The sequence below is a fragment of the Camelina sativa genome, chromosome 11 (genome assembly GCF_030686135.1).
Source record: "Camelina sativa cultivar CO46 ecotype springtype chromosome 11, ASM3068613v1".
NCBI lineage: Eukaryota > Viridiplantae > Streptophyta > Magnoliopsida > Brassicales > Brassicaceae > Camelina > Camelina sativa.
The window spans coordinates 33,934,284-34,041,000 of record NC_141890.1 but is presented as its reverse complement, the minus strand read 5'-3'; the positions used below and the strand labels follow the sequence as shown (position 1 = coordinate 34,041,000).

General features: G+C 33.1%; 14 protein-coding genes, 2 long non-coding RNA genes and 3 pseudogenes across 26 annotated transcripts; 10 read left to right on the top strand and 9 right to left on the bottom strand.

Annotated features, from left to right (window-relative positions):
- The first annotated feature begins 427 nt into the window (after positions 1 to 427).
- On the top strand, positions 428 to 3,834 carry LOC104724891 (beta-amylase 8). Of its 3 annotated transcripts, none has more exons than XM_010443455.3 (10): positions 428 to 1,083; positions 1,241 to 1,468; positions 1,566 to 1,646; positions 1,751 to 1,954; positions 2,046 to 2,240; positions 2,363 to 2,527; positions 2,624 to 2,884; positions 2,969 to 3,181; positions 3,269 to 3,488; positions 3,587 to 3,834. In XM_010443455.3, exons 1-10 carry the CDS (start codon positions 934 to 936, stop codon positions 3,601 to 3,603), a joined length of 1,734 nt encoding a protein of 577 aa, XP_010441757.2. In that variant the 5' UTR covers positions 428 to 933; the 3' UTR covers positions 3,604 to 3,834. The 3 variants fall into 3 exon arrangements, 2 of the variants coding, with proteins under 2 accessions (XP_010441757.2, XP_087332190.1); XR_015572924.1 differs by having other exon boundaries at positions 504 to 1,083; positions 2,363 to 2,516; XM_087476064.1 differs by having other exon boundaries at positions 579 to 1,083; positions 1,566 to 1,668.
- A 2,521-nt stretch (positions 3,835 to 6,355) lies between these two features.
- Positions 6,356 to 6,864, top strand: LOC104724890 (uncharacterized). Its single transcript, XR_757793.2, has 2 exons — positions 6,356 to 6,521; positions 6,603 to 6,864. It is a non-coding gene; the product is annotated as an uncharacterized LOC104724890 (long non-coding RNA).
- Positions 6,865 to 12,522: 5,658 nt separating this feature from the next.
- On the bottom strand, positions 12,523 to 14,408 carry LOC104724889 (uncharacterized). The gene is made up of 4 exons (XM_010443454.3): positions 14,257 to 14,408; positions 13,867 to 14,140; positions 13,286 to 13,465; positions 12,523 to 13,210 (listed from the first exon to the last, which is right to left on the bottom strand). Exons 2-4 carry the CDS (start codon positions 14,128 to 14,130, stop codon positions 12,593 to 12,595), a joined length of 1,062 nt encoding a protein of 353 aa, XP_010441756.1. The 5' UTR covers positions 14,131 to 14,140; positions 14,257 to 14,408; the 3' UTR covers positions 12,523 to 12,592.
- A 4,053-nt stretch (positions 14,409 to 18,461) lies between these two features.
- LOC104724888 (disease resistance protein ADR2-like) lies at positions 18,462 to 32,059 on the bottom strand (annotated as a pseudogene).
- Positions 32,060 to 33,597: 1,538 nt separating this feature from the next.
- On the top strand, positions 33,598 to 34,112 carry LOC147934775 (uncharacterized). Its single transcript, XM_087472789.1, has 2 exons — positions 33,598 to 33,718; positions 33,793 to 34,112. The coding sequence occupies exons 1-2, from the start codon at positions 33,598 to 33,600 to the stop codon at positions 34,110 to 34,112; spliced, it is 441 nt and encodes a 146-aa protein (XP_087328915.1).
- A 3,801-nt stretch (positions 34,113 to 37,913) lies between these two features.
- LOC147934774 (disease resistance protein RRS1B-like) lies at positions 37,914 to 40,324 on the bottom strand. 2 transcript variants are annotated; one of them, XM_087476674.1, is made up of 2 exons: positions 39,867 to 40,324; positions 37,914 to 39,027 (listed from the first exon to the last, which is right to left on the bottom strand). In XM_087476674.1, the coding sequence occupies exons 1-2, from the start codon at positions 39,877 to 39,879 to the stop codon at positions 37,985 to 37,987; spliced, it is 1,056 nt and encodes a 351-aa protein (XP_087332800.1). In that variant the 5' UTR covers positions 39,880 to 40,324; the 3' UTR covers positions 37,914 to 37,984. The 2 variants fall into 2 exon arrangements, with proteins under 2 accessions (XP_087332800.1, XP_087332799.1); XM_087476673.1 differs by having other exon boundaries at positions 37,914 to 39,047; positions 39,867 to 40,323.
- Positions 40,325 to 42,572: 2,248 nt separating this feature from the next.
- On the top strand, positions 42,573 to 44,762 carry LOC147934773 (uncharacterized). The gene is made up of 6 exons (XM_087472787.1): positions 42,573 to 42,720; positions 42,807 to 43,144; positions 43,241 to 43,426; positions 43,858 to 43,868; positions 43,960 to 44,651; positions 44,731 to 44,762. Exons 1-6 carry the CDS (start codon positions 42,573 to 42,575, stop codon positions 44,760 to 44,762), a joined length of 1,407 nt encoding a protein of 468 aa, XP_087328913.1.
- Positions 44,763 to 50,483: 5,721 nt separating this feature from the next.
- Positions 50,484 to 51,947, top strand: LOC104724887 (protein PHLOEM PROTEIN 2-LIKE A8-like). Of its 2 annotated transcripts, none has more exons than XM_010443450.2 (2): positions 50,484 to 51,030; positions 51,450 to 51,947. In XM_010443450.2, the coding sequence occupies exons 1-2, from the start codon at positions 50,552 to 50,554 to the stop codon at positions 51,649 to 51,651; spliced, it is 681 nt and encodes a 226-aa protein (XP_010441752.1). In that variant the 5' UTR covers positions 50,484 to 50,551; the 3' UTR covers positions 51,652 to 51,947. The 2 variants fall into 2 exon arrangements, with proteins under 2 accessions (XP_010441752.1, XP_010441753.1); XM_010443451.2 differs by having other exon boundaries at positions 51,136 to 51,947.
- Positions 51,948 to 57,579: 5,632 nt separating this feature from the next.
- LOC104724886 (NDR1/HIN1-like protein 12) lies at positions 57,580 to 58,705 on the bottom strand. The gene is made up of 2 exons (XM_010443449.3): positions 58,296 to 58,705; positions 57,580 to 58,201 (listed from the first exon to the last, which is right to left on the bottom strand). The coding sequence occupies exons 1-2, from the start codon at positions 58,472 to 58,474 to the stop codon at positions 57,784 to 57,786; spliced, it is 597 nt and encodes a 198-aa protein (XP_010441751.1). The 5' UTR covers positions 58,475 to 58,705; the 3' UTR covers positions 57,580 to 57,783.
- Positions 58,706 to 58,809: 104 nt separating this feature from the next.
- Positions 58,810 to 62,123, bottom strand: LOC104724885 (decapping 5-like protein). 2 transcript variants are annotated; one of them, XM_019231519.2, is made up of 8 exons: positions 61,765 to 62,116; positions 61,265 to 61,365; positions 61,043 to 61,114; positions 60,371 to 60,941; positions 60,090 to 60,289; positions 59,655 to 59,822; positions 59,413 to 59,529; positions 58,810 to 59,298 (listed from the first exon to the last, which is right to left on the bottom strand). In XM_019231519.2, exons 1-8 carry the CDS (start codon positions 61,961 to 61,963, stop codon positions 59,086 to 59,088), a joined length of 1,641 nt encoding a protein of 546 aa, XP_019087064.2. In that variant the 5' UTR covers positions 61,964 to 62,116; the 3' UTR covers positions 58,810 to 59,085. The 2 variants fall into 2 exon arrangements, with proteins under 2 accessions (XP_019087064.2, XP_010441749.2); XM_010443447.3 differs by having other exon boundaries at positions 60,090 to 60,941; positions 61,765 to 62,123.
- A 2,283-nt stretch (positions 62,124 to 64,406) lies between these two features.
- Positions 64,407 to 66,822, bottom strand: LOC104724884 (abscisic acid 8'-hydroxylase 3). The gene is made up of 6 exons (XM_087474755.1): positions 66,451 to 66,822; positions 66,016 to 66,334; positions 65,455 to 65,841; positions 65,195 to 65,360; positions 64,874 to 65,099; positions 64,407 to 64,776 (listed from the first exon to the last, which is right to left on the bottom strand). The coding sequence occupies exons 1-6, from the start codon at positions 66,648 to 66,650 to the stop codon at positions 64,680 to 64,682; spliced, it is 1,395 nt and encodes a 464-aa protein (XP_087330881.1). The 5' UTR covers positions 66,651 to 66,822; the 3' UTR covers positions 64,407 to 64,679.
- A 9,277-nt stretch (positions 66,823 to 76,099) lies between these two features.
- On the top strand, positions 76,100 to 76,522 carry LOC147934772 (putative calcium-transporting ATPase 13, plasma membrane-type pseudogene; annotated as a pseudogene).
- A 1,316-nt stretch (positions 76,523 to 77,838) lies between these two features.
- On the top strand, positions 77,839 to 79,552 carry LOC104724882 (uncharacterized). 3 transcript variants are annotated; one of them, XM_010443443.3, is made up of 4 exons: positions 77,839 to 78,604; positions 78,701 to 78,733; positions 79,011 to 79,074; positions 79,161 to 79,552. In XM_010443443.3, the coding sequence occupies exons 1-4, from the start codon at positions 78,383 to 78,385 to the stop codon at positions 79,343 to 79,345; spliced, it is 504 nt and encodes a 167-aa protein (XP_010441745.1). In that variant the 5' UTR covers positions 77,839 to 78,382; the 3' UTR covers positions 79,346 to 79,552. The 3 variants fall into 3 exon arrangements, with proteins under 3 accessions (XP_010441745.1, XP_010441743.1, XP_087332798.1); XM_010443441.3 differs by having other exon boundaries at positions 78,936 to 79,074; XM_087476672.1 differs by having other exon boundaries at positions 77,947 to 78,604; positions 78,701 to 78,845; positions 78,936 to 79,074.
- Positions 79,553 to 83,813: 4,261 nt separating this feature from the next.
- Positions 83,814 to 84,475, bottom strand: LOC147934771 (uncharacterized). Its single transcript, XR_015571082.1, has 2 exons — positions 84,361 to 84,475; positions 83,814 to 84,004 (listed from the first exon to the last, which is right to left on the bottom strand). It is a non-coding gene; the product is annotated as an uncharacterized LOC147934771 (long non-coding RNA).
- A 488-nt stretch (positions 84,476 to 84,963) lies between these two features.
- Positions 84,964 to 87,454, bottom strand: LOC104724881 (uncharacterized). Of its 2 annotated transcripts, none has more exons than XM_010443440.3 (3): positions 87,097 to 87,454; positions 85,976 to 86,282; positions 84,964 to 85,397 (listed from the first exon to the last, which is right to left on the bottom strand). In XM_010443440.3, the coding sequence occupies exons 2-3, from the start codon at positions 86,256 to 86,258 to the stop codon at positions 85,165 to 85,167; spliced, it is 516 nt and encodes a 171-aa protein (XP_010441742.1). In that variant the 5' UTR covers positions 86,259 to 86,282; positions 87,097 to 87,454; the 3' UTR covers positions 84,964 to 85,164. The 2 variants fall into 2 exon arrangements, with proteins under 2 accessions (XP_010441742.1, XP_087332797.1); XM_087476671.1 differs by having other exon boundaries at positions 87,011 to 87,161.
- A 512-nt stretch (positions 87,455 to 87,966) lies between these two features.
- Positions 87,967 to 90,537, bottom strand: LOC104724877 (F-box protein SKIP31). Its single transcript, XM_010443434.3, has 8 exons — positions 89,963 to 90,537; positions 89,519 to 89,725; positions 89,346 to 89,419; positions 89,149 to 89,224; positions 88,911 to 89,021; positions 88,645 to 88,819; positions 88,374 to 88,550; positions 87,967 to 88,282 (listed from the first exon to the last, which is right to left on the bottom strand). The coding sequence occupies exons 1-8, from the start codon at positions 90,023 to 90,025 to the stop codon at positions 88,212 to 88,214; spliced, it is 954 nt and encodes a 317-aa protein (XP_010441736.1). The 5' UTR covers positions 90,026 to 90,537; the 3' UTR covers positions 87,967 to 88,211.
- A 731-nt stretch (positions 90,538 to 91,268) lies between these two features.
- LOC104724876 (WAT1-related protein At5g45370) lies at positions 91,269 to 93,703 on the top strand. Of its 2 annotated transcripts, XM_010443433.3 has the most exons (6): positions 91,269 to 91,759; positions 92,181 to 92,243; positions 92,337 to 92,453; positions 92,541 to 92,982; positions 93,104 to 93,255; positions 93,353 to 93,703. In XM_010443433.3, the coding sequence occupies exons 1-6, from the start codon at positions 91,545 to 91,547 to the stop codon at positions 93,516 to 93,518; spliced, it is 1,155 nt and encodes a 384-aa protein (XP_010441735.2). In that variant the 5' UTR covers positions 91,269 to 91,544; the 3' UTR covers positions 93,519 to 93,703. The 2 variants fall into 2 exon arrangements, with proteins under 2 accessions (XP_010441735.2, XP_087332796.1); XM_087476670.1 differs by lacking the exons at positions 91,269 to 91,759; positions 92,181 to 92,243 and having other exon boundaries at positions 92,340 to 92,453; positions 92,546 to 92,982.
- A 718-nt stretch (positions 93,704 to 94,421) lies between these two features.
- On the top strand, positions 94,422 to 100,391 carry LOC104724874 (urea-proton symporter DUR3-like; annotated as a pseudogene). Its single transcript, XR_015572829.1, has 10 exons — positions 94,422 to 94,763; positions 96,532 to 96,639; positions 96,750 to 96,845; positions 96,936 to 97,018; positions 97,164 to 97,384; positions 97,730 to 97,992; positions 98,143 to 98,381; positions 98,906 to 99,325; positions 99,464 to 99,694; positions 99,901 to 100,391. The product of XR_015572829.1 is annotated as an urea-proton symporter DUR3-like (transcript).
- A 2,882-nt stretch (positions 100,392 to 103,273) lies between these two features.
- Positions 103,274 to 105,293, top strand: LOC104724873 (ATP-dependent Clp protease proteolytic subunit 4, chloroplastic). The gene is made up of 3 exons (XM_010443432.3): positions 103,274 to 103,747; positions 104,302 to 104,807; positions 105,079 to 105,293. Exons 1-2 carry the CDS (start codon positions 103,350 to 103,352, stop codon positions 104,783 to 104,785), a joined length of 882 nt encoding a protein of 293 aa, XP_010441734.1. The 5' UTR covers positions 103,274 to 103,349; the 3' UTR covers positions 104,786 to 104,807; positions 105,079 to 105,293.
- The last annotated feature ends 1,424 nt before the right edge of the window (positions 105,294 to 106,717 follow it).

Below are 106,717 nucleotides of genomic sequence, written 5' to 3'. Positions count from 1 at the left end.
TTACTTTTGGTCAATTTAACATCTTTATAGGAAGATTTAATTATTAATGGTTGTCCGTAGGCATTTTCGATTAGTTTTAGCAAAAGAACTTCTTGAAAATAGATTTCCTTGATAGGTTTGGTATGTTTTCTATCAGTTTTTTCATTTTTGTATTCTTTAACCTTCTAGTATCTGTCGTTTTTTATTCTTTGGGTTTATAAACTCCAATTTTTTTTTTGTCTCCGCCAACATAAATTTGTACAATACAGTCATTATTAATAAACATTCAAATGACAAAAAAAAAAAAATTAAAATCTAACCAAAACTTAAAAGTATTAAAATTTACCAAAATTAAATCGAATTTACGTGTTACATCTTAAAAATGTTACGAAACTAATAAAACCATTAAAAAACGAATATATCAAAATGCGTAAAGACATGGAGTACTATTACAGATGTTCACTTTATGTGGTTCTGTGTAGATTGGTAATTTTATTAGTGAGAGACCTCTAACGTAATTAATCATAATTACAGACCTTCATTTGTAAATCCATAAAGTTACAACAAAAAAAAAAAAAAAAAAAAAAAAATCTCAAATTGGAAACATCAGAGAGAAGCGAGCAAAACTTCACGACACCAAAAATGCACACTCTGAACAACACCACCGGTTCGCAAGATCCGAATCTCGACCCAATTCCGTCGAACCCGGATCAATTCCCCAACTGAAACCTCAACCATCCACAGACTCGCCGTCCCCGCGGATTCGCCGCCACGGCTGCAGCAGCATCAATAGTTCCAACGGAAAGCGATGTACACAACGGAAACATCGGCGGAATCGGCGGTGGAGAAGGAAGCAGCGGCGGAGGAGAGAGAGGGAAAGGGAAGAGAGAAAGAGAGAAGGAGAAAGAGAGAACGAAGCTTAGAGAAAGACATAGACGAGCAATCACAAGTAGAATGCTCGCTGGATTGAGACAGTACGGTAATTTCCCGTTACCTGCTCGAGCTGATATGAACGATGTGATCGCTGCTTTGGCTCGTGAAGCTGGTTGGAGTGTTGACGCCGACGGTACTACTTACCGACAATCACATCAACCAAACCATGTGGTTCGAAAATTTCAAAACTTTGATATGACTCTTTAAGCTTTTTTCAGTTTGGGTTTATATGAAAAGCTGATTAATTTGATCCAAATATGTGTTGAAGTTCCCAAAGTTATTAGCTTTTTCATTCTGTTATCAATGTTTGTTTTATGCCATTGGATAGGTTCAGTATCCGACGAGATCTATTGAGAGTCCTCTGTCTTCTAGTACTTTGAAGAACTGTGCTAAGGCTGCACTTGAATGTCAACAGCATTCAGTTCTTAGAATAGATGAGAACCTTTCTCCTGTATCTCTTGATTCCGTTGTTATCGCGGAGAATGATCATCCCGGGAATGGAAGGTATTCGGGTGCTAGTCCTATCACTTCAGTTGGATGCTTGGAAGCTAATCAGGTGAATAATAACAGTGAAGTTAAATTCATTGCATTTTTAGGGGAAGTGACTTTGAGCTTGACTTCTTCTTAGCTAACAGTTTTTGTTGGTTTTTCAGCTTATACAAGATGTTCACTCCACAGAGCCGCGTAATGACTTCACAGAGAGCTTTTATGTCCCTGTGTACGCCATGCTTCCAGTGAGCTTCTGATGATAGAACTGTGTGTTTTTACATAGTTTGTTTACCACTTTTGTTTGCCGTTCTTATTTTCTTGAGCTAAAGTTCTATACTTTGTCTTCCAGGTTGGGATTATTGACAACTTTGGCCAGTTGGTTGATCCTGATGGTGTAAGACAAGAATTAAGTTATATGAAGTCATTAAATGTTGATGGAGTGGTAATAGATTGTTGGTGGGGAATAGTTGAAGGTTGGAATCCTCAGAAATATGTATGGTCTGGCTATAGGGAGCTCTTTAACCTTATTAGAGACTTCAAACTTAAACTACAGGTGCGAAATTGTTTAGTTAAACTGTAACTATGGCGATAACGGACTGTCTTTTCATAATATCTTTAGCAATTTGCATATGGTTTATTTGAAGGTGGTGATGGCGTTTCATGAATATGGAGGGAATGTATCTGGAAATGTGATTATCTCGTTGCCACAGTGGGTGTTAGAGATTGGGAAAGACAATCCAGACATATTTTTCACTGATCGTGAAGGAAGAAGAAGTTTCGAGTGTTTAAATTGGAGCATTGACAAGGAACGGGTATTGCATGGACGAACTGGTATAGAGGTACTTCAGGAACACTCATTGATTCAAATTTGTTAAGCATTTTTTTGTTTATTATGTCTAATTTCCTCTTCTTTGTACAGTCTAGATTCTTATTTCTTCATGTTTAACACTTGATTATTTAGGTGTATTTTGATTTTATGAGAAGCTTCCGGTCAGAGTTTGATGACTTGTTTGTGGAAGGACTAATTGCTTCAGTTGAGATTGGTCTTGGAGCTTCTGGTGAACTAAAGTACCCATCTTTCCCAGAAAGGATGGGTTGGATTTATCCCGGTATTGGTGAGTTTCAGGTATTTGTCAGATTGCTGAACTTTACTTCTACCTTATGACTGATGAAGTCTGAGCATACGATTTAATGTATCAGTTTACTATTTTTCCTCCTGCAGTGTTATGACAAATATTCACAACTAAATCTTCAAAAAGAAGCAAAATCACGAGGATTCGCTTTCTGGGGTAAAGGACCAGAGAATGCTGGTCAATACAATTCTCAACCACATGAAACTGGCTTCTTCCAAGAGAGAGGTGAATATGACAGCTACTACGGCCGCTTCTTCTTAAATTGGTACTCGCAATTGCTTATCGGTCATGCTGAGAATGTTCTGTCTCTTGCAAATCTTGCGTTTGAGGAGACAAAGATTATTGTCAAGGTATAATCTTTTTGTCCCTTATCCTTCAAAACCAGTGATGTCTATAACAATGAGACTCATACACAGAAAAAAAAAACAATGCAGATACCGGCGATTTACTGGTCTTACAAGACAGCTAGTCATGCTGCTGAATTAACTGCAGGATACTATAACCCTTCAAACCGTGATGGGTACTCTCCCCTTTTCGAAACTTTGAAGAAGTATTCTGTGACTTTGAAATTTGTGTGCCCTGGACCACAAATGTCTCCCAATGAGCATGAAGAAGCATTAGCTGATCCAGAAGGTTTAAGTTGGCAGGTAATGACACTTATGATTGATGACTGTAGCTTTTTATTGTTTCTCTGCAAATGTAATCTTTAGCCTAAGTTTTGTTATTGGTGGCAGGTGATTAATGCAGCTTGGGATAAGCAACTTCTTATTGGAGGAGAGAATGCAATTACTTGTTTCGATAGAGAAGGTTGTATGAGATTAATCGATATAGCAAAACCAAGAAACCATCCAGATAGCTATCACTTCTCCTTCTTCACGTATCGTCAACCATCTCCTCTGGTTCAAGGATCTACGTGCTTTCCAGATTTGGACTACTTCATAAAACGCATGCACGGTGAGTTTACCCGCACACTCGATTGTGCTTTCCCCTAAGCTCGATTGTATAATCCTTTGTTCTTTACAACTCTGTCAACTCTACTTGTTTCTTTGCAGGCGACGTACATAGATAAACAGTGTTTGGAAATTGGAACACAAAACAGATCACTAGGAGCTGCATGGCCTTTGGATTCTATAACTAAAAGTGTCTTTTGTTTAAAACTTCATAATCTGTTTTTTTGTGTTAATCGTCCTCAGGGCCCATATTTAAGAAGAGAGAACTTTTTTATCTGCAGTAGACCCCTAACTAACACTTCACTAGTTAAAGACGAACTTACTAATTAACATATTTCCTTTTTTGCAAATTTCTCATCCATTATTACTTCACTTATACAATTCTTCTACATGCGAGTCTGATAAAGAAAATATTCTAGATCCTCTCCGTAGAGCATACATGTACTATTTATTGTACTGGTTTGATTTTATTTTGGTGATAAATAATCATTACTAGTAGCCAGTAATTTGTAAGGCATTTTAAGATGACCTTTGGTTTTACTCCCTGTTTTAAAAATCTCCGCCTAGCATCGATTACGCCCCGTAAAATCCTTAGGCCCACCTTCTCCACCTCGATTAATGAATAATTCCCGTCTAGCATCGATTATCCAATTATATCTGTTTAATTTGATTATAATCCTTCTAATCCGATTACTTCTTGCTTAATTTTGTATTTTTTTCCCAAGCCTTATTTTGTATATAATAATTATTTTTAGAGCCAAATATAAATCAAATATGTATTTTTTTGTTATTTAGACATTTAAATTAAAAATTTATGATATTTTACAATAACTAATGTACAAACTTTTAATGAAAATCATAAATTTCTTTTAAAATTATGTTTTTCTGTGTTTACCAAAATTTTAAAGACAATATTATAGTTTATATTTTATTTGATATTTTTATTTTAACATAAATATAATTATACATATATTTAGTACTACATATTTTTATTTTATTATTAATTTAATAAAATAACCCTAAAACTAGTCCCCGATTAATCTCCGATTTTCTCATTAGGCGCTAGGCCACCCCGACCGCCCGACTAGCGCCTAGCGATTTACTTAGACCATCTCCAATGATTTTCCTTATTTTTTTCCTCTATAATAGAGATCTTTATAATAGAGGTGAGTTTTACTCCAACCCACCTCTATTCTCATCTCTAAAATAGAGATTGCTAATTTTTCTTCTATATATAGAGGAACCCTTTGTAGGAAAAAATAGAGTTTCTCTATAAATAGAGGAAAAAATAGCACTCTATTTTAGAGGTGAGAATAGAGGTGGGTTGAAGTAAAACTCACCCGTATTATAGAGGATATCTATTATAAAGAAAAAAATAGAGGATCATTGAAGATGCTCTTAGGGATGTTAATCTGGGCATGCAAGACCCATTTATTAAATGGGTATGTCGAATTAAAGTGAACCCGTTTAACCCTATTTAATAAAACTGTAAACTCGAGTTTTCCTGCCAAAACCATAAATTGTATTTTGTTATCAAAATGTTTTTTTTCTCAAAAATCAAAACCATGTTTTCCCACCAAAACCAAAAATCCAAATTTTTTTGTCATTAAAAAAATATTTTTGCAAAGACACATTTTCCCGCCATTGCAAAACCACAAAATTGCATATTATCACTAAAATTATATACTTAAATAGGTTTGATGGGTTTAAATGGGTATGGTTAAATAGGTTTCAAATTTACATGGATTTAAATGGGTTTATACCTAGGTTGCATGGAAACGGAAACAAATTCGTAGAAGTGAAACGTTTCAGAAACAGAAAACGATTTTTTCTAAAATTAAGAAATAGAAACGTTTTGGAAATGTATCTGTATATATATATATATATATATATATACATATAATAAATAATAAAATACCAAACATAAAACCTATATCAAAAGGAATATTTGAAACAACACAAATTCAAAACAAAAATATTAAATAGTTGAATTAAAACACTAGTAATAATATATACTTATGTCTTATGGATATATATTTTCAAATTATTTTATTTATTAATTTTTAAGCTAAAAAAAATTTATGTCGTATTTCCAAAACGGAAAAAGAGTTTCCATCGTGTTTCCAAACAGAGATTTTTAGGAATCGTGTGTTCGTGGTTTATTTCTGCGTTTCCACGAGTTTCCGTTTTTGAAATGTTTCGGAAGCAGGAATTGGACCTGAAAAAGAGTTTCCATGCAACATAGGTTTATACTTAAATGGGGTGTGTTTAATTGGAATTGGTTTAAATGGAGTGGGTTTAACCATTTTAACATCGTTATTTTTACTCTAAATTTTTTATATTGAATATTAATTATTAAAAATATGCAAAAAAAACGAGAAAATAACTTAATGTTGGGGCTTCAGTTCGATTCTTAAGTTAAATGCTGTACAGATATATTTTTCTGAGGAATGGAATTTGCAAATATAATTTGACATACCAAAAGAAAATATATTTTGAGAAACCAACTTTATTACATTCTGCGACATAATTTAGTAATAGTTAAACTGTTGCATTTAAACCTTTTGACTAAATTATTTTTAGAAATAATTTTGACTACAATGGCCAAATCCGAGATTACACCAATAATATATTAACTTTGGTCAAAAGGTTACATTTTTTTTTCTTTTTTTAATTCAAAATACTGTGATAAATTTCAGGTTTTTAATTAGAAAAAAAAAGTCAAAAGAAAGTTATGACCTTACCAAATGTGGTGAAAAATCATAAATTTTGTTTGTGATTAATAAATGTTTAAATTTTATTGATTTTCTATAATGATTACGAATTTTTGTTGACCTTAACAAATAAGAGTTATTATGTATAATTTGACATGTGTTTGACCAAAACATACCATATCTCCATTCTATAAAAGCAGTTCCACAATAGCTCAATCAGCCTTAGATACCAACCATATCCTTATCAACTTTTGTAATAGATAATTACATGGAGAAAAAAACAATGAAGTTTGCTTTCGTTATTTTCTTGATTGTTACATCTGGTTAGTTTTATATTTCATATATGTATGAAAGTACATGTTTATGTTTATAATTCATAAGAAAAAATATGGTTTGTTTTGTAGTGATGACTATCGTAACATTTCGGGGTGTTGAAGCAACACGAAGTTTATTGCCTGAAAAAACTCCTCAGCTTGTTTTGCATCATGAAGCTTCGCCGCATATGGTGGATTTACAAAATATAACCTGCGATAAAAAGTGTCGTTTAACTTGTATTCCTCGTCAGAATATTTTTATATGTTTCTGCAAATGCTAATTTTATATCATATTTTATCAAAATATCATATTTTATCAAATAAATAAATTGATATTAACAAATTATAAAAATTATTTGATATATATTGTGTACATCAACGTTACATTTGAGAGTTGTATGCTAAAAATTTAAACAAACAAGATGCAATTGATAGGAGCTCTACTGCAATTCTATTTTTTGTTAATGATATCTTGGTTTGTTGCAATAATATTTTTTCTGTGTTGCTATATCACTAATTTCTTGTATATCTAATTCTCAACGTAATTGGAATGTTCAATGTATTGTTTGGTTTGAACGTCATTTCATTATTTCTGCTTATTTAGTTTCACACAATAATATATGATAAATGTATATATATATATAAATTGGGTTTTAAATGTTCTCTATGTAAATATCGTATTTTAGAACATGACTTTGTCCTATATATAGAATATGGTTACAAATTGTTGCGTGTAACAACTCAAAATCATGTTTTATGACAAAATCAACTTAGGAAGTTGGTGATCGTTTTAGAAAATCAACAAAAATTCATAATGTATTTGAAAAAAAATAAAAAGAAGTTAGATATTTGGTAAGTGCATAATTTTTTCTACATTTTCCCGTTTTTCATTCTTGTATTTGATATTTTTAGATCCAACAAAATCTTTAAAAGACAAAAGAAAAGATGAAAAAGGCAATACATGTCCTTTTATTCGGTGGTAAACTGTCAATATGTATGATGAGTAGGTATGTCAATTAGGGCTAAAGTCCGTGGGCTGGTCCGGTCCGATCCTGAAAAATACCAGATTCGGGTTTAAATATATATGTTCATAAAAAACCGGGTTTTTCGGGCTCAGCCCATTTGGACTATAAGAGAATTTGGAGCCCGACCGGGCTCGTACTAACCCAAAAAGTCCTTTAACAAATATATTTGTACTTTTTTGTTAATATTTTTTATTAGATTGCAATATTTGATTAATGATTTATTGTAAATAAAGTTTAAAACTCTAATCCTAGTTTGTCTATTTACTTAATAACCTTGCTTAATACTTTTAAAATTTTTATCTGTGATACTTTATATGAATTACTAGATAAGGCCCGTACGATGTGCGGGTTTAAAAATTGTTGATGAAAATAAATCATAAACCTTAAACAATTTTTTGAAAATATATAAAAAAAATTATTTCTTAAAGTAAATTTATAAAGAATTTAAGTTACTTCATACATTTATTTATGTTTATATATTTTTAATATATTATAACAATTATTACAATAATCTAAAGCTAAATTATATCCCACTAAAACTTTTGTCAAATACTCATCATTACAAATATTATTATTGTCAAATTTCAAAAATGTTTCACAACTTATTTACAAAATATTTTACATGCAACAAATTCATCAAAGCAACATTTAATAAGTAACCACGTATAATTTTACTCTATGTTTTACCATTAAAAATATGTTCTTACACCCAAAATTATTATATTGTTAAAATATGCTCTTTATCACCACCTATAAAATGTCTTCTAAAAAAATTAAACAAATTTTATGTTGCTTTACTTTCATTTTGGCATAATTATAGTTCTTATAATTACTAAAATTGTTTTGTGACATAATTTCTTTAACCATAAAGTATTTTTTACTCCAAAGATATTTTGGATGAACAACTGGTGAAAATTATCTACTCGATTACAATGATTTTATGACTAACCCAATAAAGTTAAAAAAATTGAAAAAAAAATTAATGTAATATAATAATAAAAAGTTGAAAATTATAATCAGGATGGTATATATAAGTCTTAGATGATTCAGATATACGAAATAAAAACTTTATGTACAATCCAAAATATGACATATGTCATAATCACGTTAAGGATCAACGACCTATTTACTCTTCAGAAATATCCAATTGTACCAAAACAACTTAAAGCTATGATCTCGTCTCAAATATTCTCGAATCATAAATTCTCAACTTATTTTTACTCGAATAAAAAATTCTCATGTATTTCTCTATATATCTGGTTTAAACGGTTTTGCGAACCTAATTCAATAGAAAACCACATAAATCCGGTTTGAAACCAATTTTAAAATGGTATACCGTTCCAATTTCCCAAATTTGAAACTGCTTCTCAATTACTCGATCAAGCAGCTCTTGTCAATACCGGAATCATCAACATTATTCAGAAAAGACAATCTAAATTTTGACCAAAAACATCAACCACCGACTTATCTTCCGAACTTATAATGCTACTAACTGTAGAATCACTTTTGGAACCTCCATCAGTGTCTCCATTCTTGATTAAATTAGCGGGCTTATATACTTCAATTTTATTGCATCTGATAGCTTCCATTGAAAAACCCGCACAAATCAAAAACCCATGCAATAGATCGACAAAATTATATAAGAAAAAAAAAATCAAAAATCAAAGATTTCGATAAAAACATGTAATGTCATGTAGATATAATGTTTTTTTCTTAATTAGATGTCCTATTATGTTTGAAAAATAATAATTCTTTTGACATAACTTATGTTATTCTTTATAAATTTGTTATTCACTATTTATTTATTAATAAGCTAATAATATACATGGTTAGTGAATTACATTTTTGTTTATACATGTCAAAATCTTATTGAGAAAACATGTATAATATAAGTAACGTACAATGGAAAATAGATTAGTTTTGTTAATTTTTTTTTTGATTTAGAATTTTTTTTAGATATAAATATGTAAATTTTATTTAGATTTGATGTTATCTTCTTAATTATCTGTTTTGAAAAATAATATTTTTTGACATGTGTCAACATCTCATCAGTGTACTTGACACGTGTCATGATCATGTTAATAGCTAATTTGAAAATCCTACTTTATATAGTAAATTAAAGTTTTAATATAATAAAAAAATTCGTTTAATCGGTTCTTCATGATTTTCGTTTTCTTCGCATGTTCCTTCACAAATCTTGTTGCAGTACTCAATGTCCGAAATTGGCTAACCATAGAGACATAAAATTTATTTATTTATTTTTTTGTGCAAACAAAGATATAAAATTTAATATGTTAGGTTATATAGAATAATTATACGACCAAATATGAATGACACATAGTTTATTTATTTTACCATGTAGTGGTTGAGAATCTTTTGTAACAGTGAAACTTTGATATGGATGGCACAGAGTATATTTATCTTAGTTGTTTTTTTAAATATAGTAAGATTACAATTATCTTACGCTTTCTTTTACCAACCTTTAAAATTGTGATTTCTGATCGTTAAAATTGACACGTGTCACAATATGATGAATTACTATGATATTTAATCGTTAAAATTGACACGTGTCACGATCTGGTGAATTTTTAATTTTGATCTCTAATCGTTAAAACTAACACGTGTCACGATCTAGTGAGTTACTAACTTTGAGAACCATGGTTTATATAATAAGATACATTGTTTTATTTGGTTAAAGTATAAAATTTTATTTAGTTTAAAAATTTTCCTTTTAAATTAAGTTGGTTGTAGTGAATAAAGATGAGTTATTAGAATTTTGATTGATTTGTTTTACTGTGCATCTTTAAACACTCATCTTTAAACAATGATTTTTAAGACTTATAAGTCTAAATTATTGATTTGTAAGATAAGCCCGAAAAGCCTTGTAACCCTGTTAGGATCATATTCGTACTTTAAAATATAGGCTCGAAAATATTTTGGACTGGATCGGACCGGACTCAAACACATGCGAGCTTTACGGATCTCTGTTGGAGACTCTTGCAAAGTGAGAAGATGAATTTGCGTTTACCGTTGCTTCATTATTATCAATTAAAAGTTATTGTTCTGTTTTCTCTGTTCTTTGTTATTGAGAAGTATTGACTATCGTTATCAAAAAGTAAACACAAAAATGCATAAGAAATAAGGTTAGGCAACAAACAAAAAGCTTATATTAGGATATTGAGAGAAGAAATTTGCATCTGCAAGAATACCTTTCTCCATTTCTCTTCGGCCCAATCTAATTGTATTAAGATCACACATTAACCAAATTCAATTCATCATTATCAGCCGATCACCCATATAACCCGATTTGACATAATTGAACGGTATTGTAAGCAAGCATGGTCAACTTCTATATAACCGAACCAAAAACTTAAGGACAAAACTTTACCAAACAAATTTAATACATCGGATTCAATTATATACCTTTTTTACCTATAAAGAAATTGAATTGATCACAATCAAATCTCATCATCAATAACGTAGCAACCGTAGAACCAACATAATTAAACCCTAAAAAAAAAAGCTCAAAAACCACATAAACCATAAACCATCAGAAACTGTTGAAATCTAAATTCAATCACCCATTAAACATGTTAAGATCTATATAGCTCCAAAACCCTAGATCCTATAATTTCCGAAGTCCTCAAAACAAAACAAAAAGACTAAATCTTTGAGGAGAAAAGTACTAAAATATTATGGATTTGGAATAAAACCCAATACTATAAATCAAACGAATCACGCAACGTTCAACAAATATTTCAAGATCCTACCGTAAGATTAAGATCGAGTCAGATCTAATATTCGGATCCTTTATATTTTCACCTTGGACTCCGATTCAGTTGATGCAAGGCGGGAGCTGACAAACTAACCATGACGACAAGACACATGTCGGTGTCAGCCAATCAGTTCCCGACTTGCACCAAGCGAATCCGAAACTACCGATAACTTTTTTTAACCCATCTCTCTCATTGGAGAAAAAAAGAAAGATGAAAGAGAAGAAGAAACAGTTACCAAATCTGGCAAAAAAAACTTTCTCTGATTTTTTTTTTGGGTCTTTTTATCAAATATCGAGAGAATACTTTAGCCTCCATTTGCTGAGTATTTAATCAAAACGACAGACCAATTATTTATCTACGCGTGTCTCACTCACATGACATGACATTACATTATTTTTTCCGGCCGGCGTCCTAAAACTAGGTTAACTACCATCACGTGACGTAATCTGTGACTACCACGTGGATTTGGTATCAATCCTGGTTTGGATGCATCTTAGGTCTAGGCACTAATATCCGTTATCCGTATTCGATCCGTTATTTATCTTGTATCCGTCCCGAAAAAAGGTACCCGTAGTTTTAGAGTCGAGTAAAGGGTATTATAGTTATATTATTCATGAGTGAAGGACGAGTATAGAGTATTAGTTTAGTTTTCAATATCCTCTTGTTACTCGTCCCTTTATTTGTTTTGTTATCCGACCCGTTAATACTCTTTAATATTTTGTATTATTATTATTTATTATTAATTTATAAATATATTATAGAGTTAAAGTTAAAGCCTAAGTTCAACTTAGCCTAACTGAAATGATATATACGATGTCCAATTGAATTATATATTACTTTTATTTTAAAGTTTGTAATTTTATAATTTTTAGAACTATATGTTGTATACAAATTTTTTCTTTTTCAAATCTCAGAATATAAAATTATTATTGCGATTATTGACAAAAAGTTTTTATCCAATATTCATTTTTCTAGATAAAAGTAAAAAATCAAATATTTCAAAAATTAACTATTTTTTAACGGATATTCGTATATCTGTTTTTTCGAATATCCGTTATTTAAAGATCGAATGCGAGTAATTTTTTTCTATTACCCATTAAGGTTAAATCGGATAAAAAGTATGAAAAAATTCAAGAATACATGTCCCGTGCCCCCGGTATGGTCGCTAATCCTAAACCTATTCCGGTGCAGTCCGCTTTGGCCGGTAAATGACTAATAATATTTTATTATTTACATTATTGACGAAAGAAAGGAAAATGAAGTATTACAAAGATTTTGCTTAACCAACATAGTTCACAAGCTCAGGTGGCGTGGGGACTGAGCCACCACGGAGCAAAGTGTAGACAGAGCCAGCGGTGCTAAAGACTCGTGGGACCACAATTCGCGCAACTCTTGGTAGAGTGGGGTAAGTAAGAGTACCGACGATAAACCAATTGAGACTCATAAGAGCAACTGCATCTAAAGCCGGTTTATCCGTAACCGTAGAGAAAAATTGAACCACACTTATCAAAGAGATACCAACCACGGTGAAAAGTGCACCTATGAGTGGAGTACACAGTTCTTGTTCTTTGGCTTTATACATTACTATACCCACCACGACTGCGAGCATCGCGCTGAATATGCTTCTCGAAACCGCAATGTTCCTCTCTAAACCAAGGACTCTTGGTGTTAATTCTTCGTCTTTTGGAATTGTCGATTTTGCAAATGGGTAAAGAGGTGATTTAACTGATGTAAACTCGGCTTTTCCCTTTAAATCATAAGGGATATTCTTTGGTTTCGGTATATTACGGATTTCACTTGGTTCTTCCTTGGGTTTAACTTTACCTTTCTTGCTCCAATGATAGTCTTTTCCAGTACCTTCCTTAAGTTGAAGATTTTCTTCCTTTAGTTCTTGCAGCTGTCACAACCCAAATGTTTAGAACATATGTATATATTGGTTATGCAACAAGTTGATTTAAAGCAGTTTTTGTACCTCGGCCTCTAGCTTCTCTATTTTTGAAATGGCTTCATCATGTTCATCTTCTAGTTCATCTAAGTCGCGTTCCATGATTCGATATTCTTTTATTGCTTCTCGGAGAGTCTCCTCTATTTCTTTTCTATTCCATTCAAGACTCTCTAGCTCATACCGCAACTCATAAAGACTCTGTTCAAGCTGTAAATACAAAGGATCATAATTTTTCAGTAATACAAAACATCTTGCTCAATATTGGAATGTACGCAATCCTTATGGACTTCTCAAAAAGCTACCGTAAAAAAACAACTCAAAACCCTCAATTTTCTTATCGAAATTCGCATGACTCTCGAAGCGGATTCATTCAAATGTGAATTTTTTTAATTAACAATCAATCAAAGATTAGTAGTGAGACGATCAAAGTTTGCCTAATCTTAAGGATCATCAATCAAAAGATTGCTAATATAATCGAATTTCGCATATATAGATGTCTAGGATCATTACCAAATCTTGCATGTTACGTTCAATCAAAGTGAATAACCATTTTTTTTTTTCTAAATCAATCAAAGATTTAAGAAAAAGGTTTGGAAACTGAAACGAACCAGTCTTTCCCTTGGTATAGAAGCGAAGAAGCGAATCGGGAACGTAAAGAGGAGAATAGATCCCCAGATTGTGCCCCACACAGCTCTCCACAACATACTTAAGTTGAACCAGATTGCGGAAGTCACCATATCAGTAGAGACAAAGGTTGTAACAAGAGCTGTTCTAAGACAAAACACACATGCGTGTATGCAGAGAAAGATAGGTCTGGTCATAAGATAAACTGAAGATGAGACCAATCCAGATACCAAACCTCCAAGATCCATTTCTCTTCAACTAAAAAAAAAAAAAGGAAAAAAATATCCCATAATGAACCAAGATGATTATAATTTTTATTGAAGCGGCATCTAAACTGTGACAGAATCCCATAATGAAAGAAATTAAGAGCTTACCTTTTTTTTTGAGCAAGAGTAAGAGCCAGCAGAGTCAAAGAAGAAATTGTAGCGACTGAGGAAGAGTATGATAGTGAAGAGAGGAAAATTGATAGGGAAAGAAACAGAGGAGGTGGCAGAGAGAGGAAAGCCATGGACGACACGTTGAGTGTGTTTTCTGAAGTCGTTAGGATTTTGGATAAAGATCAGCGCTTTGAAATTCTAGTTGGCAGAAAAAATACAAAAATTAATATACATTCATATTAAAAACGCAATATAAAGTTAAGGTAACTATATAATAATAATAGTGACAGTAATAATTTTGGAAAATTAGATAACAAAAAGAAAACTATATTTAATAACATGAGTTTTGTAAGAATTGATACATAGATCACTCCTCTCACTCTGCCCCAAATAACAAGGGAAATGAGCTCAGATGGCATTATAACAAACCCTCCCAGCGAGAGTCTTACGATAAGATGTAAACCCATCTCAAGAACTCGCTGGATAGTTCCGATAAAGAAGAAAGCTTCATACTTGTGTTTTCCGGTTGGAGTTTGGCTCATTACATTTTACTTTGAAGTTCCTAATTTTGTTGCAATTAGTTTTGTTAGGGGTGTCAAATTGGTTAAACCAAACTAAATCAACTCATAATAATTGAGTTTTAGTATTTAATGGATAATGATTCAACCCAACTCATTTAGCAAATGGTTTGGATCAAACCACAACCCATTTAGCTTAATGGTTAATTGGTTAAATGAGTTGATCCACTTTGTATCATCATCAGACTATATATAATTTTACAAAAATCATCAAAGCTTGTATAATTTTATACATAAACTGTTATTGATAAACATGATATATGTCTCTATTTAGATTTTGAAAACCAAAAAATTTAAAAAGTAATAATCCAAAAAATAACATCATTGTCTTAAGTTGTCTTCTAAAATCTTCTTCTAAGATGTCTTTGACACCATTGTTTCCCTCAATGTTTTCTCACCATCTCCATCTGAAATCAAGCTCTACACATGAAACAAAACTCAAACATTCTAAGTCAACAAAATGACAAGAGAAAGACAAGACAACAACATTCTAAACTCAAACAAAAGAAAGACTAGAGAACCTCTGAATGGTGGTGGTTTCAAATCTATGGTCTTGTAGGGAAGGAAGTATCAACAGAATGTTCTCCCACAAAATTTGGATCTGATCAAATACTAATTATCTTGCCATTGTCATCTACAAATTGTAAGAGAATATATCAGTAATATAAACTAATCCAAGTAAAGCAAATTGATAAAGTATAGTATTGTTTACCTTCTCCATCCACCTTGTAATCATGTATCCAAAAACGGGTGCATAACAAAGCTTGCACGTTACTTGGAAGAAGACGGCTTCTGTATTTCTTAATCAAATGAGCTCCAATACTGAAGGAAGACTCAACAGTTACAGTGGTTATCGGAATGCTAAGAATATCCATGGCTTTTGCTCTCTTCCAATCTTGAATAGAGGGACAATGTTTGTAGTGTTTGTCAAACATTTTAAACCTATTTAAAGCACGCTCATACTTTAAAACTTTCTCTAGCATTATGTAAGTTGAATTCCATCGATGTCGAACATCCAAAGACAAAAGAACTTCACCATCATGCTTTACGCATTCTCCAAATGCTATACGTCTAGACTTTGAGCCTTTTAAATACTTTATACTTTCTCTAATCTTATAGTCAATGCACCAATAATAACAAATAAACCATCTTGGACAATAAGATTTAAGACGTGTGCACAACATCTCACATGAAAAAATTCTCCTTTACATAGCAAATCATTATCTAAATTAAGTCTATCCTTTAATATGTCTTACAATGTTCCATTAGCTGTAGCATTATCCAGAGTCAAACTAAACACATTTTTCTTTATCCCCCACTCTTTTAAGCATTTATGAATCTTACTAGCTAAAGCATCACCAGTGTGAGGAAGAAGTATATCATAAAACGACAGAATTTTGCTACGCAATATCCATTTTGGATTAATATAGTGTGCAGTCACAACTATATATCCATCTCCATAAACAGTAGTCCAACAATCAGGAGTCAGACATATCCTACTAGGTATTTTTTCCAGCTCAGATCTTCATCTCAGTTTTTATTTTTCCCAAGTTTTGACAACATCAGCTGCAGCCGTGTTTCTAGTATAACACTTATAATCTAGGTTTAAAAACTATGATAATCTCTAAGCTCCTCATATTCAACCACAAGAAAAGGAAGATTATTTCGTATAATCACTCTACTAAACTTCTCCCTAGCAATTTTATCATCAAACTTCACCCTCTTTCTTCTACATCCACATTTAGAGAGCATTCATCATAATGTCATTTCAAATTAGATGTTCCACTAGTAATTATTAATCGACCTTTTTCTGAGAAGTTCTCTTGGTTTGTTGGTAAAAGTAGTTGGTTTTTAATGCCTTCTTCCAGGTTTGAATCCCAGCCCCTCTTATTCTTTGTTAATCAATTTTTTTTAAAGTAGTTATAAAAATAAGGTCTATTTGACCTTCCCACCCACAAAAGTTCAGCGCCGGCTGTGATCATGCGTATTACTATACTGAGTACTAAACCATTCCAGAAATTTTTGTAACATTTATTTTGATGCACTATAAAAGCCCATGTTGATACCAATTTCAAAAATTAATATCATACAGATTCATTCAATCTCATATAAACCATCAACCTAACCTTCTTTTTTTATTGAATACCAATGATTTTATAGATAGAGAAACCGAGTTAGCCTCCACTGGAAGAGGATAACTAAGCGATAATTGTATGCCATTTCTTAAACTTTGCCGTTTTGTCGTTTCATTTTTGTAATTAATTAACAACGACCAAACTAATTGGAATCTTTTCAGTATATACTTGATTATTAATATTAATATATATTAAATAAGCATTCTTAATTGGAATCTTTTTAGTAGTGTATATTGTCTTCACTCACTACGTAAGAGTAAAATTAAACCAGTACTATTTAATATTAAATAATTTTTTTTTTATATTTTCCTTGGTTATAAAAAAATAAAAAAGAAATGGAAAAACATTCTTACCTTTTATATAGATTTGTATATAATAGTAATAGCAAGAATCACAAAAAAAATAAAATACTCTTTTTCATAAAACGTCATTTGGATAGTCTCATAATAGGTTGTCCAAATGCAATAACTAAAATCATTAATCATTCATTTAAATTTATGTGTATTATTTCATATCTGAATTCATCTATTTATTTATCATCAAAAGATTTTTTTTCTACATATGGAAATGTTCAAGTATCCTAAACATTTATTTATTTAGATCAAATCTTTCCAACTGTTTTTAGAATGTTAATGTAAAATTCTAAGTCATAAAACTATTTAAATAAATCTCACAGTAAATAAGTATTACAATATTATTACTAATTTACAAAGGATGTACTGTACGAAGATGGCAACTAAACTTTCCAAATTCAACGATCAATTATCTTAATTGTTTTTAATCCAACCACTTCGTTAATCTCATCTAGACATTCTATAAACTCATTCAGTTCTAACCTAAAACTCACTCAACGATTTTGTCTGAAACCTTTGGTTTTTGTTGATCGCATCATGCATAGTCTTGATCGTGAAATTGTCCAAATTTTAAAAGTTAAATCCAAGTTTTAAAGTTAGTATTCGATTTTTTAATCTTTTATCATATATTTCTTTTTTTTTTTGTTTTATAACAAAGTATATTTTCTAATATATTTCGGAAATATTAGTGATGAGTAAGTTGGAATAATAAGATGAAAATTCTCTCTCATAATTAGAAAAAGAGTTTCAAAATCGGAATGTAATGTCTTCCAAGAACATTTAGATGCTAAAATTAGAAATAAACTATGAGACTAGTAGAATACCGGAGTTCAGACTAGAGTTGAACATATCTTTTATATATTCTAAGTTTAAGTAAAAGTGTAAATGTCTTAGGAGTATTCAATTAAAATAGTTTTATAAAGTTCAACTAATCCTAGCCAAACTATTGAAGGAATTTTGATTTTTGTAGGGTTCGTCAATTTAAATTATGCATCGTAATCCATTAGATCATTATGCTCAAATTATATTTGGAGAAGAATCCTTACAAAGTCTGCATTCTGACTTCTGAGAGTATTCATTGCTTTGAGTTGCTTATTGTTCACGTTAGGTTAAAACAGGGTGTATACAAAAATTGACTATTTACGTTTGTACATGCAGCGCTGAGCAGCGGAAGTGGCACCATCTAAACTTGGAGGAACCTTTTCATTCATCCGCAGAAATTGAAATTCATGAACAACTTTAAATCCCATGGCAGTTTTCACAGCCCAAGTGATCATTACTGCCCTTAGAAGTAAAAGAACCATCATTGCTGCAAATTTTTAAAAGGCAAACCTGGAATTCGATAAGTAGCGTCTCTGACATCACTATAGCGAAAGAAGCCATTTAGATTCTTTTGGGTGCGGTCAAGGTTCCTCCAAGTTTTCGTTACATGTTGCCCAAAAACATTGTGTTTTCTTATCTTACTTGACAATCAATCAATTTTTTAATATTATCTTTTTGATTGTGTTCTTTCTTTGTCGAGGTTATACTATAAACTACAGGCTTTGCATCTTGGTTCTAAAGAAACATGGTCCTTCGGGTACTGATTTAATTTCTGTTGGCCAGCATCCCAATGTGTATTGACATTTATCACTTCTAGAGGAAGTATATGAGCAACAAAAAGAGCTTATTTTGAACAGAGAACAACGGATTGCTTAACGTGCAAGATTTCCCGCAAAATTGGCTTATCGATTCGGAGGCGAGGCTTAACTATATGTTTAATCTTTCGTCCGATATGTTATATTAATGAGGAATTCACTAAATCATTTTGATCGTTGGGAATTTAGCTGTTAATAGTACTCGATATAGCAAGAATTAATAGCTTCTCCTCCACGGAAACAAAACAGAGCAAGATTGACAATCTGAATGGACCAAAGCCAAATATTGAACAAATGTATTTCCCTTGGTTTCAGTCAAATGCCACTAGACCCTGATCTGAGTTTGAATCTCTATGTAGCGTATTTTTGCAGTGACTGTTTTTGTTTAAATTAAAAATCCTTTACTTCCTTCAGACACATCTGGGATGAAGCTTGAAATTCTGAGCAGCTCAGTACTCGTCAATGTAGTAAATAGTTCTGATTTGTTATCTTCAGGTTCCAGCTTCAATAACGTGGAGATCAAACACCATTGATCCAGGTCTCGTTTCTCTTAAGCCGCCTTCTTGATTCAATCCTTTTATTTTCTCTACTATCTCTATATGTTTTATTCTTGTGCAACCAGAGAGATTCATAAACTTAAGATTCTTTAGCCGACCAGTGTTTGGGATGTTCTCCAAACTTGAGCAGCCTTGAAAATCAATTCGCTCAAGGCTACTAGCTTCTGAGAGTTCATCAACTTCAACAAGTTGCTGAGAGTGGCTAAGATTTATTATCCTCAACTTTGCTAGACTCTGTCCAACAAAGACACATAATGAGTAAACCCATAAAGACTAACGTAGTGTAAGAACAAAACACAGAGGATTCTTGGAATTTAGCCTAACCTTGGTTACTAGCCCGAGATTCCGAAGCTGACTATAAGGCATATTGATTTCAACAAGGTGGCTAGGATTGAAATCTTGAGGCAACAATGGTAATGGATATCTTTCCCAGTGAAGTAGCCTGAGCTCATCAGGCAAAGAATGAAGTCCTTTAGGGAGACGGAACTCTTGAGCAGTTTCAGAGCTTGAACTGTAAATCTTCAACAGTCTTAAGGTTATACATATTCTCAAACGCCATAGGGTTAACATCAACGGTTAAGTTTTTTGTGTCAAGAAATATCCCTTCAATAACTTGAGTGGCCTAGGAAAAAATAAACACATGAGGATCCGAATGTTTCCGAGGTTTAAACAAACCGATTTGGACCAGACAATATATACCAAAATTAGACACTTTCAAACCAAAGTGGATTTTAATTTGGTCCGGCTAGTAACAATTCCTCGAATTTCTGAATTCTTAGGCCTAATTGTCCAACTAGCCACCCTTATCTAAAAATACTATTAACATATATGATCAGTAATTCAGTAGTTCCTTAAACTCATTGTAGTCTAGTAATGATTTGATGCTTGAACGATCCCAGAGTCTGCTGCGCCTTCCAATCTGTTTTGTTTCTCGGTTGACGATTTCTTGAGCGATGTCCTGGATCAAATTGTGTATCTTCAGTTTCTTATTCTTTGATATCGTCAATAGAGACTGTTCGACTAGACGGTCGATTCCAACGTGTGGAAAGAAACCACAACCTTCAAGTATTGGCATGACTTGATCCACTTTTTCACCATTAAAGAAACAAGCAATGTCCAAGAAGATGCTCCTCTCATTGTCGCTAAGCGCATCACAGCTGCTCTTGAACAAATTCATAATCTCCTTTGGTGGGGATTGCTTGATCTCTTGGAAAGTCTCCTCTAATTTATCTCGTTCCTTGTGCTTCAGCTCAGTGCCGTAGAAGCACAGAGCTTTAGGGTTTCCATTATTATATTCAACGACCTTGTTTGACAACTCCATTAGTTTATCATCGCTTGGTTCTTCTTCCCCGAACGCGGATGGGGAGAATAGCCGTAGAGCCTCCATAATGTTCAACCTCGGAACTTCGTATACATCATTCACCTCACACTGGTAAAGAACTTGTTTATCTCGGGATGTTATGATTATCACGCTTCCAGGAACAATAAAACCAAGTCCACCAAGGAAAGACTCTGCGCCCATCGCACTGCGCACATCATCAAGAACAACAAGAACTCTCTTCCCTCGTAGACCTTCGACAAATCGGCTTGCTTTAGTGTCGGTTCTGTCTTGTCTTCAACTAAGCAAGAAGTAACAAACTCGTGAGACATCTGGTGGTAAGCCGCAAGAGCAATGGCAGTCTTGCCTATACCGGGCATACCCCAGATCCCGAGGCGATGGATGGCATGAGATTGCTTGCAAAGCAAGTTTTCCATATCGAGCAACCTCGAGTAGATCCCGACAGTACCCGCTGGATCCATCTTCTCACGCACATCCGCAACAATCATTTCTACTAACTCTGAGTCGCTGCAAATTTTAAACACATGCATGGTTATGTGATCATTTCAAATTTAGTTTTCAGCGGGGTTTCTTCTGTTCATTGGACTTACCTTTTTTAAAAAATTAATAATAAGATTTGACTTTTTACTTAATTTTATAATCAACATTTGACCGTTGAAAAGTAAGTAAAAAGCTAATCCGAGGAATACAGTGAATAATTTTGCTTATCGATGCACTCGATATTTTTCAGTTGAAACCGATAGATGAAGATGTATATTGATAATCACCTATATAATAAAATAGAAGTACACTGAATAGGATTAATTATTTGATTATTAAGTACACAACCTAATATAGGTTATAAGATTAATTATTTGATTATTTGATAGGTTATAAATTATATGAGTTGTAACCATACGTTAAATCTCGATCAAATATAAAACATCAAATATAGAAAAACTTAATTAAGCTTTATTAATTAATTAAAAAAACGTTGAAAGATCAAATATAAAAAATCTAGAAAATAATTAAAAAAAAAATATTTTCTTTCTCTAATAAATTATGGACGAAATTTACTAAATATTTTTCAAAAAAATATATAAACCAATCAGAATTTCAAAAACTAAGAATTTATATCCAAGTACACAATATAATTATTTTTAATAACTAAATTTCGAAAATTTTGTTAAGATTTCAATTTGTTGACGTCAATTTGTAATCCACATTAATTTAAATTTTGTTAAGATTTCAATTTGTAGACGTCATTTTATGTCTACTCCTTAATTATATTTTAAATTTTATTTAAAAAAATTATAAAAAATAATTTGATAAACCTATTGATCAAATAATAACCACATAGACTTTCTGCATTAAAATAATATAATTTTACATATAAACGAGTCAAATTAAACAAAAAAAAGTTGATTAGGCTAAAATTATTTGATTTAGGGTTTGCTTAATTAGACTTCTCCGTATACTATTGGTGGTTAACTTTGTTATCCCATCAACCATTTATATTATATTATCTTAATTTTACCGATAATTTAATCAAACCGATATCTGAACCTAACTGAATGCGTATTGATTTCTTGATTTTAACCTAACCGGAGTATTTAACCATACATATACTTCTCTCTGTAAGTCAACCCTAGTTTTTATGTGATCTCTCTCTCTCTCTCTCCAAAATTTCTCTCTCAAAAATTCTGATATTGTTACTCTCGAAAATTCAGCAACATATACCCACAAAATATTTCATGGCTTACAAAGATAAATATGAAAACCCTAGATTCTTTTTTATTTTACTTGCCTCTCTCTCAAATATATCTCGGCTCTCCAAAAAAAAAAAAAAAAAGTAGATCTAAAAACAGATGTGTCTCAACTCCAATCTATACTCTTTTTTCTCTCTTGTTTTTTTCATTGAAGAAGTTCTGCAAATGTGACTCTATGAATCTCCCTCCAGCTCTGGCCTTCATTCATATTCAAATCTAATCCCAAAAGTTTTGTTTTCATATCTACCTACCTAATATAGGTTTTTAGTTTTATGTTGGTTGAATTTGGGTTCTACATGGGTTTTCTTATTTGGATCTGAGAATTGTTATTGGGTAGTTCGTTGGATAAAGCTTAGTTCTTTCTTTTTCGAGTTTGATTTCAACTTTTATTTGGACTTTTATGATTTAATTGCTTGAAGTCAGATTTTTTACCAAAGCTTGTTCTTGTCTTTAATTTTACAGGTGGATGAGAAGATTAAACAGGATGTGGTGAAGGCCGAGATGGAAGTGATGGAGTAGCAATAGAGAAGAATGAAGAAGAGACGGAGAAGAAGCTGATTTTGTGTGCAGAGTCATTAGGATATGTGATGGGGGTGATGGGGCGGTGGAGCAGTGACAGTGGAAGAGAATTACCCAGAATATATTTGTAAATAATTGAGATTTTAATTTGTTTTTTTATTTTATTATTTATTTAATTATTATAATAAATTATTTTTTATTTTTTTAAATAAAAAATTTGAGATAGCCACAACAAATTTTGTGGTTATTCGTGTCTAATCAGAATAATTAGACAAAAAAAAAATGTCGCAAATTCGTAGATATTAGCTATAAACACTGTTGTTGCAATTTTGAGGCTATATTTCCGCAAATAGCCACGAAACAAAATAGCTATGACATATAAGGCATAGTTACAAAATATTTTGTGGCTTTAGCCAGTTTTTCTTGTAGTGTTGGAGACTGAAATCATTCACGCTTGGGTAATTCTTAGAAAGTTTATATATCACTTCACTTCATACTTATAATTGTAGAATTCTATATTTTTAGAAACTTTTGTCCCTGAAAAGATTAGTCTATTAAGAGTACAAAGAGCCTAAGAATAATAGCTTCCTAATAGTTGAGTAGGTTTAGTCATTTTCATGTCATTTTTTCAATGGGTTTTGGTTAGGTTCGTGTACCCGTGCTGTTAGTTTTACCTGACCTTGACTTTGGTTTCCTTGATTTGTACCAGGTGTTGTCATTCAACTCAATGCAAAGTGATGGCTTCCATTCGAAGCAGGAGCCTTTGGGGTGACATAAGGAAATCATCTGGTTTCCTTAATTATCTGTAAATTATCTTGAAGAAGCTGGAGGAGACACAAAAAAAAGCTCATCACATGTTGCGAAGTTTGTAGAAATGTTATTCTTTCGTAACATCAACGATATTTATTAATGCTGCGTCGGATGTTGAGTTCATCGTCGTTAACGATGTATTAATTTGGTTGATTAGATTGATTTGCAGTTTAAATTACAGTTTAGTTTCCCAGGAAGAAGTCTTCCTAATAAGTCTTCAGCATAATCATTACAAATATTAAATTGATTTGATTGATTTGCAGACGGTTCAGTTTCTCGTGCAGAAGTCTGCCAGAGAAGTCATTGATATAATCATTACAAGGTTTAAATTGATTTGACGTTAGTTGGCGGTAATTTCTTTTTGTTTAATTGGCCGATAAGCGCGAAAGTCTGTAATTAATAGGTGGGATCCGGTTTTAATCGGTTTCTTTATATTTTTTGGTATTGGTTCAAATAAACCGGAATTGGTTTTCTAAAACCGGGATTATTATAATAATTATTATTTTACTCATATTATAACAACTATAATTATCTCTAATTCCGTCTTGCTCATATTCTTGTCATCAATCTCTTCCTCTTATCTCTTCCGCTTATCTCTTCAGCCCCGCCGCTTCATCTTCGCCGCCGTTTCATCTTTGAACTAAAAAATCAAAACAATTCTTTATATATTTTCAATTAAAGACTTTTTCAATTATACATACTTCACACAGAACTCCAACACGTTGACTTCGAAAATAAGTCTAAGTTAATGACCTAACTGCCTAAGAAAACCAAAAACTTGATTTATCCATATGTATAATATATAATCATGTAAAAAACAAACAGAGGTAAGTACATAACATATATCAAAGAATACAACAAAAAAATCTTAAAAATTATTCACCAATTTGCAATAAATTGGTTTTCAAATTTTGTCGACTTCATGTTGATGTCAAACGAGTAGACATCAACAAGCCTCTACGCAGAGAAAATAACTCGAAGTCTACTTTGTGGTCTATTTTTGCAATTACAATTTAACAAAGCAGACCGCAAACGAAGTGTACTAGGTTAGTTGACTTCTTTTGTGGTCTTCCTTTGTTAATTTTTTTGTCAGTTTTGTAATTAAATTCATAAAACCGAGTTGACTTCAAAGGACAGTTCAACAAGTTAACTTCGATTACAGTCTACTATGGCTATTTTTGCAATTGACCAAACCATTGACTTTGCTGTAGACTTCTAGTTACACAGTAGACTTCATCTATCTGTCAACTAAAAAAAGTAGACTTCGTCGTGGTTAGTTTTGCAATTGACCAAGTTTGACTTTCCCCAAGTAGACTTCAAACGAAGTCTCGAGACACGTTGACTTCGTTTGCAGTCTGAAGTGGTCATTTTTGGGGTTGACCAACATTTTAATTTATTTAATTAGTAGACTTCTTTTGCAGTCAACTAATTTATTTTAAATCAATAATATTCCAGTCAATGTTTTTATATTTTGGTCAACCCCAAAAATAGCCAAAATAGAAGTCTACTCTTTTATTATGGTAAGAAGACTTCGTCCGGCAGTCGTAACTAAAAAGTCAAGAATTTGGTCAGTTCTAAAAGTACATCTTAAGATTATAATGCAGTCTGAACCATATTTTTTTTGTTTTCAAATGAAATTAAGGAGACTGAAATTTCAGTCTACGGGCTTGAAACTCGATAAATTTTTACTTGCAAAACTGACCACATAGTAGACTTTACATGATATTATGACGGTTTGACTAACAAATGAAGTCTAATTTCGCAAAAAAATCAAGAAAAATCACGAAATCTACTGGAAATTAACTTTATCGGTGGTTGTTTCGCAATGTCAAGCACCGAGAACGTCGTCTTTAGTCACCATAGAAGAAACCCAACAGCAATTTAATCACTATCCAAGAATCACGACATATAACAAAATGAACGCACTTGCAAATGTTCTTGGATTAAAATGGAGAGGAGATGGAAGAAAATGAAGTTCTCAGAGCATTGGGTGTTATTTAAGCTCACAAATTCGGGTTGTTGAAGCATTAAGAGCTTCAAATTTGGTTGTTCATGGTTGTTGGAAAATTGATGGTGGTGGCACAACCGTAAATAAAAGAAGAAGATGAGGATATAGATGTAATAAACATTTTCGCAAAAAAATCAAATAAATCATAAATAATGGCATTTTTGTGAATACAATGAACACATAAGGATTTAATTGGGAGAAAGTAGCAAATGTTGGAGAGAGAAAAGGAGGTGGTTAGTTTTGCAATTGACTCAAGTTAGGGGTCTAGTTTTGCAAACACCCCTTTAGTTTTTAGTGTAACAAAACGAAATGGGATTGTAATACTTATTTTTTTTTAACTAAATGGGCTTCTAATAGTAATAAAATGAATTGGGCTTTGTAAAATTTATATGTTTATGAGACTTGGATTTAAAAAAGTAAAGTAGTGGGGGCATAGATGTTTTTTTTAACAGGGGCATAAATTGAAAAGGTAATAAATAACACTAACTATTAAAACTTTGACGGTGGCAACAGAGTCGTCGCTAACAATTAGAAGGCCACAAGCCCAAAACATAAAAAAGACTTAATTTATATCCAAAAAAAATGTTTTAACTCTTTTAGCAAGTCTGAGAATCAAACCTGCCATCTAGCACTCCTCCACCTAGCACTCCTCCACCTATAGAACTAAAAGAGTTTTTTTGACAAAAATATGTAAAACCGGGCCGCAAGCACATGCTTCACCAGCTTGTAGCTTTGACCGGCTCTGGGTGGCAACTGCCCCAGTTTACGCCAACGTGGGTCCGCCCTTGTGTACACACAAAGGTATGGTTGTTTTGTAACAGTAAAACTGAATAATAGCAACATCAAACTTAATTTAGTTGGTCATTTGATTTATGACCGGGCAAGTTCGACATTTCGACTAGACTGTCACGCCATTTGGAGCAAGCCACAAAGCCCAATAGTATGATCCATTACTAGTCTTAAAGCCCATATAACTAGGGTTTCCCAAGTGAGATGTGTAATGACTCTAAGAAATGTAACTTTGAGAGTTGTCTCAAAACAACTCTTCCCTCTTCAATCTTATGAAATATCAATTCTAATACTGTTTGCTCTTGGTGACAACCTAATCTCTCTTTCCTCTTTCTTTAGTTTCTTTGCACAATAAAGCTCCTAATGAGCTATCTTATATCTCTAGCTTAATAAGCTCTTTAAGAGCACAAATCTTCTTGTTTTGAGATTGTCTTCAGCACGAGCCTCGAGACTCTTCCACAAATGAACTTGGTCTCTCTGAAAACACCCATCCTTAGCGGCTCCTCAAATCTTAATGAATTCAGTTTCATTTCAGAGAATCTAGAAGAATTATACTTGGATGGCACATCGATAAAGGGACTTCCCTCAACAAGGAAACTCCAAAGACTAATCACTTTGATATTGAAAGACTGCAAAAAGCTATCGAGTCTCCCAGATAGTATCGGACATCTAAAAGCTATTCAAGAACTAATACTCTCTGGTTGTTGAAGTCTTAAAAGTTTTTCAGAGATTAAACAGAATTTGAAGCATTTGAAGACTTTACTATTAGATGGAACAGCCATAAAAGAGATGCATGTATTTTGCATCGCGTTAGTGTTAATCTAGGCCAAACTTCTTCATGGTCACACTGCGATATGTGCGAATGGCCACGCGGATTTTATGGATTATCATCACTACGAAGTCTATGTCTAAGCAAAAACGAATTCATAAAATTGCCTAGCAGCATCCGTGATCTCTTCCATCTAAAATGGCTTGACTTGAAGTATTGTAAGAAGCTCGTTTATGTTCCTATGCTTCCACCAAATCTTCAATGGTTAGCCGCACACGGCTGCATTTCATTGGAAAATATTGAGAACCCCTTAGCTCTTATGTTGGCGCAAACAGAGCATTGACACTCTACATTCCTTTTTAGTAATTGTACCAAACTTGATCAAAATGCAGAAAATATTATTGCATCCTATGCTCAGTGGAAAATTCAGGTGATGTCAAATGCATTATCCCGCTACGACGAGGTTTTCTCTTCATTTACCCTAAAGAGTAATAACACTTTCCCTGCTTACTTATGATCCTTTGTTTATACCAAAATTTGCAGAGCTTTGTTCTCGATGCTTTGATCAGAGTTTGTTATCATGGGTGGCAAGTACCTGCATGATTCAATCACCGGTCTGTTGGATCAGTTTTAGAGCCTAAAATGCCTCGACATTGGAGTGAACATGGGCTTATTGGGATAGCTCTTTGTGTTGTAGTTTCATTTACGGACTACAAACCTCAGTATAGTCGCTTATTAGTTAGATGTAACTGTAAGTTCAAAGAAGAAGTTGAATCTCTTATCCAGTTTAGTTGCATTATGGGAGTATGGATTGAACATGGAAGGGAAGAGCCAAGAACGATTGAGTTTGGTCATGTATTTATCGGCTACACGAGTTGGTTGCATGTCAAGAAACATTATAGAGGAGGAGTGGAAAATAATAAAGGATGTTTTCCGTTGGAATCTTCTCTTCAATTTGAAGTGACTGATGGGACATGAAAAGTTACAAACTGTGAGGTGCTCAAATACGGCTTTAGTCTAATCTATGCACCCACTGAACCTGTTCCTAGCTTGTGTACAAATGAAACTCAACCTACCGACGATTACATCCACGACGGGTTAAGCTCCAGTTCAACAACGGATATTGAAAAAAGCAACCGATTTCTCGCAAGGTATTATAACCAAAGAAATGGAGTAAGCCCTGTGTCTCCAAAAATGGACATAAAAATCATAGAGGATGTAAATCTTTTGGTACCTTCAAGAATTGTTAAAGACACTCTGTTTAAAGGTAAATCTATTTTGTCATCATCCACAATAAGAAGCTGTTGAGAATCGCAGACCCTGATTCACCTCTGTAGTGAACCGCATACCGCGACTCTGCCCCTACTCCTCGTCTACTTCACAAATCAATAACATAACATAAACATAACACAGAGATTTAACGAGTTCCCCTCATGCAGAGGGTACATCTCGTGTGGGAAGCTTCTCCCACAAACATCCACTATAAATCACTTAAGTTTTACACACAATGTTTCATATACAAGCATAGAGAGCAACTACAAAGAAACCTGACGAAGAAAATACATAATAGATCTAGCTTTTCTTCTTCCCCTCTCTTTATTTCTGGTTCAGCTCTCACCTTCATGTATAACCCTGAAACACCTCCAGAATCCCAAAGAAGCAGTTGCTCCTTCGTCTCTCATCAGAGTGTCCTAAAGACACCTTAAACCTAGACAAGGTTATGCCCAGCTCTCAGCCCTTCGACCCCAGCCAAGCTTCTACTCCTATATCATGGTTCTGCGCACAGCTTCAAGCCCCATGTACGACGCCCTGCGCATGCTATCTACACTACGCCCTGCGCATGCTATCTACACTACGCCCTGCGTCTCTGCATCTGCCCTGCACAGCGCCCTGCGCTGTGCCCTACAACCGCCACCAAGGTACCACCAGCTTCTTCTGTGTCTGCGTTAGCACATGTATTGTTTCTTCAACCCTAATTTCCCTTTTATAGTGAAACCCTAGAGCTTATGTCGGTTTACCCTTGTAGACTACACAACCCGGATCATGTATGGGCTACACACCAATATGGGCCCAATTTCTAGTTCAGACCAAATAAGTCCATATGAAGCAAACATTTACAACAAACTTCACATTTTGCTTCATTTGGTCCATTTCACAAAATCCCCTTTGTGTTGATTCTTTCCTGAGAAGAATAAACAAAACTTTCCTTCTCTGTAGAACCTGCAACTTCCAATGATATGTATCTTCGTTAACCTTAGGAATTTTCAACTTCATCTTTAGAACTTCAAGAGATTTACGACTCTCCCTCAAGCTTTCTTCTCTTTATGATTGTAATCCCGCTTGTAGACGAACTCTGACCACTGAATCCGACATCTGAAGAAACCCTCACAACCTTGATTCATTGATAATCAATACAGAACACAACCAACATTGACTGTTCTTTTGTGTCCTACAATGCCATCCGCTAACATTGCTATGAAATTCTCAGCACCTATCGAATTCTTAGACTGTCTCATGACTGTCACTACATTCGAACTTTCTGAAATTTCAGTCTGTGAAGCCATACAACTTCACCCTTGTTCTTGACAGCTTCTCTGAATCACTTACGATGCTCTTCAGCTGTCCCAACAAGGTTGTGTAGCTCCTTACACGAATCATCTTCTTCAACCTTGTTTCTCCTGGTATTAGAAACACTTATGAAGACCTTTACTTGATTCCCCTGTTCCTCACAACAGCTCCACCTAGAACCAGAACTTCTGATTCACCCACACGTAACACCTGACTTGTAGAACTTTGTTCTTGAAAATCTTTAGAATAAGTAAAGCCTGATATATCAACCTCTCATCACAAATCATCACAACCTTTTCCATGGTTTCTGATAAACACCACAGACCTGTAATCATGATTGTATATCATATGTATCTGTCTGCAACTTGATTCACTTGGTCGACCTTTGATTCTCCTCATGTGCACTGAGCTTGAACCAAACTCTCCTGAATCCCATGCAGAACACATGAATCATACATGCTTCAAACCTGAAACAATCCCTGATTCATCATGTAAACAATCTCAACTCAATGCATTACTCCTGAGATTGAGTTTACATCCCATCTGTTTAACCATCTGCTTATGAACCCAGCCTGTATGATCTGAAAATACAAACTCTTGCTCAACCTCATGTTAAAACGGATGTCCGACCAACAGCTTTTGAACCTTTGCTAGTCACCCTGTAATAACCTTTAGTGCTTCAATCTATAATCCTTGAAGTCACACCTGCTGTAACATAACCCTGCAACAGTTCTTCACTTTTGCAGACCTTGCCAAGAAGAGACTTGGTACCAGCATCATACATTTTCTCACCATTCATCAATACAATTTGACATGTTTTCACCATTGATGAATCCTCACTTAACCTCCATGTAAGTGACTTTCCTGAGAAACTTAATGATGCTATTATACCCACTAGCCTTCTACTGGTCTTGTCTATCATAACATGCATCTTTAACCAACATAGATCTACTTGAATCTTCTCCTTATACTCACATGCTTCCTTATTAAATGCCAACAAAACACTTAAATTTCTTGCAAGTGATACCGTCAAAAGATTCATCCACCAGATCATCTCTGTAGATGCAAACAGGCAAATTAAAAAAAAAATTATTTTCTGATTCTCTTCTCAATGCAAAACCTAACCCCAGTCACCTTGCGCCAGCCTTGTAGATTCTTGCACTTACTTGCGAACTCTTGCACAGTCCCGCAACGTCTACAACAGTCTTCTAGAGATTTTAAGTCACCTTGAACAGCAAACTCCACCTTGACAAAGAAAATCTCATTGACTGCAACTATGACTATTGGTACTCTCTGCATTCTCATTCTCTGTAAACCTACCTAGATTGTAGTCCTTTCAAATCTCTGACAACTTGATCCATTCCTGAGACTTAACCATTCACCCAATATCTCTCAATTCTGACAACTTCAACATAAATTGCCTAGTCCATCTTCATACTCATCTGAATCTTCGACACAACTTGTTGACCTAACAACCCTCTTACACACAGATTCACCTCTGAAGGTGTCCCTTAGTAAATCCATGACTCCTATAGTTGTACCTTCAACCAATTCCCAAACACCACTACATAGAATTTCAACAACCAAAAACTGACTTTTCAATTGTTGAAGACGTCTACATCCTTGTGTTCTCCTAGTGTCTAGATTCCCTAAACTGAAACAGTTTTGAGTATTCAGAAGCTTCAAAACAGAACATCACAATTACCCTGTGATCGCAGCGGAAACTGAATTCCTAATTTGACAAGTTTGAGCCTTTTGGATGATGCTTTGATTCACCTTTCACAGCCATGAACCTGAATCAAACACTGCAGATAACTCCACCTTAAACCAACCCCATAATTGATTTAACCTTTGAGTCTTCTACAACAGTCTATGGATCCTCATTGTGTGTTTACAACGCCATGTCTGAGTCTGTGAAATCCTGAGCCCAAGCTCTGATACCACTTGTTGAGAATCGCAGACCACGATTCACCTCTGTAATAAACCGCATACCGCGACTCTGCCCCTACTCCTCGTCTACTTCACAGATCAATAACATAACATAAACATAACACAGAGATTTAACGAGTTCCCCTCATGCAGAGGGTACATCTCGTGTGGGAACCTTCACCCACAAACATCCACTATCAATCACTCAAGGTTTACACACAGTGTTTCATATTCAAGCGTAGAGAGCAACTACAAAGAAACCTAAAGAAGAAAATACATAATAGATCTAGCTTTTCTTCTTCCCCTCTCTTTGTTTCTGGTTCAGCTTTTCCCTCCATGTATAACACTAAAACACCTCCAGAAACCCAAAGAAGCATCTCCACCTTCGTCTCTCATCAGAGTGTCCTGAAGACACCTTAAACCTAGACAAGGTTATGCCCGGCTCTCAGCCCTTCAACCCCAGCCAAGCTTTTGCTCATTTATCATGGTTCTACGCACAGCTTCAAGCTCCAACTACGACGCCCTGAAAATGCTCTCTGCACTACGCCCTGTGTCTCTGCATCTGCCCTGCGATGTGTCCTACAGCCGCCACCAAGGTACCACCAGCTTCTTCTATGTCTGTGTTAGCACATGTATTGTTTCTTCAACCATAGTTTCCCTTTTATAGTGAAACCCTAGAGCTTATGTCGGTTTACCCTTGCAGACTACACAACCCGGATTATGTATGGGCTACACACCAATAAGGGCCCAGTTTCTTGTTCAGGCCAAATAAGCCCATTTGAAGCAAACATTTACAGTAGAAGCAATAGCAAATTTGTGCACAGAGGAGACACCTCAGCCTCAATGTTTGATTCAAATTTGATTGGTGGATTCACCACTGGAGAAAGCGTAAGAACAGACGTCGAAGGCTTAACATGTTCTTCTTTTTTACAATTGTTTTTAAACTTCTGCCCAAAAATAAGCTGCAATTGGATGAAGCAACTTAATTTTTTTTAATTAATTTTTGTGTGATGGTGATAAGTTTATATGTAATTAATTTTCTAGAGGGTAACTTTGTTCCTTGATTCACAATCATCAAATTTTAGGTATCGCTGAGATAAATCTAGACTTGAAAGATAGAGCCTGTTGTGTAAGCTTCTATAAGGTTCAGCCTAAGAATTTCCTTAACCAAGTTGGGTTAAGAGAAAAGGAAAAGTTCTATTTAGGATTAGGAAAAGAGTAGTTTTCCATTATCAAAATAGGAATAGAAAGCTAAGTTAAGTTCCCTATAAATATGTTTGATGGGTTGTATCAAACGATATCGAAACACAAAGAGAGTTTGTGAGTTGTTTAGTTCTGAGTTATTTTCTAAACATAATAAAGAGAGTTATTCTTTATACAAAACTAAGTGTGTTTAAGAAACTTTATTTGGTATCAGAGCGCTAGGTTATTTAGGAACCTGGAACCTGTGACCTGTGAAGAACCAAGACGAAGATCATACGTACATACAGCCGTCGTCCCCGAGTTATTGCAGACGAAAGCTCAGCACGGCCGAAGGAGTTTACTCCACCATCGATTCAATGTCCCATGCTAACTCCCTCTAACTACACGGTGTGGTCAATGAGGATGAAAATCTTGTTCAAGATCTATCATGTATGGGATACAATCGAACCAAGATCAGTGGATCCTGATCTAAACAATATCGCGACAGGATTATTGTTTCAAGCTATCCTGGAGGCTCGTATATTACAAGTCGGTGAACAAACTCTCGTAAAGGGATATGGAATGCCATCCAATCTCGTCATCATGGTGCAGATCGTGTCAAGGAAGCAAGGCTTCAGACTCTTATGTCTGAATTTGAGAGAATCAAGATGAAGGATTCGGACACAATAGATAGCTTTTCAAGCGAGCTATCAGAGATTGCATCAAAAGCGGCTTCTCTTGGACAGACAATTGTGGAAGCAAAACTTGTGAAGAAGTTTCTCAATAGTCTACCAAGGAACAAGTTCATTCAGATTATAACATCTCTTGAACAAGTTTTGGATTTACAGAAAACAAGCTTCGTGGAGATCATAGGGAGACTCAAGGCCTATAAAGAGCAGATTCTTAATGAGGAGGATCACGAAGATACTTAGGGTAAGCTGTTATTTGCAAACTTGCAAAACACTTGGGGTTCGAGAGGTAGAGGATGAGGCAGAGGTGGCAGAGGAAACAGAGGACGAGGAAGAGGCAGAGACAGAGGCTACTCACAAGAACGAAAAACAACAAATCAAGTAGATCAGAACGATTCAAAGGATAAGAAGGATCGGTCGAAGGTGGTTTGTTATCGGTGTGATAAGCTAGGACACTATGCTTCTACATGTCCAGATCGACAACAACAACATGGTGAAACAAATAAAATTGAGATAGAGGATGCGGATGCAGCTCTTTATTTGCATGAGGTCGTGTTTTTGAATGAAGAGAAAGTCATTCCGAAAAACTATGAGACCAAAGATGAAGATTTATGGTACCTGGACAATGGGGACTATGCTTCCCCAAGGCCTCACTGTTTTGAGCTTCAAAGCCATTGGAGCTTCTACATGCCGACTTATGTGGTCTTATCACACCTTCAACCTTGGCTAATAACAAATATGTGTATCATTATAGATGACTTTTCAAGATATATGTGGACTATCTTGTTAAAGGAGAAGAGTGAAGCTTTTGCGAAGTTCAAGTTGTTTAAGAGCTTGGTAGAGAAAGAGATTAGGAGTTCTATCTTAACTCTAAGAACAGGAGGAGAGTTCACTTCAGGATAATTCAATGAGTTTTGTGATACAAGTGGTATCAAGAGACAACTCACAGCCCCTTACACACCGCAACAGAGTGGTGTTGTGGAAAGAATAAACAGGACTCTGATGGAGATGACAAGAAGCACTCTTAAGGCTATGAAGGTACTAAATTATCTTTGGGGAGAAGCGGTTCACCATGCTACTGATCTGATCAATCAGATACCAACAAGAGCGCTTGAGAATATGACTCCATATGAGTGACTAAGAGGAGCAAAGCCAAGCATTGAGCATTTAAAAGTTTTTGGTTGTTTGGCATACTCGAAGAGTCAAGTTACAAACCTGAAGAAGCTTGATGACAGATCAAAACCATTAGTACACCTTGGGATTGAGCCAGGATCCAAGGCATATCGGCTTTATGATCCAACAACACGGAAGGTTGTTGTCAGCCGCGTTGTGTTTGATGAAAGTATGGGTTGGAGCTGGAATAAGACAGAACAAGGATCTATGAGAGATCCAAGTATGTTCCAACTACGATGGGGTGAAATTGTTGATACCGGAGAAGGACCTGCAGTCATTGGCAATGTAGGACAGGAAGTAGTACATGAACCAGAAAAGGAAGAAAGTGAAAGCAATGAATTGAGTGACTCTGAGCAAGAAGAAGATGAGAATGACTTGGGCGAGGAGAATAATACACAAGTCCAGCAAGAAGAAGTCGGCTATCCTCAACTTCGACGATTGGTTCGTCAAGTAAACCGACCAAACTATCTTAATGATTACCTTCTCCTTGCTAATACAGAATGTGAGAAGCTTCTTCTCTCACTCAATGATGAGCCTGTGAACTATCAAGAAGCAAAGGAATTGATGGTGTGGACAAACGCATGTGTGGAAGAAATAAAATCAATTAACAAGAACAAGACTTGGTTCTTAGTTGAAAAACCGCAAGGTGTCAAGGTCATTGATCTTAAATGGATTTTTAAGATTAAGAGGAATGCAGATGGTTCCATCAACAAATATAAGGGACGGTTAGTTGCAAAAGGTTATGTGCAACAATCAGGGATTGATTTTGACGAATTATTTGCACCGGTAGCTCGAGTCGAGATAATAAGGCTACTTATGGGAATTGCTGCTTCTCGCGGATGGGAAATCCACTACCTCGATGTCAAGACGGCGTTTTTGCACGGAGAGCTAAACGAAGACGTCTATGTGTCTCAACCAGAAGGCTTTGAAAAGAAGGGAGAAGAACATAAGATTTTTAAACTTTTCAAAGCTTTATATGGGTTAAGACAGGCTCCACGAGCCTGGAACACAAAGGTTGATCAAATCTTGAGAGGTTTGAACTTCAAAAAGTGCTACAAGGAGAGTGTCGTGTATCGAAAGGCAGACAGGGATAAGTTTCTTCTTGTAGTTGTATACGTTGACGATCTTTTTGTCATAGGGAACTCATTGGGAGTAATTCAAGAGTTCAAAGCTAGTATGGAGTCTAAGTTCGAGATGTCAGACTTAGGAATACTCACCTACTACCTTGGCATTGAAGCGGCATCGAGTTAAAACAAGAAGCATATGTACGAAGGATCCTCAAGGAAGCAGGATTAGATCAATGTAATCTGACACATATTCCAATGGAGTTTGGGTTAAAATTGTCTAAGACACAAGGAGAACCGGTAGAAGACGCTACCATGTATCGTCGGAGGATCGGCTGCTTAAGGTATCTCCTACACACAAGACCATATCTCGCAAGATCCAAGAGAGTCACATGTGGCAGCATTGAAGCAAATTTTGAGATATTTGCAAGGAACACTATCGTATGGTCTCATATTCAAGCGTGGAAGTTCACAAACGATAGTTGGCTACAATGATAGCAGCCGTAACACGGATCCTGATGATGGGAAGAGAACGGCGGGCCATGTGTTCTATCTTGGAGAAACACCAATTACATGGTGTTCACAGAAGCTGAGAACAGTCGCATTGTCTAGCTGCGAAGCCGAGTTTATGGCGGCAACAGAAGCAGCGAAATAAGCTATATGGCTACAAGACTTGGTGAGTGAAGTTATGGGACAGAATTGTAAGAAGACAACCATATACATTGACAACAAGTCAGCCATAGAGCTATCTAAGAATCTTATTTTCCAGGGAAGAAGCAATACATCAACAAGCGTTATCACTTCATCCGAGAGTGTGTTGAAAATGAGCAAATCGAAGTGGAGTTTGTACGAGGAGAAGATCAGTGTGCAGACATACTAACAAAAGACCTAGCAAGGATTCAGTTCAAGACAATGAGGAGTTTGATCGGCGTTCAAGACCTCTCGAAGAAGGACTCGAAGCTTAAGGGGGTGATTGTTGGATAAGCTTTTAGAAGGTTCAGCCTAAAAATTTCCTTAACCAAGTTGGGTTAAGAGAAAAGGAAAAGTTCTATTTAGGATTAGGAAAAGAGTAGTTTTCCATTATCAAAATAGGAATAAAAAGCTAAGTTAAGTTCCCTATAAATACGTTTGATGGGTTGTATCAAACGATATCGAAACACAAAAAGAGTTTGTGAGTTGTTTAGTTTTGAGTTATTTTCTTAACATAACAAAGAGGATTGTTCTTTATACAAACTAAGTGTGTTTAAGAAACTTTAGAGCCGAATATTGAGAAGAAAGAGTAAATTCTTTCCAACCCTAAATAGACTTAAAGATCCAATCAGCATATGCTCAAGCGTTTCTTAGAGAGTGAATAACATAAGCTGCCAACTTTAAGCGATAACAATGACAAATGACTATAGAAGTCAAATTCAATATCTGGTTAATACACAATTGCTGAACATTTATGAATAACAAATATTGAAAACGTGAAGAATAGTGTTGAGAAACAGAGTACTTATTTCTTTCTTCAAAATTGTGCTATGAGATTGGAGTTAGCTTCTACGACCTGTTGATTTGTCTCATTTCCTTACATTGTTATCTCAGTTATCTTCATAGCGATGTCATATTCATCCTTATATTTCATACATTTGGAGGATGGATACATATCTTTGATGAGTAGAGACAATACATAAATTGATATCATCTATACGAAAGTGGCGTCGGTTACTGCAGAGATACAGAGAGGGAAAGCCTAGTGAGCTAGGCTCTTGCATTGTATTAATTGATTGACTTAAACAGTCTAAGCAAAGTGAAACAAGCATTTACGTTTCAATTTAAACAAGATTGAGAATATGAACGGTTTCATTTACATTATATCAATGAAACGTACATATACATTCAAAGATTAAGTAAAGCAGAGAGATAACCGTAAACAAGAACTAAGTAAATCAAGGTTTGTCCTGGAAACCCCAAACTCTCCCATTTCCCAAAAAAGTTCCAAAGCCAACCAAAAATAAAAGACACCACTATGCACATGATGTAACTCCTATTTATAATGATTCTAGTCTTAACTAACTTGACGAAGTGTCTTGTAGATTCGATAAAATGTCTAAAATCTCTCATCATCAAATGTACCAAGACAACATTTTCAGGCGACGGAAGCTCAGTTTCATAACATGGATACCATTCTTGAGGTTCATCGTCTTCTTCGTTGGGAATAGTCCACATTGATGTATTATGCTCGAGGTCGTCGCATGAGTACCATACATCGTGAATACTCAGTGATGCACGTTCCGTTTTTCTCTTTAAGGCCTGTGCGCGAATAGTTAATGGGTTTCCATTAGCACATTTAATCTCTTTCATTGAAAACTCTAAAAGATTCTGCTCGGTCACATCTTTTCCAAAGGCACACCTTGTATATAGCTTCATGCTATCTTCTTGGTTTAGACCTTGAACCTCATAAATCTCATTAACACCGAACTGCTCAAGTACTTCTTTATATCTTGAGATTATAATAATCAAGCTTCCTGGACCAAATCCACCACCAAGAAAAGATTCGGCGTCTTTAGCATTTCGCACATCATCTAGAGAAATAAGAACTCTTTTTCGACGGTGGCTTGGCTCTGAAGGAGAAGGATTTAGGTCAAACTTTTCCACTGGAGTCTCACCCAAGTATTCTTCAGACAAAACTGGTCCAAGTCTCTTTTCACTATATTCTTTGTGAAAATCTTTGATGTAGCAAGAAGCATCATAGCCACCGGACATTTTTCGAAACACGGCTCTAGCTAGAGTTGTCTTTCCAATGCCAGACTCACCAAAAATGCCTAGAGTGCGGAGGCCCCATGACTGCTTGCATAGCAAGTTTTCAATGTCAACTTGCCGCCTGTGAATCCCAAGCTCTTCCGTTGGATAAAGCTTCTCAAAGACATCCCTCGCGATTTCTTCCACAAATTGGGATTCACTGCAAAAAAAAAAAAAAAAAGATATTAACTAATGATTCCACATAGCCTCGTCAATTATGTAAAAAGTAATAGTGCATGGAATCTTTCAAAAGAAATGTATACATATGTTGAATAAATATATGAAATATAATTATTATAAAAACGAACTTGATTACTGGAAAAGATAATCTATAGAAAACTAATTAATATGATTTTATGTGCATGGCTCTGGTGTTCTAGTTATTAGAAAGAAAGTTATTTAGGAAGAAACTATTACTTATATACTTATATCTCATTTCTGACTTTTGATTTTTTAATACTAATATATAACTTAATATAAATAGTCTATAAACAAAAAAAGGTCCCGGTTAGGAGATATATTTTAGGCTTTCTGGATCTTTCGCAATTATAATAGATTAAATATTAACAATGTTTTAAAACACGATAGAGAAAAGTTGGTAAACAAAAACACGACAGACACTATTAGAAAACATATTGCGAGGAAGACTTGCGAGGAAACTATCTCTCCCAAAGTTGTCGCCATACGTAAACATACAAAATAGATAAATAGTTTCTAAACATGTTGATACATAACATTTTGGTCAGATCAGCAAGTATCATTATAATTTATATATGTAGCATCATCTAGTAAATTTTTCTAAAAGTTACTAGAATAATACGAGAAACAAATCCCCAACTGCAATTTATCTTTGATTTAGCAAATAGCTTCTCGCAAAAGATTGATTAGTAAAGCTGATATCGGTGTGAGAAAATAATGTGCTAAACTTTTTTTTTCTTTTTCTTTGTTTTAGATATAACCCAATTAATGTAGTTCCTACCTTTGATCGTCATTTTGAACGTGTCCTGGCAACACAGCTGATTCTAGTAGAACACGAGACCACGGCTCGACCACCGCAATCTGCTGTGTCACGGATGATACCGTGACACCATGGAGCACCGAAACTACCACAAGGTCTTTGTTGTTAAGATGATTCACGAGATTCTCCGGCACAGAGAACGTGTAATTCCTCGAAAAAACCACAACAATAACCCTAATTAGGTCGGAGAAAATATCGCTCTCGTCGTCAAGCTCATAGATCCCATGGCGGTTGAAACTAGCTCTTAGGTAGTCGATGAAGGAGGAGACTGATGAATCATTGTTGTCGTAACAAATATAAACGGTGTGCTTAACTTCCTCCTCCTCGTTGTTGTTGTTCTCAATGTCCATATATTGGTTTGGAACATCAAAAGGTGAGAATAAAAAGTTGATTTAAATTTTGCCACCCGCTTTTGTATGGAACGGTCCCATAGAATAGTTAAGTATATATAAAGGTAAGCAACAATTCTATTAATTATCACAACAATGAATATTTTAGAGGTCAATTGCTCGTAAGGGCATATGCAATGGCACAACTGATCTTAAAGTAATTATAATGATATTATAATTAGGTAATAATATTATAATGAGATAAGAGAGAAAGAGAGAAAAATATATATATAAGTCAAGATCAATGCTCAAGACCAAATCTTGCTCAAAACCATTCATCCGCTTGTTTTTACTGTTTGAGTTTTTTCTATTTTTTTATACCCAAGATTAATGTAAAAAATGCTGCGTTGCAGATCGCCTAAGGCGTACAAAAGCTTCTCAGATATATAATAAGACGGGTGGGGGAAGATTGAGTACAATACAAGTTTTGGATTTACGTAACGCTATTTGTGTAGTTGACCGTTTCCTGATTGTTGAAAAGTACACAATAATGTTTTTATCAAGAAAAATAATAATAAAAAGAAGTATAGACTAACATCTTGTTGAACCTGTTTTAGTGTACAGGAAGTTTATTACTGAGCCGACAGTCACGTTTATTGTTTTGTGGAGCCTAATTGTTTTGGATACGTTGTTCACAATTGAAACGTTGGCGGAAGTGCAAGTTTCAAAAGAGCTTACTAGTTGTGGAGAAAAGATCCCACATTTGATAGATGTGAAGGGACTTGAATATATAAAGTATTAGAGTTTTTCTACTCATTGCCAATTAGTTTTGAGTTGTAAGTCCATAATAAACCCGAATTTAACATGATATCAGAGCCTACACACGTTGGCCCGTTAATTAGTCTGGTCTGGATAGAGGCTCGATCACCCTATTAATTGATGCCCTAAAGGAAGGTCCAATTCCGCCGAGATAGCTAAAAAAGAGAACATTATCTCAAGAGGGCGTGATGGATTCTGTCGAGATTAATGGCTAGAAAAGTCATCATCTCGAGGAGGCGTGTGGAAAAAAGATCCTACATCTGATAGATGTGAAGGGACTTGAATATATAAAGTGTTAGAGCCTCTCCACTCATTGCCAATTGGTTTTCAGTTGGAAGCCCTTAACAAACCCGAATTTAACACTAGTTACTTTTTTGTTTGTCAAACAGCTTACTAGTTACTATACTACTATACTTATATGAAACATGCTCCGTTATTTTATTTTATTATATTTTCACATTAAGCTTCGTAATTGCTTGCTTTTTACATTTTCCAATACTCTCAAGACATTATTCTTGTATAAATGTCCTAAAATTTAGATATAAATTGTAACATTTATAAGCTGAAGAAATGAAATCTTACCAACTGTCGCATTTCAAGTATGATGGAATAGGAGTTATTGATTATTATCATTATTATTTCTAGTCCTAGGCAAACAATGAAATCCGATTAAACCGACCTGAGAGAACAGAATGTTTCAGCTATCAGCACCAAGAGATTAGAAAGAGACAAACCGATCGGCCATATTATTTAGAGATTTCGGATGTCGGTTCGGATCGGTTCGGTAATTGGACCGATCGGTTTTTGTCTAACCCAAGATTTTGCAACCATATATAAGGATATAATAATTAATAAGTCATTTACCCTATTCATTTATTTTCTTCTTTGGATTTGCCTCTTCTTACGAAACCGAAGAAGTTTGTCTCCTCTTGTGAAACCAAAGAAGCTAATAAATTTCTGAAAGTAAGCTCTTCTTCTTTCTCTTTAATCGCTACTTTGCTCTACCATTCTTTATTTCCTTCCTCTGTTTGGATAATCTTTGATTTCGAAGTCTAAACCTTAACCCTAAAATTTCCCAAATTGAGGAAATTTTAGGGTTATGGTTTAGACTTCAAAAGTAGAGGTTGTCGATTTTTGTTATGGGGTTTGTCCTTTGTTTATGGTCCTTGTGTTGTGTTTGTTTGTCGATTGTAAAATATAAGGGTTAAGGTTTGGTTTTTGAATTTTTGAAAGTAAGCTCTTCTTCTTCTCTTTATTCACTACTTCACTTCACCATTCTTTATTTCCTTCCTCTGTTTGGATAATTTTTGATTTCGAATTTTAGGGTTAGGGTTTAGACTTGAAAACCAGAAGTTGTTGATTGTTGTTATGGAGTTTGTTCTTTGTTTATGGTCCTTGTGTTGTGTTTGTTTGAACTTCCAAATCAGTTTATTGTTCGTACTTAGTTTATAGTCCGCAGAATCTGAGTGTTATATATGTGTGTACTTGTGTTAATCTGAATTTTGTGTATGTTTTGTAGATGACTGAAGAGAACAATGACATGGAGCCGCCGCTTCAACCTAAGTATGCTGAAGATGTTCAAACTGGTAAGACTCGTAAAGCACCTGTCACTGCTTCTGCTAAACTACCAAGACCACGAAAGAAGTATGCTAAAGAGCACCGATATGGCAGCATTTTCTGGAAAAAGATGATATTGCTGGTAAGAGCTTCTATAAGTAATGTGCTACAGAGATTGTTTGTGATTCAAAAACAGCTGGGACTAGTCCGATGATAGGCTACTTAGCTAGATGCAAGCAGTACAAGGATTTTGATGAGAAGGAAAAACAGAAGGTGCTAAGTGGTGATAGTAATGGGAATCTGAAGGTTATCAAGTTTGATCTGTTGATGTTTAGGAGAGCAGTTAATGAAATGGTTGTTGTCTATGAATTGCCATTTTCATTTGTGGAATCTGAGGGTTGGAAACGCTTCTGTTTCAATGTCTTACCTCTTTACAAGACAATTTCAAGAAGGACGTGTACGAGAGACATTGTTGCACTCTATTTGGAAGAGAAATCAGCTTTGAAGAATCTGTTTGTTGTGGAGAAAACAAGGGTTTCTCTGACTACATATATATAGACTTCTCCTACAACCTCCTCCAACTATATGGTGATCACAACACACTGGATTAATGCTCAATGGGAAATGCAGAAGAGGATCCTTAGTTTTAAGGTTGTCACTGATCACAGAGGAGATACCATCGCAGGTCAATTGATGGATTGCATAGAAGAATTGGGGATTGAACTTTTTACAGTGATTGTTGATAATGAAAAGAATAATGACAAGGCCTTGGACATTTTCAGAGATGCGTTAAGGCTGAGAGGAGGAAAAGCACTTGTAAGAGATGGTGAATTTCTACACATGCGTTGTTGTGCATACATACTGTATCTAATTGTCGGCGACGGTTTGAAGAAGGCAAATCCTAGTATTGTTTCCATAAGGAATGCAGTCAACTATGTGAGGTCATCCTTCAGTAGGATCATTTGAAATTAGGTGTGAAACAGGAAAGGTATGTAGAGGTAGTTTACCATTAGATGTTGTCACACGCTGGAACTCAACTTATTTGATGCTGACTTCTACTACGAAGCTGAGGGTTGCTTTTGAGAAAATGGAAACTGAAGATAAGTTGTATTGTGACTACTTTGAGGAAGTAGACGAGAAGACAAAAGCAAAAAAGATTGGACCACCAACTTCATCTTATTGAGAGGAAGCTTCAAGATTGGTAAAGTTTCTGAAAGTATTCTATAAGTTTATTTTGACATTCTCAGCTTCTAATTCGGTAACTTCTACATTGTTTTACAATGAGATTGTCAACGTTGAGAGTGGTCTAGTCCTGATGAGGAGATCTGAAAGCAAGCTTATATCATAAGGCACAATTTCGAGAAGTACTGGGACGGATGGCATAACATGAATCCTCTAGTGATTGTGGCTAGTGCCTTTGTTCCTTGCAACAAAATGGAGTTTGCTTCCCTCTGCTTTGATCAACTCTATGGTAAGGACATGGTAGACAATAAGCAACTTCAGGCTTCAGTTTCAAGTGCAATGAAGAGGTTGTATGAAGATTATAGTCTCAAGCTGAGTCAACCAGTAGACCATGTAGCACCTACAGATTCTGAGCCTACTGTCATGTGTGACATTTCAGACGATGAAGATTGTGAGCTGATGGAGTCACTTTATAGTCAGTTGGTTGGTTGTAAGAGAAGTGAAGATGGCTGCAATGAGTTGCAGGTCTATTTGATAGAAAAAACTGAGGTAAGAGTTGAAAATAGTTTAGGGTTGCTTTTTAATGTTCTCAGTTGGTGGAGGTGCAATAGTTCGAAGTTCCCAATCTTGTCAGAACTTGCTATAGATGTTCTAGCAATTCAAGTCTCATTAGTGGCTTCGGAGTCAACTTTTAGCACAAGTGGCCGAGTGTTAAACTCTTATAGGAGTTCTTTAACTCCTTACATGGTGGAGGTTTTGATATGTATACAACAATGGCTAAGGTGTTCATATAAGTCAGAAGCACAAGTAGCAAACTTGGTGCAAATGTTGGAAGAGGTTGAGTTCCTTGAATCTCTTGGTAAGTATAACTAAATTTCTTTATTTTGTTTTTATTTTTTAAAATCTCGTTTGTAATTTATCTATGTTTTCTTGTGTAGATTCTCGGAATTCAGTGCCAACTCCTCCATGATTCTGCAAAGTATGGTACGTAGGTTTTTTATTTTGTGTATGTTTACTTGTGTCTTGCATTGTTAAGGTTTAAGTTTATATTCTTGTTTCTGATTATGTATTTGATTTACATTGTTAAGTTTATGTGTGATTTTTTTTCTTTATTAGTTTTTTTAAGTATTGTGTTATGGTTTTCATTGTGCACAAGTAGATAGGAAGCTGCTCTTTAGACTACTTTTGGATGCGGATTGGCAGCCTTAACAAAGAACTAGACATATCTCACTTTGAAGCCGATTTTTTTATTACTTTTTGTTTTGGATTTTCATGCTTCGTGTAACTTCTAAAACTCTCTAATAGTTACTAACTTTTGAAGCATGTCTATGGTTATGTAATGTACTTGATGTAGTACTAGCTTAAACTTGATACAATGCTAGCTGAGCAGCTCTAGTAATATGTGATGGTTCCTAGATGAGAGACAACCAAGTTTTTTGGTATTTCTATTTGTTTTTCTTTTTTTTCTCTTTTGAACAGGTTGATTTCGGGTTAAAATATCCAAAATATGAATATTTTCAGTTATACTTGGAAGATAATATAAATCAAGTATCTAAACCGAATAAACCGAGTATCGACTGAATCCGAACCGAAATTAATTTCGATATAATTCTGTAAAAATTTTCATAATCCGAATTTCCTGAAAACTGACTAATCCGACCCATTTAATCCGAACCGTTTAATCCGAACAAACCAAATTATTTGTTTCGTTAGTCTTTTGATGGTAAAAAAAAAAAAAGATTTTATTTACTATACGAAATAGATGTAAATAGTGTACTTGGCTTCTTCGCTTTCGTGGTTGTCATCAATATCCGTATTTTAGTTTACCACGTGGTTTTTGGTTGCAATGGACAAGTTTAGTAGGACTATAATACTATATAACAGAAGAACCAAGGTAAGCAAGAATATTATATACTGGGAATCAAATTGCATGTAGGCGTATAAAATTTTCTCCAAAATATAGTAAACTAAGGCAGGTGTGCGGTTGGAAATTTCCGAAGAGTTTTGGTAGAACAATAGAGTTGCATTAACTAATAATACTAGTATTTGTAATATTGATCCCGACAAGTACATTTACAGACTGAAGAAAGATGAAACCTTACAGCTTTGGCCTTTCGACAAGTACATCAATGTGTATGATTTATTGTTTTTTCTTTCGTTTTGTTGTGATTATTAATTAGATTTATTAATTATATTATTTTTTTATATTTTTTTTATAAACTGAGAGGGTTTTTAATATATTACAAAAGTTTGTTTAACTAGGGGCATTTGGCCTTGCCAAAAAGAAAATATAAAGAAACAAGGTGAAGTCTAGATTGAACCAGAAGATGAGAGGAAGGTAGAATATGGGTATGATACAATCAACATATTTATAACATATTCTATTTAATTGTATACGTATAAAAAAATTATGCCTAAAACATACGGTTCATGCTTCCATCTAAACATAACAACATATATATAGATTTATAACATATTCTATTTAATTGTATATATAAAATAATATTCTTAAAACAATAAAACAAAAAAAAAATGGCCTTGACACTAGAATGATTGATGCCTAAAATATTATTTGGCCGAACGGAGTTTTGCAGGTTGCATGTAACAGAACTGCTTGTTAGGTAAAAATATAGTCTCTAAAAAAAATACAAAAACCTTATTATATAAAAAAAGAGAGAGAGATATCCACATTCCTTATAATCACAATATTCAAAGATTCTAGTACTAAGTACAGTTTGTAATTTTAAATGAATGTATATTTGACGTTAAAAAGGAAAATTGTGTATGAACGTTAAAAAGGGCTATATCTGTGGATATTTTCTATGTATTTCTCATTATATAATGGTTGTTTAACAATATGTGCAAAGTTTTTATTTTGTTTTGTTATTTAGCAATTTCATTATATTTTTAAATTCTTAGTTCCACAAATCAGACAAGGATCTAGAGACCCTTTCAAAAAAAAGAGCCGTCGAATTCATAAAACCCCGACCTAAAATCAGAGTAAAAGATGATGCGGCACGTTAAGCGGTGAAATGGAAGCAGGTTAACTGGCAGCACGTCGATCACGCCAGCGAAAATGTCGCGAGAGCAGATGCACTTTATCATCAAGAAAAGACATGAGCTTGACACACTTGACAAAAGAGAGTTCCATCGTGTTTTGGGATCTCATATAAAAAGGAGAACAAGCGTGACAATTAGGGTAGCCATCCTAATCGAAAGTGTATGAGTGTTACACCATAGAGGACTTGTGAGGATTTTTGGTGAGGTGAAAAAAGAGTGATGTATATATAGATGTTGTTATGTAAGTGAGCTGGATAGTTTATATATAGATCAGGATCAAATCACAAACGTGTGATGTTGTTACACAAGCACTGCCACTTCATCTAAGAAATAGTATCGATTATGGAAGTTCCCTCCTAAAATTCGTCTTCATAAATATCATAATCAATCCTAAATGAATAGAAGCTTCAAGCTAAAAAAAAAGAAACCCCATTCTCTCTCTGACATTAGTATCGAGGCTCCTTCTCCATTAACCTTCTCCGATGCCGGTGTTGCTCTTAGCCGTCAGCGTCGGGATTTCCTCTCCCACGCTATCTCTTGTTTCACCTGCTATGTTTCTGCTTTTAATATTTTTCATTTTTATTTTGGTTACGCTTCCCCCTGATTTTCTCAGATCCCGACAAAACTTCAATAGACAGTGAAGAAGGGTGAAAGAGTTTACCGGTGAACCCCATCCGCTTCTCTCTACAAGCTTCATCAGGGTTACCGGATACACAGTTTGACACTACGCATACCTCCGAGCTGGGTGTCTGTTCACCCCTGGGAAGCCTCTTGTTGGGCACCGAGTTTAGCAGGCAAACTCCTATGTGGACCAGCAGCTGCAACTCTTCTGATGGAGACGTCGAAGGCACACGACACCTCCTTTTTCAGGGCAACAGGGCATCCTTCCAAACATGGTCTGTTCTTGTGGATTTCCGTTTCAACCTTTTTCAGCACCTGTATATGGTTGGCTCTTGCTGAAGCTTTGCCTCCCGGAGATGCAATGTTACCTGCAAATCTCTTCTCCATCTCCGGACCACTGCCGCCGCCGCTCGCACCCTCCAGCTTGGTCAACCAGCAAGAAAGTAGGGTTTCTTCTGGTGGGCCTTGTCTTCTTTGTCGGCCCATTAAGCTTATCAAAAGCTAAGCCCACTACCAGTAAAGTCAGGTCACACTTTTCTGAACTTTTGCAAAACCCATTAGCAAGTTTTCTTCGATATTTTGATTGTAAGGACCACAGTCTACAATCTATATCGACATCTTTGTTTGGGATACGCGAATGTCAATTCCAAACCCTGGTTCAAAGCAATTTCGTGACAAATTCTTATCATCTAAGCTCTAGGCTATTGGGAATTATGCTTTTAGTTTCTAGCCACACCAATGGATTTAGGAATAACGGCATTATGGCCCCGGTCTAAAGGACCAGTGGTTACCAAAACTTCCTCAATCCTCTGCTTCCATACTCCCTGTTCACTGAGCCAAGTCATGTTCAATCTACCAATTGCAGGGACAATATTCCTAACTCCATGCTCAGGTCTGTTCCTAATTTCCTTGGGTCAAGTCGAATACAAGCCTTGTGTGGACTTCTTAATCTCTATGGCCAGTGGTTCCACTGGAGAGAGAACCCACCTGCTTTGTTTCAGCTTCACACCCATCATATGCGAATCCTGCTCCCAATGCACCCAAATTGTTGAGTAATCATGGCTATTCAGATCGGAACTAAAATTGTCAAAAGCCTGACCTCGGTCACTTTCCGACAATTCTAGCTAGATACCTCAACTCCCAGCCTTCTGCCACCAATGCTAAGACATGGATCCTATTCTACAAAGCAGCTTCAACTCAGGTTACTGATGATCCAGAAATACTAGTTTTGTTTTTGAAACAAGTTTCAAGCGATTATGCTACCATAATCACCTGTGGTATGGCCTCTTCGCTATTTCAAATAGCGGCTCTCGTGCCGGCGAGAGTCACAGCCATACTCCATTTATCAACGACATCTCGTCTTTATTGGACTATGACTATTGTGTCTACCATCGACCTGTTCGTGGGAGACTGTTTGGCAACCTTTGACCTCAAATGTCTCAAAGTTTTTGCTAGCCTTTGCCTCATAGCTCTCTTGGAACTTTTGTCAATCTTTTTCTGTTATCTTTGTATGGCATTGGGGAATATCTCACTTTGTTTTGTTGTATTGTTTGGGATTCTAAAATCTCTATCTCTGTGCATGGTTTGAAATGAGATCAAGTCTTTGTTCAAATGAAACATTGTGATCTACTGTTTGTCTTTTTTTTTTTTAATTTCTTTTTTACCTTAGAACTGTTTTAATATATAGTATTCTTAGTTTAACACACACAAAAAAATTTGCAGTCTTCTATAAGTCATTTATATTATTAAGTTATTTTACAAAGGAAACAATATCATAGAATCTGATCCGGAATGTTGGAACAAAATAATTAATTCGCGCTAACCGTAAAGAGATGTCCGGTTCCGACTGTTGAACAATGGTGTATATATATTGGTATTTGGTATGAGACAGATTTTTTGATGACTTTTCTAACTTTCTTTGGAATTTATTTTTCGAATAAGTCTCTTTCCATCCGTTTGCTCGAAATTATTGAGACCATCCAATAACCATTTAGAATAGAATAATTGGTAGTTGGGTCTCCCAGTTATAACGAAGTGCAGAGTCAAACAAACAAATTCTCGAGCATTAACAAAAACAAGAAACTGAATCTGTAAAAGGTACACGTCCAAAAAAAAAAAAAAAAAAAAAAACTATAAACGCTTACTTTAGGATATATGTCACTTCAATTTTGGAATGGATTATATATATATATATATGTAAATTAATAAACCAACAACTACATGATTTCATAGAAATTAATGATCAAAATGCTATCTATCATTTCCCTCCATATCATTTAGTTAATATACGTCTGAAGACTCATGAGTCATGAGATGTGCTCAGGGGCTGTCTCTTGGTTGGTTGGTAAAGCTAACTAACGTTGGCTTTGGTTGAAAAAATCTTATATTCAAAAAGTCTCTAACAAAAAAATGAAATCTGAATTCAAACAAAATATCTAAAGTGAAGCAACCCGAGCCATAACCAAAGAAAAAAAAAACTAAAATTTATATATAGTTCTTTTTTGACTAACTGGAATACGAACAAAAACCAAAAACATTAATCTGTTCTATTTTGGATATCATTATATATATATATATATATATATAATGTTAAAAACGAAAATTTTAAACCGAACAGAAATCTGGATTATATACACAATGATATAACAATTGTTATAATATTTAAAATTCATAAACGATTAAGGGGCTCAAAAGTAAAAAAAAAAACTTTATAAAAAAAATAAACTATTTAAGTTGCATTGTTTTCGTATGACTAGTTGAAATCCAAAGTAAATTTATCTTCTAATTTTTTGGTATGATCCAAATCAACTAAATTTTGTTTTATTATATAGTACATATATAGTATTTAAAATCTGCAGTCTCTAAAGAAACAGTGTTTGTCACGATAAAACAGTTACCAGTACATCATCTATCATTAATTAAGTAGTACATACATACGTTGTAATCTTGACTATTAACGCGGCCAGCTATAATATATATAACTAAGAGGACGTCAGTGATGGTTATAATGTAAATCAATGTGCACTGCTTCTCCAAACAATCAATAATAACATAACACCAAAAAGAAAAACAATTGAGATGGCGGCACCCTCATCTCCCAACGTCAAAGAAGGACCACAAGTGTTCATCAATTTTCGGGGAGCAGAGCTACGTAAAACTTTCATCTCCCATCTCGAAAGTGCCTTGAAACGCATCGGTGTCAACGCGTATATAGACAGTAACGAGCCAGCGGGCGAGAATCTTCATAAACTTTTTGAAAGGATTGAGGAGTCGAATGTCGCGCTGGCGATCTTATCCAGTAGGTACACGGAGTCAAATTGGTGCTTGAAAGAGCTGGTGAAGATAATGGAATGCGTGGAGCAAGATAACCTATGGGTTATTCCCATTTTTTACAAGCTGGATCCAGGCACGGTGAAAGGACTTGATGGAGACTTCGGTATTCAGCTATGGAATCTGTGGAGGAAGGCGGGTCGTAACCGAGATGACCGGATTCTTAAGTGGGATGCTGCTTTGCAGGGAGTTACAAGCAAGTTTGGCTTGGTGTCGGAAACTAGCCGGTAATTAACCAACTTAAATTATTACTTTTGACTAAATTCATATAATCATATCTATATATATTAGGGTTTGATATTTTTTATTAAGGTATATGGTAATTTGTACAGGTTTACTGGCATTAATTGAGTGATCAGTAGAGGAACCTTGTGAATTTGTCATCCAGTTCATCAAATTTCTCCTGTTAACGTTTTTTTTTGTTAGAACTAAAAACAACGTCTGGGAATGATTAAAATTAGAAAGAAAGAAATAAAAAATTAGAAAGAAAGAAATAAATACAAATAAAGTTATATAGCAACGTGCCAACGAAAAAAAAAAAAAAGATCAAGGCAATATTATTGTTTGACTTGGCTTACATTGTTACATTCCACCAATTATACAATGCAAGAGCCTCACTGGGGTTTCCCACTTTGTTTTTATGCAGTAACGACGCTGCTTTCGTAGATGATATCATTACACATGTTCAGAATGTCTTATCAAAAGATTTATTACTGAGGGAAGAAAACACTAAACCCCGAAGAAGAGGAGCAAAGTATTGGAAATTATTTCCGATATTATTTCTTGTAACATATTTGTATATATCTAGAGTTTCCACATCTTGTATTTTGCCAATTCAGTTAGATTAATTTGATGTAACAATGCAAATTTTTCTATCACTTCCACAAAACTCTCTCATATGGAAGTGATATGTGATGAGTGATGAATCCTCTCAACGTATCCGAGGAGGAAAGGACTATCAAACCTACCCAAAAACTCCAAAATCAAGGATTATGGTCGGAGGATGAGGTAAGCGTGATAATAGCTAGAGGATTAACTTTCCACTAGTTCCATCTTTCTCTCCTTTTGGAATATGCTTCATTGTATGATCTCTCTTTATTTAACTTTCAAAAACTATATGATCTACAAATTACTTTTTAATGCATTTTAATTGAAAGCCTTTTAACAAAAAAAACTCTGATATGGTATAGAGCTAAATGCAAATTTCTTTGATTTTCATTGCTTGATTTTTATTTTTCTCTCTCCATGTGTTTCCAGAAGCTCTTTTGTGTTCTTGGGGTTGTTTTGTTCTTTTAATTTGATTTTGTGATAATCAAAGAAAAATATTAACAATGAACTATGTATGTTAATTAATTAAATATAAATATTCTTTAACATACATGGTACTGTTAATTTGATAACGAAAATTTATATTTCAATGTTAAATACTTATAAAAAGTAAATTGAAAAATATATAGAATTGAAATATTTATATATAATCATTTATTAAAATATTACTAAATATGATAAAAACAATCTTATATATATATATTATTTTATTTTTGTAACCTGAGAAGAAAATCTTTAAAGAATTTTCTTCCATAAAAAAAAAACCAACCATTGTGATTTTTGCAGTACCAATGTAGCCCAAAAGAAGTAATTTTTGTCAATTAGAATCAGAGAAGATGACACACCTACGGGGTTATCAACATTTTACATGTCCCACGTTGACACTAAAACCATACGTTAACATTTTACATGTCCCATGTGTATTTATTTATTTTTTGTTAAAATACATATCCCATTTTTATTAATATATCCTTCATTGAAATGGCACATATACGGGTTGTGTTACATGCAAGGAGATAAGAACAAAAAAAAATCTTGTTTTTTTAGGCTAGTTATAAGTTAACATTCAAACAAACATTGAACTTGATTAAAAAAGTTTCTATAATAATTTTTTTTAAATGAGAAAAATAAAAATAAATAAAAAGTCATAGTTAGCTTAGCTCCATTCAGATAAATAAATCCTCGTTACCTCGGTCTCCAAAGATGTTGTGAACCGACCGGTTGTGGTCTTTCATTATGTATAACACTACCAGTCCGAACAAAGGTTATTTGATAATCCTAAGTAGGTTCCAATACTTTTATTAAAGTGTAGTTCTATCCAGCTTTCAAAATTTCCCGCTCTTCAATTTTGCTTATATATTAAACACTATAGTAAACTGTATATAAAAACGAACTCTGCCCATACGCATGTAATAATTGGTTGATAAGTAAAAGTCGTGAGGCAAGTGATGCAATTCCATGCAAAAAGAGGTTTCGAAGTAAAGTATCATATAATTTTATCAATGAAGAAAAGGAAATAAAGAATCTTTCGAGTTGATGTCTCTATCAAAGAAACCAAATGATTATTCCAAAATCCAAATAATCATATAAATTACGAGTCAAATTTTCATTAAAGCAAAAATCTCGAAATGATTGATTAATTTCTTTCATGTTCATTTGATATCATTATGAATTTGTATTAGTTATACTTATAACAATTATCTTAGAAAGAAAAAGAATCGATCCCAAAAAATAAGATAAAAACTAATTAAATAAGTAAAACAAGTGAGAAAAATGGAGTTTCTAATGCTTATGAGAAGAACTGTAAGGAGATGGGATGTAAGTATGATCAGACGGTCTAAAGTTAAGCTCACAGCTAAGGTTACACTCGAACTTGACTGACCCTAATGGTCCGACTCGCCACCGAGTTTTTGTACCACCTTTGACTCGAACGTAATAACATCTTGTTTAACCGCATAGTCTACAGCTTGCATCAAACTTGGATTCAATGGTATTGGATATGACTGAACCAAGTAAGGAAGGTACATTGACCTCTCTTTCACAACTTCAAACTCGGGTGCTCTTAAAATCGCAATCAGTTTGCCTTCGTAGCTTAGCTTGAACTCGGTGTCATCAAACAACGCATGAGCTTTAGCGTTATCATTCTCTACGCGAATCACAATCGTTAACTGCGTTTGCAATACTCCAACTATATCATACCTGATGGATCAATCCGAGAAAAACAAAATATTGATCATTAATGAAAATACAAGATTCATTTATGATCCTTTGGAGGTTGTCTAGAACCTTCCATCGAATGAACAGGTCCTCTTAACAACCGGTTAAATATCATCAATAACTTTTTAGCTCTTTCAGACAACCTGTCACATGATTTAACAACTGTTACACATTGGTTAGTCGATGAATTATTTTTACCCAACAGTTTCCATTAAAAGATGAAAACAAACAGCTAGCTAATTGTGTGTCATTCCTTAAACATTGCCGTTTTGTCGTTTCATTTTTGTAATTAATTAGCAACGACCAAACAAATTGGAAATTTTACAGTATGTAATTTTACAGTATGTAATTGACTATTCATATTAGTATCCCACTGTATTCACTATACGTGAGAGTAAAATTCAACCAGTATTAATACTGTATTAAACAAACATTTTTATATATTTTTTTTGGCTATAAGAAATGGAAAAAAAATTCTTACCATTTTGTATTAATTCGTATATATAAGAGTAATATAGTAGCAAGAATGACAAATGCAATAACTACTCTTTTTCACATAAGTCATTTTGATAGTCTCATAGTATAGGTTGTTCAAATGCAATAACTATAATCATTAATCATTCATTTAAATTTATGTATATTTTTTTCATAACTGAATTCATCTATAGTTAATTTATGTTATTTGTCATCAAAAGATTTTTTTCTACATATGAAAATGTTCAAGTCAAAACAAAAAAAGTCCATAGTATCCAAACATTTTTATTTAGATCAAATTTTCTCAACTGTTTTTAGAATGTTAATGTAAAATCTTAAGTCATAAAACAATTTAAATAAATCTCACTGTAAGTTAATATTACAATCTTCTTAATTTACAAACGATTTACTGTACGAAGATCGCAACTAAACTTTCCAAATTCAACTATCAATTCATCAAAATTGTTTTTTAATCCAACCACTTCATCGTCAATCTCATCTAGACATTCTATAAACTCCAATTCCAACCTAGATTTCACTCAACGATTATTTCTGAAACCTTCATTTTTTTGTGGATCTGCACCATTTCATTGCCTTTGATCGTGAAATTGTCCAAATTTTTAAAAGTCAAATTCAAATTTTAAAGTTAGCTAGTATTTAATTTTTACCTTTTTAATATATTGCGGAAATATTACTTTGAGTAAGTTTCAAAATCGGAGTGTAATGTTTTCCGAGAACATTTAGATGTTAAAACTATAAATAATGAGATTGTTAGAATACCGGAGTTCAGGTTAGAGTAGAACATAACTTTTCTAATGCTCTTTAATTATGAGTTTTAGTAAAAGTTGAAATGTCTTAAGAGGGAGTATTCAATTAAACTAATTTTATAAAATTCAATTAATTCTAGCCAAACATTGCACATATATATAATGAATTATGCATTGTCATCCATTATATCATTATGTTCATATCATATTTGGAGAAGAATGTTTTAAAAGGTCTTCTCAACGCTCCAATTTGTTGTATCCTTCGTTTCTAGTTTTTTTTTATCAAACACAAATTTCTTTCTTTTCTACAGAATCAGCTGCATTTTGACATCTGAGTGCATTCATTGCTTTAAGAGTTGCTTATTGTTCACGTTAGGTTAAAACATGGTGTATACAGGACTTGCAAGAAACTATATTTTGGAAAAGAAAAAAACATTTTAAAGCATTACCTAGATCTCTGGTTCGGGGAGCTTGCATGGATATGAGTACGAAGGTTGTCAATCATGGCTTGAGTTGATGCAATTGTTCCCTTGGGGGAGGAGAAGAGGGAGGAGATGGAGGGATGTTTTCCGATATGTTGTGGACTAGATGCTTGCTGACGAACAATAGGGTTCTTACAAGTCCTTGCGCAACCAGTGAAAGTACTTTGAGAAATCCGCAAACTGAGGTAAGAATCGTCAATAGACCCAGAATGATACAATGTAATGATTTTCTCGCCTGCACAGGGAAATACAAATCAATATCAACTAAAACTTTTTTTAATTTCATCATCGAAATATTTCTATAATCAATCAATATCATGCATAATCAATTCCAAAACACACTCTATCTATAATCAAAGCATTCCATAATGAAGATTCAATCAATGTCATGCATAATCAATTCATTAAACCTTTCAATCTCACTGATTCCTCTGATTAACGCATTCCAAAATCGAAACATTTCTAGAATCAATCAATCAATCACTAATGAATCACATTAAACATTTCAATCTCACTGATTCCTCTGATTAAAGCATGAAACACAGGAAACATTCCATAATGAAGATTCAGTCAATCTAAAACCTTCTAAAATCAATTCAAAGTTCAAATCAAGCTCTCAACTATAATCAATTCCCAATTTGCATCTCTAATTTACATAATCACGATCGATTAACACCTAAGTTCAAATAACGATTCAATCATACGCGTAATCATTTCAAATCAAGCTTAACCGTAATCAATTAAAACCTAATTAACACCTAAATTTTCCTTAATCCGTCACGATTCGCAGATGAGACTCTATCTAAACCCTAAACCTTTCCAATTTCGCAATTTAATCATCAATTTATCACTTGAATCTCAAGCACTTACCTCCGATTCCGTCATCGCCATTTTCGTTCTTCAGAACTCTCTCCAAATTGCGAGAGCCTTTGTTTTCTTTTTTCCCAAACATAACAAGCTTTTATTTATACGAATTCAGTTTTTAACAAGACTGAATTGAGAGCGTCTTTGTTTGTTTTTTGTTCTTCAGACCATTTCAAAAAATTTATGTGTAAATCTCTCTTTTGAAGGAAAACCAAATAAAAATAGAACTAGTTTTACGTTTTTTTTAATTAATTACAAATACCAAACAATACAAAAAATTTTGGTTATTGAGGGAAAACCCAAAAAAAAAAAAGAATCTACATTTTGGTTTTTCTTTGAAAATTTATTAAAACACTCCTAAACTAGATTTCATTTTCTACTTTAGGAAATTTTGTTTTTCCACATTCAAGACAATTATCAAATGAAATGTGCTAAACTCATCTCATTTTAAATACAAAACTAACTTAGTAAGTAACAATTACTACATTTTAACCGGCGGCTATACCGCGAGATATTTTTTTTAATAATTAATATTTAAATTTTATAATTTTAGATGAATTGTATTTTTTTTTCTTTGTACCGTTTAGGATTGGCGTAACTCCTCTCTTTACCTCATTTGATATCAGACTAAAATATTTATTGTATTTTAGTAGACCATCCGGAAAAACTATACAATCATATTTATCTAAAGTCTAACCTGCTCCATAACATACAAAAAAAAAATTATTTTTTAGCAAGTTAATAATATCTAGAATATATAAATTATGGATAATAATTTCTTTTAAATATGTTTTTGGATATTACAAATAATAACTTTAAGTTTTGATATTTATTCAGATGGCAAAAGTTTAATTATATAAATCTTACAAATAAAAAGGTTATTACCAAATCTACTTCCAAATTATTAATAGGAGGGATATCCTCTTTATCCATTATTTTAAAATAGTATACTTAACACACCCTGAACTTACTAAAGTTGAGATCTCTACGAAGGGTTCAATCTCACTGCACAGTATGCATTTTTTTTTTTTGGGTCAAAACACAGTATGCATTTATGCTTCCCATATAAAAAGAGGTATCGAAATATAAATATAAAGTTAAAGAAGTAAAAGTATCATAATTTTATAAATGAAAAAAAAAAAAGGAAATAAAGAATTTTTCCTGTTGATGTCTCTATCAAAGAAAATCATACAAATTACGAGTCACATTTTCATTAAGCAAAAAATCTTGAAATTATTGATTTTCTTTCACGTATTAGTACTTATAACAATTATCTTTAAAAAACCTCGATCCCAAATATAAAACAAAAACTAATTAAAGAAAGTAAAACAAATGAGAAATGGAGCTTCTAATGCTTATGAGAAGAACTGCAAGGAGATGCAATGTAAGTATGATCAGACGGCCTAAACTTAAGCTCACAGCTAAGGTTACACTCGAACTTGACTGATCCTAATGGTCCGACTCGCCACCGAGTTTTTGTACCACCTTTGAGCTCGAACGTAATAACATCTTGTTTAACCGCATAGTCTACAGCTTGCATCAAACTTGGATTCAATGGTATTGGATATGACTGAACCAAGTAAGGAAGGTACATTGATTTCTCTTTCACAACTTCAAACTCGGGTGCTCTTAAAATCGCAATCAGTTTACCTTCATAGCTAAGCTTGAACTCGGTGTCATCAAACAGCGCATGAGCTTTAGCGTTATCATTCTCTACGCGAATCACAATCGTTAACTGCGTTTGCAAAACTCCAACTATATCATACCTGATTAATCAAACCGAGAAAAAAAGATATTGATCATCAATGATAAAAGATTCATGATCAACATATTAAGGGAAGAGTTAAGGATAAACAGTACTTTAAGAAGTCGAGGTGAGCATCAGCGACACTAATGATGGGAACTCGAGGATGTATGACCATGTAACCAACAAAGACTACGATACCACCAAAGATTACAACAATAGAGATTATGGCGCAAATGATAGCTGCACACCAGATGAAAGGACTGGTACCATGACGAGAAGCATATCTGGGCATTATTATGGGGTTCACAGGATCAGTTTTTTGAGCGGGTTCGATGAGACAACATTCGGGCTCTGGGAACAACGTCCTTGGCTTTTTGGTGGGTTTGGGTGAGGCTTGAAAGAGGACAATTGATTTTGAAGGATTTGGTACTAAACCCTACTCAGTGGGGAAAGTTTTGGTATCTTTCTTTCCTTTGGCGTAAAGGCAAAATGGGTCTCGCAAGTAACATATATAAAGTCGTGTACTTCCTAAATTTTAAGGAATCTTCTTCTTATATACATAATGTCCAATGTATGTAATTCTTAACTTGCAAGCATTACTAACTTCGCTTATATATGTATATTAAATATTAAAAGTAATGATTTGCATATATACCAAAAAGGTTCTTAGTACTATTTGTTTCTCTCTACATGGAGAACAAACATTCTCTCCTGAAGCTAAAGCTCATCAGATAGAAAAAAAGGATCATGAACTTGCCAATATGATGTGCCTACAAATCTTGAGGTAAGGTAACCTTATAACTGTTTTTTAACCCAAAAGAAAACCTCAAATTAAAAAGAAGTGAAGGTGCACGAGTGTAACCGACCAGTAAAGCCTTCTGAGAAAGACAGACACTCATCAGGTCAGTAATGTGTGTTTCCACCTCGGCCTCTCCCACCATAGTAGTAACCATAACCCGAGTTTGAGTAGTAGTTGTTGTTGTTATTATTATGGTAACCACCTCGGTAGTTGTTGTTGTTATTATGGTAACCGCCTCTGTAATTGGATTGTGCAGCGAGATATGCACCCTGACCTGGTTGTAGTGGAGGTGGCCTCTGAAAATGATTACCAAATGCCTGAATAAAAAGATAAAGAGAGTAAAAAAAAATTCTATAAGCAAACGCTATTCCGATTTGGAGAAGAATAGTTTCAAACTTCGGGTTGATGTGTATAGAAAGGATGAAACAAACCCCAGGTTCTTGTCTCATGTGCTCAGGAAACTGGTTGTGCTGTTGTCCGTTTCTAGCCACACGGTCAAGTTGATTGCACGAGATTGTGTCGAAAAAGTCATCCTTGTTATATGAAGGCTGCAACAGGCAAAAACAAGTGTTAACCGCTGCCTAAATATCAAATCAAAATTATTAACTAGATCATGTTAAGACTTGAATTCAGATCTCTCTGAGATTTAATCATCGTCAGAAAATAGCTTTACCTTCCCTTCTGAGTTTGGCTCAATTGCAATTTCTTCTCCGTTATCATTTTGATTCCTCCGGTTATTTTGCCCGAGATAACCCCATAGTTCACTCTTCTTGAACTTCTCATTCATTGCCTCAAAATCAAATTCTTCAGTGAACTCAATGGTAGAACTAGGGATCCGAGACTGCAACAAATTTAGAACCAAAGAAAACACAAGTAAGATAATCAAAAAATGTGTTGAGAAAAGGACACAAACAGTAATTGCAATGGTTTAAATTGTTAGTAACAGTATAACACTTCCAAGAGAGATACAGAGGCTAATATCAATGCTAGCGACCTCATGATATCTGAGAAGCAACGTAATTGCAAGGCAATTTCAAAAAAAAATGAGAAATCATGCATAGGTGTGATTAAATGAAACATAGAGATAGAATCTTCATAAAAAACAAACCTGAGCTGAAACGGGAAGAGGCAGCAATGGTGCATGATTTCTGGTTGCAGGACTTTGTGATGGCACATTAAATGATACCGGGTTAATAGCAGGAAACATCTCTTGACCCCTAGTTACCATCTGCTGCCTAGATTGCAGCGATGGATCCATACCGAAGAATGACTCAGGTGAGTTCGACAATGGACCAGGAATCCCAGGAGCTGAATAAGAAGCCACAGTCGGTAACTCATAAGGTATAGATCGTTTAGGATGATCAGACCGAGAGTCATAGAAATCTTTACCAACAGCCTGGGGTACAATGGGGTAACTGTTCTGAATATTTGGAGCAGAAAGCAGCGCTTCAGATGGTGGAGAAAGGTTAGAGGGAGCTGAAGCAAGACCAGGTGGAGTATGGAATTGTGCTTGACCAAGGGGAGAAGGGTTAGAAGGGTATGATCGATTAGAAGCATCGTCGGGTGAACGAGTAACAACCTGTGTTGTAACATTCACTAATCTCATGATTGGTGAAGCAAAGTAATCTATAATCTGCGGGTTATTGGGCATCGTCGAGGGAGATGAAACAGGGACACCAGTGGCACCTAATTTGTTACCTTGCACAAAAGAAGGCATGGGCATAGACGAACCAGCATTACTTTGAGTTGAACCAATTAAGCTCACTGGTGATTCTGTCAAACTTCCAGCATTAGCTGAAGGAGGAAGCTGGAAACTTAAAGGGACTGATGAATGTTGAGTGGCAGGAACCGGTTTACTACTCAAAGCAGGTGTATTGAACCACTGTGTTCCGCTTCCCAAACCATAACCACTATCATAGCCAGAAAGCGGAGAGCTCATAGCTGAACTAGCATGAGAGGACTGTAAACAAGGAACGGGCAATAAGACAATAAGACATCATATAAAAAGAGTCAAATTTAGAATACAATTCTCATTTCCATGTTCTAAATGAATATCTTTACCTGATTGATGCCTTGTTCACTTTGAATCTCTGGTCTTGACTGTGCAGCTGGAGATGGATTAACTTGCAGATCCTAAAAGCATATCATAAGTCATTATAGATAACCTTCAAACTATATAATGATCATGTTTCAGGGGTTCCAATTTAAAATAACCAATGCCGATTCTACAAAATACATGAAACATAATTTGTCTAATGGATTCATAAGAGTCTGAACACTAACCTTGATATCACTTCCGCGAAAAAGAATGTAATCGTAAACTCTATCACATGGCGGAATTTGAGGCCCATCTTTCTTCCTCCCCTCCGTTCCAAAAGATCTTACTGCACAACCATTCACTAGTGTTATCATTCAACACAAGAACGCCACATTCAAATAGCAACACAAGTTAACATTTGCTTCCTAACTTCACATCTCATGATTCACTAACATAGAAAGTTTTCCAGATTTGGCTAGAGTCACCAAAATTTAAACTCTCCACTAAATGTCCAACAAAATTTGGAAACTAAACTACATACAAACGAATGCTCAAGCTTCTCTCACATCTCCTTCAATCTAAAGACCAAATCCACAAGAACGGAATCATATATCAAAGTTCCAGTTCTATACTCGATGTTCCAGTTACAAATACACAAAGCACAAACATGTATTCTCCTCGTCCGCTCGTTGTTCGGAACCCTAAAATAGTAAATCCGAAATCGCATAGGTTTTCGAATCCGTACCGTTTTTTAGACCTAGCGTCGAGTCCTTGACGTTGAGATGGTAGAGAATGCCTTCGTAACGGATCTCGTACTTAGAAATTAGACTGATGAAACTTCCTACGAACGCATCTCCGACGTTGTTTCCCGGAGACGGAGAAGGTACAGATTGCGGCGATTGAGATGAAGACGGCGAAGAAGATTGCGAACTCTCACTCGCCATTGTTTTTAGAGATTAATCAGTGGAAAAAAAGAGTAGAAGGAATCAGAGTATGTAATCGATTAGGGTTCTTGCTCTCTATCTCTCTCTTGTTGCAATTTTTTTGAAAAATCTCTCTCTCTCTCGGAACCGTCGTGGCTTGAGTTTGTTCCCCGTCGTGATTTTTAAAGGCGGGGAGATATGTGTGCCGTTGATCCATCATTGTGAATATTTGGGCCATTAATCGGCCCATATTATCTTTTTTTTTCTAGTCAGAACTAGGCCTGCTTTCGCTGCCAAATAAAATAAAAGATAGGGCGTTTGAGTAGAGAGAGAGATACGAATCCACCTCTACAAAAGATGAGCCACCACCACTATAACCACGGCGACCGATCCCGCGGAGGCTCCTCGGAGAACAGTATATTTTTTTATTGATCTTAAGCGTATATATATATGTGATATTTCCACAATAACAGATCCAAACTCACTCAAGAACATCATTAATGAACGAGTTCCCCTTGATCACAGTGACTCGCGAACGGCAAAGTCCACTACTAATCCAACGTTTTACAAATTTGAATCAATTGCTAGTCTCTTTTCTTGTGAATGTGATATTAAATTAAATTCAAAAAGAAAATTCTTTTTCACAACATGTGCAACTGTAGACTGAAAGAAAGCTTAAAAGATGAGGTAAAAACATTTTGAACTTGATTTCTTGATTCAAACCAAATTTGGAGGCCTTTATCAAACCGGCTATCCCCACTTGCTAGTCAATCACTAGTCTCTCTCACACTCTCTAGTACAGATGATATATGTACTTTTGAAGTGATATGAATAAAAAGCAAGAAGGAGAAGAGAGTACGCAAGCTTGAAGATGAAGTTAGCTAAGACTAAAAACGTTGGAACTGTGATTTCTTAAGCCCTTTAACCCAAAAAAAGAAAAACGTTAAGCTCTGTTTACCTCTAAGCGACCCATTACCCTTCTCTTCCTTTGTCTATAAAACGTTAAGCTCTGTTTACCTCTAATCAACCTCGATGGTTCAGTGTTAGTGTGCTAAGTGCTAACTTATATCAAAAGCAATACGTTGTGGGGTTCCTTTTTATTTTATTCTTGTTATATTTTTTTTTGTTTTGTTTTTTCCAATTTTATAATTTAATATATATTATTTGAAATCAACAATCTCAATTGTAATTTTTTTTTTGTTATTATTATTTTTGTCATATCATATAACACTTGAGTTTTTGATTTCATGATTTTAGTTTTTAAATATATTTAAAATTTTATTCTTTCAAAAAATAAGTCTAGAGATTACAAACTCTTAGTTCTTGATTTGCTTTTCACTCACAAACCTTCTACAACAGTAAGAGAAATTATTCTGTGATGTCTAGATTGTAAATGTTCTGGATGGATCTCTTAGAGTACTTTAGGTTTAGGCATTTCAACATTTATCTTCTTAATCTCACATAATTTTTCTCGTACAACATTACAACATATTTATACTTGTTCATGTCTTGACCTAACACTTCAACTAAACAAACCCATTTAATCACTTGACAAGCTTATGATCAAGTTGGTAGCTTATCAGTCACTTGACAAGCTTATGATTAAGTTCTTCAAGCTATATATGTTAATCTAGCAACATTTTAAAGAACAACAAATCAAACACATTGTTACGTGTAAAATATGTCTAACATCGGATATTATTTTGAATTTTTTTTAGTATAATTAATTTGTATTACTTAATTTATTCTGAATTTTGGTACCCTTGTGCTGATCACACTTAATTTATGGATACATTGCCTTTTGTGTCATCCCAATATTTATCAAACTGCTTAACAAGCAGATTTAGATTTGATCTAGTTGTGTGAGAAGAGTAAGAACCATTCCTCTTTTCTAAATACTGAAGTGTGATTTGGTCTGGCACTCTAATGATTAAAAAGAAATATGGAGTGTTTGACACATTTTTTGGTTGATTTGTTAAGTGTTTTGTCATTTTGTTTGATCAAAGGTGCAGCTGATAATTAACAACATAATTGTGGAATTGATTAGAGAACCTATGGAACGGTGAGAAATTATGTTTTCCACCATATTGCATCCTTCGAATATGTTTCTATTTACACCAATCCTCTAAACTTAATCTAATTTTAGTGTTTTGTATTTTAAATTATTCGTCATAAAATAGCCTATATAAAAAGATTAGAAATACTTTTGTTGTATGTGTGATCAAATAAGTTAATATGACTAGTTAAAATTAGTTGTCAACTACTGCAAATTTTGACGTAATACATATATTTTATTTAAGTACTGATTGGTAATAATTGTAACTTTTAGTTTTATGAACTTTACATGCACAAATTTTTGCTGTAAGAACTTAGACAGTAAAAAATTAAGAGATTATGATACAAAATTTTGTACCACTATAGTATACCACTACTTTGATCAGTTCAAATTTAAAATGATAATTAATTTTTGAAATTCTCTTAAAGCATTCCATAAATCGTGGGAATTACATTGGTAACAAAAGAATTTACAATTCTCTTTCTCTCCCAAAATTTAATTCTCTATAATTTAAAACAAAAAAAAATCTATATACACTTGGGGTCCCACTTTTGGGATATTTTTTCCTTTTTACTTTCTCTATTTTGCCAACGAAAAAAAAAAGAATCAGTCTTTTCTCTTAAATAGAAAAAAAAAAGATTCCTTGATTTTAGAAAGGCAAGTGGTCTTCTCATAAATCGTCTACTTGGATTTCCGTTCTAAGGCAATAGGCAATCCATTCTGAGGAAGAGCAAACGGCCCATACTGAATTCCATCACTAGGTTCAATTATTGACCATCTGAAAATTACGAAAATACCATTTATCAGAAACACTTCCCCATAAGGAGGAGGCTATATGTCAGTTACTTCTCATATTTTAAAAATGGTGTACCAACCTGTATTTAGTAGTGAGATGATGGATTAGAATGGAGATTTCAAGTTTAGCTAACTCATTGCCCGGACAAGAATGAATCCCACTTCCAAATGGCATGAATGTATTCGGTTTCGGCGCAACTTCGAATCTCGACGGATCAAATTTCCCCGGATCCGAAAATATATCAGCATTGTGATGAATATTTCTGAATAGCGGCAATACTTTCCATCCTTTTGGTATCAAATATCCTGTAAAAATAGTAAACAAAATATTAGTAATTATAGTATATGTAACATGTTGATCTATATACACTTTAAAAATTGTATGTAATATTTGTACATACCTTCGTATTCGACATCTTCGACAGCTTCTCTAAATGTGAAAGATAAGATTGTAGCAGCTCTTAATGTCTCTTGGATTACTCTATAAGTTAATGGCATCTTCTTTGTATCTTCCCAAGTGAGACTCTCTCCTTCTTTTTTATCTTTCCTTATTGCCATTTGCTCTTCCTGTTATACCCAATGAAAATCTATTAATTCACGGAACTGCCACTACCCTTATGGGAGGTTTCTCAAATGTTCTTTTGAAAAGTGTGTTGCTTACAGTGACAGCTTCTAGAACAGTTGGATTATCAGCTAAGTACTTGAGGATCCACGTCAGCACACTCGCCGTCGTGTCTCTAGCGGCGAAGATCACTCCGATGATGTTATCGGCGATCTGTTCGTCGGTTAGCCCTGCTTTGTCTTCCATGAATGATCCAAGGAGATCTGTGTGTGTAGATGAGTTCTGTCTTCTTTTGGATAAGATGTTAGCGAGGATTTGAGCGAGCTCCTTGCGAGCTTTCATGGCTTTGTGGAATAGTGTTCCGGGGAGATTGATCGGCATGGAGTTGTAGCCTTTCTCTAGAATGTAGTAGCATCGTTTTAGATCTTCTCTGTAAAAGATTGCGTCTTTTCCGAGTATTGAGGTTAACGCCACATTGAAAGTGTACTGATGAGACAAAATAGGAAAAGATATTGAATTAGAAACAGTTTACAAGTGTGTTAGTTACAAAACAGAGTATAGTGAGAGAGTAAAAACAGAGCATCCTCTGTTTTTGAGACTCAGAAAAAAAAACAGGGGGTGCTCTGTTTTAATAGAGAGAGAGAGAGAGAGAGAACTTACAGTTTTCATTTCTTGGTAAGTGTTGAGTTGAGTTCCATCCCAAGAATTGAGTGATTCTTGAGCGATTGATTCAATGTTAGGGACCATGTGTCTGATTGAATCAGGCGTGAAAGCTCTTAAAACGAGCTTCCTAAGCTTGGAATGATAATCTCCTTGGTGGAAAAAGATGGCTTGTTTCCCAAGCATCCTCTCTTTACTCGCCGGAAAAGTCGGTTTAAACAAATGAGACTTTGTGACTAAGATGAATTTTGCAGCTTCAGGGCTCGAGATCATCACACATGGACATCCCAATACATGAGTCTTGAACACCGATCCGTATCTGTTTTATCAAAAACAAGTTTTAAAAAAAAAGTCAATTTCTCTGTTTTTTTTTAGACAACAAAAATTCGAAATTTTAGGGATTTTCCAAGAAGACTGTTTTTTTTTTTTAAAGACCTTTTCTGTTTTGCTGCGAAGAACACATTTGGGTCTTGTGAGTAAAGTTGGAATGTTTCGCCGACGTAAGGATAACCCATTGTTCCGGGAGGAAGAGGGAGTGACGTGGAGGAGCTACGGCGGATTCCGGCGATAAATCGGAGTAAACAGAGAAACAGAGCCGCCGCAGAAAGAGTGAGGAACAAACCGGAGAAATCCATTATAGTATATATGTTTTAAAAACCCAATTGGTCTTTTAACGGTGGGAAGTATGTTGTTCTCTCTAATGGAGTTGGTTTTGTATTGAGATGAAAAATCAAGTGGGAGAGATGAATGGGTTTTATAGGCAGTGGGAAGAGAGAGGAAACACAATTTGGGAGAAGGGAGTTTCCTAAAGGGAACCTTTTTTTGGGTTGAGCCAGCTCATTTGAGCGAGAGTGACGAGAGCACGTGTCAAAGAGCATGCAACAAAAAAAAAAAAAAAAAGAGCGTGTGAGATATTGACCAAAATTAGCCATCGTTAAATATAAATTCTGGCTCTTTAATTAATTATGAGTTTAAGTCAAGGAAAGGGGCAATCTTGGCCCTTAAGTAGAGACAAAGGAGGTATAATGGGCGTTTTTTTTTTTATAAAAAAAAATGTTTTCCATCTTAATTGAAAGACACTTCATGGATTATATTAGTTCTTTAATTATATAGCCTACTTAGTTATCCTCTTGTGTTTATCTTTATTTTAAGATATTTTTAAAACAATCAACGGCAAAATATAATTAAAAATAAATAACGATTGATGATCAATGCATGTATCCCTACCAAAAAAATCAATGCATGTATGATTTTGGGTCCGAGTATTTTGGAGATTAGTATGCATATTAACCATGCCATCCTCAATAGTCAATACTTATGTTTGTTAACCAAAATTAATTAATGACTAAATACTAATCCACAGTAGATCGCGGATTGAACATTTTTTTTAATGAAAATTTGTAATATTTTATTTTTTATTATGTTATTTATAATGGTTTTTAATTGAAATTTTGGTTTGCTTATACAATAATTTTTGGAATTTTAAAAATGTTTATTGAAAGTTTGTCATCAATAAAATACCAGAACTGTAATAATGAATAAAATTGTTTAAACATGATTATAAAACAGAATAGACTCCTGTATTTATAGGGTTGAGGGTGATTATATGGTTAGGCTCGTATTCTAGTGATATTATGATAAGTAATTTTTTCAAAGATACGGTATTTGTTTTTTTTATGACTATATTCTTAATTTTAGTTATGAAAATATTATGAGTGTAATCTTATTTTCGGTTAAGGAAATGATCGATGTATCTTATGACATTTTTTGTTAAGAAGATATCTTATGAGATTTTTTTGGGTTAAGAGGATAAAGATTTGGTAAAGAGATATCATACCATATGGGATTAGAAATCTAAGCTGTTTTTGTTAGTGAAATATACAACCGATGAGATTATTTGGTTAATGTATTTAATTTAACTCGATTGATTATCCAGTTAACCCGCAATTTTTTCTGATTAATAATAAGATAATAAGATGATTAATTATTAATTATCTTTTATACTCTCAACAGTTTTACCCTTTATTTAACAATTTCTACTGGCATTTGAATGTAATTTTTTACACTTTTGAGGTTATTTTTTTTGGAACTTCTCAATTAATATAGTAGGATTTGATTATAAGTTTGCAAATAATTTTAGGTGCATTTAGAAATGATTTTTAAAAAATTTCACTTACAATTTTGGATTTTTGTACTTTTTAATAACTAAAATTATTTTTGAAACAACTGGAAGTCAATGTAAATTAAAATCACTTGTAAAGTAACAATATTTAAGTGATATTTAGAACTGTTAAAGCCAATAACACTGGATTTATAAAATTAGAATAAACAAAAAATTATTTTAGCACGAACTATTACAAAATGTTTGATTGAATAAACCACATAAAGTACTTATGTTTCTTTATTTTGGCTGATACTAGGTTTAGTAATCTATCTAGTAGAATTATATGCTTAAATCATTTGATTAACAAAGTTTACCCTCATTTTGGCAACTGACAAAAAAATTTTACTTTTGCACTAAGAAAAATTGGATCTAATACTTAGACGGTAATGCAAAAACCACGTGTGGTCACTGAAGAAAACACAGACAGACAATCCAAATTTCCAGGATTAATTTCTCATGATTATATATGTCACTAATGGTAAGCCCACTTGCTACTAACTTAATTATTTATAAATAGATACTAATTTCTCTCCCACGTTCGCGTGCATTACAGCCATATACTATTATTTTATTTAGTAGCTAATACGAATCAACCAAAACCTATGTGGTTGACCAATAATAAATATCAGAACCTATATAGTATATACTATATAGTATTTGATTAGAACTTGATGAGATTACATATAAAAATTAAACTTGACTTTTAGTAATTCAAATCACACAAGTAGGTTTAAATTACAAACATGATCAATGAAAACAAGTACATATGAATGTTAATTATCCATTGACTTTTGTTTTGTATCTAATTAATATCATTTGACTTTGTGCATGTACAATAAAAACATATAAAATTTTCTTGGGGGATGTAGGACCAAAGACTTTATACCTATTTGTCTACGTCCTTATTAATTTTGAAAGTAAGAGAAGTCTAACTATCACCAAACATCTTGTAGAATTAATACATATATGCATAAGTAGTAGTACATTTTAATTTTATCAACTATTGCAGCTAGAACATTTAAAATCATCTGACCCACCACCATAGATTACATATTATTAAGTCTGACCGCAAAAAAAAGAATACATATAAGTATATAACTTACAAACTATAAACCGTAAATTTAATGTGGACAACAATCTGATATGCATGGACTGTGTAAATCTGGACCTTTTCTGTTAATTAGAAAATTACAATTTTATCTAAATCTAAAACTAATTATAATATGTGATATAATTTATAATGGAGCAAAAACTAAGATTAACATTTTCCACTTAAAAGGTAGGTCAAACGAACACTATACAACGATACACTTTGACCCCAAAAAATGTTGAATTTGAGACAGTCAAAATCAGTCAGAGATCGACAAACTCGATCAACACATAGTTTAATGACATTTGTCTTATCATAAAAAGTTCGTGGCATCCTTATAATCTTTTAGAGATAAGAATATGTGACTTTTCATATTCAAGAAACAATCCACATCTCCACATATCTTATAATAAATACAAAAAATCATAAAACTTTAAAAGTAGAACAGTGACTATATAGTTGCGAAATTAATCATAGAACGATTCCAAATTTAATGTTTTTCAACAAGAAACATATATACGCGGTCGAATAAATATGTATGTAAGTTGCATCGTTACGCGGCATAAGATCTCATGTTTCGCTGATCGGTTGTACGTAGCAATGCCGTGGTACGACCTCTTCAAATTTATTTATATTATTGTGAATATAGATAGATATACATAATGGTATTATAAGATTGTCAAATGGAATTTATTTATCAAACATGGCGTGCAAATGTGCAATCATGCTGGTGTTATTAATATACAAGTATATCGTAGTATAGAGAATATTCATAGTGCCAACTTAGTTGATACATTATACATTTCACAACATTTATATAAGTTGTTTAGGGTACATTACAATACGTACGAGTTCATGCTTTAAGACAAATACACATGATCTTGCAGCAGCTTTTGACTGACACATTTGTATTTATCCATGATAGAAAGATATATATATATATATATATATATATATATATATATGTATTAATTTATGTTGTATACATACTTGATATAAATATACATAAAAACATGATGGAGGATATTTAGTATTCTATTAGGGGACGTAAGTGTTATACAAGCGTGTTTTCGTCAAAACGTATTAGCATGTGAATGGTGATGCTGTTTATCATAAACCGCTTATGTGTTAATTTGTTTCACGACAAAACACAATTTGCGTTGCACTAAAGTAATGCTACAATGTGTTGCAGATGTCGTTTGAGCAAAAACAATTTGTCGCGCAAGGTATTATTAGGTACACAAAGATAGAAAGAAACAAAAATGAACATGGGTTTTTGATATTAATATTCCGGTGAATTTTACTTTGTTTTTTATATCCAAAAATTGCACTGACTGATAAGTTTAAAAAGATATTAAAAAGTTTAGGTAATTTTCAAAATGTCTATAAATTTTCGAAATATTTATGAACTTTTATGATTTATGTCTATTTATTTTGCTTGTTAAAGTTCAATACTGGATTTAAACATAAATGTATATTCAAAACTATTTTGTTTTTTAACACGAGTAATTATATTTTCCTTATTTTTTTATAAATATTTTTTTATAAACCAATTCTATATTGAAACTGATCAAACTAATAATGTGATGAATCATGTCTAAACTATATACTTTAGTAGTATGTCTTATTATTTTTTTGAGGGAAAAAAAATTAGCTAATTAAGGACTCGACTCATTATTATGACCTCCATTCTTGCTGGTTCGTGAACACGACAGTTTTGCCCGTTGTTATTTATTTATTTTTCTTATTTAGTTCCTTCAGTTATTTTTTTTGGTCCTTTTGTTTTGTTTTGTCCAATTTTACTGTAAATGGTTTTCTTTTTGTATAGTAAATACCAAATTTACTACCAAAAAAAAGATCAAATCGAGTAGACCACTTGAGATTGGAGTGTGTGTACTGTACTACTACGTTGTGTATATTCACACCTTATACGCCAATGAAACTTTGTAAATTATTCATAAAAATCAGGAACGTCACAAGCTAAATGATTGTTGTACCTTAGACCGACGATATCATTCTTAACCTGCAAACGTGCCTTTATTTGCGTGCGTGACAGAAGCTTACTTTACTTGGATTTACGTGGGCTACTTTTTTTTTTCTATCGTACGTGGGATACTTCCCAATGAGGAAACCTGAATTTATCTATTTAAATAATTTGCAATATATATTTTGTGCTAATTCACGTTAATGCTATAAATGTACTCAAATTTTTGTCTCTTTATTTGTTTGTTTTGGCAATGGAAATCTTCTCTCGCGTTCTTGGTTCTAGACCCGAATATAGCTTAATTGGTATTTATAGGCCGTACGCATATACATAACCTAATTACAGAATTATGTATGTAATCTAACCACATTTCGATAAATACAATTATAGCATCTTTGAAATGACGAGAATATATTTTATTCTTCACACATGAAAATTCTTGTTCTTTATAGTCTCTGAACTGTCTTACGTTTACATACATGATACATCATCGATAAAATACATTTTCATATATATATATATATATATGGTGTGTGTGTTAATAGTTGAAAAAAATTGCCGAAGAAAACAACAATTAGGGAGGCTAACGCCTAACCGTAGCCGGCGAACGTTTCAGATCGCGAACGTCGTGTAATGATAATTGTAAAACGTGTCCTTTATCTTACACGTGTCCGCAACTCTCATTGGACACGCTGTTTAGGGTTTCGTATTCCAAACCGATCTTGTACATTTTTGGACATGATCAAATCCTTTGAATCTCTTTATGTAACATACATGTCTGTTTTTTCATATGTACGTGTGCATATATAGAAATGAGTGTTTTCCCATGATTTGTGCTTGTTTATGATCTCCATGTGATATTTATATATATATATATGGATAAAGGGTTACATTTGTGTTCTCTTCATATGCGTAATGTGTGTACTTCACAATAAATAAGTCAAAAGAAACAAAGAATATAAATATGCATATTATTTATTATAGTAATAGATGTAGTTAAAAACAAAATGAGCTCAACATTTGAGAGTGGTTAGTTTACTTGCTTTTACTATAGTTTATACTTTATAGTATCCAAATATAACCGGACAGGTACTGTTGTCAATTAACCACACGACAAAAGAGGTCAGTATCCACGTCATCAGCAACGGATATTATCCCATGCTACCATGATTTTGGAACTGAGAGGACCTTTTTCCCACAAATATCCATTTCAATTTTATTTAAAATATCGAAAAGATCAAAACTATATCGGCTAAGTCCATATGGGTCGATCGGATCCGATGTATCTCATATTCTCATCCATATAGAATGATATACAGTTGAATAATATACTCAATTAAATTACATATATATATACGGTATATATATAATTGTAATGGTTTATTTGTTTTAACTTTTTTATTAGTTTGTAAGTTATAAAAAAATTTAAGTAGCTAACAGACTTGGTACATGTTCAGAGTTTTATCTTCAAAATGTGTTGAGGGAAACTTAAAATCATTTCATACAAAGAGAATAAAATTTAGTTTAATTTAAATAATATATTATAAAGAAGACTTTAAGGACATGCTAATCAAAAGAGTTCTTTAAAAATATATATATAATAATGAGAGAGAAAAAAAAAAAAGAATCGGTTCTGCAGTTGTTTAGGAAAGAAATATTACTCGTACCAAATATGTCATGTTTTTAGTGAATGCTACTAATAAAAGATAATAAATATATATATGATTAAAATAATATTTTTTTATTAAAGAAACGTTGCAACCCTGCTCTGTTGTACTTGTTCTAATATATGTTTTCTTTAATCTGACAGAATCAATCCAAAATATTTTTTTTTGTCAATATATTGTTTATTTATTATATACATAGAGAAACGACCAAAGATAAAAAAAAAATGATTGATGACAATTAACTATTATATTTCTGGATATTTTGAAAGTAGTACGAATTAAAATTCATGAAGTGGATACTTTTTGTTTGGTAAAAGAAGTGAATACTGGTTCTATTTGCTTGCTAAACTTTAATCATCTGTCTTTATAATATACTATCTTGAAACTCAAAATTTGATTTCATTTTCTCTTAACAAAATTTCATAGATTTTTTTTTTACAGAAATGAAAAATAGTATATAACTATACATTAGTATTTTACCGTTTTTAGTTCATGCAGCTGTAGTTAAACCAAAAAAAAAAGTTCATGCAGCTAGATACCATACAAGTAACATAGGTCAATCACTAATCCGCATATTATCATTATAGAACTTGTGGTCGTGGTTTTCCCTACAGTCAACATCAGTCTTTTGAATATTTAAAACTTTATTCACTGAAAACAAGTCTCACTATAAAAAATAAATATCAAGTAAATAATAATATTAAATGTTACGAAGAACAAGTTGAGGGGAATTAGACAAATCTTAAATACTAATTTCCTATGTTGGTTCCTCTAATAAAGACATTAAAAAGTTATTGTCTTGTTTGTTTTCTGAATTTTGCCCCCACACGGTATCGAGTTACAGACATATAAAGTAGCAAATAAAATAATATATATATGATCGATGTGTGACAATGATGAGTTAGATTTTCTGTAACTGTAACAAGATATTGTTATTATTCTTTTTCTTATTTCGTTCAACAATACAATTGTTAATATTTATCCAAAAGAATAGTTAAAACAAATAATTATGTTAATATCTCTTCTTTATGAGTTGCAGTTATCAGTTTATGCTTTCTATTTAGGTTCGTGGGCCCATTCGGTTTATGGGTAAACCATGATTGCTTCCATGTATAATTGTAACGTTTATAAATTCTAATTTTATTTATTTAATATTTTCCATCTTGTTATATAAACTTTAGTATCAAATATATCGATAATATTTTGACATGTATGATAAGAAATTTATTTAATAATTATAGGAAAATTACAAAAAATTTAAAATAAAAGGAGTACAATTAATATTTTTAAAAGTATATAAAACCAAAAATAATCTATTATATCACTAATTTAAATAGGAAAATTATCTATTAAATTACTAATTTCAATAAGAAAATATGTACAATTAATAAGGAAAATATTTACAATTTAATTGCAATTATTATTTATTATAATCATATAATAAAAAGAAATTTATACAAAAAAGTGATTGAAGTATGAAAAAGTTTAATGCGTTAAAATTAGTGATTAACATAATGTAAGAAAAAAATATAATCAAAAAATTAATGTAATTTTCTTAAGTTTTTCAATCGGTGAATGATATGATAACATATTCAATATTATGTTATTATATAAACATTGGTTTTCAAAGTTAGTAATTCATGTGATCGCGATACGTATCAATTTAACAATTAAAAATTTTGTCATGTGTTATACAAAAACTTTGTTTTAACATATTTGTAAATTATCAGAAATTAAATTTTTTAACAATTTAATAAATATAAAAATATAGTTCATATATGTATATAAAAATAATACTAATTAGAATTTTAAATTACCAATTTTATAAGAAAAAAGAATTAAGAAATTATACAATTAATTACTATAATACCCTAATTAAATAAATTATACTGTAACTATTAATCCTAAAAGAAAAAAGATTGTAGAACTCACCTTTACATAAACAAATAATTTTCTAATAATAACGTCTTTTAATATTTGATTAATTTATGATAATGTTGGAAAAGTATAAAAACTATTACTTATGAGATTACAAAACTTGAAACAAATATATTTAAGATATTTTTACTTTTTAAATATGAGATAAAATTAGTTTTCAGTTATTGTTTTGAGAATTATGTTTTATTAGTTTTTAGTTTTTATAAAATATTAAGTAAGGTATAAATTTGATACAATGCACATTTTTTTGATATGAAAATTATAAATGATACTCATTGGGATTGAGTGAACTCTAAATCTGATTAAAAAAATCAAATAAAACAAAATTAATATTTTAAATACAATTTAAAATTTCATATATTTTTCTTATATATGTGTTAATACGCGGACCTAATCTAGTATTTTATATAAGATGCTTTAGACAATTTATTTTGTCTAACAATATATGATGTTTTGAAAAAAATCAAATTTCTGAGCAAAAAATTTAAATTTCTACAAATATTAAATTATTATTATTTTTATTTTGTCAACCATTGGGTCACAACTGGCCGGCTCATTAGCCAAATTCCTACAAATGGAGTGGATGAACCTCCTTGGTATCTGTTGTTTCGCGGCGAATCGGAGCAAAAAGGAGCTGAAGACAGAGATTGACAACGGCGGCGAGGATTTTTTCGATGCGGCTGTTATGGAATCTGCTGAGAAGCCGGATCATTTGGTGGTCATGGGTAACAGAATCGTTGGCAGATAAAACATAATCAAAGAGCTTTCAAAACAAATAGAGTTTGGTTTAAGACTTTTTGCTTAATTCCTGTGTTGGATGATGAGATCGTTTTCTATATCTCACATTGATACCATGATGCTCTAACCGATGAACTACTGTTTTGGATTAAAAAAGTTTGAATATTTAGTGGATTCCAATGCTGAATTGTGATTCTAGTGTTGTGTTTTCATACATCCATACATATACGAGCTCTGTTTGATGTTTTCAAGGAGTGTGGTCTGTTTTTGATGGTTTTTGATCGTATTTGATGTGTTCTTTGCAATCTTTTGTGTTGTGTTGGCATGTCTTATCGGAATGTTGTGGACTCTTGTGCAAATGTTTTTGAATGTTAGCTGGTAAATTGGTGAACAATAAGATACCTTGGAGAGGATATTCAGGTCTTAAAGATGGAAGTGAAGATACCTTGGACATTGAATTGTTGGTGTTACTATAGCTTAGTTAGAGGTTGATCACAAACATCATGTGGAGGAATCTTTTGGCTCAAGCGTTTTATCAGATATATGTGCTCTTGGTGCTTCAGTTTAGAGGAAGATCCATCTTCGATGTGACAGAGAAGGTGAAGAACACTTTGATCTTCAATACCTTTGTGCTTTGTCAGGTGTTCAACGAGTTTAACGCGAGGAGCTTGGAGAAGAAGAATGTGTTCAAGGGGTTACACAAAAACAGGCTCTTCATTGGGATTATAGTTGTGATTGTGGTTTTGCAAGTGGTGATGGTTGAGTTTCTCAAGCGATTTGCTGATACTGAGAGGTTGAATTGGGGTCAATGGGGAGTTTGCATTGCGATTGCAGTTGCATCGTGGCCTATTGGATGGTTAGTGAAGTCTGTTCCGGTTCCAGAGAAACACTTCTTTAGCTACCTGAAATGGAAGAAGAGATCATGAAAGAGGCTCTTAATTTGATCTTATATTATGAAGCATTGATTTGTTTTTTTTTTACATTTAATATGTTTAATAGATTTAAAATAAAGATTGATCAATTACATAGAAAAGCACTTTTACAATAGCATATTTATAGAGTGAAAACTCAAATTACAATCTTTTAGAACGGGCCAAAATTGTCTCATCGATGCTAGCCAAAGCGATGAAGTCTCTCTCTGCCTCTCTCCACTCAGTATCCAACACGATGAAACGAAACGATCCATCGGAGTTCTATCAAGGAGAAGGAAGCAGAACTTCTCAATTTGATTTATCGTTTTCTACAGATATGCCAACAAATCTAAATAATATGGTGGGCATTCGAAATGACGTTTATGATACACAAATGCATGATCGTTTGAAAAAAGACTTGATTAAGCATATCTGACAAAAATTTGGTGCAACCGCACAATAAATCTTATTCCGAATTTTGTTTAATATGTTTAATATTTCGAATTTTGTAAAATATGTTTACTATTCCGAATTTTGTAAAATATGTTTAATATTCCAAAGTTTTCTATTTTATGTAATATAAAAAATTTAAATAATTGTTTTGTCATTTTAGATTATTAAAGTTTGATAATTAATAAACACAAATGAAAAAATCATTATTTAAATGATTGAGCAATCTTCTTTAAGATTCTTTAGTGGAGAAATGATTTTGCTTAAGTTCTCTTAAAATTGCTTTCATTAATTTAATATTAGTTATATGATTAATTAATATATAAGCAACTTAGGAAAGTTGCTGGAGTTGAGATGGTCTAAGTAAAGTCTAACTTTTATATTGTATTTTTCTATAAGAATGGTTAATACTATTTGAAGATTTGACAAGTAGACTTTGATTTTTACGGCAAGCAAAAGTGAAAGTTGAAACTTTTGGAATTGTTTACCGGTAAGGTTTTATCTTCTGCAAATTTAAGTTAAAAAGTGAGTACGAGATAGAGACAACAAACATTTGCTCGAGATCATTAGAATCTTATATATATATTGCTACTTTGCTAGTCATATGAAACAAGCCAAATTAACTAGAGACCAAAGGCCATCAGTTTCTTTATTTTAATTCAAAATTTTACTATTTTCTTTCAAACTTTATAAAATTAATAAAAATGGTAGAAATTTTGTGAAAACATATATCACTAGTAAATTTTTATTATATAGCTACGTTTTTTGGTACGAACAAATTTATAACAAATAATACCTACAAACTATTACAAATTTGTGACAAATTTTAAATTAATAGATATTGTAGCTAATTTGTTACTAAGTGTAACTATATAATGACAAATAATTACCTACATAATTTGTAGCAAAAATATTACATATTTTGTGACACAAATTTTGTAGCACTGTGGCACACAACATTAAATGTAGCAAATTTATAACAAAAATCATTTGGAGACTAAAGAACCAACACTTAGAAAAAACAGAGTAACATTCCCATTTATTACATTTGTTTGGAGACACGCAAGAAAAAAAAAAAAAAGAAAACAAAAAAAAACTTTGCGATGGCGATTGCGATTAGGTTTAGGCTTGGAGATGGTTTTTGACGACGGGCTTGAGATGTTATTTTTCGGTTCTCTGATTGGTTTCACTTCTGTTGGTGGTTTTGAATTGTCGGAAGGCTAAGGAAATTGGGCTATGGGGTTTTACGGTTTATAGGATTTGGGGATCTGGTTTTTTAGGGGTTGCAGTTGATGATGGAGATCCGCTTCTTTGGGATACGGATTTGGTCGATTGGGTTATTGATTTCGTTGGCTTTTTGTTAGATGGTTCATGGAGTTAATTTATTATGGTGGTAGATTTGATTTGTCGAAAGGTTAAGGGATTATGGGCTTAGGGGATCTCGTGATTGTTGTGTTTTTTTTCACTGAGGAGGATCCGATTCTTTGGGATACAGATTTGGTATTGAGTTATTACTTTTTTGCTAGTTGGAAATGGGATTTTCAAGTTGAGGATTTTCACTTCTATGGGAAAGAAGATATTCTCACAATCAAGGAATGCTGGTTTTATGGAAGGGAGATTGATTCGTTTTTGTCTATTGGTTTCAAGGTACTCATTCACAAGACTTGGGTATTTATATGGTTGTCTGCTTCATTGTTATTTCTCATCTTCTTATTTTTTTCGTTGTATGCTTGTTATTTCCAGTGTGACTATTCAATAACCATACTCCTCCCCCATGTAAGTGTTTTCTACAACTCTCTACTCTCTCCATGTATATATATTTTTGCTGTTGTTTCCCCATCTGTGTTATTTAACTGTGTTCTTCCAAATGTTTTTGGGTGATAGAAAGGTAACTAACTTCTCTCAATGCGGTCTGATGTTTACTTTATTATGTTTAGTTGTTGGTCAAATTTCTAGTGATATTGTTCTTTTACTTCAGGCTAAAGTTATGAAAACGTCTCCCCTATACTGTTCTTTTACTAGAGGCTCAGCTTCTTGGTTCTGGTTGATGCAGAGACAGATTGATGCAATATCTCAAACCTCTAGTGGCGGCTCACAAGAAGGTTTTGTTATCTGCAGTAAGTTATATAATTTACTGGGTTTGTTATCTGCAGTAAGTGGATATGAATTCTGCTTAACACTTATTAAGTTGTTTCTGCAACAGGTGCGTCGGTCAATGGCCCAACTCAAGGCAACATCAGGGAGAACGGAGAAGCCAATCCTGAAGCTGCGACTGAACCTCCAGAAATGGCTGATGTCCATCAAAGTCATCCCACTAATGTGCCTCATGAGTCTCATGAGCCTGAAGAAGATGAAGATGCGGAGCTTGTGGACAGTGCCCTCTTCTGAAGAACTTGTTCTCCCACCTATCTTTACTCAATCTACCTATTTAGAACTCTGTCTTTTCTCTGCTGGTTTAAAACTCTGTTTTTATTTTCTGTTGAAACTTTGTTTTTTTTTTTTTTTTTCTGAATCTTTTAAAAATCTGTTTTTTTCCTGAATGTTTAAAACTAATCTTCTTCGGAGCTATATTTACATACTTTAGCTTTTTATACATTTTGAATTTCGTATCTCCATCGTAGCAAATTGTCACAAATACTAACGTTATATACGTAGTTAGTTGTAGCTATCTTGTTACAAAAGAGTAGTCACATACTGTAGAAATTTGCTACTATTTCAATCAACGCAAATTTGTAGCAAATTGCAACTATTAGCTACTAGAGAGAATTTTGCTACGACCAAATAGTTATTAATTATTTTTGTCATAAATTTGTAATAAAAAATTTTTTGCTACAAAAATCATTCCGACAAATATTTCCGTAACTATACAAAACTTTTTTACTAGTGATATAGAACTATCTTAATTTTATAACCTTTATAGTTACAAAGTTAAGAATCTCATAAATATGTATACCAATAAAATTTGTATTGTAAAACGACTGTGTAAAAATACTATCCTGACAAATATTTTTATAAATAATCTCGGCAGTATATTAAAAATAATTTGAAGATATTTTCACAGTAAAAGGAGTAAGAAGTCAACAAATAAATAAATAAAGAGAGATAATGACGTTCGACCTAACTAATAAACAAAAGATCTTGACAATATGTTAAATTATTTATTAAACTTTTTTTGACAAATAAACTTAATACACAACAATCAACCAAAATAGAAATCACCAAACGACAAAAAAAAAGAACGAACAAAAACAGAAATGACCAAATAAAAAATACTAATAGGGATAGATTGTTAGTTTAATTAATTGTTCATTAAATTGAAGTAAACGTAAGGATATGGGAAAAATAAAATAAACAAATGTGTCAAAAAGACAGAACAGTGGGCTTGTCAAAGCGGTTTTGATCGAAACCAGGGACTTCCTCAGTAATCGTGGCTCGTAAGATGCCAGTTGTCACACCTTATTTATTATTATATTTTTAGTCTTTTACTTGTCAAGGAAAAAAAAAGTAATATTATCTTAATTATATTCATATGCTCATATGCTATTTTTAGTCAATGTCTGGTTGCTGTCGAGTTTTATTGTTTAATCAACAAATTGCATTGGGACGCATACTTCAGATAAGATAAAGGATGAATGCGTAAACTGCCACCGATTTTGATTTTGCTATTTCAAGAAGATATTCATTTTTTATTTATCAAAAGGATATATATATATTTTTTTTGACAACATCAAAAGGATATTTCTATTCATGTATAAACAAACTATCGAGAATTAATATGAGGAAAAATCAAAAAAAAAAAAATCTATCTTGAATATACTTCTTCTATTTTGCAGAAAATTTTTTGTTACTTTACAAAGAATATCATTCTACATTTCTAATATACTTTTTATTGGTAGATTTTATTTTTTACTTCTAAACTCACAGTTCTTTTCATTAATCACGTATTAAATAGAGACAAACATGTATAATTCAAACTTTTCTTAATTTGTATGAAATGTGTCAAAATGACACTCTTTCTAAAACAAAAAGAATATATATTATTTTCTAAAAACTAACAAAAATAAATAATCATGAGAATGGTTTGTATAACTTGATTGGTGATTTTTTATGATACAGAAATAAGATGTAGATTAATTATCTGTTAATAATTGTATAAACATATATTGATCGGAGTTTATAATTTAACTGTTCATATTACTGATATTTTAGTATAATACGATTTTACATATAAAATTAGTACTAATATGTAAAAAGTTACTGAAATTTCTAAAAGAAGCTTATGCACGTTGCATATTGCACATAGAGGAATTAATTAATCATCTTATTCGATCATTTGATCCAGCTCGGGATTAACACCTTGATATATATACTTGAGGTTCATATTTTATACAAATGGCGTATTTAGAGCCATGATTTAACTTAATAATTAAAATTCCATATAAATATAGTTGATGATTAATTAGATATCCTCATGTAACATAAAAAATATAATCTTTGAATAGTGAGTGCTGACGCGGCTAATCGGGTATAAGTAGATATCCAGCTCAGGCAGAATCACATGTGATTGGCTGATTTCATATTATAACACGATTAAGTTTTTTTAATTAGTGATTGATTGATTGATAGATCAAAGCTAATTTTAGCTTAAATGAACTTCCAACTACAAATCTTATCCTATTAAATTAATGGCATTGTTCAGTTTGTCCACCGCTCATCTTTTTAATGTTTTTTTCTACCGTCTAAATTTCATCCTATTGGATAGACGGATATAAATAATATAGTATGTGACATCAAATAGATTTACAGAATCCAATAGATGTAAAACGTAAAACTTTTTTTAAAAATAATAGTCGTTTACCTCTGTCTAAACTTAAACTGTTATTTTTTGTGTGCATTTTCAAAATATAATTTTAAGTTATTAATGTGGTGAACAAAAGTTTTAAATATCGAGTTCACTATATCTATATATGGTTAGAATATACTCATTTTCTGTAAAAAAATCCATGTAAGAAACTAAATATATTTAAGTTAGAATAACTAAAAAATATAATTTTCTGAAACCAATTTTCAATTCTATTTAGCCAATACAAGCAAAAAGTTATATTTTCACTACTAAGGACAAAGAAAAAAATAAAATTATTGCAATATACTAAAACAATTAACAAAATTGTCGGACTTCCAATTATCGAAAATTATTTTTCTTTTTGGAGACAAAATATGCTTTTCATTTGGAATAATTAAACCGGAACCGATAGAAAGTTTTGAAGTAATAGCTTAGCAATTGCATGAGCTTATCTAAAAGAATTATCATAACAATTCAAACACTTATTTTCAAAAACGGAGAAATATTAAATCAAAATCAAAGTTTAATAAACATTTATCTTTTGTAATCTTGACCAAAAGATAACTATTATTTTATTGTATTATTGTCTACAAATAAAATCATTAAACACTTGTTGACAAAGTTTCAAAAAAAATCATGTGATTGACAAAAAAATAAAGATTACTATTTTTGTTGTTATCAACTGATTAGTATATGTGTAGTGTAGAACTCCACATCTTGATATCTTTGATGATTGTGATTCATGTTTTGACTTTATAAACAAAAAGTATAATTAATTACAAAACAAAAATGGAAGACATCTGGTTTCTATGTTTAAAATATGATAATGCAAAAAAGTATGTCATACGTACAACGAAAGGACGAATCAAAATAACAAAGTCCAGCTCATTGGCGAAAGAAGACAAATTGATCACATTTGTTAATCAATAATTAATTATGTATTAAAGTAAAACAAACACTCCAAGTCCAAGTTTTTTAAACGCAACAATATTCATGCTTTACCGCTTAGTTTTCATGAAAGCCACTTTTTTTTTGGGTGAATTCGTTGTCTATTGTTTTTTTCTTTCTCTTAGGGCATGTTTATAGGAAGATCAGTTTAGGGTGTTCTTAGAGTATAAATATTGTAAAAATAATGTAAGATCAGTTGTTAAAAACTTTTGTTGAGAAGTTAGTTATTGGGAGAACATGTGTAAAATCTTAAGATTTAATAATATAATATTCTTATAGAAATTTAAAAATGTTTAATAAATACATAGATTAATGTTTAATAAATAATTTAAGAATATTTAATACTATTTAATAATATAATGTTTATTTATATTCTTAAACATATTACAATTAGAAAAATTTATAAACATATCATTTTAATTGCAAACTTATAAAACTTTTACTAAAATTCATAAAAATATATGGATTAATAAATACATAGATTAATGTTTAATAAATAATTTAAGAATATTTAATACTATTTAATAATATAATGTTTATTAATATTCTTAAACATATTACAATTATAAAAATTTATAAAACTTTTACTAAAATTCATAAAAAACAAACATATTACTTAATTAATTAAACAAGAATTACATTTTATTTAATTAATTAGACAAGACAAATATTTCGAAAAAAAATTATGTTCGAAAGAAATGAATAATAAAACGCAAGTTTCTTTCCGAGAGTGACACATGTCCTTTAGATCAGATGAAGAACTGATCTTATTCAAGATCAATTGGGCTGATCTTATGGGTACTGTTCAATTAATTTCAATTTAAAAAGACCCAAAATCACCCTAACTGATCCACCGATAAATATGGCCTTAGGGCATATGCATTTGGAGAATATTTTTGGGTGTTCTTAGAATAAAAATATTATGAAAATAATGTAAGATCATTAGTTTAGATATTTTGTTAAGAAGTTGGTTATTGGGAGAACATGTTTAAGATCATAAGATTTAATAATATAATAATCTTAAACATCTTACAATTTTAAAAACTTTAAAAAATAACATTTAAATTGCAAACTTAAAAAACTTATACTAAAATTCAAAGTACAATACCAAATTTTTATGAAACAAAAAAACATTAAAGATATAAATAAAAAATAAACAAAACTTCTTCCAAACAAATAAATGTTTTCTCCTTTGCAAAAAAATTGTATCCATTCACGAGTTGCCACATCATCCAAGAACTGACCCAAAATCAGTTCTACATCAAAAACCAATAACATGTTTTTCACTCACTGTTCTCTATATTTTTTATTTTAAAAAGACTTAGAATACTGAAAGTGTTTCCCGAATGGAGATGGCGTTACATGCCAACGTTGGAAAAATCAAATAATCTATCTACAAATAAATTTTTAACTTAAAAACATTGTTCAAAAATATTTTGACTAAACATGTCCAAATGGTGAAAGAATCTCCGAGCCTAATAACATAATAATAAGAAACTCCAGTGGATTAGTCAACTCTTATATGGGTGATGTCGAGTATTTTTTATCACGTTAAATTCTTACCAAGTTGTAGAGATGTATTGTACATAACTGGTGAAGATTAAGCACTTACCTTACGATTTGTCCGTTTTCACGTATCAATATAAATTTTGGTTTACTCAGAAAATCATTTCACTAATTTGATTATTTGACTATTGTGTTGTTTTATTATTTATATTCTATCCATTTTATAAAGATATCATTTTAAAACATTTCACACAATAAAAAAAATATACTATATAGTTACTCCATCCACTTTAATTATACACATATATATATATATATCTTTATTTAATAAATAATTAAAAATAACTTATAAATAGAAAAGTAATATTTGGGTTAAAACTAAATTAAAAATTTGGTCTGAAAAATCACACTTACAAAGTCTCTTTCTTTTGACCCAAAAAAAAAAAAAAAGTCTCTTTCTAAAATGACATTTTTTATAGACCGGAAGATAACTCTTATATGCGTGTCAAATCCGATGTACACTAGATTTTTTTAATTAACTGAAAAACAGAAAGTGTAGTATACATTTTATCAGTTTCTGATAATAACAAAAATATATAGTCAGCAGAATCTAATATGAATTACCAAATTATCATAATCACAACACAACTTCTATAAGCAAAGTAAAAATCAGTACACAAAATGACAATATATAGAATTCTCAAAACCATAAACCGAAACCAGAATCTGTCATTATGACGCCATAGATAGCTTCACAGTACACAATAAGTTTTGATAACTAATTAAGTTTCAATTATTTCAACTCAAACCAGCGATCTCTAACCGACGAAAGTCACCTTACATAATGTTTAGGGCTTATTTTGAAACATTGGTCAGTCCAGAGAGATTCACAAAAGGTTTTTTAGTTAGATCACTTCCACTTCTTGAACTTGCCTCCTCCAAACATTCCATGCTTTCCATGCTTGAACCTTCCGTGCTTCCCATGCTTGAACTTTCCGTGACCATAACCATAGCCATGACCATGGCCAAAGCCGTGACCATATGCAGCATGTCCATAAGGGCCGTGAGAGCTATGAGCTATGTGGTGAGCTCCATAGGCCGCAGCAGCACCTGCAATCATACCCCCAATTCCTCCTGCGTGACCTGAAAGAAGTAAAGGGAATTGGCATGAAGAAAGAGAAACTAAAGGGGAAAACAATATATAGTGCATGTAGAATCTGCAATGTTGTCTTTAATTATGATGCTCAAACTGGTATTAAAAGGATTTAGTGGTACGTAACAAATTATCAAAATGTGCTATACAAGAACAATTTAAAAGTCCAATCCTTAAGACAAACAAAGTAACCAATATATCATAAATCTACGATATAAATTAGAGAAGTCAACTGTGTTTCAGCAATTGGAATACAAACTCTTGCAACTATAACAATCAATGACTATGGATTCCCGTTATAAATACAAGCTTAAGTTTTGGTTTTTAATTTCAGCCGATCCTTTGTTTTCAACTTGTTTCTAAAGTGACCTTTTCTCACACCAATTATGATACTAAATCACGGAACATAGAGACACCTATTCTGTTTCTTCCTAAAGTGACATCTACAACATATATGATACTGAATTAGCAACATGTAGACAAAATTATATGTTTTTTACTTTTTTCACAACAACAAATTGAAACCTTTTTCGATACTGCGAAACTGCACGAGAAAAAGAGAGTGTACCAGAGTGATGAGAAGGATAGCCAGCAGGAGGGTAACCACCATGACCAGGTGCAGGAGGATAACCTCCATAACCAGGCGCTGGAGGATAACCACCAGGTGCTGGAGGATAACCACCAGGCGCAGGTGGGTATGCACCCGGAGGAGGGTATCCTGCAGGTGGGTAAGCACCAGGTGGTGGAGGGTAGCCTTGTTGTGGGTATCCAGCAGGTGGATAAGCCCCAGGACCCGGCGGGTATCCAGCGGGAGGATACCCATGAAAGCCTTTGTCGTTGTCACCTCCCATGTTTTTCTCAATCAACTATAAAACCTACACAAGTCATAAAAAAAAAACATTAATTTAGGTCAAAATGATCAATGTTAATCCCAATCAAATTGGACAAACCAATCAACTTCAAGCTCTCATCAGAAAATCACACAGAAAAAAAACAAATTCAAGTAATGAGATAAACCAGCATGGTATGTAAAGAACCATTGATTAGGTCAGACAACAAAACTTTCATCAGGGGATCAAGCAGACAAACAAGAGTTAATAGTAGTGATAAACCAGCAATGTAATTACTCATTGATTAGAGAGCAAACGAACAATATAACTAATCACAATAAAATAACACAAGTTAAAGCTTTATTCAGGGGATCCAACAAACATACCAAGACTCAAGTAATGAGATAAACCAGCAATATCATTGATCATTAATTAGGTCAGAGATCAGTGTAAACCCCAAAAAAAATTGCACAAACCAAAGCAATAACTTCAAGCTTTAGGTAGATCAAACAGACACAGAAGAGTATGATGAGCTCAACCGGCGTATCAATTAAAACGAAGAAGAGCAAACAAAAACCCCAATTATCTAAACAAAACCCTCAATTCGTAAATTGTATGTCGTCACATTCATACATATACGAACCCAAACAAGTAAAAATCAAAACTTTTAAGGTTTTCAGCAACAAATTAATGCAATTTTGTTTTCAATAATTACGATCGAACCAAAGAGAGAAGACAAGTTTGTAGAACACAGATCAGGGAAAAAATCGAACCTTTTTGATTGATGATGATTGCAGAAACAGTAAAATTCAATAATCGTTAAGATCTAAAAAGAAGAAAAGATGAGAGCTTTCCTTACCCCGAGACGAAAGATGTCGAAACGAAATTGGAAGGGATACAAAGACAGTGGCGGAGATTACTTATACATGTTTCCTTACGCGGCACGAATTCCAAACAAGGTATGTTTTCATCTTTAGTCCTCGTATTTTCAGATAAATCACAATTTGTCAGCAAAAGTTTTCACAAATAGAGATTATGTCCAAGTTTTTGAACAAGAAGAACGATACATTGAAGTTTGTAACAGTTCCAAACTTCCAATGTTCTTTTTCTTTGAAAGATTTGTTACTTGCTTTTCTCAATTTGGAACGGTTATTAACTCCTTCTGGGGCGTTTACTGAATATAACAAACTATGGGGTTTAAATGAGAGAAATATGATAATAATATTTTCGTAACGCACAATATTTAGCGTTGCGAGAACGCGCAATGGACGCGTAATTCTACATTACGTATGGGATAAAATTTTGCACTTTTTGGATAAAAATGCCAAAAGAATCGAATCTACTCAAAATCCACCCATATTTATGACCTCATATAAATAATTTTTCCTTTTAAAAAATAAGCAATGTTACATAATAAGCAATTTTTGCTTTTAGTGTTTAGTTTTTAAGGCTGTATATATATCTTATCATAAAAGACCAAATATCATAAATAACCATTTTTATGTCACAAACAAACGCAAAATATCTAAATCACTTCATACCTTATCTATGGAGTCAAATATTTTCAGTTCATTTTTCCATTTAACGCAACACATCAGTGGTGATAATTGATGTATGTTTTTTAGAGTATATAAACTTCATTTTCAACTAATCATCAAATTGCATTGATTAACTCAACAAAAACAGTAACGATATCTATAAGAATTGAAGAGCAGACCAATATCCGCGGTAGAAGTAATCAAACTTAATTACTAGATGCAACACTTTTTAAGGACAATAGAGTACATTACAGACAATGATATGTATAATATAAGTTACAAAAAGCTAACAACTATTAAAGCAAGAGCTACTTCTGATTCGTTTAAGTCCATAGAACACAGGCAGGTGAAAGAGGGAGAGAGAGAGAAGACCTTCGAGAGAGAGAAAGAGAGTGCGTAGGCCTTCTGAAAGTGAACAAAAGGCTGAGTCTTTTGCTCAGCAAAACCTCAGGGTACGTTCCAATTCCTGTTCATCCTCGCAGTTGTAGCCAAGTTCAAAAGCTCGTGCTGCGATGGAAAGAAGACGCAAACTGTTTACTTATATGCTGGAAATAAAAGGAATAAATTGGAAAGGGAGGCGAGAGAGATAGATATGTACCCAGTCGGCTTTTATCTGTGAATACTTCAAGTTCTAGTTCAGCTTCTTCCTCATCACACCCATCTGGGTCTGGATCAGTTTGTACAAGCAAAGTATCAGAACAAAGTCCTGAGATAGTACACACCATGAGGTCACCTTCTGGACTCAATATTACTTCCTTGCAGTTGTCATCGCATACTGTTTAAAAGACCATAGAAATTATGTAAGATTCGGACAAAAAGAAAAAAAACACAAGCAACAAAGTTACATATAACAGCATTTCCTTTCATACCATGAACATGTCCTGTCTCTTTGCATATGAACACATCTTCAATCTGATGGTATGAACATTTGGTTCCCAAACAAATATGGCCAGTGACAACCTTATCGGCAAGTCCTTTGTTTTTCTTCCATAGAGACACTTGTTCAAGTACAGTTTTGTCAAGAATTATTCGGTCATCCACCATCTAAACGTTGCAAACAAGAACATTAGAAAATTAGTCTAACTGACGACGATTCATGCCAAAACATAAACAAATACTTATTCAAAATAGTTACCTCAGATGGAAGAGGAGCTTGGCTTCTCTTTGCTGCTTGCATTTGAATGTAATACTCTTTAAAATCTGACGGACAGGTTCTGACAAGTTCAATCATGTCCTGCTCGTCACGCTAAAATTCAACAAAGAGAAAAGGAATCACTTTTCAATACATGAAACTTGACCTCTAATAGCAACTCAAAGTAACATTGTTATATATATACTATTCAACAATGTAATAACCAAGTCAGAAAACTCACATCAATATAAAGCTTCTTCCAAGCACACTCCCGTAACTTTCTAGTTGGAGGAGTTAGTCCCCACCGGATACAGTATCTGAAAACAAAACCAATCAAAAGTGTACTGAAAATCAGTTTCAAGTACAAAGTATTGATTTTTGAAAGCAAGATCATCGAACTACAATGGCGAATATGAGAGGAGACTACTTAGTACTTACAGGCGGCGCCATAAGGATTCATCAGACGCAGCGAAATTGAGAAATCTACACACCAAAGAGCATGATACAAGATCCTGTAAATCACATTCAAACGATTTACATTAAGCAAAATAAATAAAGATGTTAAATCACTAATCTTTTGCTTAAGAAGCAGCACATGAACAATAACATACCTCAGAGGATAAGAACTTGAGGATATGGCGAAAGAGCTCAGTAGGAACACTGCTGAAAACTCCACTCTCTATTCTCTTTCTATCTTTGTTACCATCTTCCTTTTGATCTTCATCCATTTTCTTCTCTACAGCGCTTGTTGTTTCTTCGTGTTTCTCAATACGTTGCCGTTTTGCTTCAGGTTCTTCCGGATTCTTCGTTTCCTCTACCTATATAACAAAAACCCAAAACATCAATAAAACGTTGAACAAGTGCTCTAAAATTTCATATGAATATGCATATATAACACAAGTCAAGTATGAATAACACGGAGTAAAAACATATAATTTACAATCTAAATTACAGATCAAGGAAGTTTTAAACCATAGGTTTCAGATTCAATGATAAAATCCAAAACCCTGGATGAAATTGGGAAAAAAAATGAATAAACAAAGAAAACAATTTACCGACGAGACTTCTGATTCGAGGAATCGAGCGAAACACTCGTCTTCTTCATCGGAACCAGACATATTCTTAAGTCGGCGAAGATCGGAGCTCCGGCGACGATGGTTGTTGTGTTTATGCGGCCAGGGAAGGGATAGGAGAGAGAGGAGACGAGAGACGAGAGGATTGGGAGATTTGTGAACCGGTGGCGTGAGATTGGAGGCGACTCGGGCCGAATGATTTTAATTAATGGGCCTAATAACCAATATGGGCTTTGTAGTAATAATAACTGAAGCCCATAATACTGCTACTTCTCAACGTCAAAAGTCAACGTCACTAATAGTTGTTAATTTGATCCTTCAACAAAACGTGATTAATTTAAGTAAGGACACGTTTGAACCACTAAGTCTTTGGGTTTGATTGGAACAACATATACTAGAGCATTAGCATTATGCAGCAGCATAAGCATTAAAGTCATAAGCTGTATGCTCTGATTAATATAACACATTTAGTTGATTGGTATAACATTACAGTATTAGATACTATATTTATATTTAATATATGATATTAATTAAAAAATATAATTTAAATATGTTTCATTAAAAAAAAAATATCACTCATTGCTATATAATTTTTTAAAAATATATTTTAGATGTAATCAATTTTATAAAGTGTTATATATATATATATATAAATGTGTAATTTAATAATTTTAAATTATATATATTTATAATGTTACACATTAATTACAAATAATTAATATATATTATATTTTTTTATAAAATTTTATATCTATATTTACATTTTTAATTTTAATAACTTTTTAAAATATATATAATATAACACATTAAATTAAAATATATATTATAAACATTATATCCACATTAATATTTTAATGTATTAATAAATAATTATATTATTTTCCATAATAACATTAAGTAGTTTCTCATATATATTATCTTATAACAAATAAATTTATCTTTTATAAAATCATAATTTTCTATTTTTACAAAATAAATTAATTGTTTAAAATTAATTTAATATATATTAATATTTTAGAGTCAAATGCTTGGGAAATGCTTCAAATGAGAACATATAGGAAGAGAGCATATGAGAGTATCAGTAGCTTCTAAATGCTTTCTTAATAAATATTGATTAAATGATAAAATTAAAAAAACTTCTTTATATGCTCTTCTAATCAAGGCCATATCTTTTTTTTTGGACTAAGCTTTTATATTTTATTATCTAAATCTTGATTTTAAAGTTAATAAAATGTAAATATAATCTGATAAGAAATTATAAAAGAGAAAAAAAAACAGAAAAAGACATATACATTTTTGTTTGGTTTGTCTTTTAACTCTTTTTTTATATTTTACTATTATTATTATTTTTAAAGACCAAATAGAAGAAGAAGAAACCAAAACGATTTGGATAATGTAAGTAAAGGTCCACAATTTAAAACTAGTAGGAGAAGCAAATCAAAGGATCTTAAAGTCTACTACAACTAGAAGTCTAGAAGTGGGTACAGGACAGGGTGGTGTGTTTTGTTCTCTTCTTCGATTAGGTTAGACATAGAGAGAGAGAAAGAGTCAGAGAGAATTTAATATGGCAGTTCCGGCGATGGTAAACGGCGGCGATGCGACGGAGAGAGAAACAAGAATGGCACACTCGGCAATGACGTTGGTTCAGGTGATAAACGGAGGTTACCATGTGGTTACGAAAGTAGCACTTAACGTTGGTGTGAATCAGCTCGTGTTTTGTGTCTTTCGCGATCTTCTTGCTCTCTCCATTCTCGCTCCTCTCGCTTTTTTCCGTGAAAGGTCTCTCCTTTTTTTTCTTTTCCTTGAATTGTTTTGGAGTCGTTAATTTCTGAAAAAAAGTTTTTTTTTTTTATTTTTTTTTATTTTTTTTTTATTTTTTTTTATTTTTTTTATTTGGTCAATGCAATTTCTGGTTTTGATTTGATGGGTTTATAGCAAAATCTACATATCCTAATAAAAACTTGATCTTTCTGGAATTGGAATTAGGGATTTTGTTTTTGTTTTCATCTATCTGTTTAATATCATCTTTGTTCAATCTGATTATACTCTTCTGTTAACTTTTTTATTTACAGTGTTCTGTTTTCTTTATTTATTTCCTTTGTTAGTAAAGATTTGGTTTGAGGAAAGTGAAAAAGAAAATCAGATTTTGTTTTGAAGACTAAAATTAGTAAGTAATTTGTTCTTGTTTTTATCATTGTAGAAGGATCAGACCTCCCATGAATAGAAGCGTACTCTTTTCACTCTTCTTTCTCGGTTTAGCAGGGTAAGTAACCAGCTCAATTCTCGTGTTATCTTTTAAAATTATGTTAGTTGATGGAAAGATTCTGATACCATTTGAATCTCTCAATCTCGATAGGATATTTGGAAACCAATTACTATTTCTTATGGGTTTAGCGTACACGAATCCAACTTACGCCGCTGCTATACAACCATCAATCCCAGTCTTTACATTCCTCTTAGCTGTCTTGATGGGGTGAGCATTGACTTCCCTCAACATTACTGTAAAATGTGAAGTTTGGAGTATGGAAACTTTTCTGATGGTCTTCTTCTTTGTATGCAGTACAGAAAAAGTGAACTTGTTTAAAATCGAGGGCCAAACGAAAGTTGGAGGTACACTCGTTTGTGTTTCGGGTGCAGTAGTGATGGCTTTGTTCCGTGGTCCAGCCTTGTTTGGAGGTGAAGATGCAGCAAGCTCAGTAAGTAGCCTAGTGATTGGTAGAAATCAACTAGAGCCTAATGGGTGGTTAGTCTCTAGTTTTCTTGGTCTTGGGTTAGATCTATGGCACATTGGAGTTTTTTGCTTGATTGGGAACTGTATGTGTATGGCTGCTTTTCTCGCTGTGCAAGCACCGGTTTTGAAGAAGTATCCTGCCTACCTTTCGGTTGCTGCGTATTCTTACTTCTTCGGTACATCTATAATGATCACAACAGCTATCGTGTTTGTTAAAGAGCCTACTGATTGGAGCTTGACACAATCTGAGTTCTTTGCTGTTATATTCGCAGTAAGTTTTTACAACCTGAGAGATGTAAACATGTTTATTTGGGTGTGTTTGATACAAAAGATTAGAGCTTGGAGCTGGATTCTGTATCTACGGATACATCTAACTAGTTTTTGTTCCTTAGGGAGTGTTTGCGTCAGCTCTAAATTATGGACTCTTGACATGGTCCAATAAAATTCTTGGAGCTGCTTTGGTTTCTCTATACAATCCTCTTCAGCCTGCAACATCCGCCTTTTTATCGACCATTTTCCTCGGCAGCCCGATCTATCTTGGAAGGTTTGCATCTTTGATCCATCCACACACACACAAACCTTTCTAGCTTCTTACTGTATTGAATCATACAAAACATGTTGATGTTTCGTTCTCTGCGCAGCGTTGTGGGAGGAATCCTCATCATTTGCGGGCTTTATATGGTTACTTGGGCATGTTATAGAGAACAAAGAACAACAGCAATATCAGGGAATGAGATTGCTTCTTCTAGTGATGATGTTAGAATCTCGGAACCTTTGATTTACAGAGATGATGAGAAGGGTAAATAAATAATTAAAGAACAGGTAAAAGAAAGAACATACAATTTTTTTTGAGTTCAATATTGATTCTATAGGACATACAGAAAAATTCAAAATATTCATCTTCCTCATGTTCTTATATTTCTGGTTGTGCATGTTGAAGAAAAAAAACATCTCTATTTGTTATAAAATTCAAAATAATCATCTTCCTCTCATGTTCTTCTATACTCTTTCCTTCCAACCAAACGAAGCGAGCAAATTTGTAAATAACGAAAAGTTCTGGTAAAAGATGTGAGGTAAAGTCATACACAATAAAAGATCAGGGTAAATTCCATAAATAGGAATAATCGTTGAGGAGCAAATCGTAAATAAAAAATATGTGAGTAAAAATCGTCAACACTAAACGATGTGGGGCAAAGTCATAAATACTCAAAGATGTGGGGAAACGTCGTAAATACTCCGTACACTCTTTCAATATATCTTGGCATGCTTGGCTTAAAAAGTCTAATGCATTTTCTTCGACTACTATTTATCTTATGCATTAATAGTTTGAGCTGTTTCAGCGGTTTCTAGATTTGTGAACATATTTCAGTATATATGTTTGTCGAAAACAATATTAACAAGCGGGCACTGACCTAATAAATATGAAAGTTGTAACTTATGTAAGTTTGTTACGAGTACTTAGATCACTGGTGACATCACTTGTTCAAGTGGAAACCCATTAAATAGCAAATAAACAAAAATCATTGACTTACTGAAGAGCAAAATTATTGACTTTCTCACCATTACATCACCAATAATGTAACAATTTCTAAATATTTTAATTTCTGGCAATTTGTGTGGATAAGCATCTTGGGAATGGCTAATCAACAATAAAAAATATTCAATTTCTTTTACGAAGTATATATCAGATTCCTTTTAAAAAGAAAAATCAAGATTCTTTCCAACAGAAGATTCTTTCTATTATTTATTTATTTTTTTTTTGGTCGATTTCTATTAGTTTAAACAAGAGCGAAGAATCTTTCCATTATCACTCCCTATAAATTCCAATAGAAAATTCACTTTTCAATAACTTTAAGTAAGAAAGCAAGAAGAAGAAGAATGGCCACGTGCCCTCCTTTCGATTTTTCAGCCAAATATTACAACGGTGGCGGTGGCGGCGGATGCGAGAGGCATAGCAGCTTCTTCGGAGGCACGACAGTGCTCGATCAAGGTGTTGGCTACGCTGTTATTCTTGGTTTTGGTGCTTTCTTTGCCATCTTCACATCTTTTTTGGTTAGTACCTACCCGTTTCTCGATTACAAAAAAAAAAACGGACTAGTTTTGTGATTTGCTCGTGACCACAAAAAAGACTAGTTATAGACTTTCATAGTCAAATGATTTGTACTAATAAATAAAACAAATGATACTAATTTTCAATATTCTATAATGCTACACTAGACGTTATTCTTTTTGGGTCTTTGTTTCTAAAGTTTAAAATTTGACTAAAAATAGATACTAAATTTATCTATATACTATATATATCACGTTTTGATATAAACTTTTTTGGCCGATTAACCGTGTGTAATTTTGTGTGGCCAAATTATTTCGAAAATACAGTCTTATTTGCCTGTCTCTTTTGATTGTATTTGAAAATATCTGGATAATCAAAATTATAAAACAAAACAAATACTAAAATACATACTCATCTTAAATAGATCATATATAACATTAAAACCTAAAGACGTGTTCGTCTACCGTCTATCTGGTTGAGTGTAATAGTTCGCTATAGTCTATAGATTGTTACTTCATTTCGGGTTTTCATATGGATTTCGGTTTCTAACAAACTAAACCAATTGTATATCAGTTTGATTTGGTTCTGGATTGAAATTTGAGTTTTAACCAAACTTTTAGTTCATTTCAGGGTATAATTAAGCTTGGATTTTCGTGATAACATAGGCCATAACATATGTATTAAAATACAGTTCAGTTTTTGAATATAATTTTTTCTTGAGATATTTAGCAAAATAGACAGTTTTCAAAACATAATTGTAAAAGTAGTATAATCACTATTTCCAATTAGCAAATTCCACAATTTTTACTGTTTTCTACTGTTCACAAGACTTTCCAATCCTCATCAACATTTAATATTTATAACCATGCCATTAAGTCTTTTATTTTTATTTTCTTTTTATTTTTTTTCTTCTTTATTATATGGTCCATATAATCTAAAAATAAAAATGCTGACTAATTAAAAAAAAATCTAATTTTTTTTAGAAATAAAAAATTCTATGTTTTTTCTCTATAATTAGATATGCATTTTGTTTGGTGATTTTATTTGATAATATTAAATATTTTTTACAAATTTTAGATTCGTACTTGTACACTTAATTAGGTGTACAGATGTCCGTACACACTATTATGTGTACATATGTTCGTACACATTATTAAGTGTACAAATGAAATTTGTTTAATTTTTAGGGTTTCAAATGTTTGTACATATGCTTGTACTGCAATGTTTTTATACAAATTACATCTGTACACATAATAATGTGTATAGACATCTGTATACATACTAAGGTGTACGGATACAAAAGATTTATATAATATATTTAAAAATTATTAAATAAAATTCATATCATATTGTAAAGAAAAAAATGTACTTTTTTTTTATCTAAGAAGTTTTCTAAAAATAGATTATATTAACAATTATTTGAATAATTATGATTGGAGGAAAAAAAAAGCTTTATTTCTTACCCACACACATACCCATTTTTGTAATTTTCTCACCAAACGTATACCCACCATTTTTTCCTATCTCACAAACTATCTATTACACAACATCCTATTTTTCTAATTTTAAATAGTGAATATATTAGTTTTCCAATTAAGTTTCCATAATTTACTAATTTGCTATCAAACCCTTTTTTTCTTCTTCTAGAGTTTGGATCAGTTTTATATATCCAAATTGATCACCACCTACTTCAGTAAGTATTATTAAAAATATATGAATATTTTCCCAAGTCCACCATGATAATATTTCGGATTTATTAAATGAATGAAGGTATGGTTAGAAAAACGATATGTGGGGGCTAGTCATACCTCGGAATGGTTCAATACAGCCGGAAGAAACGTTAAAACAGGACTCATTGCAAGTGTCATTGTGTCACAGGTAAAACTACGATTTATAATTTGATGATACAAAGTAACATCTCGATGATAAATTTATGTTGATTTTAGTGATTTTTACTGATTTTTGTGTGTGGGTTGATGAGTTAACAGTGGACATGGGCTGCGACCATACTGCAAAGTTCAAACGTAGCATGGCAGTATGGGGTTAGTGGACCGTTTTGGTACGCTAGTGGAGCCACCATACAGGTTAATTCCAGAACGAAAACTATATAATATAATTTTTGTTTTATGTATATATATGCATAATGGTTAGTGAATAATCGATGAACAAAATAGGTGCTCTTGTTTGGTGTGATGGCGATTGAGATAAAACGAAAGGCTCCTAATGCTCATACGGTCTGCGAAATCGTGAAGGCTCGGTAAGTAAAATCTCAATTAGTTTATTATTTAGTTGTTTTTATCTTCATATAATAAAATGGACATTTGAATCAAACTGGATTCTTAGTAGAACAAATCGCTCGAGCATTAGTTTAAGGCTTATTTATTTGTATTTGATAAAATTAGTTGGGGAACCGCAACGCATATAGTGTTCTTGGTGTTTTGTTTGGCCACAAACACCGTAGTGACGGCGATGCTCTTGCTTGGTGGCTCGGCTGTGGTGAATGCTCTCACCGGAGTTAATATATACGCCGCAAGCTTTCTCATTCCTCTCGGCGTCGTTGTCTATACTTTGGCTGGAGGACTTAAAGCTACTTTCCTCGCAAGCTACGTTCACTCCGTTATAGGTAATATTACATTTAAATATATCTTGACGAACAAGTTATAGATCGAACCTACCATACATACAAATAGTCAAAAATATTTTTAGAGATGTTAACTATACAATATGTATATTCTCGTCATAACAATGAATGAGTCAATATGACCATAGTATGTAGCTTCGTGGTTTGTATAATTGTATGAATAAGTTATTAGACCACGAAAAAAAGAAACTAATAAATAAATTTGTAATAATTAATATTTTGTTTATCGATCGAAGAATTACTTAATGGTTTTATATTCTTACAAAATCGGACACTCATGCAATGAATAGATGTTTACTATATTTTGGTAATTCGTTTGTCTTTCAGTTCACGTGGTTCTAGTCGTTTTTGTGTTTCTGGTCTACACTTCAAGTAGTGAGCTTGGGAGTCCGTCCGTGGTATATGACCGGCTAAGGGACATGGCTTCTAAGTTAAGAACTTGCACTGAGCCGCTCTCACACCACGACCAAGCTTGCGGTCCTGTTGATGGCAACTACAGAGGCTCCTATGTCACTATGTTGAGCTCTGGCGGTGCTGTCTTCGGTCTCATTAACATTGTCGGAAACTTTGGCACTGTCTTCGTAGACAATGTGAGATTTCTTTTCAATGAAGTATCGCAGAAACTCATATTTTTGATATAGCATTTTAGAAAATTTAAGAGATTTTGGTTTTTGCCTTAGAAATTGTAAAGAAAGAAAAAAAGTTAGGAGGGTTTTAGTAAATATTATTTTCTTCTTTAGGGTTATTGGGTGAGTGCAATAGCTGCTCGACCTTCATCAACCCATAAAGGGTATTTGCTTGGTGGACTCGTGTGGTTCGCTGTGCCTTTCTCTTTAGCAACCTCATTAGGCCTCGGCGCACTAGCCCTTGACTTGCCTATAACCGCCGATGAGGCTAATCGAGGTCTAGTCCCGCCTGCCACAGCCATTGCTCTCATGGGTAAATCAGGATCATTACTTCTTCTCACTATGCTTTTCATGTAAGTACACTCTCTGTAGATCATATATATGTGAACAAGTTTTGGAATAGCAAAAAATTATGAGTAGATGTTTTGTTATTTTTATAGGGTTTATTTAGTTCTTTCACTTGTTTTTTACGAATCACTCGTTTAGTATAACAATTTTTGGCTTGATGTAGATCACTTATTAGTTTTTGGATGATCAGTATTTTGGTTTAATTTAAAGTTTAAAAGCCTAAAAATTAGTTACAAAAATTTACATTTTCTTTCAAACTTTGTTCAATACCTACTCAATTTTGGGTTGATTAGTCCATTTGACCCGGTATGGTTCAATCAAATCAATTCAGTTTTGGTTAGAAACACCCTTACCAACAGAAAAATGTATAAATCGCCATTTTTACCCTTCTTATAATGTAAGTACTCCTCTTGCTTTAAAAGCAAGAAGTTGTTTATAAATTTGTCTCTATTTCTTCTTACACAAAATACTTAGTTTACATACATGCTTATTTCAAATCATGAGTTTTATGGTCTTTGTCGATCCTCAGGGCTGTAACATCGGCTGGTTCTTCAGAGCTCATCGCTTTTCACCTACGACATCTACCGCACATACATAAACCCTAGAGCAACCGGTAAACAAATCTTGAGAATCTCAAGATCGGCGGTTCTTGGATTCGGATGTTTCATGGGTATTCTTGCAGTGATCTTGAACAAAGCCGGGGTTTCGCTTGGATGGATGTATCTCGCGATGGGAGTTCTCATGGGCTCTGCGGTCATTCCCATTGCTTTCATGCTCTTGTGGAGTAAAGCCAATGCCTTTGGTGCGATTCTTGGATCGATCTCGGGTTGTGTTCTTGGGATCGTTACTTGGTTATCTACAGCAAAGATACAATACGGACGCGTTGATCTTGATACAACTGGGAGAAATGCTCCCATGTTAGCTGGTAACCTCGTCGCAATTCTAACAGGTCAGCATCTAATAGTTTGTTGTTTTGGTATTTCGGTTAGTTTGAAAATATTTATTTGAATCTTTTGGTTCGGTATGTTCTTTGAAGCTAAGTAACTCTAATATTGGTTGGTCCGTACGTGTGAACTTATATATATAGGAGGGTTGATCCATGCGGTGTGTAGTCTAGTACGGCCACAGAATTATGACTGGTCGACGACAAGGGAGATCAAAGTAGTGGAAGCTGAGGCTTCAGGGGACGATATTGATGTTCCTGCGGACGAGCTAAGAGAAGAGAAGCTGAGAAGAGCTAAAGTTTGGATTGTGAAATGGGGTCTTGTCTTCACTCTCCTCATTGTTGTCATTTGGCCACTTCTCTCTCTCCCAGCACGTAAGTCGTCTTCCCATGCATATAAATGAAAATAGAGCTTTATTCTTATCTAAAGCTTGCATAATTTTGACGTGATTTTAAAGATGTATATCATTTTTATTTTAATTAAGATATTAATAAAAAAAACATATTTTCTAATTAATTGTTGCGCTTTTAAAAAATTGGTTACTAATAAGAGCATAAATATCATTCTTGAAATTTTGCAGGCGTGTTTAGCAGAGGATATTTCTGGTTTTGGGCAATTGTGGCCGTAGCTTGGGGAACAATAGGATCAATTGTGATAATTGGTTTGCCATTAATCGAAAGTTGGGACACGATCAAGAGCGTTTGTATGGGAATGTTTACGAACGATAGGTTAATGAACAAGCTTGATGACTTGAACCATAGGCTTCAAGCGTTAACCATGGCTGTACCAGAAGCTGAGAGGATTTATTTGCTCGAACTTGAGAAGACCAAGAAAACCGATGAAGAAAGTTGAAGAAAATATCGAAAGATTGATAATTTATTTTGTTTATATATGTGGCTTTGTTTGGTTATCTTTCTTGTTTGTGTGAAATCATATCCTTTTGTACATTGTGTTTAATCTCTTAGACAAGTGTATCTACAAAGTACAAAACAGACAGTGAAACAAAGTAAACATATGTATGAGTGTGAATGTTAAAAGTGGTTACTCTTAATCTTATTCGGTTTGGTTCAATACTTTAACATGATTTAAGTTTGGTTTGGATAAGGATTTGGTTTATTTGATGTTTGTCATTTGTGTGGATAGTTGAATTTATTGCTATAAAAATCTAATAGTGTGGAACTGTGGATGTTAAAAAATGGTTACTCTTATTCGGTTTGGTTCAATACTTTGACATGGTTCAAGTTTAGCTTGGATAGGGATTTGGTTTATTGGTTTTTGTCATTTTTGTGGCTAGTTGAATACTTGAATCTATTGTTATAAAAATTAAATAGTGTGGATGTTAAAAATGGTTACTCTTATTCGGTTTGGTTCAATACTTCAACATGATTCAAGTTTGGTTTGGATAAGGATTTGGTTTATTTGGTTTATTTGGTTTGTCATTTGTGTGATTAGTTGAATTCATTGTTATAAAAATCAAATCATTTAGCAAGCTAAAATTACTAGGACGTTTTGAGTTTAGTAAAATCACTTAACCAAAATGTTGAGATCAGTGTGATCAGCTCTTAATATTTATTACTAGATTAAAACCCGTGCTAGAGCGCATATTGAAATTCATTTTATTTATATGGTAAGTTTTTTTATAAAATATAATTTATGTGATTGTTTTTACACTTATTTTGTAAGTTTTATATTGTTAATGATTCTAGATAAGTATCCGTGCTATAACACTGGTTAAATTTTATTTTATACAAAATTTTATATATTTTCTATTTTAAAATAAAATTTTAATATGTTGTATTAGTTTATGTACGTGAAGTTATTTCAACAATGTATATTCTATCTCATGACTTAATATCATTATAAGACATAATTTTGTGAATTTGGTTTTTAAAAAGCGAATTATTATATTATTAGTAATTTTATATATTGTTATATTTTTTTATTATACTTAGTTTTTTGAAATTTTTTAGTTTTTTGAAATTTTTTTATATTATAGTGACATATTATTGACATTGCTATAACAAACTAATTTAGAGTGTTTATAATTTCTAACTTTAATATCGAGTTTCAATATTTTAAAAATATTTCAAAATAAATTATTTAAAGTTTATTATATTATATAAAATTATAAAATTTAACACAAAATATGAAATTCAATTTAAATATTCAAATTTTGACCCGTTACTCAGTAAAAATATTAATTTAATAGATATTATTTTTAAAGAATAATATTAATACAAATTTAATATTTTATAGATTGAATCATTTATATTTGTTTTTAAAAACTTATGGTATATCTGGAAATAAAACTATTTTTAATTATAATAAATAATATAATAATTTATTTGTTTCACAAAATAGACTCATATATAATAATGAGAGGTGAAGTATAATCATAATTAACAAATTAATATATTATGTTAGATATCAAAAGAATTTTATTTGATGAATAATTTAATAAAGAAAATTAATATGGTAAGTTAGATGATATCAAATGGTTATTTAGAATATTCTTTCAAGATTTTTAGAAACAATAAATCCAGACTATACAAATAATATAAAACTTAATCTATAACCTATTGTAACCAACTTATTAAAATTATATAGTCTACAAAACAATGTTGTATACTTCCGTTTTATTATATAGGGGATTTTTTAATTTTCTTTATCTATTAAAACATTAAAGAGATATGATCTAAGTTTTAATGAATCAACCAAATGCTAACATGACAGTAGAAAAATGATGGTATGACATCTCTATTTTATTTTGTTATAATAACACGTACAAATATTTTACTTATGTTTTAATTATATTTTACATATGTTTTGCTTATTTTTTTATTAATTTAATATTTATATATATTAAAATATATATATATATATATATATATATTTAAGTAAATACAAAATCTTATCGGTGAAATTAGTTGAAAAATATATAATTATATGTAATACAATTTTAGTTTTACGAATGTAGAAAACCGTTTTAGGAAATTTACTACTCCGAAACCGCCTCTCCCACCAATGTTGCTATGAAAGCAATCATGTGTAGCATCCCTGAGAACCTGCAAATGGGAACGCTCTGTTCTCGTGTTCCACGATCTTGCTCTGCTGCTCAAAAGACTGATGAGTGTATGTCAACGTTTCATTTGGCTTTGAGTGCTTATCAGCTCGCTACACTTTTATAAGAAAATAGATGGGGACAAATCCTTCTCCGATAATCAGCAAACCCACAACCAAAGTCCTAAAATGAGTAATCTTTTTGTAATACTTGTCTAGTCTTATCAGCCAAGACAATATGTTATTTAATATATTTTTTTAATCATAAAACATGTTCTATATCTTATAAAGCCTTATTAACCTGAAAGAAAAAAATAAAAAGGGAACACAATGACGACATTTAAATGACATTCAACAATGAATGAGTGCATAACATAAAATCATACTCCATATTCTTATCAAACGTCCAACAAGCATAATAGTTACACATAATACTCAACCTAGCATATTCATAATATTACTTAAACCATATTTAAACATCAATACTTTTATCGATACATACATTTATCAACAACCACAAACCGAAATCTCATCAACACAGAAACCAATCCCATGTTCGTCCAATCACATGAAATTTACACTACTAATTTGCAAAGAAACTGCGTTCACTAGCATTAATATTTGTAAAACTAAAACCTTTGTCAACTACATGAAATTAAATTTTATTCCAATTGGTTTGGTTTGGTTTGGTACAGTTTGATGACCTGAGTCGATTTCGGGACCGGTTTAAGTTAACATGGTTCAATTTTCGTTTAATTCAACTCGGTTTGGTTTAACGTAACCAAAGAGAATAGGCCAAGGCCCAATAAAACGGTCACTTGGATCAAATAACCCAACCCGAAAGTGTATCCGGGTCATTTACTCGGGCGTTTCTTTCATCTCTCTTCCAAAGGTGTTTGTTTGTTTTATCAAATCCACATTTCCCCCAATTTGAGTTCTCTTCAAGTCTTCTTCTTCTTCGCTTCAGCCATGGGAACCCTATCTCTCTCATCTTCTCTCAAACCTTCACTCGTTTCATCAAGGCTCAATTCATCTTCATCTGCGTCATCTTCTTCCTTCCCGAAGCCAAACAGTCTCCACCTCAAACCCACCAAACTCGTTTCGCCACCTCTCAGAACAACTTCTCCGTCGCCGTTGAGATTCGCTAATGCTTCTTCAATCGAGATGTCGCAGACACAGGAATCAGCTATCCGCGGAGCTGAATCTGACGTCATGGGTCTTCTCCTCAGGGAACGAATCGTCTTCCTCGGCAGCGGTATCGACGATTTCGTAGCTGATGCTATCATGAGTCAGTTGCTGCTTTTAGATGCTAAAGATCCTAAGAAAGATATTAAACTCTTTATCAATTCCCCTGGTGGTTCCCTCAGGTTATCATCTTGATTTCGTATTATTTGTTTTTCTCATTTGGGTTTCTGCGTTAATGGTGAAAGTTTCAGTCTTTTGCAGCTTAGGTTTTCGTTTTTAGGGTTTTAGTTAGCATTGCAAAGTAATTCAATTTTGTGGAAAGTTTTAAGTATAATATGCAATTGAAGTGTCTCCTTAGCTTAATTAGATAAAATTGCTATAAGAAAATTAATTGTCAGTTCTGTTGGTGTGTCTTCTCAGCTAGTTTGCTAAGAACATTGTGATGAATTAGCTGCGGAAGTTAATTTTTCAGCTAAGTTTTAGTTCAAGTGAAGTGAGTCCTCAGCTACTTTGCTTTGAGAATCCGTTGTGTGGTGTGAAACTGTTCACTGAAGTTTCTCCTCAGCTAGTTTGCTTATGTTACTTATGAATGGTTGACTATTATATATCTGACAGTTAATACTTTCACAGTGGATTTGAGAATAATATGTTGACTTGTTTGTAATAATGTTTGATTGGGTTTAGTTTCTGGCTCAGATAGTCTAACTTGATGTTTTTTGTTTGTTTGTTTGGTTAGTGCAACCATGGCTATATACGATGTGGTTCAACTTGTGAGAGCTGATGTTTCGACGATTGCTCTTGGAATTGCTGCATCAACAGCTTCGATTATTCTTGGTGCGGGAACTAAAGGTAAGCGTTTTGCTATGCCCAACACGAGGATAATGATTCACCAACCTCTTGGAGGTGCGAGCGGTCAAGCTATAGATGTTGAGATCCAAGCTAAGGAAGTTATGCATAACAAGAACAATGTCACCAGCATTATCGCGGGATGTACCAGCCGATCGTTTGAACAGGTTCTGAAAGATATTGATAGAGACCGGTACATGTCTCCAATTGAAGCGGTTGAGTATGGTTTAATAGATGGAGTCATCGATGGAGACAGCATTATTCCTCTCGAACCTGTTCCTGATAGAGTGAAACCGAGAGTAAACTACGAGGAGATTAGCAAGGATCCGATGAAATTCTTGACTCCGGAGATACCTGATGACGAGATTTACTAAAGCCAAGCTCATCTTGAATCAGGTAATTGATCATATTGCCTATAACCACGTTCTTGTTAATGTTTGGCCATGGATTCTACATCTTTTGCTATGTAGTGGTGAAGTTACAGTTTCACCTAAGTGATCATAGGCTGGTCAGTTCAAAGCTCAAAGAGGGATACTCCATATCTTAGGAAGAAAATTGAATAATGTTTGAATCTTCATTGTCAGATGAATAGACATCTAAAATCAGTTAGACGATTCTGATTTTTGATTAAAGAGTAATCTGAATTTTCTTTCGCATTTATCTCCAGGGATCTTCCAATGTGACTCAGACTGGTGGTTTCGAGGACATAGCTCGATTACTTGTGCGGTTACTGGTGATTGGCTTTGCGAAACCGAAGCTGGACTTACTTACCTTTTGTAATCTCTCATATTTTACTTGTTCAGAAAATAATTGTTTTTTAAATCACTCTGTTTTGAGCAAAAAGACATAAAAAGAAGCTGTAGTAGATTTCATTTGCGACAATCACTTTTCAAGTGTTCTATGGATTCAAGAAGTAGCGGTCAGAATTTCTATAGTATATTCATATTGAATGTTGTAGAAGTCTTAACTAATCAAGAGATTGTTAAGCAAGACTTATGTGTAGAAACAAATACAAGAAGTCTCAACTAATTAAGAGATTGTTGAGCAAGACTTATATGCTTAGAATTCTAGGTTTCCCTAAAAAGAAAAGCAAGAGTTCAAAGACTTGTTGAGGAGAACAGTTGTCGACAATTTTCTTAGAAATCCAAAAGTTGTCTTACAAATATAAAGCTTAACGGTTAAATAAAAGAGAGGGGCAAAGCCGCTACTAGCCTATATCCGATAATGCTAAACACCTAAAGAGAATCTTAAAGAAAATGAAATAACCAAAGGAAATTGAATAAAACCGACATAAAAATAAACTTGTAGAATAGAATGCTCAATGCTGCATCATTGAAGATCAGGAACTTCTATAAAAGTGTTCGCAATTTCTTTTTTTTTTTTAAAACAAAATATGCACATTTGGGATATGCGTGGACTGTGTGGTGTTGATTTGGAGATAATAAAATGTTGTTAGCGCAAACGAATAGTATGTTTTAAGTGAAAATAACATGCAGTAATTTGGCTGTCATATTTTATTTGAGCAAGAATGTGATATTGGATAAAGTAGCATGATTATATACACTTTGGTCAAAAAGTGATTTGAGTTTTCACTAGTTTTTATATGATTTTGATAATTATAAGTAAATTGATATAATTTTGTTGTAAAAATCTTTTAAATCACACTAAAACATAATATTTCAATTTATGTATTTTTAGATGACTGTAATACTGTTTTATTGGCTGAACAGTTTTGGCAACTGATTACAGTACCAAACTCACTCTTTGCTAGGGTTTTCAAAAGTCGTTATTATAGGCATTATGATCTTTTGTATTCAATTAAATCTTACTTTCCGTCTTATGGATGGCGGAGTATAGTATCTGCTCGTTCTCTGGTAAACAAATGATTTATTAAACAAGTAAAATCTGTTGACTCCATCTCTGTATGGTCTGATCCCTGGATCCCTGCTCAATTTTCGAGACCATCATTGTGTTCAAGATCGTCTTTCGATCCTGCAATTCGAGTTAAAACTTTTATTGACAGGACTTCAAATTCCTGGAATTTGGCACTGCTTTCGGCCACTTTTGAGTCGGAGGATGTTGCCAACATTTTTGGCTTTACCACTGGGTAATCCAAATTCACTGGATAGGCGAGGTTGGCACTTAACAAAAACTGGTATCTATACGGTTAAGTCGGGGTATAATGCTTTACGGCAGAATCCAATACCTATTTCTGCTCAGCAAGCTTTTGGGCCAAACATAATTCCATTACAAGCCTATGTTTGGCAAATCGGATGCCTTCCAAAAATTCGGTATTTCTTGTGGCA

Excerpts from the sequence above, each read along its gene's own strand:
- LOC104724891 (XM_010443455.3), top strand. The coding sequence starts at position 934 with ATGCTCGCTGGATTGAGACAGTACGGTAATTTCCCGTTACCTGCTCGA. Across the intron at positions 1,955-2,045 it reads ACTTCAAACTTAAACTACAG|GTGGTGATGGCGTTTCATGA; the intron begins GTGCGAAATTGT and ends GTTTATTTGAAG. Across the intron at positions 3,182-3,268 it reads CAGAAGGTTTAAGTTGGCAG|GTGATTAATGCAGCTTGGGA; the intron begins GTAATGACACTT and ends TATTGGTGGCAG.
- LOC104724889 (XM_010443454.3), bottom strand. The coding sequence starts at position 14,130 with ATGGATCTTGGAGGTTTGGTATCTGGATTGGTCTCATCTTCAGTTTAT. Across the intron at positions 13,466-13,866 it reads CTATACCAAGGGAAAGACTG|CTTGAACAGAGTCTTTATGA; the intron begins GTTCGTTTCAGT and ends TTGTATTTACAG. Across the intron at positions 13,211-13,285 it reads TAGAGAAGCTAGAGGCCGAG|CTGCAAGAACTAAAGGAAGA; the intron begins GTACAAAAACTG and ends GGGTTGTGACAG.
- LOC147934775 (XM_087472789.1), top strand. The coding sequence starts at position 33,598 with ATGAGGATGAAAATCTTGTTCAAGATCTATCATGTATGGGATACAATC. Across the intron at positions 33,719-33,792 it reads TCAAGCTATCCTGGAGGCTC|ATCGTGTCAAGGAAGCAAGG; the intron begins GTATATTACAAG and ends ATCATGGTGCAG.
- LOC147934774 (XM_087476673.1), bottom strand. The coding sequence starts at position 40,255 with ATGGACATTGAGAACAACAACAACGAGGAGGAGGAAGTTAAGCACACC. Across the intron at positions 39,048-39,866 it reads GTTCAAAATGACGATCAAAG|TGAATCCCAATTTGTGGAAG; the intron begins GTAGGAACTACA and ends TTTTTTTTGCAG.
- LOC147934773 (XM_087472787.1), top strand. The coding sequence starts at position 42,573 with ATGACTGAAGAGAACAATGACATGGAGCCGCCGCTTCAACCTAAGTAT. Across the intron at positions 43,145-43,240 it reads TTGTTGTGGAGAAAACAAGG|AAGAGGATCCTTAGTTTTAA; the intron begins GTTTCTCTGACT and ends TGGGAAATGCAG. Across the intron at positions 44,652-44,730 it reads TGAGTTCCTTGAATCTCTTG|ATTCTCGGAATTCAGTGCCA; the intron begins GTAAGTATAACT and ends TTTCTTGTGTAG.
- LOC104724887 (XM_010443450.2), top strand. The coding sequence starts at position 50,552 with ATGGCGGCACCCTCATCTCCCAACGTCAAAGAAGGACCACAAGTGTTC. Across the intron at positions 51,031-51,449 it reads TTGGTGTCGGAAACTAGCCG|TAACGACGCTGCTTTCGTAG; the intron begins GTAATTAACCAA and ends GTTTTTATGCAG.
- LOC104724886 (XM_010443449.3), bottom strand. The coding sequence starts at position 58,474 with ATGCCCAGATATGCTTCTCGTCATGGTACCAGTCCTTTCATCTGGTGT. Across the intron at positions 58,202-58,295 it reads GCTCACCTCGACTTCTTAAA|GTATGATATAGTTGGAGTTT; the intron begins GTACTGTTTATC and ends TTGATTAATCAG.
- LOC104724885 (XM_010443447.3), bottom strand. The coding sequence starts at position 61,963 with ATGGCGAGTGAGAGTTCGCAATCTTCTTCGCCGTCTTCATCTCAATCG. Across the intron at positions 59,823-60,089 it reads CTCTTCCCGTTTCAGCTCAG|TCTCGGATCCCTAGTTCTAC; the intron begins GTTTGTTTTTTA and ends AATTTGTTGCAG. Across the intron at positions 59,530-59,654 it reads AGCCAAACTCAGAAGGGAAG|CCTTCATATAACAAGGATGA; the intron begins GTAAAGCTATTT and ends TGCCTGTTGCAG.
- LOC104724884 (XM_087474755.1), bottom strand. The coding sequence starts at position 66,650 with ATGGATTTCTCCGGTTTGTTCCTCACTCTTTCTGCGGCGGCTCTGTTT. Across the intron at positions 65,361-65,454 it reads CTGTTCTAGAAGCTGTCACT|GAAGAGCAAATGGCAATAAG; the intron begins GTAAGCAACACA and ends TGGGTATAACAG. Across the intron at positions 64,777-64,873 it reads CATCTCACTACTAAATACAG|ATGGTCAATAATTGAACCTA; the intron begins GTTGGTACACCA and ends CGTAATTTTCAG.
- LOC104724882 (XM_010443441.3), top strand. The coding sequence starts at position 78,383 with ATGGGCTTAGGGGATCTCGTGATTGTTGTGTTTTTTTTCACTGAGGAG. Across the intron at positions 78,605-78,700 it reads TTTTGTCTATTGGTTTCAAG|TGTGACTATTCAATAACCAT; the intron begins GTACTCATTCAC and ends TGTTATTTCCAG. Across the intron at positions 79,075-79,160 it reads AGAAGGTTTTGTTATCTGCA|GTGCGTCGGTCAATGGCCCA; the intron begins GTAAGTTATATA and ends TTTCTGCAACAG.
- LOC104724881 (XM_010443440.3), bottom strand. The coding sequence starts at position 86,258 with ATGGGAGGTGACAACGACAAAGGCTTTCATGGGTATCCTCCCGCTGGA. Across the intron at positions 85,398-85,975 it reads CTATCCTTCTCATCACTCTG|GTCACGCAGGAGGAATTGGG; the intron begins GTACACTCTCTT and ends TACTTCTTTCAG.
- LOC104724877 (XM_010443434.3), bottom strand. The coding sequence starts at position 90,025 with ATGTCTGGTTCCGATGAAGAAGACGAGTGTTTCGCTCGATTCCTCGAA. Across the intron at positions 89,420-89,518 it reads TCAAGTTCTTATCCTCTGAG|GATCTTGTATCATGCTCTTT; the intron begins GTATGTTATTGT and ends TGTGATTTACAG. Across the intron at positions 88,551-88,644 it reads AGAGACAGGACATGTTCATG|TATGCGATGACAACTGCAAG; the intron begins GTATGAAAGGAA and ends TCTTTTAAACAG.
- LOC104724876 (XM_010443433.3), top strand. The coding sequence starts at position 91,545 with ATGGCAGTTCCGGCGATGGTAAACGGCGGCGATGCGACGGAGAGAGAA. Across the intron at positions 92,244-92,336 it reads TTCTTTCTCGGTTTAGCAGG|GATATTTGGAAACCAATTAC; the intron begins GTAAGTAACCAG and ends CAATCTCGATAG. Across the intron at positions 92,454-92,540 it reads CTCTTAGCTGTCTTGATGGG|TACAGAAAAAGTGAACTTGT; the intron begins GTGAGCATTGAC and ends CTTTGTATGCAG.
- LOC104724873 (XM_010443432.3), top strand. The coding sequence starts at position 103,350 with ATGGGAACCCTATCTCTCTCATCTTCTCTCAAACCTTCACTCGTTTCA. Across the intron at positions 103,748-104,301 it reads TCCCCTGGTGGTTCCCTCAG|TGCAACCATGGCTATATACG; the intron begins GTTATCATCTTG and ends TTGTTTGGTTAG.